The 142995-nt window shown below is 48.9% G+C and overlaps 3 protein-coding genes and 1 long non-coding RNA gene across 10 annotated transcripts; 2 read left to right on the top strand and 2 right to left on the bottom strand.

The window, feature by feature from the left end:
- Positions 1-9219: 9219 nt before the first annotated feature.
- Positions 9220-60701, bottom strand: POLD3 (DNA polymerase delta 3, accessory subunit). Its single transcript, XM_074976431.1, has 12 exons — positions 60544-60701; positions 55430-55485; positions 51691-51793; positions 45589-45628; positions 43822-43954; positions 34002-34266; positions 30408-30480; positions 26790-26952; positions 25350-25456; positions 16712-16806; positions 15908-15986; positions 9220-11493 (listed from the first exon to the last, which is right to left on the bottom strand). Exons 1-12 carry the CDS (start codon positions 60601-60603, stop codon positions 11288-11290), a joined length of 1380 nt encoding a protein of 459 aa, XP_074832532.1. The 5' UTR covers positions 60604-60701; the 3' UTR covers positions 9220-11287.
- Positions 60702-68496: 7795 nt separating this feature from the next.
- Positions 68497-92673, bottom strand: LOC142001245 (uncharacterized). 2 transcript variants are annotated; one of them, XR_012642440.1, is made up of 5 exons: positions 92547-92673; positions 79783-81215; positions 78775-78941; positions 72265-75161; positions 68497-69427 (listed from the first exon to the last, which is right to left on the bottom strand). It is a non-coding gene; the product is annotated as an uncharacterized LOC142001245 (long non-coding RNA). The 2 variants fall into 2 exon arrangements; XR_012642426.1 differs by lacking the exon at positions 92547-92673 and adding an exon at positions 91599-92533.
- A 1090-nt stretch (positions 92674-93763) lies between these two features.
- Positions 93764-97667, top strand: LIPT2 (lipoyl(octanoyl) transferase 2). Its single transcript, XM_074981004.1, has 2 exons — positions 93764-94282; positions 97199-97667. The coding sequence occupies exons 1-2, from the start codon at positions 93802-93804 to the stop codon at positions 97429-97431; spliced, it is 714 nt and encodes a 237-aa protein (XP_074837105.1). The 5' UTR covers positions 93764-93801; the 3' UTR covers positions 97432-97667.
- A 17324-nt stretch (positions 97668-114991) lies between these two features.
- Positions 114992-140383, top strand: KCNE3 (potassium voltage-gated channel subfamily E regulatory subunit 3). Of its 6 annotated transcripts, none has more exons than XM_074980963.1 (4): positions 115020-115042; positions 115976-116160; positions 135120-135371; positions 137589-140383. In XM_074980963.1, exons 3-4 carry the CDS (start codon positions 135358-135360, stop codon positions 137914-137916), a joined length of 342 nt encoding a protein of 113 aa, XP_074837064.1. In that variant the 5' UTR covers positions 115020-115042; positions 115976-116160; positions 135120-135357; the 3' UTR covers positions 137917-140383. The 6 variants fall into 6 exon arrangements, with proteins under 6 accessions (XP_074837075.1, XP_074837084.1, XP_074837064.1 ...); XM_074980955.1 differs by having other exon boundaries at positions 115026-115042; positions 115957-116160; XM_074980974.1 differs by lacking the exon at positions 115976-116160 and having other exon boundaries at positions 114992-115042.
- The last annotated feature ends 2612 nt before the right edge of the window (positions 140384-142995 follow it).

Genomic DNA, 142995 nt, shown 5'->3' with positions numbered 1-142995 from the left:
GGACAAAGGAAAGGGGATGTAAAGGCCCTCAGAAGATGAGCTTGCGGTTACTGGACAGACCATCAGGTATCTTGCATCCAAGAGAGGCCAGCACCAACCACTTAGTACAAATAACCCCACAGCAGTTATGGAGTAAGCTGCCTATCAGGAAAGTTCCTTCCTGACCCTCATTGTGAGAGGTTGGCTCATACCCCGCAGCATGAGAGTCTATATCCTTTCCAATGATCATATTAGAGGTTTTAATTTCTGCAAACATGCCCAGTGCAATAGATGGATGCTTGGAATAAATACAAGAATGATGCTTCAAGTCAAGTTGCATGTCAAAATCTCCCCTTTTGGATTTCCTACCTGTTGCCATATTTGCATATGTTGAGTGAATTCTCTTTGGATTTAATCTAACACCTCATGAAGTCAATAGAAGGAACCATTTTGGTTTCAATGGACTTTGGATCAGGCCCTTTGGCTGAGCTTTGACCATTTCTGCTGCGGAAATTATTCCCCCCACCCCCCGCCATCCAGAAATTATAAAAATTAAACACCTTTGTTTCAAATGATCTGTGCTCCCCCTCCTGGCCTTGCAGTAGCAGTGGCTACAAGCCTAACAACAGAAGTTACGCTGGCCAATTCTAGTGGACAAAGAAGAATGTTGTTCTGGCACCAGAGCAATCTAAGTGGAAGTTGTTGCTAAAATATGCAGTGGATGAGCCAATTTCCCATCAATTTCCAGCTCTGGAAAACAAGCAGCAGCTGCCCAGTAAGACAGGACAGGATGGGCAAAAAGATCAAATGTTATTTCTGCAGCTCGAGGCACTATTACAACAAATGAAGGAAAAAAACAGCAAAAACACAAAGGCCTTGAGAAGAGGGAGAGAAAAAAAGTTCTATAGTAAACAGTTCACTCTGGGAAACCCAGAAGTAGGGAGTTTTGACATGATGAATTCCTGTCCTGTGAGCCATGGAGAAGCAGGTTTTTAAGAGAAGGGAAATAGGTTTGCAAAATCCCAAGAAAGAAAACCACCCAATGGCCACCTCACACGCATCTTCTATGCCAATTTAACAAGGGACTTAAGATCTTAAAGCCCTTCACAACAAGTCGCTTTGACCCATTTCACAGATGGGAAAACAGAGGCACAGCAAGGGCAAGTGACTGCCCAAGGTCAAAGCACAAGTCAGTGACATGAGCTGGGAACAGAATACAGCACTCCTGACTCATAGTCCATGCCCTACCCATTAAGTGACACTGCCACAAACTCATGTATTTAAAAGACTAATCTTTTACATCATGATCCCCAACAACCTGTCCTTGCAGGGAGTCCAGAGCGTAAGCCAAATATACGTGACTCATAAAAGGCTTAGCTACTCAATTTCTCTCTTCATCAAACCATCACATTCCTACCGAGTAAGGGTGGTTAGGCTTCTGATCAGTGTCTCCTTAAAGTTTCTGGTTTTATCAACTTCCATAGAAGGCCATTTATTGTTTGCAAAACTTGCTTTGCTTAGGGTATAACATGATTTGAAAATGTCAAATACTGGCATCAAGCCACACTGAAATAAAAGCATTACCACAATCTGGTATCTTAGTCACTTTCCAGCTGAGTGACATAATCAAAGGACGACTTGCCCAGAATTTTTCTTCAACATACCAAGAGGATATTCATCCGCCTCCAAGGAGAAATCCTTGTAACTCATCACGAGCAAATCTAGTCCTTTTCAGATCAGGGCACAGCGATGGAGGAATGACACCTGTTACAAGTAATGTTGCCCCTTGCCTCAAATTTCTGAAGTAAGGGAATGTGACTAACCCTTAAGAGGAAGTGTTCAAAACTGCTGTGCTGCCTTCAGACAGGCTTTGTGAGATTACATGGCCCTGCGTGCGTGAAAAGTCTCCCCAGAAAAGAACCTGCTGAGGTTTTCAAAGGGGGAAAAACTTGACTTTTTTCTTCATCCTCAGAGAACTTCCAGCAGCCCTGTGCTGTTTCCTCATATTTATGTAACCCTAATACCCCCAGAAGGGAGGGTCTAGATACCACATACACACAATTCACCAGGAAACAAAAGGCTCACACTCTCTGTAGGGTTTGCCGCTTGCTAAGGAGGGTAGGTTTTGTTTGCATCAGAAGTCACTGATGACAGTCTGGTTTAGGATGGTGGTTATCCTGGCACACCTTGGGATGAAGCCGGCATTGTACCCTAAAACCACTCAGATCTTGCTCACCCTGATATCCAGTAGCAAGGAGTTACATAGTAGAGGACTTGCCATCCAGCCTGCTTGGGTTCTGGTTCATGAGATTCTTACTTCAGGCTCTGTCAGCCGCTGCAGCCTTATCCGAGAGACAGCGGTACTCTCAGGCTGGGTCTATGCTAGAGAGTTCTGTCGACAGAAGGGACCTTCTATCGACATACCTCAGGAAGCATCCACACACTTGAAGCAGTCTGTCGCCAGATTCTCAGCAGCACTGCATTTGCCTTGACAGGATCTCCAGCTCATTGGCATCAGCAAACCTGCTGACACTCGCCTCTTTGGTTGGACCATCAGCCTGGGAAAGACCGAGGTGCTGTTTCAACCTGCTCCAGGACCTGCTGCTCTCCCTGCTTCAATCTTTATGGAAGGAACAGAGTTAAAAACAGTAGAGGAGTTCAAGCACCTTGGCAGTGTGAGAGCCAATGATGGCTCCCTCGACAAAGAAATCAATGCCAGAATCTGCCGGGCCAGTCGGGCACTAGGACGTCTGAGAGCGCGAGTGCTGAATCAGCACAATATCCAACAGTCCACTAAACTGAAAGTGTACAAGGCTGTAGTCCTGACCAGTCTCCTGTATGGCTGCGAAACCTGGACCCTGTACAGAAAACATATAAAACTGCTGGAGCGCTTCCGCACACGCAGCCTGAGGGCAATACTGCACATTCGATGGCAGGACACAGTTACGAACCTCGAAGTCCTGGACAGAGCAGGAACCATGAGCATCGAGGCCATGAATCTGAAAGCCCAGCTTCACTGGACAGGGCACGTCATACGAATGGAGGAGTCAAAAATCTCAAAGCAACTCCTCTTCGGTGAACTCTCCCAGGGCAAAAGGAATCAAGGTAGGCCTCGCAAGAGGTATAAAGACTGTGTGAAGGCCAACATTGCTCATGCTGCCTTAAAACCAGATCAGCTACAGCAGCATGCAAAAGACCGAACAGGCTGGCGTGCTCTCGTACCACATGCATATGACAACTTTGAAGAGCAGCGACCTGTACACCTCATTGATGCTCGTGAGAGGAAGAAAGCAACAGCAGCAGCCGCACCAACAGAGCCAGGACAATTCCCTTGCCCCCAGTGTGAACTCCCCTGCCGTTCAAAGCTTGGTCTCCTCAGCCACATGCGAGTCCACAACTGATGAGCCTGTGCAAGCTCAAGACATCATCGATGGACACAATGGACTACTTATATATATTATCCCTCAAAAAATTGAGGCATAACAATCTTTTGACAGAGTATTGTCGACAGCCATGCGCGCCAGAGAATGCTTCTGGTTGCCGGGCAGCCCTCTTTGCAGAGCTGCAGCTCTGTTTTCTGGCACCAGAGGGCAGTGCGGTCTGGCAGCTCTCTGTCGACAGATCACGTTGCGTGTAGATACAATCTGTTGACAGAGGTTCCTTCGAGATTTCCCTGTTGACAGTACCTTCTGCTGACAGATGCTTCTAGTGTAGACATAGCCTCCAAGTCCTGCTAGTCCAAAGATGAGCAAACCCCTCTCAGGCTGGGGGTGCTACTGGATAGGGAACCAGTACAGAGGTCAGGACCCGGCCCACAAATAGGGAAGCAGGGAGGGCAGTTACATAGGGGCCTTGCAGTTCAAAGGGGCCTGGAGCTCCAGCCACCACTGCTGCTCTTTGGGTTTTACATGTGCATTCTCTGGTTCACCGAAAGAGGATCCTAGGCTGCTACATAGCTGTCTCGGTTAGGGGTTGGTTATTTGCGCAAAGGAAGATGCACCCACAATTCAGTGTAAATATCCAATAGTGAATAATTGCTGCTCACTAGCACCAACCAGAGCCACGTTACTGTGTAACAGGTACAGGCTGCAGTTCCCTGGAGAGCATTAGGTTGGTAAAAACCTAGATTACAGTGGTCTGTAGAAAGAATCTTCAGTTTAAACGATGCCTACTGATCAGGAACAGCCCACCCCCTTAGCAATGCAGACCACCCTGCTCCCAACCTCTTGTTGGGCTTCGGTTCAACAGTGCTCAGAGGGAAGGAATTTCACTTACTGCCTAACCATCAGAACTTCCTACAGAACCCAGGCGATGACATGGTAGCTGAATCCTAACACTAGACCTAAGATTTTTTTTTAAAAAACACTTTAACAGGAAATGTAATTTGGAAATGTAACTTGGATAGGAATAGCTAGAACTATCACCAACTGAACTGACTCTTCTTTCTCTCAGTGAGAGAGGATCGAAGCTCCAACGGCTGCTGAGGAGGGTAGAGAAGGAACTGAAGGGTCCATGCTGCGTGCGTGCACCAGACAGCATGAGAAAGTGCTACTGCTCAGGTCTGGGAAACCACTGCTGTAGAAGACTCTCCGAGCCCCAGCGTGAGGATGCGCTGACACCCAGAGTGAGACACCCAGGGGGAGGTTTAGATTGGACATTAGGAAAAACTTCTTAACTATCAGGGGGCTTAAACACTGGGAGAAGTTGTCTGGGGAGGTTGTGGAATCTCCATCTCTGGAGATATTTAAACAGGTTGGATAGGCATCTGTCAGGGATGATCTAGATGGTGCTTGGTTCTGCCGTGAGTGCAGGGGACTGGACTTGACCTCACCTCCTGAGGACCCTTCCAGTTGTAATATTCTAATCTGCCAGCCCAGCTGGGCACTAGGACATCTGAGAGCACGAGTGTTGAATCAGAACATATCTGACAGTCCACTACACTGGAAGTGTACAAGGCTGTAGTCCTGACCAGTCTCCTGTATGGCTGCGAAACCTGGACCCTGTACAGAAAACATAAAACTGCTGGAGCGCTTCCACACACGCAGCCTGAGGGCAATACTGCACATTCGATGGCAGGACAGAGTTACGAACCTGGAAGTCCTGGACAGAGCCAGAACCACAAGCATCGAAGCCATGATTCTGAAAGCCCAGCTTTGCTGGACAGGACCCGTCATACGAATGGAGGAGTTGAGAATCCCTAAGCAACTACTCTACGGTGAACTCTCCCAGGGCAAAAGGAATCAAGGTAGGCCTCGCAAGAGGTATAAAGACTGCGTGAAGGCCAACATTGCTCATGCTGGTTTAAAACCAGGTCAGCTACAGCAGCATGCAAAAGACTGAACAGGCTGGTGTGCTCTCGTACGACACGCATATGACAACTTTGAACAGCAGCGACACATACACCTCATTGGTGCTCATGAGAGGAAGAAAGCAACAGCAGCAGCTGCACCAACAGATCCAGGACAATTCCCACTGTGAACTCCCCTGCCGTTCAAAGCTTGGACTCCTCAGCCACATGCGAGTCCACAACCGATGAGCCTGTGCAACTCAAGATGTCATCATCGGACACGACGGACTACTTACACCTACACCAGTAACAGACTCCAGCAGAGCTTTTCCACCTTCTAAGTATCAATACTTACTGAAAGATCCAATTTGTAATGTCAGTGGCATAAAAAAAAAAAAAAGAACCATGGCAACCCTACTTCATTCCAAACTCAAGAGATTCCAGAGCGTGTGCTGTTACACATGGGCAAATGGTAAATCGGTGAAATTCTGGGTCAGAGCTTTACCAGGAAAAAAGCAAGAACAGCCAAGAAAGGTGTCAGAATGGAGTTGAGAGGAAATATGTGTTTCAGGGACATTGGCTTCCATGGAGCTACACTGATCGACATCAGTTGAGGTTCCAGCCCATGTACGGATTAACTAGAAATGAAGGCTGTGAAGGCTGAGAACTGATATCCACTCCATGGTAGTCATCTTTGCTGGTCCTGGATCACTTTCAGCACTGGGGGATCTAGGGCTGGCAGAGGTAGCTGAAATGAAGCAGCCTAATAGTTTGCAGAAGCAGCTGTTTGGTTTAGCTGAAGGATGAAAAGATGAATTGTATGAAATACCCTGAGGACTCTGGAGGGAAAGGCAGTAAGACAGCATCATCTCCCTGAGGGAAAGTACCTTAGTTATCTACACAGGTGGTCCCCAACTTACAACCCTTCATACTTATGACCAACCTCCAGCTCACCCCCACCGCGTGCCCCAGCTCACCTCCCCCAGCGTGGGGCTCCAGCCGCATACCTGGGGCTCCCCTCCAACCCTGCAGACCCGGCTCCAACACCCATGCCCCAACCCCCCACGCACACCTGGGCCTCAACCCTCCTACCCAGCCCCAGCGGACCCAGACCCGATCCTCCCAACTCCCGTGTGGCCCCAGATCATGCTCAGCATGTGCAGGGCTCCAACCTGCCCCCCAGCTCAAGCACCCCAACCCAGCACACCCCTGTTCAACCCCTCCCCCGCCTGGCTCGACCGCCCATGCATGGGGCTCCGACTTCAACCTGTGCCTGGGGCTCCATCTGCCAGCCACTGGTGGGGCTCCCAGCCCCCTCCACTCAACCACCCAGCCCCGGTGCACCCCCTGTTCAAACCCTCCACCACCTGGCTCACCCCTCCCTCCCGCAGCCCCAGCTCACCCCCTCTCCTGCACTTGGGGATCTGGCTATCAGCCACCACTGGTGTGCACAGAGGCTCTGTCCCTGCTGCCAGCTCAACCCACCCTCTCCCCAGTTCACCCCCATTCAATCCCCTCTCCGCCTGGCTCAACCTCCCATTCCCAGCTGACCCCCACCCTCCCCCGCACCAACTGGGCTGTCAGCTGCCAGCATGTGCAGGGCTCGGGCTGTCAGCCACTTCAGGCACATGAAGCTCTACCCCCACCCCGCAGCTAACCTCCCTGCCCCGGTTCACCCTGTTCAACCCCCATGGCCCCAGCTCCCACTCCCCGGCACATGGGGCTCTGGCTTCAACCTGCACCCGAGGCTTCAGCTCCAACCCCCACTACCCATCACCCCTGCAGCCCCAACCCCCAGCCGGGCTCAACCCCCTGCAAGCCCCAGCTTAAACACACCCTCCCACCACCCCTGCTGCCCTAACCCACCCCAGGCTTAACTCCCCTGCCCCCTCCCCACGCCCCAACCCAAGCCCTCTCTGACTTACGCGAAATGCAAGGTACGGGAGGGTTGCCTGGAGCGCGACCTCGCAGGATTACAGTATAAGCGTTTTTCCGACTTACAACCAAATTGAGTTACGACCAGGAGTTCGCAACATAACCCGTTCGTAAGTCAGGGACTATCTGTAGTGCCCATCACTACTCGCTTAGTACTGAGTGGTCATGATATGATGTCACCAAGAAATGCATGGACCGTAGAAATTAAATTGGAGAGAAAAGTGAACTGTCACATGGGAGAGGACTTTCATTGCCTTGATACAACTAACTTCATACTCCAATGGAAGTTTGCTTTTGGTAGACTCAAGGTCGCACTTACTGATTGCTCCCCGCTGGGCAGGCCTATTAGAGAAGTTTGACTATCAAAGGAGCTGCAAAGCTGGAGTTTGAAAGCTATTACGTGTCATAGATTGGACAATGGCACAAAACTGAATCCAGTGAATAGATGCCATAAAGGCCAACCTGTAGCTATCATAACCTATATGCCTGCAAACGCTGCAGAGAGCAAGTAAAACTGCTATTACACTTCATAGTATCCCTGGTGAAAAAGGGGAGCCTGCCTACTAAAATGGAGTACCGACGCACAATGCTTTGTTGGCAAATGCATGTTATCCACTCATTCAGCTCATGACCTTGTGGAATGGTTTTGTTTCCTTATATGGGCCTGTTGTTCTCTGCCCTCTCCTGTTCAGTGTCTTACTTTCTTCTGGCATCGCACTCCAGGAACTAAAATGCAGAGAGAACAAAACAATTCCACATGTTCTTTTGGGGGAGCTAACATCACTCTGAACATGGAAAGGGATGGCTTAGAAAGGACTGATTTGCACACCAAGCACTGATGGATTTCACTGAAGATGTTTATTTGAACAGGGAAGTGCAAGTTGATAAGAACGCTCCCCAATCCCTCCCAAAATCCATTTCTTTTCCAGTGGCCTTTTAGTCAGCAAAGGACCTTTTTAAGCAGCCAACAGCAGCGTGGAGAAGTGAAAATGTCAACACTCGTTCCAGGCAGAATCTGCTGTTTAACTATGTGGGAAGTTGTCAGAGGCTTTTTTTACAAGTTGGCTTTCCAGACTTTTTACAAAGCAAAGGATGCGTATTTTCACCCTTCAAGCTATCTGCAGTTTTCCAAGCCATCATTTACCACGTGTGTGTTGTTTTTAAACAATCCTCCTGCCTGAGGCTGCAAGATCCAGTGATCAAAACAGGCGCCTGGCACGCTGGGCTTCTTGAATTTGACTCCCAACATCTGAGTGTGTAACTTAACCCCTTGGAGCCTCAACGTCCTCATCTTTAAAATGGGGGCAGTGACTCCAAACACTGTTAAGTGTTTTCAGAGATCCTCCGAAAACAGGCATTATGCAAGTACTGTGTATTATACCTCACAATGGAGACTGTTAAGCCAGGCTACAACCAGGGCAAACAATCTGAACATAGGAGTACAAAGCAAATCTTATGAGCTATAGTATTTACATGGCTCCCAGTATCTTAGTATTTGAGTTTCTCACAATCTTTACATGTATTTACCCTATAACCCTCAGGAAGTACTATTTCAATTTTTGCAGATGAGGAACTTGCCCACAGTCACACAAGAAACTAACCTCTGATTCAGCCCTGTCCCAGGCTAGCACCTTACCCTGGACCACCAAGGAATCTGTGAATAGAAGGCATCCAAACAATGCCAGGGCTTAGCATGACAACAATCACGCCAGAATGTGCCCTTTTCATCTTTATAAATTACACAAGAAACCAGCATAGCAGCACATTAAATAGATATACCTGGAAATTTAAAGCATTGTATTAAAAGTCCCCTCTGGACTCCCCAGTTGTTAACAGACTAGTTAATAGTTCCAGCTGCATTTTTAATATATGCATCCTTTGTTCTGTAAAGTCTTGGATTGCCTTCATACCTGGAAGCTTTTCCATGCAACTGAATACCAATTTTATACAAGCTATATGGGAAATCAGAGAGAGTAGCACAACTGTCCAAGAACAAGCAGTAACACAAACAAGAGAAGGAAGGTGTTTAAAGGGTTTTATTACTGAACATTACTCTTAGACTACACTTCCAGCTATGCCAAAAAACCAGAAACATTGAAGTGGTATTATTCGGGGACAGATACAAAGTTCTTTGTAAAGATGAAAGCAAGACTTTCCATCCTTTTCCAGTGCTGGCTTTCTACTGCCATTAAAACTTGTCCCAAATATGCTAAGCCTTACTCAGTTTGCTGCATCAAGTGCCAGTTTGTCTGAAACACCTTGAGATTACAGTCCATCACTGTGACCATCCGGCTAGGGTATAAGCAGAGTCAGAAATCCAGAGAGACTCTCTTGTTTTGAGCAGACAGGAGTAACAGCCCAGCATCTTAGCTGTCACTTAGCTGGACCACTGTGGATTTGGGGGTATTTCTGTTAGGATGAGTGCTACTTCTGATTGTTCAGCATCTTGGCCTATTAAAAGAAACTATTGGATAAGTCAGTCTGAATGACAGCTTCGTTAAGATTAAAATGTATCCATACCTCAGGTTTGAACTGTGAACTGCTTTCTTCCTTGGTGGGCCCCCCTCAGAAGTAATCAGCTTTGGGACCACCATCAGCACTTATTCAAGGCTCAACATCTCCACAAGGAGGCCTAACATCCTCCTCAAAGTTACTCATGATTTTAGGCGCCCAACTTCAGACCGCTGCAGTCTCCAACTGTGCCAAGCACCCACACTCTGAAAATAAGGCTCTTTTAAAGGGGTCTCAAGCTGAGGTCCCCTGAAAATGAGAGCATGCCTACACTCCAGCAGCTACAGTGGCAGAATTACAGCTGTGCTGTGGTAGCAAATGCAGCTGTTCCCTGCCTCAACACAAGGGAGGTTTCTGTCCATGTACTCAGAGAAGGGTTCATTGGGTCGACTGAAAATTCTTTCATCAATACAGCTGTGCTGACACAGGCGATTAGGTCACTTTAATCACAGTGCCCAAGGGTGTGAGTTTTTCATACCCCTGAGCTACGTAGCTAAATTGAGCTAAATTTTAACTGCAGAGGAGAGTTCGGACAACCAAACTCCCTCGTTGCTTCTGCTAATATGGACCCTTTGCACATCACCTTCACAGGAGATAGGTTCCTTGCTACCAATATTTGGCTATGGCACATTTCCTTAAATACAAGGCTTTTTTGAAAAACAAACAAACAAACGAACACGGCATAAGTCTGTTAGGCTTTAAATAAATAGAAGGCCACAGAAGAGGAGCTGCATAATTCTGTGTCCCTGGTTAGGATGCAGGCAGGTACACTGCCCCTTTCCCCAGGATAACCTGCTCAAATGCCCGCCTTTGATTCAATCATCATCACCCACTTGTAGAGCTGAACATACAGTCCCTTCCCCAGGGCTCGGTTGGGCTTGGGTCACCGTCAGGTTCACCATATTCAACTGCATGGGAAGCCTTACTGATGTTTATGCAACGAGTGACAGAGCTCAAGCTGTGTCTTGGTCTGTAATTAAGCATCCAAGCACTTTCCAGAGGATGTACTTAAGGAAGAAATGGTTGAGAGAATTTTATACGTGGCACTTCGTCCAACAAATATTACATAGGCAGAGAGGAAACTATTTACAAGTCTTGGGGAGAGATTCAATTAATTTCACCCAGTGATAGCTGCCACCAATGCTCAGTATTTGTGTGTCTCTGTTAGTTTTTAACCAACCTGAACATTTGAACAAACAGACAAAGATCAAATGTATTCCACTAAAAGAATTAGCTTATTTCACCCAGATGATCGCAGAATAGGCCGTAGTCCTGGACCATGCTTAAAAAATTAAAATGTAACCATGTAAGCATGTGAATGGATCTCCGTGTGTTCCTCTAGTTCTCATTCCCAGCTACTTTCTAGACAGCTTAGCACATAAGACAGAATTAAAAGATCATGGATACAGGGAAGTTTTCTGATGCAAAACCTGGTTTGCAGAGCTTACTTACACAGTAAGCTAGATTGTGCCAACCAGAAAAGGCCATTGGTTGGTCTCCAACATGGAGGCCTTTAGAAAGCTACTGGAAGGTGCAACATTCCCAGATCCCAAAGATCATTGGTAGAGATTCACTTCATTTCTTCTGGAAGAAACCCACGATGGACACTTGTTTGTTGGCTTTGCTAGTTGTGGTTGCCCCTTTCTTCAGGCCCTTCCGTTCCTCCTTGGGTTCCTTCTTCGCAGCTGATGTGGACTGATTGTGTGTGGCTGGCTGCTTGGTCTTGCTGAACTCCTCTTCACTATCTGTGCAGGATTCACTCTCGTAAACCTTTTCAGTTACTGGAAAGAGAATGTGACAGGAGTGGTTAAGTTTCTGCTCAGAAAAACTGCAACCAATCAAGCAGTATATTCAGGGAATTAATGAGGATGTGTGACAGGCACACACCACAAGGAGGCTGTGTCATTTTCAGGTATGCAAGTGGCACAATTTGGAGAACTTGCCTAGGGTCAGAGGATGAATTCTGCTTGATGCTCCAAAGCAGCTATAAAATTGCTGGATCAGGGCATGCCTCCACCTAAAAGTGGAATATACCAGTTGGTGACACAGATGCCAGGCAGCTTGTACTCTTTTCTTTCCAGCTCCCCAGCAGACCAGGGACAAGGGAGAAGAGTTAATATTAACGCATGTACTCTGGACCAAACAATAGGGTATGGAAAGTGGTTGGCTGGGGTTGGGAGAAGCTACTTTTTTTCCAACTCGTCTGCAAACAAGGGGAACAAGGCAAAGAGACAGAGGTGACAAAGGAGGAAGCAGAAGGACAGGAGAGTTTGGGCAGAAGGGAGGAGGCTGGAAGGTTTTGGAAGCATCTTTTACTGAGGGACCAGCCAACATCAGAGAAAGCTAGTGGGACTGGAAACTCTCTTGTGATGTGGAACAAGTCACAAGACCCAGAAGACGGACCTTGAATTCTGTTCAAGCCCAAAAAACATTCAGAGTGGTGAAAAGTCCAAGGCAGGGAAATGCACATAGGTGTGTTTGTTACTTTGTACAGGTTTTTGTACGAGCTAAACTGAAGACGGCTCACACTTTGGGTGGCATTCTGGGCAACATGCCAGAGCTGCTGGGGGAGATTTCTGCCATTTCAAAGTCCAATCACCTAAAAGGGAGTCAGACATGTACTCTACCCCACAGCACATGCCTAGCAGCCCAAAGCCAAGCTACTCTCTGCCCAGCTCCTCTAAACATTAAGGGCAGGTGGGAGTCAACATCTGGATCGCCACATGGCAGTCAGGTGAGTGTCCAGTGAGATCCGTGACAGCAAGCTAAGACTGAACATCAGCAAGGCGGAGACCACAGACAAAAGAACTAGCTGGGTGAGCAGCCATTGACACAGTAAGAATACCCAGCTTTTAGGCAACTCCCTTCTCTCACTGATCTCAAAGCATGTACAGACAGCAAGTATCACTGTCCTAATTTCACAAATAGGGAAACAGGGGCACAGGGAGGTAGAAGGACTTGGCCAAGGTCTCTTGGCAGATCAGAGCTGGGAATAAAACCAGGCCACTTCTGCCCCAGCCCAGTGCTCTACCCATTAAGCTAGACAGGTGTGGGGCTATGTAGTGCAAGATGGGAGAGTAAGAGCTGTAGCGTCTCTTCTACCCAGGAAGTGCCCATCTCTATTGCTCTGAATGCCCAGTCAGCCACAGAGAGGGCACTCCCCAGGCAGCAGCAGCCCAAGGCTCCTCACCCACATGCTTCAGTGCCAAATCTTTGCACTGCACAAGCTCTACAACAGGGGTGGAAGGACAGCGAAGATGTCTGCAACAAGGACAAGTGTCCACTAGGGACTGGACTGCAGTCACCAGTTCATTTCACGTGGAAGACAACAGCCACCATACAGTAACAGCTTCCCGTAGCAATTGACCAGGGCTGAATCTGCATCGTTGCTTTCACATGGAACAGTTCAACAGCCCAGTGCGAATCCCACCCACTCCCACATGGAGCGCCTTTTCCACCAATGTTTACACAACACATGATGGCCTGATTTTCTAAACGCCTGAGCAATGTTCCCGCTATTTCTTTCCATCTGTATGCAGAATAATTTTGTTGCATCCACCAGGGCACCGGTAGATGTGCACCGCCCATAGAAACATGCTGTGGACACACTGCTAGTCAGCTAGACGGCATTTGAGTCTCTCCTGGGTGGCGCCTCATGTGCGCAGCTTACAGGGAACACTGCTCCTGAGCACCTATGGCTCCACTGATGAGGTGACACTGGCGATAGGTATACCTAGATCGAGAGAACTCAGTGCTTCCAAAATTCAGGTGAAGAGCTTGTACTTTTTACATGACACCCCTCTGAAAGCTCTTAAAAGCTTGGGAGAGTCACAAATTAAACCTAGGACCTTGCTTCTTTTTGAACCACTCTCTCTGTTTTGTTTGGGGGTGATTATTAACTAACAACTGGAATTAGTAACAGCCCCTCATATGAACACAGTTCTACTTGTATCAGGGTTTCTTACATTAGTCAGAGCAATTCTCTTTCCCTTAAGGGATGAGGTCTTACGAAAACAGGCAAGTTATTTCTTTGTATAACTAGAGGTGTGAATTTAAATCACCACAGTTCTACCAGAAAAGCCCACCGTGCTGACACTTATTCCAGAGTAAAAGTGGCTTTGGTCAGTTTAGCTTGTGTCCTTTGGAAAGATCTTTCAGCTCAACTGAACGCATAATCGCTCTTATACTGGAGTCAGAGTGTTCCCAGGAGGGACTGTGACTGTATAACTTCAGCTGTATGGGTGCTATAACATTCCCCCTGCAGACAAACCTTGTGTTATACCCATATAGGCACTGTTATGGCACTAGAATTCCATGCACATGGGAGCGCTGGTGGGGTGGGAGGGGGCTGCAGCACTTCAGCCCTGGTTTAAAAAAATGACAACTTTTGTGGTCAGACAAGCCTTCACATTAAGGGGCTGATCCTAAGAAAGGCTGGGCACCTCCACTTCCCACTGACTTCCACTAGGTGCTGCAGGTGCCTAGCTCCTCTTAGGGCCACGCTTATTTGATCTGCTTGACAATCACTGCTTCCTACCTGTAGTAGTTCTTGGGAAAGTGGCCACTAAAATCATGGAGACATTCAAGAGAGGGTTTATAGCCAGGTGATATTTGGAACAAGGAGATCTGAATAGCTATTATTTTGGCTCTGATCGAGGCAGCTTTAAGCCATTAAAAAGGTGAGAATCCCATAATTCAAATAATACAAATATTTTGTAACAGTCCTGGATGTTTGCAAAACTTTAGGATTATCAGCCTACATGGGGCACAGGGAGAGATGGGATGAAACAGGGACAGCAAGTTCTGGACCACAGACCAGTGCAAATTTTTGGTACATAAAGAAATAGTTCCTTCTTACCCAATTCCTTACCCAATTCATCACCCCATCTGACTTGCTCATTGCAACTCTAAGCCTGGTCCAAGTGCTCCCCAGTGGCCTTATTTCCCACTTTATAAAACTGTAATGGATATTAATTTGTAAAGCAAAGGCCTGCCGATTTCACAAGAGACCTTTTAAACTCATGCTCCAGTTGGAGAAAAGGCAAGCTTCCCAGGACAGGCACATTTAGGAAAAGCTGAACAGAAAAAGAGATGAAGAACTTTTTGCTAGAAAGAAAAGCTTTAAATGTTTGTGATGGTAAGTTCTGGATGCAGAAGCTTATTAAAACGTTAGCTGTGGAGCAAGGTTTTAATTTTCCTTCCAAACTATTAACAGCCTTCTTTAGAGTCAAAGTGCAAAATAACCCCACAACACAAACGCAGCGAGCAATTCTGGACAAATTTATTTCCGTTTGACAAAACCCAGGACTAGAGCCTGTAGTTACTACTGAAGCTAGTAACTTTCCTTGTACCTTTTGCTTTCTTTAACGGAGATATAGAAAACACAGAACCTGAAATCTCTCTTGCAATAGGCCAAGCTCTCTGGATTTCTATTCAAATCCACAGGCATTTAGGGTGTTCAGAGTCTTGCAGTAACACTATGCTTACTATAAATAATGCTTCCACCCTTTCTTCATAATTAAAGCACTTCACAAGTTACCTCAATTTTACAACTCCCTTATAAGGAAATATTAGGGGAAACTGAGGAACCCTGAGGTTAGATTTTTTTTTTTGCTTGAAGTCACAGAAGAAATCAGTATCAGAGCTGGGTTAGAATGAGAAGTTCCTGGCTCCCAGACCTGTGCTCAGACCAGCTCTCAGCAAGAGAACACAGCCTGTTACGAACAAGACTTTTTTAGAGCTTTAAATCCCAAATACGCTGCTTTTTGCTCTTAGCCAGTTTATTTGCGACATTCTGCAGTAAGCTGAGGGCCAAATTCGCCATAAAATCCAGCTACTCTGGAGTATTTCTAGCTGCACTGTGTCACCAATGAATCTGATTCATAACCTGTGGGGTTTTTTTAAATAAATATTGTTGGAAAGGAGAGTAAGTGCAAGGGCTGGTTATAATGGTAGGAAAGCGGGAACAAATTGAGTTTTTGACTGAGACCGATACAGTCAATGACAACACCACCAGAGTCAGGTACCACAATGGAGGAAAGGTGTTGGGAATGCTCAGAGCTCAAGAAAAAAATGACATCACACCACAGGCCCCTCCCTGATAGGTTTGGTCTGCAAAATCAACAAAAAGCCCAGTGACCCTCCAATAAAGGGCTCCGCTCCTTGTGGGTGGGAGAGAGCGCTAGCCTGTCTTACCCATGCAGCCTTCATCATCCACAAACGTTTTGGATTTCAGCACGCGCTTCCGTTTTCGCTTCTTCCCTCCCAGTGGACCCTGAAATGGATCATGAAGGATCAGGAGTTAAGGCAGGCTGTGATGCAGTGGCGTGTGAGAGCATTTTATTTCCCTGGTTAGGTTGCATGTGTTTCCTGATGCCCTGTAGTCCCCTGCAGTTTCCCTAGGTACAGCATCAGTACACAGTGGTGATAGCAGTTTCAGTGTGATGACTTCTCTCAGGTAGACAATGGAAGTTCCAGATCTTTGCTACCAGGTGACACCTTTGTTCCCTAGGAAACAGGATAAAGGAGGGAGGAGCAGCCTAGCTGGTTTTGAATTGGAAGTGGGCCGCTGAAAGGCAGTTAGTCTGGTCGGGGAGAGAGAGACAAAGGAGGGCCAGGGCCCCGGCTCGGGGACCCCCTCTGGGCCCTCTCTCCCCAAAATGGATTGTAATGACGGCTTCTAGTTTCTGTGCTGACAAGTCTGGTCTGCGTGGTCTCCCTGTTGACCAATATATCATCTGTTCTACCTGAAGAATGAGAGTCATATCTATCTGCGGATGAGGTGCAAGGCCTGGTCACCCTACACTCTGTGACGCACACTGATTGTACAGAGCTTCTACAGGCACAGTCACCAAGAGCCAAATATAGTGCATCAGGGCTGCCAAACCATCCTCCCTCCTCCAGCGCACCCTACAGCCCTTCATTTGGGAACACCACACGTTTCCCCACCTTATCAAGGCAAACTTATACATGCGCGTTACTGCTGTAGTGTGTCTTTACCTCAGTGTTTGCTGGTTCTAGTTCAATCTTCAATGCAGGCTCTGGCGAAGGCGAGGTGACGTTAGCGTCCTGAGGTGTGGGAGATCCTGAGACATCTGATAAAAGAAAAGAAGCTGTACACTGTGCTGGCATTTGGGACAGTGCCCTGGTGCTCCCTTGCACCATTTCCCAGGTCACTTCTTAAGTACACTTAGCCCTGGCCTGTAAAGCTGCTGTCTCATCAGTCATGGCAAAATGTTCCAAGCGGTTGCTTGACTTCGGGCATTCTAAATCCCTGGTTAGGCTCCAAGTGAATGGGTAAGTTGTCAGAGGCAGGGCTCTCCCCCATACATACGCAAAATACGTTGGTGCATTGGGCACCTGAAAATTTGGGGCAGAAGCTGTGCAGGGGAGATGTTGGGGGGCAGCAGGAACTGGGGAGGAGGACCCTCCATCTCACAAGGTCCCATAATGTGTAAAGACGGCCCTGACCACAGGTACTGCCACATTCCTCAAAGGGAGAGGCATGTGCTCAGCACCTCTGGAAAAAATCAGGCACTAATTTGAGGCCCCCACACTGGAATATTTTAGCATCAGCGACTACCAACATATTTCAATCATTGACAGACCTTCACAATGGGAGGCCAAGCAGTTTTCTGGTAAAGAAACTTAGACTCTGTTCCCAGGTGAGCATGCAACCCTCACCAACTCCCTCAGTTTTTCTCTCTCTCTCTCTGCCCACTGGTTAAATGGATGTGACACTTACCTTGCAAGGGTGCCTGCTACTAAGGGTGCCATGAATCTCGAAGAACTAGTGCTTATAGGCATTACAAGTTCAAGGGCAAGATACTATATTTGCTCTGAAGAGCTCACCAAAGGACATCTCTCTCCCCCATTATAACTGCTAGGTAAGAATTATTTCAGCTGCTGGCAAAATCCTTTCAGCATTTATACCACACAGCAGATGGGTGGGGGGCACCTAACAGGGGTACAAGCTTCTGGAGCCTGCAAAGAGCTGAATTAGCTTTGGGCCTTCTCATATCTTTGCTAGACAGAATGAGAGTGACCCTGATGTGGTTTGTAGTCAGGTAAGAGATCAGGGTTTAATGCCCTCTGGTCCTGCCAGAGGGAAGGAGATGTGAGGGGGCCATGTGTGTTCAGCACAGAGATGGGGGAGAAGTGCCTTGGCTCACTCAAGAGGCACCATTCTGATTAGCCTACATAGCTGTCAGAAGAGTCCTCTTCAGCCCAAGTGAAAGCTGCTGCCACATGAAGCTTCAAATCAAGGGAGAGCTAATAGTCAGGCTCCAATCTACTGCTTATTAACAAGTATGGAAGTGCTGGCTTCCGGGACAGCATTCCTGTCCGGCTCCAGCTCCTCCCTGTCGCTGCTGGCCATAGCCCAGAATACATCCTGTAGCTGAAACAGGAATTCTGGATCTGTAACCATCCCACCCGATTAGGTCAGTGTTAAGAGTTCTGACTGTGCCAAGCGGCTGGCCAACTGACCCTCACAGGTTAATCCAGGGCTCAAGTGAAACAATGGTTGGCTGCCAACGCTAAATAATAAATGACTTTTTTCAAACCAGGACTCAGTCTCCGAAGCACTCCAATGACTGAGGCATGGGGACACAAACAGTTAGCGGGATCACATGACTCAGTATTTCACCTTGCTTCAGAGTCATTGCAAACAGCAAAATCTAGTGTGACAAAATGGGAACTTTCATAATGTTCTGCATAACACTGAGTGCCTCAGTTTCTCCTATGTTTTACACAAGTATTTAAGTGGTTGGACAAGGGAGTGTGATCATTGCAGAGACCCTACAGGGCATGTCTGACGGCTTGCTACCTCCCTGGCCTAGACAGTAGCTTGCAACTCTGCAACCTGCAGAACAAAGAGAAAGGGGAAAGCCAGGTGATCATCTTGTGCAGGAAAGACAAAGGACGCAGGCAGGGCAATTAGGGGTGACTGAGGGAAGCTGCTGGAAGCTGGGACTCAGAGGGGAGATCCCAGGGATCTGGATCCATCTTCAAGATGGACTCTACTGAACCATTCTACGTCCTGTGCTAACAAGACCTGTTCTATGCTGCGTTCCAAGTGACTAATAAACTGTTCTGTTTCACACGCTCGCTGAGAGTCACTGCTGCTGAGAAGTCGGGCGGCGGGGGGGCGGTCCCTTTTAGGGGCATGTAAGGCTTCTCAGGTGTCCTACTCAGGTGGGCTCACTGTGGGCATGTCCTGGTGGGAAACGTATGCTGAGGTCAAGCAGGCAACGAAGCCAACGAGGCTTGCACTAGTAAGAGCATGCCCTGTGGGGGGGCTGCACTACAGGAGGCTCCTGTCTGAACGTCAGTCAGAGCAGTGGTCCCCCGAACACATAACCATTGATCTTTTCTGAAGGTGTTGCCTGCTGAGGTAGCCCATAGGAGCTTTGTCCTTCCCAGATGTGAAGCTGCACAGAGTTTAAACTTCTCCTCACTTCCAATATATCTTGAAAGTAAACTACCATCTGGAAACTCCTAGGCAGGGCTTGAAACATTCACTGAAGGACAGCCAGGGGACTAAACCAGCTAGCCAGAGCAGATTATGAAAGACTAGTGCTGGGAAGTAGTTTCAACAGCAGGATCCAGGACAATGCCCTTGTGAAAACACTTACTCCCCACTTCCAAGCACTCATCTAGGTGGAGGTTGCTGGCATATTTTCCAGGATAGCATCCCTAGTCCCAGTATGGAAGGTTCCTTGTTTCTTATAATGCTCTGGATAGATGATGTCTCACCAATTTAAATCTCAGATGAATGTTAATGTTGACAAATGCAAAGTAATGCATATTGGAAACCATAATCCTGCATATAAGCACAAATGACAGGGACTAAATTAGCTGTAACCACTCGAGAGAAAGATCTCAGTGTCACCGTGGATAGTTCATAGACATCATCCACTCAGTGGCAGCCAGAAAAAGAAGATAGAATGTTAAGAATCATTAAGAAAGGGAGAGAGAATAAGGCTGAGAATATCTTCCTGCCTCTACATTAATCCATGGTACACCTACATCCTGAATACTGTGTGCAGATGTGGTTGCCTCATCTCAAAAAAAGAGATCTTGGCATTGGAAGAAGTTCAGAAAATGGCAAAAAAAATTATTATGGTTTTGGAAGGGCTGTCATATAAAGCAGAGATTAAAAACTGATTTTTCAGTTTAGAAAAGAGGAGATTAAGGGCGGGATATGATACAGGTCTATAAAATCATGACTAGTGTGGAAAAAGTAAATAAGAAAAAGTTACTTACTTGCTCCCATAACACAAGAACTAGAATTAACAGGTAGCTAAACCTGACCCTCTGCACCTGGCCATTCTTATCTTCCTTACCCCATTCCTGCCACCTCTGTTCCTGCCCAAAATTGACTCAAGCTGCAAGAGTAGAAAATGGACATGAGAATGGATAATTTGGATACTGGGCCAGATGAACCACTGCTCTGATCCTATGTGGCAGTTGCGATGTTCCTAATTTAATTAGGAGTCTGGTGGGGACACTCTTATAGCAAAGAGACAAAGAACAACCACCAAGGGCATTTGTCTGAGATGGGAAGAGAACACACCTGTGCCTCGATCAACTTTTGAAGTGAATGACAGCATAATGAATTCAGGGGATGTTACTATGCAAAATATAATAATCCAGAGCAGATATTCTTTGGGTGAGACCAGAAATGCGTCAGGTGGCTCGCCAGGCTGATTTTAATTGTCCCTCATCAGAATTATGTAAATGAAGCAGGTTGGGAACTAAAGGGAAAAGCCACATAAAATGAAGATGCAAATACTAAGGAGAGTGAGCATGGGTTTGTTCTGTTTTTTAAAACATTGGTACAAGGAGTTGTACCACAGAATCATGAGACGCAGATGGAACATCAGGAACAAGTCCTTGAGGGGTCAAGCAGCCTGTGGATCAGTTTCACAAGGGAAATGGTGGAAGTCCAGTCATATCAGACATCTAAATTTGCATTGGACCAAATGCGGACAAGGACAGCCATTCTGAATTGGCAGGAAGACAGACAACATGATCAAAGAGGTCTTTCACCCCTCCAATTTCTGGTCTGTCTATGGTCTGAAGAAGTGGTCTGTCCCACAAAAGCTCACCTAATAAACTATTTTGCTAGTCTTTAAAGTGCTACTTGACTGCTTTTTGTTTTGATAGTGTATAGACTAGCACGACTTACTCTCTGTTACTATTCAACATGCAAGGCACTACATTTAGCCGTTTGGAATGGAGATCCATCAACTACATGAAAAAACTCGCCCAGATCCAGACGGACATCATCTTTCTCTCCAAATGCAAGAAAATGGACATTATACCCAAGGGACTGACAGTGAAAAACCCATTACAATCAACATACTACTCTGACTACAGTGAACATCTATGCAACACGCTTTCCAAGAAACTGAGGAACCACTTGATCAAAATCCTTTACAATAAACAAAAGATGATCAAAAATGAACTCTCTGAACTTGAAATTAACATCAACAACAGGCATCCACACAAGACCCCACAGTACGAGGCTCTACCAGTGCCAGACAAGATATTTATAAAACACACTTCCTCTTCCTACAAAAAAGAAAAGAGAATAAATTTTCTTCATTACTTCATTCCTCAGGATACTTCAACCACAATAACAGTAGCTCGACCAACAACATTGTTAACCTTTCAAACTACCAACTCAGCCCAGCAGAGGAGTCTCTCTTATCCCAGGGTCTTTTCTTCAGCCCTACTTCCTCCACGAACTTAATACAATTCTGTGGTGACCTTGAAGCCTTCTTTCGCCGCCTCCGTCTAAAGGAATTTTAGCAGCACACCTATGAACAACAGTCTGACTCTCTCGACCCCCCTACCAACAACAAAAGAAGAACAACTCTATGTGGACTCCCCCTGAGGGTCTCAGTGCAAGTCTGGACTTCTACGTACAGTGCTTCCGCAACCGTGCTCAGGCTGACATTATACACAAACAATGCCAAATGAGACACAATCTCAATTATGCTGAACGCCATGCTGTCTAGAGTCTCAAAAATAACCAAGACATCATAATCAAACCAGCTGACAAAGGGGGTGCTGTTGTCATCCTGAATAAGTCAGACTATGAACAGGAGGCAGCCAGACAACTCTCCAACACCACATTTTACAGACCTCTCTCTGCTGATCCCACTTTGGAATTCCAAAGGAAATTACAACAACTACTGAAGGAACTCCCTGCTGCTACTCAGGACCTCATTAACTCAGATGCACCATCTGAGCCGCAGCCTGGATTATTCTATTTACTTCCCAAAATCCACAAACCTGGAAACCCTGTACACCCTATCATTTCAGGTATTGGCACCCTTACCACCGGACTATCCAGTTATGTGGACTCCCTCCTCAAACCCTATGCCACCAATGCTCCCAGCTATATCCGAGATACCACCGACTTCCTGAGGAAATTACAAAACATCGGAAAAGTTCCTGATAATGCCATCCTTGGCACAATGGATATAGAGGCTCTGTACACTAATATTCCACATAAAGATGGATTACAAGCAATCACGAACACCATCCCTGATGCCACCACAGCCAATCTGGTGTCCGACCTCTGTAACTTTGTTCTCACACACAATCATTTCCATTTTGGGGACAATTTATACCTCCAGATTAGTGGAACTGCTATGGGCACCCGCATGGCCCCACAATATGCTAATATATTTATGGCTGACCTGGAACAACAATTCCTCAGCTCTCGTCCCCTATTACCACTCCTCTACTTCAGATACATTGATGACATCTTTATGATTTGGACCCATGGTACAGAGGCTCTAGAGGAATTCCACAGAGACTTTAACAATCTACACCCCACCATCAACTTATGCCTCGATTACAACAGGCAAGAGATACATTTCCTGGACACTACAGTACTAATCAAGGAAGGCCTGATCAGCACCACACTGTACCAAAAACCTACTGATCGCTATGCTTATCTACACCCTTCCAGTTTGCATCCTGCACATGTGACTAGATCCATTGTTTACAGTCAAGCTCTTAGGTACAATCACATTTGCTCTGATCCAACTGACAGAGACCAAAAACTACAAGAACTTTACCAAATGTTCATAAACCTGAATTACCCGCCAGGAGAAGTAAAAAAACAAACCGACATGGCCAGACGAATACCCAGAGACCAGCTACTCCAAGATCGGCCCAAAAAGCCAAGAACAGAACACCACTGGTCATCACCTACAGCCCCCAACTCAGACCCCTGCAACGAATTATTAAAGACCTACAACCTATTCTTAATCAGGATGCTACACTCCAGAAGGCCCTGGGTGACATGCCTGTTCTCTCCTACAGAGAACCTCCCAACCTCATGAGGATCCTCACTAACAGCCACAGTCTATACCCCAGGAACACCAGTCCTGGAACCTTTCCCTGCAACAAAGCCCCCTGCCAGCTTTGTCCACATATCTTCTCTGGAAATACCATCACTGGACCTAACCAGGTTACTCACAGAATCACAGGCACTTTCTCATGCTCCTCTACTAACACCATATATGCCATCATGTGCCAATAATGCCCAGATGCTTTGTATATTGGACAGACTTCTAACTCCCTTAGACAAAGGGTCAACAGGCACAAAATAGACATCAAAACACTCCAGATCCACAAACCAGTTAGTCAACATTTTAATGGAATGGGGCATTCTGTCAATGACCTCAAGGTATGTGTGTTACTGAAGAGGAATTATGGCACCGTTTTGGAAAGAGAAGTGGACGAGCTGACTTTTATATTCAAATTCGGCACATTAACACATGGTTTAAATCGTGATGGGAACTTTCTGAGTCACTATAGGGGCTCATCTGCATACTTGGCTCAATCTAATTCTTGACCTCCCCCCCTACCCCTCCACTCTCTGATTTGCTCACCTTGATTATCTTTTTCTGATTTGTCCTCCTTGCTTACTGTTTTTGGTTCTCTGTGTCTTAAATATTGAGTCTGTTCTGGTCTGGCTATGGTCTGAAGAAGTGAGTCTGTCCCACGAAAGCTCACCTAATAAACTATTTTGCTAGTCTTTAAAGTGTTACTTGACTGTTTTTTGTTATGACAACCTCTATTTGTTTTAGGAATGTTTACAGTTGTGGTGCACTGAATGACGGTTTCGTTCACTTTTCAATGCTCAAAATTCTTCTCTTGATTAGCTTGTTGGATTATTGTTTCATTTGACATACCTTCCCTAGCTCGGTTCCCAATTATCTACATTAAATGGCATCTGTCCCCTCAAAATACCCAAATCCTTTGCAATCTGTCTGTATAGCTCCTCGTTACAGGCCTCAGTCTTCCAAAGTTCAGTCCACTCAGCTCCCCTCAAAGTCAATGAGAGCCCAGGGACAAGCAGCACATTGCTGGGCCTCACTGTTAATACTATCATCCAAACCACTGCTATAACCATTCTGCATAATCAAGATCCCAAAAACTAATTCCTGGAGTTCCCTACTTACACTTTACCATGTACAACACTGAAGAGGGCACTGTACCTTTCACAAGACACCCAAAAAAACCCTTTGCACAGGTTAGTGCAAGTGGCAGCCACTGTTCCTGAGGACTTAATGCTCCTGTGCAGAATGAAGTTTGTTATGTGCAGCAGTATGGAGAGGACATGCACCACATCGGTTCTCATAACCAAATTCATTCTGCACATGGAAGATCCGTGGTGGGGATGGGGCCGAGGGCTCCAGAGAGTGGAAGCAGGCACAGGGTAGGAGGCTGGGATGGGGGTACGGGGACTGGGCAGGAGTTAGGATGCAGGAGGGGGCCCTGGGTGGGAGCGTGGGGCCTAGGAGGGAATTAAGGCTGAGGCAGATGATTACGGTGCAGGGCATTTACCTGGGGTAGCAGGTGGGGAGAGAGAAAGGTGGTTTTGTGCTGCCCGCCCCACACAGGCCACTCCCCTTAGCCTCAATTTCCAACCAATGGGAGCTGTAGGGGCAGTGCTGCCTGGCACTTGAGATGTGGCTCCAGCCGAGGAGGGAACAGCGAGGAAGGAATGGTGGCGCACTGAGCTGCCTCCCTCCAGGGAGGGCTGGTGCAGAACACAGAGACTTTATGGTCTGTAAAGCTGCTTTCTTCATCTGACACTGCTGCTGGAGCCAGAGGGGGACACTTCTCCTCCAGCCCCAGCAGGGGAGAGACGTGCTACTCTGGCCCCAGCAGGGAGCTTCTGCAGTGGAGGGAAAGGGAAGGGTGCCTCCCTTCTGGTCGTGGCACCTCTGTGCACTGTAACCAGGAACCCCTGCACAGGGCTTATCTGGAAGCTGCACAGCCACACAGCTTAGTGGGAACCTTGCTGGCAGCACAGTCACAGAGACAGGTGGGAGCTAAGTCACAATAAGACCAAATTACTCAGGGCCTCCAGAACATACATTGAGGTGGCTTGTGGCAAAAAAAAAAAAAAAGACACACAGGAATCTCAGACTGCAGCCACTTGCCTAGAGAGTGAGCCAGAAAATACTTCTGAAGTTACCCAAAGTATCCCCTCCACTGCTGACTTTAACAGCCTTGGGCGGTGCCATCGCTTAGTAATGTAAGCCAAACATGAACACCTGTCCCAGGTTGCCTTCAGTAGTTTCTTGCATGCGCATCATCTTACCTTCATCTTCACTGCTGTCAGACTGTGGCTGTTTGATTCGCCTCCTCTTTTTCTTCAGGTTTTCATCCTCTTTCTCTTCACTATCTGACATATCCACCCTCTTCACTCTAGCGGCACAAAGGAACAAACTGAACATGCTTCACACCTCTATTGTACTTACAAAACCCGCCCCACTGATTTAGGCAACTACAATCTTCACAATTATAAAGATTACATGACAAACATGGACCTACCAGACACTTCCAGAATGCACAATGAAGTCCACAAGTGGATACACACGCCAACATATGGACTTTATTTTTTTAGGACTATCCTTCCCACCTATTCCCAGCTCTGTCTATGGCAAAGACTTCTGTAGCTCCCCTCCACTTCAGTGTGCAGAGGGGTTTCCCTAGAGACTCACCATGCTTGACCAAGGTGGTCTGGCAGGAGTGCATTACTGCTCTCGTCACCACATCTCAGCCTTCTGAGAACCAGTGTCCTAACAGACCCACTCAGAAGTTATTTTGATAGACTCCTTGCCACTGACTATGAGGTAGTGTCTCAGATTTCTGGAGCCATTTTTAAAAGACTTTTTTTAAAATGTAAATTGCATTTTTGCTACTCAGAAAGTAAAACAGCTTCTTTCTTCTTTTAGAGCTGGCACGACATGCCAGACTAAAAGCCCTGGAGGCTGAAGGCCTCTGCATATTCATAGAACAGGTAAGCCCAAGTAGCCTTCTCTACACGGCACTGCCAACATGCAGTTTCCAGGCCCTTGGCTTTTCAAATGAGACTATCTACAAGGAGGCCAATTAGCACCAGCTGTGATGGTGAGCTGGGTGATGTGTATAACCATTCAGCAGGAAATGGAATGAGACCACCAATTAATTATACCCAGGCCACCAAACAGCCATGAGACTGCAACGACTTTTGGTCTCTGTCAGCTTGGGTTGGATTAAAAACACAGGACTGCACGTAATTTTACTTGGAACATCACCCAACATAATTCAGTGTCTTAAAAGGCAGCAGTACATCAGCTACTTCAACCACGTAGCAAACTTCACATGTTGAAAGTTGTCTGCACACATAAGTTCAGGAACATAAATCCAGCCTGCAATACAGGTGCTCTTGCCAGTTCCCTATACGTCTCCCGAGGTTACCAAGTTTGTTCAGCATGTGCCACAACTCTATAAAAAGACTGTCTTGTAGAATGCCTCCCCATCCACTAGTGATTACCTGGACTGGGGCTGAACCATTTGCAATTGCATAATGTCTCTACTGTAGCTACAGCTCTTACTTACATGGAAAAGAAATACTAGGAAAGAATTTTAATATATTTTTAGCTGTTTTTAATGCAATTTATGTTGCTGGAAACAAGGATTTGAGCCAGCCCCATGTGACCACGCAGCTCTCTGTATGCCAGGCCAATGGATTAGAGTTTGAAAACCACTGCTCTACCTTCTTTTGTCCTTTTGCTGAATTTTCACAGGCTCTGCTTTCTTCCCAAGTTTCTCCAGTGCTGCTGCTGGGGGTGATTCTGGTTCCATTGTAGAAACCGAGGGCTCGGCTTCTGTTTTTTCTTCCTTTGGCTGTTCAGATTCAGTGCTGACTTTAAGCTTATCTGTGAATTATACAAGTCAGAGTGTATACTGATGATTCCACATTGTCTGGCAATGATAAAGGGATTAATAAACAAACAGTGCCCTCATGCAAGAGGGGAGGTTGTCATTTCAGTCAGCTGCAGGTAGCAGAAGTCACTGCAGACCACATCCATAAGCATGATGCGATTTTTGTGACCTTAAAACTGCAAGCCATTTCAGAAGAGGGACACTGTTACACTTCCATATGAAGGGGCAGACACAATGCCCTCTACTGCTCTAGATGAATCTCTCCAAGTAACAAATTTCCTGCATCACCATTTCACTCCTATCCAAGTCCAAATATTAGTCCAACATGAGAAGCTCAGGCACAGCAAAATCCAGGGCTGATGAAGTGCAGATGGAACAGTGTTTAGCCTCCATAGTCATGGTACTGTAGCCCATGATTATCGTCTGTATTACTGAAGCACAGAGGAGACACAATTGTAACCTAGGCTCCAGCTGGGCTACGCACTGTACAACACCAGACTAAGGAGACGGTCCCTGCCCCAAAGAGTTTACCATCTAAGTACAAGACAAGAGACAACAGACGAATACAGAGTGGGGGAGTACAAAGGACCAGTGAGGCAGTTCTGGTCAGGATAATAGGCAGTGGTCATCTACACCAGAAGCTTAACTACAATGCCATGATTTCACTTGGTAGCCATACATACATGAATGGGAGCTAAATTCCTGTGACAGCCCACATCTGAGATAACGCCGATGGGAAGACTAACTATTGAACAACTGGAGTCAACAAAACCTAATAACCAAGGGATCTAAGACCGCTGATGGCTCTAAAACAATTCCCATCAGCATCTTTCTGGCACCCATCCTTTGGTTCATGCTGAATCAAGCAGTAAGTTGGATGAAGTTCCATCAAAAGCTGGCCAAATGCTTCATCTAGCAAAGTTTCAGAGACCCTAGTGAGGCAACAGCTCATCTAGGACACAAAATGATCAACCGCATGTTGAGTGGCAAAAGCCAAAGGACCCATTCATTGTCCATCATTGTCAGAGTCCTGAGATAAAATTTCTGAGGCTAGATAAGAGAGAGATTAGTCTCTAACAGCCAAGTTCCTCTCTGCCCCTTTGTTTCTGGCAACGCAGCTCCATCCTTACAGCCACATGACAGAGGTCAATGAAAGGGTCTACCTGCAGAGGCTCAGTATAAGAGTAGTACACAGCACACCACACATGACAACAGATCAGAGGAAGAAAGTGCCATTTATTGCAAACTAGTTATGATTTTAGTCCAGCTTTCCCACTGTTTGCTGTTTTGGGGTTGTATGAGACAAGATGGACACCATCTGGGCAGCTATGCCTAGCAACAGCTGAAACTCTCATCTACTAACATTGAAATCAAGAGAAGAAAGTGGCGATGGCTAGGCCACACTCACAGAATATCATCATCCAGCATAGTCCCTCAAGCTCTTACATGGAACCCACAAGGAAAACACAAAAGAGGAAGACCTCGGACGACGTGGAGACAGTCTACTGAGATTGAAGGACAATAACTGGGGTACTCCTGGAGCCAGCTAGAAGTTTTGTCCCAAGATAGAGTGAAGTGGAGGAGACTTGTAGATGACCTATGTTCCATGCGGAGTACAAGGGTTAAGTAGTAGTAGTTTCTCACTGTTCAGAACAAGTTCCTTTGATCTTGGACTCTTTGTGGATACTAAATAATTTAATTGGATTAATGGTAATAGCTGCTTGCATAATTTTTAAGTTTATGATGACTACTTCCATACCTCACGGTGTCATACTTTTAAAAAAAACCAAGGACTAACAATGGAAACCTAAGAGAATCTCTAGCACTATGGTCTAATATCATTCATTAAATGCTGAATGCAAGATCCTGCACTCTGTGTAATCCAACAGATTGCTTCATGGCAACGTTACCAATACCATCACTGCTCCCTGTAAGCTGAGTATTTTGGGCGGACACCCAGGAGAGTTTCTGCAGCTGCCCTTCTGGTTATCAGAGTGCCCATAGCTGCCCACAACTGACAGCATATATTTCTATGGTGGTACACATAACAAAATTATTCTGCACAGAGATAGAAAAAAAGAGGGACCACTGAATGCCAACCCCACCTTTGTTCCAGAAACACTTCCTTCACTTCTTCTCTTGCTAATGGTGCACATTTGAATAGTCATACGCATTTATTTTCCAAATCCTTTCCCTTCAGATTCTTAACATGCCTCCACCTGAAAAATTTCCCTCATTCATCCATTCCAGTAATTCACCTCTATTATCCCACAAATCATGTAAATTCCAAGGCCAGCTTCCTCCTCTGCTTCTTTTTTGCAAATCAGTCACCTTAACACACACTGTCTCTATCAGTTTTCAGGAACTATTTCAAAAATAGTCAGTTCTCCTGCCCCAAAATGCTCGTTTTAAGTCAAAAATTTTTATGGAATGAAAATTTTTCCTGGGTTAAAGACGTGCATGACAACATCAGCCCAGTTGCTCTCCACCTCATAACTTTCTAGTGTGAAATACTCCACTTACAACTCTCCTTTAATTTCTGCCTTAGAACTACTAACTGCTCTAAAGTTTAGTCCACATTAGACTTTATAGTCTACTGCAGATACAAAATTCTAGCTAGCTAGCATAGCTAGAATCAATGTATCTGCAGTAGACTGTAAGGTCCGTCCTCACTGAAGGAAGTCGACAGGCCCTCCCTTACGCCTTGTGATAGCGAGGAGTACAGGGGGTCAACTGCTGACCCCAGAGAGATCAATTTTGCCCGTCTTTACCAGATGCACAAATTCAAACTCCCGAAGATCAACCCTGAATGGGTCGCTTTCCCAGTAAGTACAGACAAGCCCTAAGACAGCAGGTACAATAATTAACTACCTTGATTTAGAGAGAAGGCAAAAGCATAGCAAATCACAGGCTAGACAGGGAAAACATAATACAGGGTGAATCTCTCTAGTCCGGGACCTGACCAGTACCAAACCAGAGAATTTGCTGAACCATGGGAATCGATATTCTCTAGCAGCATTACCAACACTTCCACTGCATACTGGGCTCTTAGAAGACATTTAGGGGTAAATTACAGCTAACAACAACAAAGGACACTGAGACCCCAGACTGGTGGCTGTAAACAAGCTTTATGGGACCATGGGAAACTTGGCCAAGCCCATGATAAGTGCACATCTGGCTAAATAAAATCATGCCGGACTACAGCTGTTGCCAAAGGAGAGTGTGTCAGATAAGAGAGGTTCAACCTGTACAAGTAGGGCCTGTCTTGCTTTCCTCAGACACTCCACTACTCCAATGCAGCAAAGAATACATGCTTGTTATCATCCATATTTTAACTGCTTCAATATTTTGATAAAACAATGAGTTTCTAATGTTGGAAAATAGTTCCTTACTAAAATTAGCTCCTCCAATGATTTCAGGAGACAAATGTGTATTACACAATGCTTACTCATGGCAGCTTTTCCAAAAAAGTTGCTCATTGCATTCCCTTTGGCTGGCAGTTTGTTGCTTACTGTAGTTGCCTACAAGTAAACAGAAGAGAAGCTGTAAGACAGTTTTGCATACACAATCAAGATTCCAGTAAAAACAAGCATTAACACAAGACCTCCACCCAAACTGGCATACACAACCTTCAAAATGCATGGTACTGCAGTCTCTGGATACATAAAACTCACTAACAGTATGTTCATAGGAAAACAAAGACTGGAATTTCTCCATTGCAAGGACTTCACATTTCAGGGAATTGTTAAAAGCGCACACAACTTTTTACTCTTAGACCACTGGTTCCGGGTCAACCCAGATCACAAAGTCAATCCCATCTGATAACTGTTCAGCATCATTTATATGGAGTTCAGTGTCAGTACATCTTTCTTATGATTGTTGACTATTAGGTAATGGGCATTGTCAGAACTCATTTTAGAATAAGGACCAATAAGGCACAGACTCAACTGAGCCATACTTACAAAGGTTCCACTTCTGTTATTAAAATAAGAAATGGAAGATTTATACAGCTGTCCCAGCCAGCGGGGAGCAACAGTATTTTAAGTGACTTTGCATTATATAATGGACCGTTAAAGCAAGTTTAAAGACTATAGAGGGACTTGTGTTAGCTGTATGACCTTCAAACTGGACATTTCATCAGCTACCCACAAGCTGATGGAGAAACTGCAACCTGAGGAAACACAACAACATTCAAGCTGGCCAAGGAGAGCCCCACAGAAAAGGCCATGGAAAGCAAAGTAACTTATGGAGGTAGGCTGGCTTCAAGAACAAACCATCTACTGTCTAATGCATATCCCCAGAAGGTTATACCAACAGCTGCGACCAACCTGTCTTACACAAGATGTGTTGTACAAAGAGATTGTAAAATTCCAACCCCAATTGCCAAAACTCAAAGGTGGTGCCTCATTCCCTGATGGGTTGCTGAGAGAAGACAACTCATTTTTGATTGGACATTTTGAATCTTGGCAGAAGTATGGTCACCATCTCATTGATCCACAGCTGCACCTCCAACAATAGGTGCTACGGTGGACTACCTAGCAAAAACTGGATAAAACTTCACTTCCCCTTCTGAGAACCAAAGACACCTGGTAGACAGAAGATTGGAACCCTTAACTGACCACCTGGGAGTCCTGCTGGTGACATCAAGTACTATCTTGCATAAGCTCTTTTACATGTCATTTTCTATTTCACAGCAATCAGGGTTGCCTGTTAGAGCACAGGGAAGAACTCTCTGTTCTTCCCTACACCTGTGTTTGCAATGTCAGCTTCTGCTGTGAACACTGACTGAGCTGAAAGCAAACAGCTGAGGAAAAATCTGAGAAGTAAGGCATAGAGTTTCTCTGAGTTGACTGACTACTGAAACTGGATACAAATTAATAATGATGCATATGTGCTTGTGTATGAGCTGTAAAGAGTTACAGTGTGTGTTCTTGTTTTGTAAAATGTTCCAATTAGAACTGTAATAACATAACTTTGAAATTAAACAAGTTACAGGTGTTAACTAAGATTGTCAAGCAACTTATGCATCTATCACCATTAACAGTTTCATGCTGTTTTTGAGTTTTAAGTGTATGCAGACCAAGTAGGCAAATCTCTTAAAAGTGCTCAGTGTATACAGTGTATTAAAAGTGTAGGCATCTATAGCTACGTCTACATGGGTACGCTACATCGAAATAGCTTATTTCGATGTTGCAAAATTGAAATAAGCTATTTCGATGAATGGCGTCTACACGTCCTCCAGGGCTGGTGCCGTCGACATTCAACGTCGATGTTGGGCAGCACTACATTGAAGTAGGTGCTGCAGGGGAGCGTCTATACGCCAAAGCGGCCCACATCGAAATAAGGGTGCCAGGAACAGCTGCAGACAGGGTCACAGGGTGGACTAGCACTTCCAGGGCAACAGCTAGCTGCTGCCTTAAAGGGCCCCTCCCAGACATACTTGCACTAAACAGCACAAGATCCACAGAGCCGACAACTGGTTGCAGACCCTGTGCATGCAGCATGGATCCCCAGCTGCAGCAGCAGCAGCCAGAAGCCCTGGGCTAAGGGCTGCTGCACACGGTGACCATAGAGCCCTGCAGGGGCTGGAGAGAGCATCTCTCAACCCCTCAGCTGATGGCCGCCATGGCGGACCCCGCTATTTCGATGTTGTGGGACGCGGATCGTCTACACGTGCCCTACTTCGACGTTCAACGTCAAAGTAGGGCGCTATTCCCATCTCCTGCTGGGGATAGCGACTTTGACATCTCGCCGTCTTATGTTGATTTCAACTTCGAAATAGCGCTCACCATGTGTAGACATGGCGGGCGCTATTTCGAAGTTGGCACGGCTACTTCGAGGTAGCCAGCTCATGTAGATGCGGCTTATGTTAGCTAGCTAGGAGTATTAATCAGATCCTGTGGCTAATGCAATTTGAGGGGAAGTGAGTTAAAAGGGTTGACTACCAAAGAGCAATTGAAGAAAGAGACCTTGATGAACTGGGTGCAATTAACTGACCAAAACACTCCATGCTTTAGCTTTGGATTGTTTCTCCTCTGTTGTGTTAGCAACAATGGAGTAACTAAACAACAGACAAAAGTGAGGCTATATTCGGAGAGATTCTTTGGGCTGTGCTGCTGTAACGTTTTAGTCAGGGTGCTAGCTAAGGAAATCATAGAATAGTAGAACTGGAAGGGACCTCTAGAGGTCATTAAGTCCAGTCCCCTGCACTTCCAGCAGGACAAAGCTTCTGTCGTACATTTAGAGACAGTAGCTATGTTGACAGAAGTTTTCCTGTCAAAGCAGAAATATCTACACCTGGGGTTAGGTCAGTATAAATATATATACACCACTTCAGCTGAGAGACATCATTGTAAGCGCGTAGTGTAAATCTGGCCTTCATCTAAAAAAAAAAATCTAAACAAACTCTCTATCCCAAGACAGTGGTTGAGTGCATGTTTTTTTTTTATTGCGCTTGTGTTATTTGATTCTGAAAACGTGAACAGTTATTGTATTTACCACTTTTCTAGTTTGTTAGCAAAGTCTAATACTGTTTTTGACTTCTAACATCCAACTTTGTTAGCGGCTGTTTTAAGGATAGTTAATAAAATGCTACAAAATTAATTCACCAAGTCTTTAGTAAAGCAAGCAAAATTCAAAGAAGACCAAGAATGATTTGAATTATCTTTCTTACATGGACATAATGGTCTTACACAGGCACGTTGTGTCCATGGAACTATGCAAATTTACACCAACTTCTGTGTCTGGAGGAAAAAAAGAAAAAATCCCAAAAAGCCTTGGAAAATAGGACATCTGAGGAAAAAGCTAAGTGAATAAGGCACCCACTAGCTACAGAGACAACTAACAGCAGACATCACCCTACTAAACCATTAGATACTTTAAATAAGAGGAGTATTAAGTATTCTCAGGCCACAGTGAGGCTAGAATTCAAAGCAATGGGAGGAAGCTATTGCTCACAGTTTATCTTTAGATTAAGGAGGAAAAGAATAATTAGCAAGGCCATTATCAAAACAAATTGCAAAAGAACGCTGTTGTAACTTACACCTGTTGTCTCTTTAGGCTCTGGCTTGGTTTCTTTATTTGTATCTTGGGTTTTGGAGGCTGATTTTGTAGCAAACATTCCCATGATCCCTTTGGGTGGAGGGGAGGGTTGCTTAGCAGCTGATGAGACATGACCATTGATCGTAGGCCCATTGACCGCATGTGTATCATTTGGTGTCTGGGGATCATCCTGTGCCGACGTCTGAACTTGAGAAACTTCAGCTGATGTCTTGGGGACTGCAGCAGCACACTGAATGGCACTAAACCTGATTGATGGAGTGAAAAATTCAATTACCACTTTAACGTCTTATTTTCCATCTCAATTTCCTCCCTGGTAGAGTCTTACTTTCCAGATTCCATATTATACAGTTATGGGGAAAAGAAGCAATTTAACTCAGGCCTGGACTACAAAGCAAAGCTAGCACAGAGTTAGAGTGGGAGAAATTTCACATTGGAAGGATCATCTGACTATGTCAGCAGGTGCTGAAGCACTAAGATACAAAACAAGCTGATCAAATTTCAACAGGAAAAGGAGAGGGAAACACTCTGTTTTAATTCCTAACTTGGTTACATTTTAAAGATGAACAAAATGATTTATTCAGTGATGAGCTTTCGTGGGACAGACCCATTTCATCAGATCCATCCAGGATCTGGTGAAGTGGGTCTGTCCCATGAAAGCTTGTCAACAAATAAATTATTTTGTTAGTCTTTAAAGTGCTCCATTTCTGCTGGTTTGTTTTGTTAGAGTATAGACTAACAGGGCTACCTCTCTGTTACTTGGTTACATTTGTATTACTAGTGAATCACTTGCTAAAGCTTTCCACAAAAATGTAATATTTTGTAAATATATTGAATTTGACAGGCTACAACATGAGTGATCTTATTTTAAGAATTTCTAATGTGCCTTTTACAGTAACATCTACCTTCACAAATTCACATGAAGTAGGTAAGTAGTATATATTGACCTATATTATCCAAGTGCTTCAAAGAACATCCAAAACCCTCAGGGTGCGTCTACACTAGGAACTAACTTTGACGTTAGGCACTACATTGAAGTAGCCAGCAGAGAGTCTACACACATTTTTCCCTTACTTTGAAGTTAACTTCCAAAGCTGGGGTCCCTTCTTTGAAGTCCTTACTCCATTACCGGGAATGTTCTATATACAGTAGACTCTTTCATACCTGGCATTCTATCATCCAGAACTCTCTAATAAACAGAATTTTAACTATAAGTAAATTTTAGTTACTTTTTCCATAAGTACAGTAAAGTAAAAGTAAATGCAGTAAACCCTCAAGTTATGCGGGGGTTGCGTTCTTGTAACCCCAGTGTACCTCAAATTTTCACGTAAATCAAGCAGGAGAGGGAACCAGGCTGCCCTCTACTTCCCAGATCCCTTGGGCTTGCAGGATCTGTGAAACTGACCAGCCCAGCAGGGCTGGCCAGTTCCCTGGATCCCAGGTTCTGGGGTTCCAGGAATCAGGGGCAGCCTGGTTCCAGTCTCCCTGCTGCTTGTGGAACCCAGGAAACTGACCAGCCCACCGTGCTGGTCAGTTTCCTGGCTGCTTCTTCCTGCCTTCCTCCAGTGGCTGACAGCCATGTCGCTGGGGGAAGGAAGGGAGAAGGCTTTTAGCTTGCCTAGCTGCCCGCACGCTAAAAACCTTTCCCCTGCTTTCCTCCAGCCCCACAGCTGTCAGCCTGACAGCCACATGGCTAGGGGAAGGCAGGCAGAAGGGGCCACAGGGCAGCTTCAAGTTGTGCTTAACTGACGTTAAAATAAAGCAAGTTACACACAACTTGAAGCCATGTATCTCAAGGGTTTAGTAGTAGTAGTAGCATCCATCAGTCTATGCAGACTATGGAACGCGCCCTTCATAGTTCTGTTTGGCATCCTCATTTGCAGCGTCGGCTGTGACTGTGAAGACCCACACGAGAGTGACAGTCCTTGCTGCATCTGTTGCATATGTAACGGGTGTCTGGCAGGTCCTTGCTGTGCTTTCTGTGGGCTCGCTTCTCCTTTGCTAGTTGTCTGATCCTCAACTCACCCTTCTGAAGGCCCTTGTATAGTTCCTGCCTCCATCTGCTGCAATCGTCTGCCAGCTCTTCCCAGCTGTCTGGCTTGATGTCTACTTCCCTGAGGTCTCTCTTGCAAACATCTTTGTAGCGCAGATAGGGATGTCCGGGAGGTCTTTTGCCAGAGGCTAGCTCGCCATACAGGATGTCTTTTGAGATCCTTCCATCATTCATCCTGTGGACGTGGCCAAGCCAGGGGAGCCGCCGCTGCCTGAGGAGGGTGTGCATAGTTGGGATTCCAGCTTGCTCAAGGACGGTAGTGTTGGACACTCTGTCCTTCCACGATATTCCAAGGATGCGCCTGAGGCAGCGCAAGTGGAAGACGTTCAGCCTCTTTTCCTGGCGGGCGTACAGGGTCCTAGTCCCGCTGCCGTAAAGGAGGGTGCTGAGGATGCAGGCTCTGTAGACTTGCATTTTGGTGTGAGTGTACAGCTTGTTGTTATTCCATACTCTCTCGCTGACTCTGGACAGAATTGTGGCTGCTTTACCAATCCTCCTATTTAGCTCAGTCTCCAAGGACAGGGTGTCAGTGATGGTGGACCCAAGGTAAACGAACTCATGGACGACCTCTAACGTATAGTTGCCAATGCTGATTGATGGAGAATCAGCAACGTCCTGAGCAAGTACATTTGTCTTCTTTAGGCTGATGGAGAGCCCAAAGTCCTTGCATGCTTTGGAGAACTGATCCAGCAGCTTCTGAAGCTGGTCTTCTGTGTGTGACACAACAGCAGCGTCATCTGCGAACAGCATCTCACTGATGAGGACTTCCCGCACCTTAGATTTAGCTTTCAGCCTTGCATGATTAAACAGTTTCCCATCAGATCTTGTGTGCAAAAAGATGCCCTCTGTTGAAGATCCAAAGGTGTGTTTAAGGAGGAGTGCGAAGAAGATCCCGAACAATGTTGGAGCAAGGACGCATCCTTGTTTGATGCCGCTCATGACGCTGAAAGCATCCGATAAGGTGCCATCGTATTGGACGGTTCCTCTCATGTCTTCGTGGAAAGACTGGATCATCTTCAGTAACCGTGGCGGACAACCTATCTTGTGGAGCAGTTTGAACAGTCCATCCCTGCTGACCAAGTCGAAGACCTTGGGTAGGTCAATGAAGGCAATATAGAATGGCTTCCTCTGCTCTGGGCATTTCTCCTGCAGCTGCCTCAGAGAGAAGACCATGTCGACTGCAGATCTCTCTGTGCAGAATTCACACTGTGATTCAGGATACACCCTTTCAGCAATCTTCTGGAGTCTGCCGAGGATGACGTGAGCGAACAGTTTACCAGTGATGCTTAGGAGGGAAATTCCACGGTAATTGTTGCAGTCGCTTCTGTCTCCTTTGTTCTTATACAAGGCTACGATGTTAGCGTTGCGCATGTCCTGTGGAACCTCTCCCTCTCTCCAGCACAGGCACAGCAGCTCATGTAGGGGTTCCAGGAGAGTGTCTGTGGCACACTTGACTACCTCTGGTGGTATACCATCCTGGCCCGGGGCCTTTCCTACTGCAGTGTTGTCGATGGCTTTCTTCAGTTCATCCACAGTTGGTTCCTGGTCCAGTTCATCCATTACTGGTAGGAGTTCAACAGCGTCGAGGGCTGAGTTGACCACAATGTTCTCGCGTGAGTACAGCTTGGAGTAGTGCTCAACCCAGCGCTCCATCTGTTTGGCTTTGTCAGTGATGACTACACCAGATTTGGATTTCAGAGGTGCCACCTAGTTCTGGGTGGGTCCTAATGCCTTCTTGATGCTCTCGTACATTCCCCTGAGGTTACCAAAGTCAGCACTGGTCTGGATGCTGCTGCATAGCTCGAGCCAGTAGTTGTTGGCACAGTTCCTGGCCGTCTGCTGTACTGTTTTTCTGGCTGCTCTGAGCACTTGCAGGGTATTCTGGCTCGGCGAACGTTTGTACTCCAGGAGCGCAGCGCACTTTTTTTCGATGGCTGGAATCATCTCATCGGAGTTAGCTTCGAACCAGTCATTTGTGTTTCTAGCTTTTCTTCCAAACACCGACAAGGCCGTGTTGTACATTGCATCCCTCAGATGCTGCCATCTGGATGTCACATTGGCACCCCCAGGGTTGCTGCGCAGATTCTCCTCGAGGGTCGCTCTGAACTTTTCAGCTCTCTCTGAGTTAGCCGTCTTTCTGGCATCGATGCGGGGCCTTCCAGTTGGTTTAGAGCGGTGCAGCTTCTTGGGAATCACCTTGAGTTTGGAGCAAACTAACGAGTGATCTGTATCACAGTCAGCACTATGATAACTGCGTGTCAGAAGGACGTTTTTGAGGTTATCACCTCTAGCGATGACCACGTCTAGTTGATGCCAGTGTTTTGAGCGTGGGTGTCTCCATGACACTGTGCTGTGGCTTGGTTTGGAAAAATGTGTTTGTGATGCACAGATTGTGGTACGTGCAAAGTTCGAGAAGACGCTGACCATTTTCATTCATTTTTCCCACACCAAAGTGGCCTAAGCAGGAAGGCCACAAGTCATGATCGGCTCCAACTCTTGCATTGACATCACCCAGAATGTACAGTTGTTCGCGAGCAGGTATTTGCGCTATGGCAGCACTAAGCACGTCATAAAACTTGTCTTCTACTTCCGGTGCGGCGTACAGGGTTGGGGCAGAAGCGCTGATCAGGTGGACAGGACTGGCGCGAGTTTGAACTATGACCTGAAGGAGTCTTCTGATCCACCCATGACTAATTCCACCATTTGTAGAAGGGTGTTTCTGATGGCGAAGCCAACACCATGCTCCCTGGGTTCTTCTCGGGCTTTACCCTGCCAGAAAAGGGTGTAGTCCGTCTCCTTTAGAGATCCCGAATCTGCGAGACGTGTCTCTCGCAGAGCAGCTATGTCAACTTGGAGCCTCTTCAGTTCCTCATCGATGACAGTGGTCTTTCAGGTGTCGCTGATGTCCTGAAGATCTTCAGTCAGACCTGTCAGCATGGTCCACACATTCCAGCGAGCAAGCTTAAAACTTTGATGGTTTTCTTTTCTTGTTGATTTTCTTATTGGTTTGCCTGGTGCTCAGATTTCAGGTCACTTGTCAGGTTTGGGAACCTTAAGCCTCACGCACCCAGTGAGGCAGGTGAACTGTGGTGGGACAGTACCCTATTGGCTGGGGGCTGCCCAGCTTGAGGCGGGCAGTGACTGCCCAGTGAGATGTGACGATCTCTCCCACCATCAGAGGCAACCCCTGGCACTCGTTCTCTACGCCAATCGAGCAAGAGCTTATAACCGGTATCTGTTACCTCCTGTGTTGGTTCAACGCTGTTAGCGATGCTGGAGTACTTCTCCAGGTACGAGCTTGGGCGATTATTGGGACCCTGGGCTGCCCAGACGCCAGTGTTCCCCTCTCGGCTTTACTGATATAGTCCAAAGGAGAGGATAACCTCTACGTCTGGTACCAGCTCAGCTGCAGGAGCTGCCGGGTCAATGCCAGAAGTTGGCACAGAACCGCCTTAGGACTCCCCTCCGGATTTTCTGTCAGGGTTTACTCCCTTAGCCTTGCTCCTTTCCAAGATAACCCACAAGTCAGTGGGGTATGGAGAACGTGGGTATGGTCCCACTACCTCTTGCACCTCCCTGGCGCCACATGTCCCCAAAGCTCCCCGTGACGACCTCCTCACCTCCCCAGGACCCTCCTCCCCACCCCTCTGCCTCTCATCGGCTACCATCACCCCCAGATCCTCCCTTCCTGTCCCCTTTTCCCCCATCCACTCCCATGTCTCCCGACCGCACCACACTGCCCCCTATCAGTTCTCGCTGCCCCCAGGTCCCCCTTCCCCTGGCCTCTCCGCACCTGGCAAGCGACCAGGGAGCATGTGAACAGGGTGGTTGCTAACAGGAGGGAGTTTTGAGAGGGGAGTTTAGAGGGAGCTAGTTACTTCTTCAGGTGTAAGGGGCAGCATCATCCCCAACTGCTGGCTGGAGCTGAGGGACCTGCTGCAACATGAGGAGCAAGAGGGGTGAGATCGAGGGATGTCAGTGGTGGGCAAGTGGTTTGGGGGCATCTGGTACGGCTGTGAGGATGGCAGCACCCACAGAAGCTGCTTGCGGCACGCTGGCTCAGATTGCGTGGCTTCCAGGCCCAGTCCTGCGCTCCCTGCATGCACGCGCCGCACCAGATCTGTGGGGCTCCAGGGACAGCTGTAGCCAGATAAAGAGTTGGTAGCTTTGGCTGGGACCCAGGGTGCGGCTGGGCTGCGAGATCGGTGCCTTCCTGGAGGACATGGGGCTCAAGGGTTTACTGTATTACTAAATACAGCAAATACAGTATAAGTTTACAGTGCACAGTACAATTGTTGTGGGTAAATGAAACACTCTGCATTCACTTTTGTTTGTTTCTTAATATCTAATGTTGTTTTTCTTTAGCGTTATGCATTGCTAGGTATACCTCTCTAGTATCCAGAATATCTGAATATGCAGCAACCTCCTGGCCCCGCAGTTGCCAGATATGAAAGAGTTTACTGTATTTGGGAAGTTACTTTGCATTAACACTCAAGAGATGACCATGCTTTGTGTTTCCCCTACAACTTAATGAGGAGCAATGTGACTACCTCAAATTGAAATCCGTTACCCGATGACTTCAATGGCCATTGGCTCAGGCCCAAAGTCCACAGGATTTTTTCATGTTAAAAACCACCAGCAAGATTATTTGGGTTTTGAGTGTGCAAAACCAACAGCTGACTTCTAGACTGATACAATTTTCAGAAAGAGGAAACACAACTCAGTTTAAATTTGCCCTATTTAGGCCACACATTAACAAGAAACAATGACAATATGGAGAAGGATCTCTTACTCCTCTGCCAGGCCGAAGCAGCTCAGCTGCTTATTTTAAATTCAGTTGGAAAACTCAGCACCAAGATGCCAGAGGCGTGTAAAAACACAGGTTTTAAAGAGTTATTTTAAAGTTGTGTATGGGCTAAACCTCATGAATTTTTAAATCAGAAACAAGGCTTTACATCAAGATACAGATGAGGGTGCCCTAGGCTTCGTTAATATTGAAGTGTGGCAACTATGGTCAAACTTTGCATATTTCAATTGGACGTTAATTTTCTGCTATTTCCTGTGGTGCTTACTAGCAGCCGCTCAGGAAAAACACCTCTCCCTACTCACAGCTACAGAGCACTGGCAAAGCTAACAAACATTCCCTTGTGGGCATTTGCAAGGTAACTGCCTATCTATTTTAGGACTGGTACTGCTGCCCATCACCTTGGTAGCCGAGTGCTTCCACATTAAATGCACTGGCCATAGCAGAGTCCCTAGTGGATTCCCTGGAGCTATCAGCTACAGGTGGTACCTCCCTCCTTCGGCACCCTCGAGACCTGAGTGGTCCTGAACAAGGAAATTTGCCAGACAAGGGGAGGTCAGGCCTCCAGGCTTGCCTGGGGGCTGCTCTTCATGGCCAACGCCCGTTCCCCACCACTGGGGTGCCAGTAAGGCTCCCCATTGCTGCAGTGCTGCTAGCAGGGATCCCTGACCAGTCTCCCTGCCCTGGGCCTACCAACAGAGATCCATGCGCTGGTCCAGCTCCCACACAGAGCTGCTGGCAGGGCTCCCCAATCTGGGCTGGGCTCCTTGGAGGGCACCCTGACCCCAGCCCAGCTCCCTGCCACAGGGGTGACAGAACTGCCCTCCCAAAGAGCTTCCCCCCAGCTGGGCTCCCAGACCCCTGCAAGGCTCCCCAGACCCCCAGAGTGGGGCTGCTGGCAGGAGTCTCTGGCCTGGGCTGCTCTCCACCCCACTGGCTCCCTGCCCCGCACCCCAGCTCCCTGCCACAGGGCTGCCAGCAGGGCTTCCTGACACAGTGGGAGTGGCCCACCAGCCAGGTTGGCTCCTGGGTCTCTCTGGTCCAGCAACATCCGTGGCCCTGTCAGATCACAGATGTTGCCGGACAAGAGAGTTTCAATCCGTATCACTATGGAAACAAAATTTCACTCTAATCTGCCCAAGTGTACAATGAAAAAAATACACAATTGGTGTTTGTAAGACAGAGCTGCGTGAATACAATGGAGACAGTAATTCTAGAAGAAGCTCAAACATGGAGTCTCTATCTACTAGCTGTTAGGGGGCCCATGTATACAGTTACTTTGTGGCCTCAATCTAATCCAGCGACTGGCAATCACAAATGGTGAAGGGGACCACATGAATGGCCCTCCTTCACCTCCGTGGGATGCAGCAACCCCATGTCCACTGGCGTTCCACCTGCCCCCCCTCTTCCCCAACAAAACTCTCTTGCACCAGGGCACCAGAGCCCCACACTTACCAGCTTCTCCCCATCCTTGCCAGCACTCTCAGATCACACAAATTGCCTTATGTGCACTCTGTCCCTGCTCCTCCCAGAGCTGAACGAGCATGAACAGCCAATCTGCAGCATTCCACCTCTGGAGGGAAAGGCAAGGAAGGAGCGGGGACAGAGGACCAATCAGATGATTCACAGCTACTCCAAATGTGCTGGTAGGGAGGGTGAGGAGCAAGGAACTGAGGGCCCCAGTGTGCAAGAGGTGGGGGGAGGAGGCAGCTAGGAAGGCCAGAGGTGGAGCCCCAGCAGGTCACATGTGGCCTACAGGCCCATTACCCATCACTGATCTAGTCCCTTGTGCACGGGGTGACCATGCATCCTGTTTTAGACAGGACTGTCCCGTATTTCAGGTGCCAAGAAGACATCTTAATTTATTTTAACAAAGAACCTAACTGTCTCATATTTATGCCCCCTGCTGAGCTACCCCTCCCTGAGGTCAGTGCGGCCATAGCTGCTGGCTGGAAAGCATGCGGCACACGTATTCAATGGCCAAGTATACATACAGGCAGCAGCAGGAGAGGGAGCCAGCAGGGGCCATGCCATAGGTTAGTAAGGCAGGGTATGCTGGGGCAGGGGGTGGAGGTAGTGTGTGTCCCCCACTCAGTTTTAAGATTTTAATGGAACCTGGTGCCCTGGGCAGCCACCCCTCCAGCCAGAAAGACACCCCTTACCCCTCAAAGGCAGGGCCGCAGCCCCATTCCCAACTCCCCACGGCTTGGGAAAGCTGGGAGCCAGACCTGTGGGGCCGCAGCCCCATTCCCAGTGCCCGGCAGCATGCGTCAGCTGGTGAAACACCCCCACTCCACCTCCCCTACAGGACAACCACCCCTGCAATCGGGGAGCTCCCCCATGGGGCAACAGGCCTGTTCCTGCTCCCCACGGCATGGGGCAGCCAGGGAGCTGCACTTGCTTGGCAGCTGCAGCTGGGGAGTTTCACCCACCCTGGGTGTCCCGTACCCGGCCTAGGGAAATATGGTCACTCTACTTGTGGACAAAGGTCAAGCTGACAGAAATCATCTCCACAGTTGACATTAATTTCCCCCCCTGAAGTCAGTCTGACAAAGGAACAAGGACTAATCAGTCAGGGAGACAAAATTTCCCTCAGTTCAGGTGTGATTCCTCTCCCAGTTAGGAATGGAGAAGGCTTGCACTGCCTCCGTCCAGACTACGTGTTCTGTACGAAAAGGGTGTTGTTTCCCAGGGCAGCATGCTCCAGCAGACAAAGCACAGGAATGGGAGCTGAGACCAGGCCTCTAGCTGTGACTCCGCCCTTGCTTTGCTAGGCAATTCTGGGCATGTCACTGCACTTTTCTGGACATCAGTTTCTGGCTAGACAGAGTAATAACACAGGCTTGCTTTGTGGAACACCGAGTTCCACTGATACATGGCTACATAAACGCAATCATTTTAAAAGGAAAAGGGAATCCCAGAATAACATAGGGCTGCTTAACTCACTTGTTGCTGTTCTGCAAGTTTGACTTGACAATATCATAGTCTGTGTTGTAGAGGGGCCCACTGTCCTTCAGCATGGCTTTCTGGATGCTGTAGACATGCACACTAGCAATTGTGGCTAGCTTAGACTTCATTGCTGAAAATCAACAGGAAAGCCCTTCATTAGCACTGCCAGCCTCAATTAAAGATGACAGAACAGCTAAACAACAGCCTATTAGATACCAGAATTCAAACGTTGAGAGCGCATTCCTGGCTCTTAGTACCATCCACTTTTAAGCCACCCGCTGAGAACTCGAGCACCTCAAACCTGTTCTCTACTCTACAGTGGAGCCTCACAAAAAACTGAGTCAATTTAAAAGTCTCAAGCCTAATCTTGCAGGTGCTAAGTGGGCTAGATCCAGGATACCTATGAAACTGCCTAAAGCTGTGGTTGATTGTTCTCTTCTTGCGCAATGGAACGTTCTACCATAAGGGCAAAGCTTATCTGTGCAGGAGTTAGAGCTGTCATGACGACTGGTCCCAGACTGTGGAGTGAGCTCCCACAAGAATTATCGGCCATCACAACCTCAACACCTTCTACTCCAAGCGCAAGGTATATTTTGACTATTATGGGTCTATTATAGGAGTGAGTGTATGAGTTTCTGTGGCCTATCATGTGCAGAAGGTCAGACTATATGGCCATGATGGTTGCTTCTGGCTTTTTGAGTCTGTAAATTGATTTTAATTTAGTTATAGCTAAATATAAATTCAAAGCAACATGTACATAAGAGACAAATGCAGGGGTGAGGGGAAGGGGAGAACCTATTAAAACAGCATGCTCCACTATACAAACAATTCTCTCTCTGGAGAAAGGAAGAGTTAAAAAAATGGCAATGTTAGTCACCTTGCTTAATGTACTGCTGGAAGGTGTTCAGATACTACAGTAAGCAGCACAGTACAAGAATGCAACAGTAATGAAAAATCCACATTAGACTTATTAAGTTTTGGTTTTCCAACAGTGAAACGACAAGAGCCTGACTCTGGAAGCTGGAATGTTAGTACCGAGGCATTGGCAGACTCCAGTAAACAACATAAATATTGGCATATCATCTGATGCCAATGTCATCAGATGGCAATGATTAACGCTCTGCAGTCATAAGCATTTAGGAGGAGATCAATCATATCTCACAAGCAGGGGTAGGCTAGGATGGTTGGATGAAAGACCAACCACAAGCAGCCTCAGCTGCTTCAGAAAGCGATGTTAGCAGTAGCACTTCTCCTTCAGTACTAAATCAACTACCTCCATATGGGGTTACAGGACACTCTGCTATACAGATGTCTTTCAGGTGAGACATGAAGCTACTCGTGACTAACGAAGATCCCCGCTGCATTTCCCAGAAAGTAAGGCTGTTGGGCCCGCCTCCTGTTTCTTAGTTTCCCTTGTCATTTCACAGTATTCTTCCCTTGCCATCCTAAAAGGTTATGAGGTGTTGCTGCATACAGGTCCAGCGTTGCTGAATTCCAGCCCAGAGGTAGCAGCCTCAGTAAAGGGTGAAATGATTCCTAAAAAACAGTTACTACATTACAAGTTTGAGACATTTTGCTGATGGGAGCTCAGACTCCAAAGGTTCTATGAAAAAGCTAACGAAAGAGCACACACCTGAATCCAGTAAAATAATTAAAATACTTGAAGGCTATGTCTAGATGGCAAGTTTTTACGCTTTGTTGACATTATTGATCCTTTAGAAGAAAAAAAAAATTACCAAAGAACAATTCCCCCAAATCACCTACCTTCCAGTTTATCCTCTCTCACTACTGCAACCTTGTGGCACTGCAAAGAAATGATAATTTGTCACAATGACAACCCAAGATCTTGAAATTTAAAGAAAACAAAAGAAATGGTATATAGATTTCTGACACAGCTTTATAGCAGCACAAATCTTCACTGTGGCTTTGTCATAATAGTCTTTTGGGGTCTTGTATGCCTACTTTCATGGAGCACTGTCCCCCAAATCACTATAACACTGGAAAAACACCAATCCTCCACCTTTGGAGGAGGCAGATGAGTTAATAACGGAACAGCTGCCCACATACATTAGAATAACAACAATTATGCAGCATGGTAGACGTACACAAGCGAACGTAGCTGACACACGGCTGCATCAGGAATAAATCTGATGTGCTGACTCATTTTAGTAGCAAGCATTTAAAATGACTGATATGTTACAGTTAACATGGTTACTTAGCACAGAGAAGGTCTTACACGAGGGATGACCAAACTTTTTATGTCAGGCACCATGTTTCGTCCTTGCAATTAGCAGGGCTCCCCCCAAAAAAACCTGTCTAATGTAATCCAAACTGGCAGCCATTTTGGTTATGTGCATATGAAAAAAACAAAACAAAACAAACTAAACTTTTGGCATGTGTAAGAAAATAAATACGTAGCACATAAAAAAAAGTATTAATGAGCATATAAATGAGAATACACCTACATAAAAACAGTAACATAGTTCAACCTTTTAATGAGATGGATGAGTGTGAGAACCAACAGCCAATTGCACTGTGCCCCACTTATGAAATGTCATGCCCTCCCCAGGGGGCCCACACCCCAATTTGTGCACCCTTCTTACACAATGAGAAATTGAGAATTCACCCAACAGCCAGAGACACACATCCAGGAAAATGTAAAAAGCTGAATTACTATGATGGAAAAGTTGCAATCAGTGCAAAAAATATCACAATTTATGGATCTGACAAAATTCGTCAATTACGTATTCATTCAATATCCACCAACAGGCAGTCACAGTGGGAGCAAAGAATTCTGGGAACAGTAAGAACCAAGAACAGGAAAAGCAGCAATCAGAGCCACCCCTGAAGTCAGGGATGAGCAAAGTAGGGGGCGGGCCACCCCCTTGTAATTTCCTAAGTGGATGGAGGCGGGGGTGCAGCATGACCAGCTGCTGGGATTCTGGCTCATCCCTCTCATTAAAGATGTTGAAATAGCTTACTGTTTTTATATACGGGTATTCCTATTCACATACCAATTAATAAAGATTTTACATTTTACAAACTTATTTTCTTACACATGCCAAAAGGGGTATTTGTCATATGAACATAACCAACATTTCCATCAGTTTGGATTACATTAGACAGGTTGCAGGGGGTTTCTAGTTGTGGGGAAAGTGTGTGAAAAGTGGGGCCTAATGTAGAAAGTTTTCTCACACCGCCTTAAGGGTTGGAACAAACAGCGAGCAGTGTGATAGCAGTAAAGGGAGCATGTAGTCAATAAGACAAGATACTACAGGTTGAACCTCTCTCGCCCAGCACCCTTGGGAGCTGACTAGTGCCAGACAAGAGAATTTGCTGGACCATGAAAGGTCAATGTTTTTAGCATGCTACTAACACTTCCACTGCTTACTGGGACCTCAGAAGACATTTATGGGTAAATTAGAGTGAAATAACACCACAGAACACTGAGAGCCAGGACTGGTGGCTGGAAACAAACTTTCTGGGACCACAGGAAACTTGGCCACACCCATATAAGTGGCCGTCCAGCTAACTAAAATCATGCCAGATGATGGAGGTTGCCGGATAAGAGAGTTCCAGATTAGAGAGGTTCAATCTGTGTAAAGAGCTATCAGTGAGGTGCTTAATTTCCATCCCTCCAGTCAGGTTAATTCTTGCAGAATTAAATCTACAGCCCTGCAGCAGCCCCTCCTGAGAGGAGTCAGTACTGCAGGATCGTCAAGAACTATCAAATTAAGAAACAAAATTTAATCTAAAATGCCTGACACAAGCTCATTAACCTCCTCCACATGAAATGATCTCGTGTCAGGCAAAGCCTCATCTAATCCAAATTTTGCCACCTCTTCCTTCAGAATATTCCTAAAACCGGGCCTTTTCTTTCAGTTCCTACAGCTCCTATCCCACCCTACCTTCTGTACCTCCCAGTAATTACCAAATGCTGCTCCTAAGTACTATCTTCCTTGTGTGTTACTCCAATTACATGTTTTAATATCTCCCAGAATAAATAAAATATTTTAATTTAAAACATCCATTTGTAAATAAATTAAATAATTTTTATTTTAAAAAATAAACCTGTTTAAAATTAAAGGTGACATTATGACAGCCTATAATTTATGTTAAAGCCTAAATTTACTGTGAGCTATTAAAATAATGAAAATGAACAAAAAAGGTTGCATTAAAGAGCCCTCCCCCCCCACACACATATAAAAATCAATGTACACTGTTTTATTACACATACAACCAGTGAAAAATCTCTCTCTAACTTCTGAGATCACCTTAAGATTTCTAAGTTGGTTAAAATGTTAGGTACGGCTTTAGTTTAAAAAAAAAAAAATTGCTGACACAATAAACCCCCAACTTATAAGTAGGTTGCATTGCTGAGCAACCATGTGTAAGTCAAAATTCATGTAAGTCAGGACAGGTTCCCTGTCCTGGTATGCCTGGCTCCCTGCCACCATGAGCTGCAGGAAACCCAGAGCCAGGCACAGCAGTGCTGTTCAGTTTTCCTCCCGCTGTCCACCACTTGTGCAAGCCAGGAAACTGATTAGCGCAGCAGCGCTGGTCAGGTAAGTGGAGGAGAGCTGGGAGGCTGCTCTCTGGTTCCCCTGTCCCTGCCACTTGCTGGAGACATGAAACTTACCAGTGCAGTAGCCGTGGTCAGTTTCCCGGAGACGGAAAGTGACTAGTGCTGCTACACCAGGCTCCTCACTGCTGGCCACTGCTCCATGGTTTCCCCCAGCTGTGGGAGCCAGGGATGGCACACCAGCACGGCTCCTCCTTAGCATCCCCCACCTGGGGGGGCCGCAGGGTGTGGTGGGGTGGGGCAGACCAGCACAGCAGCATGGCTGCTTCCTGGCTTCGCCCAGCTAGGGGAGCCAGGAGGTTGATTAGTGAGGCCTGGCACAGCTGTTCCACAGCTTCCCCAGCCTGGGGGACCCAGGGGTGAAACCAGCCAACAGAGTGCTGCACTGCCTAGCCGACTCCAACTGCTGATTTCGACTCACATTAATCCAAGTAACACAAGTCGGAATCACATAAACGGGGGTTTTACTGTATTTAGTCTTTACAGTGGAATGAATTCTGGCATTTACAATTTTTCAAATGTAAATATTTTTGATTTTTGCCAAACAGAAAAGCTTTAGCCCTAATTACTGTGGGTATCAGTTTAGCTAATAGATGCAGAATTAGTATTTTTTTTTTCAGTTGCACTAGGTCGGGGGTCTGCAAACCGTGGCTCTGGAGCCACATGTGTCTCTTTAAGGACTTCTTTGGGGCTCCCAACACTATAAATGCAAAATTAAAGAAAAACACTCCTGATTATTTTCAATATTTTGGTGAACATCTAAAAGCCCAACAATGAACAACTTATATGCAGCTAGCCAACTATATGTGATCCCCAAACTTTGGACAACTCCCTTTAATATGTGCAGTGCATTGTAGGATGTGTGTGTGCACTGTTCTTAAAACAGGAGTTACAAAAAGTACAGTTTGACATTATTAACGACCATCTCATATTCACATGCATTGCTGCTCCTGAATTATTGCTATTTTTTACCATATTCGGAAAAAAAATGGCTCTTCAAGCTCTTCCGGTTGCTGACCCCTGAACCAGCTCATTCAAAGGTTAGGAAATGATTAGAAGTTTAAAAAGCACCTACACTTGTTTTCCTCTTCCAATCTATGAACTAAATCATGGGATAAGACTGATATCTAACAATTCTAAAATCATGAAGGACATGGGGTCAGATTTTCATAATACTTAGGCATCTAAAGTGGAATTTCCAAAAGCATCTGATCAATTTAGGGACCTAACCCCCTTTAGTTTGAATGGGAATTAGGCACTTAACCTACTGAGGTGTGTATTGGGATTCACTACCTGCATTAGTTGCTTAAATACCTTTGGAAATCTCGCCCAAGGTGACCATACAATTCTGAAATTAACTAACAGTTAATAATTCCTTTGTTTAATAACTAACTATTAGTTTTAAATGCAAAACATGTCTTAATAGGCTTTCTGTTTTTCCCTAATGTATACAGTACATTTAAGGTAATTTCATCTAGATAGTTAAAAGAACAAATTTTAAACATGGATCTTGTGCATTTTAATTGAATCCCAATTTCCATCGAAACACAGCATATCTGAAATCAAGATTAAAATATCATATGCGTTCTTCACCATTTTCTAACGTGAATCTGAATAAATGTATGTTGAGCGGTTAAAGGAAGGTTTACAGACAAAGCGCAACCTCCTGTTTAGCAAAAAATCAAGAATACCATGTTTAGTATTAAGGCTACATTTAATTGCAAGTCAACATTTTCTATAATTACCAATCAGCCAAGAAGAATTAACCCTTCTTTAGGAATGCAGGTTAAGTACAAACACAAATTAAGATTAAATAGATTACTTCCACCAACCCATCCCAATCTCTTCACTGGCTCTCACTGCTCTGTCACTAATCAGGGGCTTACTTTCAAGAGCTTTCACAACCCTACCCTCCTTCCCTTTTAACTCTTGTTCTCCTTCCACATTGCTCCCCTTCAGCTATGGCAATGATGCCCGCTGTTGAGATACAAGCCTGTCTCATAGCCTAGGATAAAATTCTGGGTTTGATTTTTTTATACTTTTATATCATCACTAATATGTTTGAGCAAAGATCAAAGATTCCACGTTGCTTCCACCTAATCAGATGATGTTTATGGCACAATGTGAAGAGATAAGCAGAATTCAAGTGTTGACGGGTATGGTAGGGGTGTAATATAAGAGCTTACATCTGAAGAACGTTTCAACACCTATCTCAAGACAAGGTCAAGCAAGCAAGCAGGATGGGCAAGGAGAAATGGAGATGCAGGGCACAAGAAACACTAAAAAGCAAGATAAAAGGTGACCCTGGCCAAAACGTAACTCCTCTCCTTACCCGGCCCTTGCAGTACAAAAGAGAGGGTACCAAAACACCCAGATTCACAATCCTCCAAAACATAAGATGACCATAAATTGTAAGGGGTAGGACCACTGCTTCTCTGAAAATCGCCTGCAAGCCTTCTTCCACATCACACCTCACTTGCCCTTCCTGAGCCGGACCACAAGGCTAGTCCCTTTGCCACATGCTAATCCCTCCACATTATAGGTGGCCAATCAGTTAGAGACTAAAATCCAAAATAGCTGTGGACAGAGTATAAATTATATATTTATTTTTATTTTTGTAATCTATCTAAAAATATAGATAAAAACAAATATACAATACATGGCTCAATACCCTCCCCCTCAGCCAGGTACCCCAAGCCCCGCTGCACTAACCTCCACCCCACCTCCAGAGACAGGGATCCCCAGCCTCCCTGCTCTAACCAATATCCCGCCCCCATGAAGCCAAGCACTCCCAGCCCCAGCAACCCAATGCCAGTGACTCACCAGAGCCACCACGTGCGTCTCTCACCGAGCTCTGGGGAGCACACACAGAGCAGTGGAAAGCACTCCTTGTGCACCGCTCCAGGCTGAAGCCACATTTCGTGGCTCATGAACCAAGGGTTGTCCATTTCTAATTTATACAAAGCCAACAAACTTGTAACAGCAAGATTGAGAGGTAAATGGAAACAGTGTACTCTTAACAGAATAAAACCCTGGTGCGTTATCAAACAAAGTATTAGCAAAACACAGCCAATATGACTCTTTCTCCAGGTATATCATTTGGTCTCTGTCAGACTGCAAGCTCTGAACAAAGACCATACCTTCTTTTAAGGTCATACAAGATCTAGGGAATCACCAGAAATAGGTAAGAGTTAAAGCAGTAATAAGAGTTTTTGCACCAAACATTCCAGGACACTGAGAAACAAGTTCACAGGCACACACAACCGAGGGAGTTGAGTACTCACAGTGTGTCCATTCTGAAGGAGATTTCCTGCCACCAAATAGGTGACATGTAGCTGAGCTCCCGTATTCTCCTTTCGCTTCCTTTCTACATAGTCATACAACATCCTGTACAACAAAAGAAACCAAGAGTGGTCATCTGGAAGGGAAGAAACCTTCACCCACCCCATCATCTACTAATTCACACTGATTTATGTGACATTCATAAGATCAGTAACAGCAAAGTGTTCTCAACTCAGTAAATAGGTTTATTTCTTCTGAAGAGCTCAGTGTAGCTCCCAAATTTGTCTCACTCGCCAGCAAAAGTTGGTCAAATACAATAAAAGACATTACCTCACCCATCTCGACCCTCCAATATCCTGGTTCTGACATGGCTATAATGTTCCATAGTGGTATATAGACAACAACAGAGATCCCCATCATTGCTTGGCTCTTGAAAATGAATGAAAAATGTACATGCTTTTTTCATTGATAATATTTTTCAAAAATGAAGGAAAACGAAAGCCGGAGTGAGGGACCAATGGTGACGAGGGGCAGGAGTTGGGTGGCTTAAGGCAGAAGGTTAGCGAGGGCTCGAGATGCAGGGGCTCCAGGCAGAAGTGAAGGAAGGTAGAAGATGCAGAAGTTACAGAAGGGTCTCAGGGTGGAGGCTGGGGGAAGGGGTGAGATTACCAAGACACCCATGGTGGTGAGTGTGATCCTGAAACAGCCAGAGACTCTCCCTGGGAGGGAGGGATCTGGAGCTGTGCGTTTGTTGAGCAGGAGCTGGGGCTCTGTGGACTGGCCCCAGCATCCAGCTACCCCCAGGATTTCCTCCCCACCTCCAATGCACCCTGAAGGTCTACAGGCTGTCTGGTGGGAGGGGAGAAACATGCTCTTGGGGCTGCCCTTCCTTCCTGCAGCCCCCACTGCCCCATGGCCTGTAGACTGCTGAAGTGGTAGCGAAGCTCTGGGGGCTGCCCCCTGCCTCCAGTTGGCTCCCTCTGCCCTGCAGCTTGCAGGCTGTCCTGGGTGAGGGGAGGAAAGGCTCCAGGGGCTGCTCCTCTCCAGTTGCTTCTAACAGTCTGCAGCTCTCTGCCAGGGGGCAGGCTCCAGGGACTGCCCCCACGTTCCAGCTGTCTCCTCTGCAGCCTGTACGCTCTCCATCGGGAGGCAGGAGAGGAGGCAGGTTCTGGATTTCAGGCAGAGGAGCCACTTACCTGGCCTTTGTGGCAAGCAAAATGGTGAAGCCCCAGCCCTGCTGGCCTCCCTCTTGGTGCTACAGACGCCCCCCAGTGGCCAATCTCGGTATGGCATCCCTCCAGCCTGTGCCCTTCCCTTTCATCTCCATCCTCCTTCTACCCTCTCGCTTTCCATGTTCTGGGCAATCCTGGGATTTCAGGCACTTCTCAGGCACAACCAAACCCCAACGTGGATTTAAGTTAGGGTGAGAGGAAGCTGCATGTCACATTTTGTGGTTGTAGCTCTTCCTGTTTAAGAGGAGTTCTTGAACAAATGTAGCACAGGCGGACAAACAGACAGTAACAGAGAGAGATGCCATGCCTATCATTAGGATATGTAAGGCTCTGTTCACATAATACACATGGATATGGAACTTACGTGGATTCCATCACATATTAAAGTGCTGAAACATCTGTCAGTTACATCTTCTCTTTACCTGAATCTTCCTGCCATAACCCAAGAACTTTTTTCATGCATCCTACAATGCAGTCTAGCCCCAAGAACCCAGAACATCTAAATTCACAAGTGGGGTCCTCTGTCCATCCTTACAATCCTTTTCATTCCAGATTCAGGGTGGGTCTCAGCACTATTCTTCAGCTCTGTCCCTCCATGAATCCAGGATTCTCACTGGCTCCTTGCAGCCAACAAACATCCTAGCGGAATCCTATGGCTCTGGGAAGAACCACTCCAATGACTTTAATGGACAATTACATGCTTCAAGCAATGTAAATTACTTTCATCTTTTCACAGACCTAGAAAATAAAGTGCAAAGAGCTATATTCCTGCAATGCTGAGGGGGCGAACTTACACTGAAATCTAGAAATGCAAAAAGATTCTGATAAAGTTAACATCTGTATTGCAAATATTTAGCTTTGGTTATTATCTAGGCTGGTAAGTGTAAGCATACAGTGAAGCATGCATTTAAACATTTGCAATGACTGTCCAGGGGTTACTTGTAATGTGGGTCAGTTATAGTTTCTGTCAGTGGCTTTTTTAAATTTCCTGTCTAACAGGGGATCAACAATCCTGAGAACACATATGCAGGGTCCGTCTGTTGCACCTGCAGTTGTAAAACGTTTTGAGATCTTTCAGTAAAGCTATCTCTACATTAGAGGGTTTTGTCAACTGGCGTTTTGATGACAAAAGATGGGAGCATCCAGATTCCCAACATGTTCTGTCAACAGTAAATCAAACAAACGCAGTACTTTTGTCAACAGCCATATCCCACTCCCCGGGACGCAAAACGCCTCTGTCAACAGAGCTCTATTGACAGAAAGCTGGTCTAGATGTTCTGGGGGGCCCTCTGTTGACAGACAAGGCTTCCGGGACACTGGGCAGCCCTGTCTGCTGTGCTTCCAGCTTGCTGTTTTCCCAATAGAGTGGCCAGGCAGTCCAGCCACTCTGTGTCGACAAAGCAGATCGATCTTGTGGTCCACTTTGCAGTTTCACAGAATCATAAGGATGGAAGGGACCTCAGGAGGTCATTGAGTCCAGCCCCCTGCTTCAAGCAGGATCAACCCCAACTAAGTCACGATGTTCATCATACATCAGCAAAAGTTTTATTGGAAGATATCTTCTGACAAAAACCTTGGCCCACAAATCACTGCAATCTACACACAGCCTCAGAGAGGCCCTATACACATATATGAAGCTACATAAGGGGTCTGCTTAAACATGACTTTCTGAAGCAAGACTCACTTAAGAGGAGCATGACTAAAACATGCTAACTACAATCTACTACATATCTGACAGAATTTGTTTGTTTGGTCAAGAACACCTCCTAACCAGTAAGAGCTAGGACCACCAAATTTGGTATACAGCTTTCTCTTATCACAGCTCGAAGCAATGTAAGAGTATGGTTGTGCCAGGAAAACAGGATGTGCCCAGAATGGGATTGCTTCTCATCGAACATACAGAAGAGAGACAGAATCACGAGGCTGATGAAAGGGGCTGGCTGGGGGTACATCCCTCACCCACGTCTGCCCAGCTCTGAGCCTTCCACCCCCCTTGATACCTTTAGGAGGGAGTGGGGGCTGAAGCACCCCCGCCACCCCAAATCATAGGGTAACATAGCTGGTTGCTTCCCTTTGTCAGGGAGTGTGGGGAAAGTGCACACTTTGCTATCCTCCTCACTCTGCCTGGGGCATGCAGGTGCACCCTGCCCTGGGCTGTGCCTGCTGGAGCTGCAACAGCTATGGAGAGGCACTTCTCACCTGGTCCCAAGCTGCTTTGGTCAGAGAGGGCTGGGGTAGTCATCTCCCCACTGGGGGGCAGCCTTCATACCCAACTTCCTGATTCCCAGCCCAACCCACAGCAGTGATTTAAATGAAGAAAAACAAAAATTAATTCAGTTAAAGACCCAACCAGCACCAGGCAAGTCTTCTAGTCCTAAATAAATATCTGAGAAAACACACAGGACTTTGTATCTTCCTGAAAATGATCACATTTATTTTTTTAATCAAAGTCACCAACTAATTAGGCACTGCCACTGAAAAAAGGTTTGCAGTATGCACAAATACTCACTGCTTAGCCTGGTTGACATGAACTCCCAGGGTAAAGCTCAGCCATTTGTATGTCACCTGCAACAAGAAATAAGTGTTCAGGTCAGTGATTCTCAAACTGAGTTGAAAATAGCCCATCTAGTGACTCACCATATCTCACCAGCTTTTGGGGAGTCTTGGAAATGGAGATGGAGCATTTTGCCTGTGTGTGCTACCACACTGAACCCACTATTAATAATAAAAATTATGTGACAAGCTACCCCAACTAAGAAAGGCATATTTAAGAATGTTGTTTTGAAGCAGTCTGAGAAGAACTCTGATATAGCCAATGACAGTCAGAAAGCAACACATGTACATTACTGAGCTAGTTTCCAAGGCAGAGAAAAAGAAAAAAGAAGCTCCAATATGTAATTGTGAAAAGCGGCTGCTGTTCACGCAACATTACTATCAAGGACATGTCTAGGGTGTGGTGAGATTCATCCTAATTGGCACTTTACATCAAGACTGGGTGTAAAGATCTAGGTCTAACAAGAATTATTTGGAGGGATGGGGAAGAGGCGTTCTAGGGCCTGTGTTATACATGAGATCAGACTAGATCAGTATCAAAGAGGTAGCCAAGTTAGTCTGAATCTTCAAAAACAACAAGAAGTCCTGTGGTACCCTATAGACTAAAAGATAATTTGAAGCATAAAAGCTTTTGTGGACAAAGACCCACTTTGGCAGATTTAGAGTTTCTTAAATTACGTTCCGCAGACCACTGGAGTTCTGTGAACAACTTCCAGCTGTGCCGCGAGTGTTTGGAAAAAACACACTGATGACATAGATTTTCTGTTATTGTAAATTACTTGATTTTGGGTTTTTTTACTGTATATGTTGCTTTTTGGGGTGTTTTGGGGGTTTACTTATTTATTTTTGGAAGAAAATTTTCATAGACATTGTGCATAAAATATTGCTTGGTGTGCCGAGGTCTCAAAAAGTGTAAGAAACACTGGACTAGATGATGACAATGGTCCCCTCTCGCCTTGGAATCTACGTCAAAGATTGCCATAGATCTCTTTTTGTCTCACAGGGCAATCACCAATTATGTTGAAGTTGCTGCAGGACAGCATGGCAACTTCTTGGGTTCTGTTCCTAGCTCTGCCACTGAACTGTTAGTTGTGTGTTTCCCCTCCCACACTGTCTAGTGTACACAGGGCAGGGCCTGTCATTTAGAGCTAGTGCACATCTCTTTTTATGTAAGCTTAATTTAACCATCAATTTAGAAGCTTAAGTTTACTTAAATAAGCTACAAGTTACATGAGTACCTTCACAGTTGTATAACTGCTTTCACACTGTGGGGGTGCACCAGTTTAACTATACACGTTTCTAAAGCAATAGAGTAAATTGATACAACTCTGTGCGGACAAGCCCTTACTGTGTTTCTGTACAGTGCCTACAATAACAGGGGTTAAGTATTTCTGTAATACAATAGGTCCATCAATGACTATCAGCCAAGAATGGTGTCCCTAGCCTTTGTGTACCAGAAACTCGGAATGGGTGAGATGGGATGCAACATTTGATGATTACCTGTTTTGCCCATTCCCGTTGCGGCACCTGGCTTTGGCCACTACCCAAGGACAGGACACTGGGTTAGATGGACCTTTGGTCTGAGCCAGTGTGGCCGTTCTTAAATTCTAAGTGAATTATAAGAACCATACATATCAGCTGCACTAGTACTAGTTAAGGCTACATAACTGTTTCTACTCTAGGCCTGTTATCTCTCTTAACTTTCACCTTTTGGGCTGAAGTTTTTCATCATTTATCGCCAACCTATGGTGCTTGTAGGACTAGTGATTTTAGCAAAACCAGATCATTTACTGGGGAGTACAAGAAAAAAGGGGAAAAAGTACTTTCTTCCAAAGTTCACATTACAGTGGTTCTCTACAGACAAAAGAGCTGACTAAACCTGCAGGATGGGAGCCCTCCCCAAGCAGTGCCCTCTTTGAAGTATCCCAGTGAAAACTGGCATTGATTTTACAGAGCTGTGTGCCTTTGAAAGGTAAGTGCTCTATATGGAAAAGTAGATTTTTATTTAAGCTTATAACCCCAAGCTTGTAGGCTTAAGCAATACCCTGAGCTACCCAGGTGTTGTACCTTATCTGGTGGGCACGCAGCACTATTATGAATGCTATTCCGCCAGTGTAAAAATCATTCTCCACGTTCATAAGGGATGCAAGGAGCACAGTCAGGGTTAGAGTCCTGCTCCACCTATATTCCCACATAGCAACTAGGGTACAGGTGTGCTGTATCTAAAAGGACAGGAGAGGGCTCTTGCTGCAGGGCTGAGATATGATGCAGGATAGGACATGGGTATTATGAGCTTATGATAACGGTGCTTGATGAACCCAGTGTGGATGCTTCTAATGGAAGGATTCCATGACTCCTAACTCATCCATAGTAGCCTGATCCCCCTGTTACGCTCCAGTGCCTCCCATCAACCCCAGTACTGGTCCCCCCATTCAACACCAACCCCATGGATTCCTAGGATTGCCAACTTTCTGACGGAACAGAACAGAATACCCCTCCTGAGTCCCTTCTCTGAGTCCTGTCTCCAACTCAATCTATAACCCTGACATCATTCATTTTCCCCCGATCTCATTCATTTTCACTGAGCTGGAGCAAGGGGTTGAAGTGTAGAAGGGGGTTCAGGCTCTGGGGTGGGGAATTCAGGGAACACAAGAAGGCTCTGAACTATGGTAGAAGGGTTCAGAATGCAGGAGCAGGCACCAGGTTGGGGAAGAGAGGTTCAGAGTGCAGGAGGGTGTGCTGGCTCCAGCTGGGATGGGGGCTTTGAGGTGGGTGTGGGGATGAGGAGTTTGAGGTGTGGGAGGAGTCTCAGGGCTGGGACAGAGGTATGGGAGGAGGGGGCTCTGGGCTAAGGCAGAAAGCCAGAGTGGGCAGGATGGGGGACCAACTGTGTGGTGCTTACTTCAAGTAGCTCCCAGTTTGCAGTGCAGTGGGTTTGAGAAATGCTCCCTACATGACCTGGTTCTGTGAGAGTCACAGCAGCAGTCAGCAGGTCCCTGTGGCCCCTAGGCAGAGAGCAATAGGGTTTTCCACCCTGGTTGCCCAAGCCTGCAGGCACTGCTCCTGCAGCTCTCGGTGGCCACAGTTCTTGGTCAATGGGAACTGCAGAGCCAGCACCAGGGGCAGACTGCAAAGTTTCCCTTATCGCCCCTCCTGGCGGCCACTCCTGGGAGCTGCACAGATCCAGGGCGAGCAAGGAACCTGCCTGAGCCCTGCGCATCACCGTCGGGACTTTTAAAGGCCCCACAGACTTTCGGGTAAAAAATGAGACAGCTGGCAACCCCAGCGCCCCATCCGCCCACTTCCCTCCCCCCCGCCCCATCCGCCCACTTCCCTCCCTCCCTGCCGCCCCATCCTACCCACCACCACCCCAAGCCCAGCGCCCCATCCACCCGCTTCCCTCCCCCCGCCCCATCCTACCCACCACCGCCCCAAGCCCAGCGCCCCATCCTACCCACCACCGCCCCAAGCCCAGCGCCCCATCCGCCCGCTTCCCTCCCCCCCGCCCCATCCTACCCACCACCGCCCCAAGCCCAGCGCCCCATCCTACCCACCACCACCCCAAGCCCAGGGCCCCATCCGCCCACTTCCCTCCCCCCCCGCCCCATCCTACCCACCACCGCCCCAAGCCCAGCGTCCCATCCGCCCACTTCCCTCCCTCCCTGCCGCCCCATCCTACCCACCACCACCCCAAGCCCAGCGCCCCATCCACCCGCTTCCCTCCCCCCCACCCCATCCTACCCACCACCACCCCAAGCCCAGCGCCCCATCCACCCGCTTCCCTCCCCCCCGCCCCATCCTACCCACCACCCCATCCTGCCCCTCACCGCCCCAAGCCCAGCGCCCCATCCGCCCACTTCCCTCCCCCCCCGCCCCATCCTACCCACCACCGCCCCAAGCCCAGCGCCCCATCCTGCCCCTCACCGCCCCAAGCCCAGCGCCCCATCCGCCCACTTCCCTCCCCCCCCGCCCCATCCTACCCACCACCGCCCCAAGCCCAGCGCCCCATCCTACCCACCACCGCCCCAAGCCCAGCGCCCCATCCACCCACTTCCCTCCCTCCCTGCCGCCCCATCCTACCCACCACCACCCCAAGCCCAGCGCCCCATCCACCCGCTTCCCTCCCCTCCGCCCCATCCTACCCACCACCGCCCCAAGCCCAGCGCCTCATCCGCCCGCTTCCCTCCCCCCCCGCCCCATCCTACCCACCACCGCCCCAAGCCCACCGCCCCATCCACCCACTTGCCTCCCCCCCATCCCATTCGCCCATCACCGCCTCATCCACCCACTTCCCTCCCTCCCCCCCCACACCCCATCCACCCATCACCGCCTCATCCACCCACTTCCCTCCCTCCCCCCCCGCCCCATCCTACCCACCACCGCCCCAAGCCCAGCGCCCCATCCTGCCCCTCACCGCCCCAAGCCCAGCGCCCCATCCGCCCACTTCCCTCCCCCCCCGCCCCATCCTACCCACCACCGCCCCAAGCCCAGCGCCCCATCCTACCCACCACCGCCCCAAGCCCAGCGCCCCATCCGCCCACTTCCCTCCCTCCCTGCCGCCCCATCCTACCCACCACCACCCCAAGCCCAGCGCCCCATCCACCCGCTTCCCTCCCCCCCGCCCCATCCTACCCACCACCGCCCCAAGCCCAGCGCCCCATCCGCCCACTTCCCTCCCCCCCCGCCCCATCCTACCCACCACCGCCCCAAGCCCAGCGCCCCATCCGCCCACTTCCCTCCCCCCCCGCCCCATCCTACCCACCACCGCCCCAAGCCCAGCGCCCCATCCACCCACTTGCCTCCCCCCCACCTCATTCTCCCATCACCGCCTCATCCACCCACTTCCCTCCCTCCCCCACCACACCCCATCCACCCACTTCCCTCCCTCCCCCCCCGCCCCATCCTACCCACCACCGCCCCAAGCCCAGCGCCCCATCCTGCCCCTCACCGCCCCAAGCCCAGCGCCCCATCCGCCCCATCCTACCCACCACCGCCCCCACCACGTCCTCATCCCCTCACCGCCCCCTGTTCCTCCCGCCCACTTCCGCAGCCCCCGCGCCCGCCTCTCACGATGCGGTTCTGGTCGGTGACGAACTCGTCGATGTTTTCCAGGTAGAGCTCGTCCTCCATGGTGCCAGGAGCGGCTGGGCCGCTTCCCGCGCGGATCAGCGCCGGGGAAAACAAGGCCCCGCCGCCTCCATAGCAACACCCAGAGGCATGCTACGGCGGCCGCGCAGGGACAGAATCCGCCGCGCGCTCCGCCTCCGGCTCAGCTCTGCCCCGCCCCGCCCCGCCCCCTGCGCTGCTATAGGGCCAGGGCCGCGCTGTGCCCGGCTTCTAACCGCCCGGGCCGAAGCTCCTTGCGTCACCTCTCACCCTGGCCCCCACCAATGACCGGCGCTGAGCCCGCCCCTCCCCCCAGTGACTGGCCTTGAACCCCCCGCGTGACCTCCCGCTCTAGGGCCTCAAGCCTCTCCCCCGCCCCCCTCCCCCTCCCTGGGGCGCCTACTGACCAGCCTTGAATCCTACCGTGTGACCTCCCACATTTGTCCCAGTGACCGGCCGTGAACCTCTCCCCATGACCTTCCTCCTTGGGGCTCCCACCAATGACCAGCCCTGGGGTCCCCAGGAGTGGCCCTGAGCCCCCCCCATGATCTCTCTCACTGCATCCCCCACTGACCGGCCCTGAGCACCCCCCCTGTGACCTCCCACCCTGAGTTCCCCCAGTGACTCCCACCCTGAGCTTCCCAATGGCCTGGCCCTAAGCTTCTCCAGTGCTCTGAGCACAAACCTCCCCCACACCCTGAGCCCCCCTTGGTGCTCCAGCACAGAACCCCTCACCCAGAGCTCCCCAGTGACCCAGACCTGAGTTCCTGCCACTCCCAGTGCTCCTATTGCAGAGTCCCCACATGCTGAGCCCCTTCAGTGCTTCCAGCACAGGGACTCCCCATTCTGAGCCTCCCAATGCAAAGACCTCCAGGGAATCAAGCCCTCTCCCCCACCCCAGGCTGAGCCCCAGTGACCTTCCAAGCCCCCAGTGATCACTGCTCTGAGCCCCTTTGGCCTCAACCCCAAGTGACCCCTATCCACAGGCAAATTGCTCCATTTAGGGACAATCAAAATGAGAACTGCATACCTACAAAATGAGAAATGACTGCCTAGGAAGGAGTACTGGAGAAAGGGATCTAGGGGTCATGGTCACAGCTGGTCACAAACTAAATATGTGTCAACAATGTCACATTTTTGCAAAAAAGCAAACATCAATCTGGGACCATTAACAGTGTTGTGAGCTGGACACAAGAAGTAATGATTTCACTCGACTCTGCACTGATTAGACCTCAAATGGAGCATGGAATCCAGTTCTGGGCACTTCATTTCAGAAAAGATAAGTACGCATTGGAAAAATTCACAGAAGAGCCAGGAAAATGGCTAAAGGTCTACACTCTAGAAAGCCTGGCCTCAGAGGGAAGATTGAAAAGAATGGGTTTGTTTAGTCTTAAAAAGAGAAGACTGGCGGGGGGGGGGGGGGGGGGGGGGTTGATCAATGTTCCCTCTAATTTTTCACATGCAAAAGCAATGGTTTGTGCACCAATAGGGAGGGTGGGGAGGCTTGTCTGAATGTGCACCACCAATTGAAACAAACCTCGTTGTGGGTGCTCTGTTAACCAGCTGGGCAGCATTTGAATCTCACCTGAGCAGCCTCATGAGTGCCCAGTTTACAGGAACACTGGGGAGAGGGGGAGATGAGGGCTCCATAGGGGGGTGAGCTCTGAGATGAGGCTGGGGGTGAAAGGTCTGGAGTGCAGGCTGTCTCAGGGCTGCATCAGGGAGAGAGGATTCTGCCCTCCCTACACTAGCACCTGGGCTAGTGGAGAGAGGTGTCTCTCCCAGGTTGCAGCAGCTCCAGGGGTGGGGAAGAGTGTATTTCCCAGCTGTGGCAGGCCCAGGGTTGGAGGGGAGCTGTGCAGCTTAGAGGGACTGTAGGATAAAAACTTGTTACAAGGAGAAAGGACAAAAATTGTTCTTCTAACCTCTGAGGATAACACAAGAAGTAAGGGAGGTTTTGGTTGGGCATTAGGAAAAACTTCCTGTTAAGGTGTTAAGCACTGGAATAAATTGCCTAGGCAAGCCAAGACCTGCAGAGGTGTGGGTAAATATAACAGTAGCGTGACTGCCAGGGGCTAATCCTAGTAAACTGATGCCATTTTATTTCCTACCCTTGGGCAGACAAAGTAACATTTTCTTGCATTATTTCCTGAAATCAGATAGTTGCAGTTTTTTTAGTATATCCCTTGCAGACACCTTTCACTAGGTAATCTAGCTATTTTACAGGGGCACCCATCACTGTAAGATATAAGCCTCAGCCCATCCTAAGAAGGTTAGTTAGAAATCAGTCATAACCGATCCTTTTTTTTTTTTCCGGAAAGGATTCTTTCCATTGCAGGGTCTTCAGTAATCACTGAATTGTCATACTCTGCAGTGGATTGACCCCCAAAGTAACAGGGCCTCACTGAGCACCTGGGCTGGGTTTAGGAATATATGAAACTTGTGGGCCATCCCAATGTGCCAGGCCCACCCAGCAGGACAGTCCCACTATGTAATTGGCAGCTTTGAGGTCAGCTTCATTTTTGAGCATATTGATCAGTACTTTATAACCTATGTGTCTGTCTGGCAGAGAAGAAGGTGGAGGGAGAGACAGTGAGTGGGGAGTGAAAGGAGAGAACAGAGATGCGTGTGGACCCTCGAGGTTATAATCAGCTGTGAGGGTCCCAGAATCGTAAAGCCAGATCTTACAGTTATGCTGGAACACCAGATAAATGTAATTACAAAATACAAAGAAACTGCCCCCACTTCTCCCACTGAAATCAGTGGGGATTTTCCCATTGACTTCAGTGGGAAGGATCAAGACAAAAATTATCCATTCACTTTTGACTGTAACGGAACAGTGGCGGTTTTATGCAGGATCCAGGACTTGCTGTTAACTCTTGACAGCTGGTGTTCTTCCCAGTGCCAGTAAAGAGTTGCTGTGGGGCTTCATGTCAGGTACCGCCAACACCTCGGATGAAGCCATTCTTATCCAAAAGCGCTTGACACACAGCAGCTGATTTTGAAAAACAGCAACAAAAATGACGATGTGCAATGGAATGAAAACAAAATGATTTCACACTAATTTCCCCCTTAAATCTTTCAGAAGAAAGTCATCAGTTAAAACGCTGAATAATATTGGACCCAAGACCAAATTCTGTGGGACTCCCCTAGCTAGAACTTCCCACTTTCACAATGAACCACAGCTAATTCATCTTTTAGTCTTTAAACCAGTTGTGCACCAGCCTGACAGTATCTCCACCCAAATGGCATTTCCCTAGTGTGCTGATGAGAACGTCATGTTGGGTCATGCTAATGGCCTTCCTAAAATCTGAAAGTAAAAGGCTATGCCTACGCTAGCCCCCCCATTTCACAAAGGGGATGCTAATGAGCCATTTTGGGATTTGCTAATGAGGCGCTGAAATGAATATACAGTGCCTCATTAACAAAATGGTGGCTGCAGCACTTCGATCACACGGCTCATCTTTTCGAAAGGACCCCGCACACTTCAAAGTCCCCTCATTCCTATTTGGTTATAGGAATAAGGGGAAAGCAGGGTAGAAACTCTGCCTCAAAGAAATCTCTCTTGAGAGTCAACTCATTAGCATATCCCGAAGTGTCTCATCAGCATCCCCCTTTCAAAAGCGGGGTGCTAGTGTAGACATAGACAAAGTGAGTTACTGGTAGTACCAGTGAGATCCCTTGTATGGCAATGTCAAGACGGGAAAATAAGATACCAATAGGTTAAGTGAATTACCTATCACCATCTCAGTATCAAAGTCAGGACTAGAACCAAGGTATTGTGATACCCAGCCCTGAATACTAGTGTTTGCTACAGAGGCATCTACATGTGTACTATAATCACCAGCCCTGATCAGATGTGATTTGTTACTAAATGGCATCCTGAGAGGGCCGTCAGCACCTGTGAATCTCAGACACTTAGGCCTGGCCTACACATAAAAGTTAGGTGCAGATAGCTTTGGCATTCAGGGATATGAAAAAAGCATACTCCAGAGCACCATAATTGTGACAACCCCTGGTGCAGGCACAGTTTGCCCCATGGACAAGCGTTCCATCCCCCCAGCTACCATTGCTCAGGGAGGTGGAATTCCTACAGTGAGAGAAAACCCCATTCCATAGTGTAGCAAGTGTCTAAGCAATATATCTGTGTTGCCACAGTTGTCCTGCCACAGCGTAGACAGGGCTCTGTCCAGGCTGAGCTTCTCTAACAGAGGAGCATGCAGCATTGTGGATTACTGTCTCCTCGTGCTTCCTGCAAGTGGTTGACCCTAGTACTATCATCATCATCAATAACCGTAGGCTCAGTGCCCGTTGGTGTCTGGTGCCTCTCTCACTATTTCCTTCTATCTTTCCCTATCCAGTGCAGAGTGGCTTCGTTTCTGTAGACTAGCTCTGCACCAATCTCCTACATCATCTACCCATTCTTGGTGGGGTCTGCCTCTCCTATTCAAACTATTAGTACTATCACAGCCTATAAGCTATCCTACTATCAGGTAGGGATAGCTCACTGGTTAGTATAATAGCCTTTTAAACCAAGGGTTGCGAGTTCAATCTTTCAAGCATAGTACCTAGAGGCACTGAGACCTCATCTAGGGTGAGTGAAGTCTTTACTCTAAAGCTGAGACCCAGCTGGCCTTTAGCTCATGTGGTAGAGGGCGGGGCTTTAGACCCTATGCTCACAGGTTTTATCCCTGGTGCCAGCAACACAGGTCTGTCAGAATTACACAAGGATTGGGGGCAGGTTAAAAAAATCAAAGTCTGTTAGAGATGGTACTAGGCACTGCTGTGCATGCTGGGGACTGGACTCAACAGGCCTCTCAAGGTCCCTGCTACGATAAGATAAAATTACATGAAGAGCAATAGCTAGTGTTACCATCCCTCCAGGCTTTACCAGGAGTCTGTCTTTTGCCTTGCATGTCATAGAGCCATTAGGGTAGACAGGTGCCCATTTTTTCACCAGCAGCTCATGTCCCAGCCCAGAGCAGAAGGAGCCCACAAGGGGGAAGAGGGAGGTGCAGATAAACCAGTGAATACAGGGGGCAGGGGAAAAGAGGAGCAACCAACGAGAGTGGGGCCTGGGGAAAAGAGACGGTGAAGGGGCGTGGCCTGGAGAAGATGCACAAAAGGGGCGGAGCCTCAAGGGAAGAGGCAGGGCTTTGCGGGGGTTAGAGACAGGGCAGAGGCGAGCCCTTGGGAGTCTGGCACCAGCAATTAGAGAGATGGCACCTTCACATGCATCCTGGGAGCTAAGCTGCACCACGCTAAAGCTGAGGTTAGCAGCAATCTGCTCCATTTGAAGGTAAGCAGATATGGCGTCAGGCAGGCAGCACATTGCCAGCACTTGTGGGGGCCCTGGCCTACCCTCAGGATGCCAAACTCTCCATTTTTGTGGCAGGGTTGGCACAGGAAGTGTACAAAGCTGAGAGCTGTGGGGTACGTACACAAACCCTTCAGCGCAGTCCTCGGGGCCCAGAGATTTCTCCTGGGGCAAGCAGGTGGCACGGCAGTAACGCCGGTAATTTGCACAGCCCCAGTTTCCAGTGCTGACACCCAGACCTGGAAAAATACAAATGGGCATTTCAGCATTTCTTTCCAACTGACAAAAATGCCAGGCTGGGCTGATATGGCAACTGTTATTCATGGGCTGGTCCCACTGGGCCCAGCGTAACAGTGTTACGATTGTCTCATTCATTTCAGTGGGTCTATTTGTGGGAGGAAGTGGTGCAAATTTTGGTCTGGGGCAAAATCTTTTCTATGCTGGTGTAAATCACCATAACTTCATTCACCTGCTTCTGCTTCCACTGAAATCAAGAGGCATCTACACCTCGACTTCAATGGTAGGATTGGTCTTTAAAGGAAAGAATACTGGAACCATAAGAGATGGGCAGAGGAGGTCCCATTGTGGATTTGCATGCCAGAAATACCACTCTACCATCCTATCACCATGTCTATATGCTACTGGTCTCCAAAGAGCTCTTTGGGAAATGCACACTTTCTGGTTATCTCCATGCTATCAGGCTACTTCATAAATATCAATTAAGAACATAAACATGAGAATGGCCATACTGGGTCATACCCATGGTCCATTGAGCCCAGTGTCCTGTCTTCCAAGAGTAGCCAATGCCAGATGCTTAGGAGGGAATGAACACAACAGAGCAATAATCAAGAGATCCATCCCATCCTCACTCCCAGCACCTGGCAATCAGAGGCGAGGCACACCCAGAGTGCGCAGTTGCATCCCTGACCATACTGGGAAATATAGATTAATGAGTCTATCCTCCAGGCACTTATTTAATTCTTTTTCATACTACAGGTTGACCCTCTCTCGTCTGGCACCCTTGGGACCTGACCAGTGCCAGATGAGAGAATTTGCCAGACGATGAGAGATCAATATTGTCTAGCAGCATTACCAACACTTTCACATTTTACAGGGCTCTTAGAAGACATTTAGGAGTTAATTACAACAAAATAACCTCACAGAACACTGACAGCCAGGACTGGTGGCTGGAAACAAACTTTAAGGGACCACAGGAAACTTGGCCACACCCATAATAAGTGGTCACCTGGCCACAAATTATGCCGCATTATGGAGTTTGCTGGACAACAGAGTTCCAGATTAGAGAGGTTTGACTTGTATTTATGTATGACAAGATCCCTATGGAGTCAGCACTTTTCTCCCCATTTTTCTGATCGTGAGGTTAAATGACTTGCCAAGCCTGCCATCCCCAGGTGCTCTTTGGGGAGGGCGAGGGAGGCAGAAGCTCCTTCCACCATTCCTATGGGCACACTGCTGGCTGTTCTCCTTTGTCAGGGAGTGAGGGGAAAGTGCACACATTGCTGCGTTCCTTGATCTGGCTGTGGAGCGCAGCGGGCTGATGAACCTGGACCTACCCTAGCTGGGGAACATGCACCTATCCCCTGGCTGTGCCCACTTGAGCTGCAGTGAACATGAAGAGGTGCTTCTCATCTAGCCCCAAGCTGCTGCAGTGACAGAGGGCTGGGGTAGTCCTCTCTCCCCAGGGTAGCCCAAGCCTCTCATCCCCAGTCCCACCCCACAGCGATGATTCAAACGAAGTGTGTCCGTTTTCATTTTATTTTCCAAAAACAAAAAATTAATCAAGGACCTGAGCAATGCTGGTAAATCTGCTAGTCACCGATAAAGACGAGGTCCCAGTATACTTACAGATAGTGAGAGCCATCGCCACCAGCACCAGGAGAAGCCAAACTCGAGGACTCAGGGTGGCAGTCATTGGGAATGGAATGGGATTCCTTCTGGACACCTCCCTGCAGATCAGCACAGTGGGTGGTGTCCATGGTGCTGTGTTATATACATCAGCTGGAAAAGCGCACACAGGGGAGGAGTCTGTTTCACCCATTTCTGTTAATGTGCTCGTTACTACTCCATCATGAGGCGACTTCCTAAGACATCAACCAGCATGGGAAGAGACCTCCCCCCCCGGCCAGCCGCCCAGTGTCAAAGCCCAGCTAATTAAGTCTACCCAGAGCCTAATTATCTAATTATCGGTACTGAATAGTCTCCTTATCCTGGGCCTTACCACGTGGCCTCTATTAGGGGCTGCTGAAGAGATCCAGTGTTCAGAGGAAATATGTTTCACATGATGAACAGGCAGGGACATCAGTTACCAAATGAAATTCATAGGACTGAGGCCTAAATAGAGACACAGGGACTGATTCCCCTCCCCACGATACCATTGTAAATAAGGGAATGATTCTATGCAAGTAAATGAAGTCCTCCCAGTATTCAGAGAATCGTAGAACACTAGAACTGGAAGGGACCTCAAGAGGTCATCAAGTCTAGTCCCCCGCCCTCATGGCAGGACCAAGCACCCTCTAGATCATCCCTGTTACGTATTTATCCAGCCTGTTCTTAAATATCGCCAAAGGTGGAGATTCTACAATCACCCTAGGCAATTAATTCCAGTGCTTAACCCTCCTGACAGTTAGGAAATTTTTCCTAATGCTCAATCTAAAGCTTCCTTGCTGCAGTTTAAGCCCATTGTTTCTTGTCCTATCATCAGAGGCCAAGGAGAATAATTTTTCTCCCTCCCCTTTGTAACACTGTTTTAGGTACTTGAAAGGTGCTGTCATGTCCCCTCGTATCATATCCTCTCTCATATCATGGTTTCACACTGGTTTGATGCAAGTGAAATAAGACTCCGTGCAATTTATCAGTACTATCACTCCCATGTGTGAACCCTGCTCCCATCTCCCATGATAGAACTCCAACATGCTGACAGGCCACAGCTTCGCTTACAAGGAAGGCTGTTATTTATTTGTCAAAAAGAAAAAGAACTAGGGAGCAATCAGGCCCATCAAAAGCTGAACAGGAGTGTGGAGTCAACAGAAAGCCAGAGACTGTGAACACCATTCTGAACTCTGGCTCCAACAGGAAAAATAAAGAAATGAAGAATGAACAACTAGTAGCAGTAGTAAGTCTCTTCCACTCCTACATCTTGGAGCATAGGCCATTGACAACCATTCGCCAGCATCCCCTGTCCTGTGCGATTTTTTTCCAGTTGTGACCAACTGTATCCCGTCTTTTTAGTGTCTGCCTTCAGGTCTCCATGACAGGTGTTTCTTGGGCGCCCTCTTTTCCTTTTTCCTTGTGGTTTCCAATGTAAGGCCTGCCTTCTGATATTAGTGGTTGGTTTTCTGAGGGGACGTCCAGTCCATCGCCATTTTCTCTTCCTGGTTTCTCCTTTGGTAGGAAGTGGGTGAGCCAGTTACCACAGGTCTTGGTTGTTGATGGAGTATGGCCAGTGGATCCCGAGGATTTTATGGAGGCAGTCATTGAACAAATAGGAATTAATGAATTTCATACAAATACCTGTTGATAAAGGGAAGGAAATCCTTGGAGAAGAAGAATACACAGAGCTTCCAAACGCAGGGCCACCACAGCTATGCCATCTCAGGAACCTTGCAGGAAAGCAGTCATGCCTTGGAAAAGCACAATTCCCTCCCTGCTTCCTCCTTGTTGCAGATGAGACCAATGCACCGCTAGCCTATCCTGTGTCAGTAGCAAATTCCCTCTCCCTGCCCATCAGCTCTATTGTGCGTGTAGGGGGTAAAAAGCAAGGTTGCAGCTACTCCCTGCTCTGGCTGGGGGAAGGAGTAGTGAGCAAATGATCTACATTCTCTCCTGCACACTTGGCCCTAGTCCTTCTGCAGGGGCTTTTTCTTTCACTAATACCCCTATGTGGACATGCATCACAAGCCAAAATTTAGCTCCTGCTGGGATCTGACTTGGGAAACAGCGGGCTAATAGTTCTGGCGGAAATAACAAGTGGTCAATGGCAACAAGGAACAGCAATCCTGCTGGGGACGCAGTGGTGTGGTGGTCAAGGTCAGAGAATTAGACTTGGGTTTGCAATGTGATATTACAGCAACAAAGAGCAGTGCCATTTTGGGACACACAGACATTGTGTCCCAACTCGGGAGGTAACAGCCCCCCTGTCAAAATACAGTGTGACCTGAGCTGGGAATCTCCCTGCCAAAATGCAGGACTCTAATGTAATTCCTCTCTCTGTTAGCAGGGGGCAGTATATAATACTGTGCTGCATGCTGCCTAAAATGATATCCGTGGTTGTCAAAACATTGCAGCCACTTTTTGCAATAGCGTGTGTGTGTGTGTGTGTGTGTGTGTGTGTGTGTGTGTGTGTGTGTGTGTGTGTGTGTGTGTGTGTGTTAATTGTTGTCCTTTTTAACTTCGAACTCGCTTGCGGCAGGTAAAATGGGTGCTTTGTTGTGCTGTAGAAGTGGTCGCATTTCTGTAGCAGATGGATTGCCTCTTCACGATCTTCCAGGAAGAACAATGTGGTAAAATGTAAAGTTTAGCTGGTGTTTCAAAGGGGCCTAAGGCGAGACAAATGTGAGAATTTTCTGTAATGTTTATGAGCTGTTTGTATAACTAAAGCTCTGCAAATTCACAGATAATTGCATTCATAGAACCATAAAATCATAGGATGCTGAAACTGAAAGGGACCTCAACAGGTCATCAAGTCCAGTCCCCTGGTCTCACAGCAGGACCAAGAACCATCTAGATCATCCCTGTTAGAAATGCATCTAACCTGTTCTAAGTATCTCAGATAATGGAGATTCTACAACCTACCTAGGCAATTTATTCCAGTGCTTAATCACCCTGAGAGTTAGGAAATTTTTCCTAATGTCCAACCTAAACCTCCATTGCTGCAATTTAAGCCCACTGCTCCTTCTCCTATCCTCAGAGGTTTTTCTCCCTCCTCCTTGTAGCACCCTTTTAGGTATTTCAAAGCTGCAATCATGTTCCCTCTCAGCCTTCTCTTTCCCAAAGTAAACAAACCCAATTCTTGGAATCTTCTCTCATAGGTCCTGTTTTCTAGATCTTTAATCATTTTAGTTGCTCTTCTCTGGACCCTCTCCAATTTCTTCACATCTTTTCTGAAATGCCATGCCCAGAACTGGACACAATACTGCAGTTGAGGCCTAACTATCACAGAATAGAGAGGAAGCATGACTTTTTGTGCTTTCCTCACAACACTCCTGTTAGTGCATCCCAGAATCATGTCTGATTTTTTTTGCAACAGTGTTATACTGTTGACTCATACTCAACTTGTGGTCCCCTATGACCTTGTAGATCCTTATCAGCTGTACTCCTTCCTTGGAAGTCACTTCCCATTTTGCTTTGGGAACGTGGATATCCGTGGATCATTTTTGCAGATGCGGATAAAAACTCTGTATCCGTGCAGGGTTTTATTTACAAGTCTGCATCTATTGCTGTGGCATCATTACCCACTGCAGGAGAGGGGCATTCATTAAATATTAAGCTTATATGTGGAGATATAGACATCTTGTAGTGCTGCAAAAGACCTTAACGAGTCATTGAGTCCAGTCTCCTGCACTCACAGCAGGACCTATCCCCGTCCCTGACATTATTTTTCTCCTTAATCTACCCTAGATCTTTAGAAGGCTGCCTCAAGGCTTGAGCTCACAATACCTGGTTTGTAAGGCCAATGCTCTAACCAGTGAGCTATTCTTCCACCCTCCCTTGCAAGAAATCTAAGCTGCCCCAGACTCTTGAAAGATCCCCTCAACAGCTGCACTCACAACCCTGGGCTTACAAGGCCAATGTTCTAACCACTAAGTGAGCTCCATCATTTATGCTAGGATAGATGCAATCTATTTGGGAGGTATTTGAGGCACAGAACTGCTGAAATTAAAACCCCCTCATTGGTTTGTGCCAGGTGATTCAGGCTAAGAGGCTGTTTAACAAGATGTAAAGATTCACGCTCAGTCCATAGCCCAGACTCTGGGACCTCAGGAAGAGGTGGCAGCCTACAGTTCAGCAGCAGCCCAATCCCAAACTGTCTACACGGCAGTTTCCAATCTCTTAGCCCAAGCTTCAGTCAGCGGGCATGGGCCAGCTGTGGGTGCCTAACTGGAGTACACATGCATCCTCTAAAACAAGCAGAGCCTGGTAGGACTAAAAATGTCAGGGAGAGGACTCCTGAAGGAAGCCACACAAGCAATCATACCATATGCAGACACGATGCCTCTGCACTGGCATGAATCTCACTCCATGAGAACTCAAAGAGGATGCGGCTCTCCAACGTGGACGCATCGTATTTTTACCTAGTGAGGCAGGGAAGGAAATTGAAGAAGTTTGGCCAGATTTAAAAATAAACTCACATGACGCACTGCAAGCTGGAGAAAGATTCTTCTTCCTGGTGGTCACAACAATTGCATTACTCAGCTGGCATCATGCTTGTTTTGCTGGTCAGAAAATTACATACATCCTCTTCCTACAGCTGCCTTTCTCTCCCTCTCTCGCTTAACCATACTGGAGTTATTCTTGCAGGAAAACCATTGCTCTGGTCTTGATGCTGGAGTTAGGTTCCTAGAAGGAATCCTCAGATCTTAACATGTTGCTCATCAGTATTTTTTTTTTAAGGCCTCTTTTCATTTTTTTGTTTTTTCCTCCTTTTAATTTCCTGTTCTTGGCCTTGTGGATGATTTCCTGAACTTGGTAAACATGCCGGGTAGTTGGGAAGCTGTCTCCGAAACTAAAGCATTGCGCAATGTGTTGTGGTTTTCTTTTTTGTTTGTTTTGGTTTTGCAAGTTATTTCAGGGCAGGAAAGAATTTGTTTATCATAGTTTTGCAGAAGTCTTCTTTTCCAAAACAATCAACAAAGGAGTTGGTGCAGGAACAGGGGCTGATTACACCTTTTTTTTCATTGGTGTAGCTCCAGTGATTTTACCTCTGATTCACACCAGTGTATATGAAAGAAGAACTAACTTTCTCATGGGGTTAAAAAATGGGGAGGGATGAATTCCTGAAGCGGATTTAGGAGAAGAACCTGGTCTTGCAAGGGTTTGACTTCCCCCAGAAAGTATTTCTAAAATACTTTTCAGCCAAGGCTCTCAAAGCACTTTATAAACGAAAGCAGGTGTAATTAGTTACCCCTCTTCACAGATGGGGAAATTACAGCACAAAAAGTTCAATGAAGTGCTGATGAGTCAGTGGCAGACCCAGGAACAGAGCCCTGATTTCTTAATTCACAGCCCAATGGATCCCAACACCTTGCAGGACCCAGTCCAAAATTTTCACAGCTGTAAGCTATCCTGGCTTGTGCTTTGACAGGAAGATTAGAGGTGACGCAGGTCACAGATCAGCAGACCAAGGCGTTTACACCAGTGCCTCCAACAGGACCTCATTGTTTGCTCTGCTGCTCAGGGATGACGTGTGGGGGGGTCACATGCACCCCCTCAGGACCTCCCCCCCGCACGGTCAGTGCTGCACCACTTCCACTGTGTGCAAAGGCTTGAGCTTGCACTGCTCTGGAGCCACTCTGCTCTGGAGGAGGGGTGGGGCCACCTCCATACCCATGGGAAGCAGTGCAGCAGGGGTGGATTAAGGGTTGGGCTTGGGGAAGAGGAGGGGCATGTGAGTCGTGCGCCTTCCGAAATCCCCCTTACCAGTCGCCACTGTTGTTGCCCAAAGGTAAACCGCCTTTGGATGACTGGCCCTCTCCGGCCCATAAGAGTAAGGGAGAAGTGGAAGTCCTCATGAAAGAGGAGCACTGGGAGCAGGGACATGCACTTTTCAATTTCAGCTTTGCACAGTCAGACACGGCCATAGAGGCAGAGTGCACACGATGGGCAAATTGTGCGACATTCGCTCTCGTGCACAAAGCTCACGTCAACCCGACATCAACCCTTCAGCCTCAGTGCACACAGCAACCAGCTTGGTGCATACAACTGCTTGCATGGACTCCAGTCCTGCATTGGTACACGCTTGCCAATGGCACTGACTCCATGCAGGCACAGAGTCCTCTGGTATACAGGGATCAAGGCCTTACACAGTGCAGCGACAGACCCTTCAGACACACAGATGAGTAATAGATATTCAGATAGATATGCAGATAACATGCCACCACCTATCATGCAAATCAATATTGTCCAACCGCTTCCTTGGTCTCTCTCATCTGTCTGTATCTGTCTGTTGTTTTGTCTTATTTCAGCTTCTTGGGACAGGCTGTCTTTTTGCAAGTGGGTTTGTACAGGATTTAGAACAATAGAGTCCTGAACCATGGAGTCCCTTGCATCTCCTGTAATACAGACGATAACTGAAATAATAAAACCTAACAAAAACAGATAGAAAACAGACACATAAATAATCGCTATATAGCTCCTGCAAATGCACATGGGAGTAACTCATCTTCTGGAAGTCCTTTCATCGATTAGCATGGCACTTCTCAGGTCAGTAAAAGTGCTTACATGCATATTTACATGATCATGAGGGACACACCCAACCTTGCAAACCTTTCTCTTGGCCATAATCCACCCAAATGAAAATGTCAGCTATGAACCTCTGCATCATGAACAGTAACAGCAGGGGTGTCTTAGCAGACAGAACACTCAAGAAAGCTAAGTTCTATTCCGTGGGCTGTTGGATGCCTTTACCCCAGGCTTGTGCTTCCCTAGGCCTCAGTTTTCCCATTTTCGAAATGGGGATAATGACACTAATGTGCTTTTTAAAGCACTTTGAGGTCTGCTGGTGAAAGTCCCGAGTTTTGTCACTATGAAACATGCTCTTCTCACTGTTACATTCCTGACTGTGCAGAGTCCAAGACCCTGATCAAATGAGCTCCATTTGCCAGCGAAACTGCCAGTTCTCCAGGGATCTGAAAGATAGAAAAAAACAGTCACCCACATTTTGGGGAACCCTGCTTAGTTGTGGGTAAGTCTTACTTGAGACCGTTAGGGTTACATAAGCACTCATCTGAATAATTTGCCTCAAATTCTTCGGTGCTTGTCTCTCTTGAGTCAGTGGCCATGGGAACAGAATGCTGGAGATCCATCATCTGAGGGCAGCCTGCTGCTTGGCTCTGAGAAGTCAGGCGACATTTGAGTCAGGTGCCAAGATACAAGTTTGACCACATCTGCAGTCCATTGAGGCTCCTATTGATGATTGACGGGGTCCCTTCCGGTCTTCGATGTGATGCCTCTGTGACTGCAGTGGGCTTTGGATCAGGCCTGCAATGATACAACCGACTGCAGATACACTGTGATCCAACCAGTCATCCTGCAAGTAAAGCAGAGGCAAGTGAACATGTGCTTCCTTTGAACTGCACCCAGTATGAATTCCACTTTAATGAACAGGGAGTGAAAAGGAACCACTGAAATACCTCTACAGGGATAGGTACTTAGAGAAAGAGCACCAGCCACATCACAGCCGAGGGGGGGAAAACACAAGAGTGTCTATAAAGTTAGAGCAATGGTCCGTCTAGCCCATGGTTTCCCAAACTGGGGGGGGCGTGCCCCCCCGGGGACTGTGCAGAAATTCCAGGGGAGACATGAGGTGGCCCAGCCCTCCCCATTATTCTTCCCACCTGGAGAAAGATCTGGCCTTTGCTTCCAGCTCTCAGCCCCTGCCATTTAAGGTGGCTGTCCCGGCGCAGCCATTACAAAAAGCAGGCAGCCGGCAAAGACCCCTGTGGAGCTAGCTGCCTCCTGCAAAGGTGAGTGAGTGTGGGTTGGGGGAGGAGGAGGCTGGGGTTAGATGGGGGACTGGGGGTGCCTGTTTTGGGTGAGTGGGATGGTGAAGGTGTAAGAGCAGGGGGCTGGTACTTGGTTTTGTGAGAGGTGAGCAGCTCCAGTGGTTGGTTTGTGGGGCTTAGGTGGTGGACCCTGAAAGCGTGGGGTTTGGGCAGCTGGCCCTGGCAGCACATGGCTTAGGTGGCTCAGGCTGGGGGGGTGGGCAGCTGGCCCCAGTAGTGTGGAGCTCAGGTGGGCTGCTGACCCTGGCAATGGGCGGCTCAGGCAGCTCAAACTGTGGGGTGGGCACCTGCCACCAGCAGCATGGGGCTCAGATGGCTTAGGCTGGCGGGTGGGCGGCTGGCCCCAGCAATGTGGAGCTTGGGCGGCTGGGGATGTTGCTGGGGGGGCTGGCCCTGCCAGCGTGGGGCTTGGGCTGGTGGCTAAGGTGGCTGGCCTGCAGCTGGGGCGGGTGGCTGGTGGACAAGTGGCTGGCCCTAGCAGTGCAGGGCTCTGTCAGGCAGCCCTGGCAGTGCACTTCTTGGGCTGGCAGGCAGCTGGCATGGGCAGCTCTGGTGGCTGATATGGGGCCCAGGCAGCTGGCAGTTTTCTGGCTCCTGCAAGCCAAAGGCAGCCAGGAACCAGGCTGCAGCCTGATTCCCATCTCCCCTCGACATGCGTGAAAATTCAAGTTATGGGGGGGTTTCACAAATGCAACCCCCACATAACTTGAGGATTTACGGTATCTCTTTTTGGAGATGGGGTGACCAGAATGGCAGCGGGATTCAATATGTGGTCATACCATCGATATATATAGTACCATTATGATATGTTCTTCTTATCTGTCCCTTCCTAATGATTCCTAACACTGTTTGCTTTTCTTACTGCCAATGCAAAATGATAACTAACCCCAATGACTCTGGGATCTCTGTCTTGACTGGTAACAGCTAATTTAGGCCCCTTTATTTTGTATGTATAGCTTGGATCCTGCTTTTCAATGTGCATTACTTTGAAAGCAATAGGATCTTGGACTGTTATGTCAGTGGTGGGCAACCTGGGGCCCGTGGGCCGCATGCAGCCCACTGGGGCTCCACCTGCAGCCCACAAACTGCCATGAATCAGCTATTCATGGTTATTCCAGTTCGGGGAGGGTGTGGAAGATTGGGGAGGGACCGCAAATCAGGCCAAAAGTGCAGGGAGGGTGGGGTGGAGCAGGTACATGAGGGACTATGGTGGCCTGAGATGTGAGGTGCATGAGGGATGGGGAGCTGCTGGGCCACAGGTGGAATCCCAGTGGGCTGCAGGATGCTAGAGCCCACTGCGGTGAAGGAGGACAGCACACTCACGATTGGTGGTTACCCATCGCTGCTGTAAGTGCCTTGAAATATTGGGGATCTTTATTTTCTTTTTAAAGCGCTAGCCCCATTTGAGGTACTATATAAAAACATTAAGTAATAACAAAGCCACCGCTCCAAGACTGGAATAGACCTTGTTAATTACACTGGAGAAGAGCCATTTTTGAAGGATTGGGTACATGTCGTCACTGCAAACATGCATGGGAAGGGGAGGCTCAGGGAATCAGCAGTGGACTATAGAGGGTCTCGCCTGCACATGTTGAATCTGAATACAATTCTGGTCTTTCGTGTGGCGTATAGGAAAAGGGTTTGGTGGGGCTCACTCCAGTTCCATGCAGACACGTGTATCTGTCACACCCCCACCACCACAGTCAGCATTAATCAGTACCCTGGATGGGTTTGGAGATGGAGAGTGAATTCCCCTCTGACCCCCCAGCAAGTGACTCTTGGTCACTGATGAGACACATTGACAGAGCAGTGTGGGGGGAGGATTTGCTCTTCCAAGTTTATGCATCTGTTTGGTGAATAAAGAGATTACAGGTTGAAACTCTCTAATCCAGCACTATATCATCTGGCAACATCTGTAAGCGGGCATGATTTTAGTTAGACTGATGGCCACTTATCGTGGGTGAGGCCAAGTTTCCTGTGGTCCCATAAAGTTTGTTTCCAGCCACCAGTCCTGGCTCTCAGTGTTCTGTGCTGTCATCAAGCTGTAATTTGCCCCTAAAAGTCTGCTAAGAGCCCAGTAAGCAGTGAAAGTGTTGATAACATGCTAGACAATACTGATCTCCCATAGTCCAGCAAATTCTCTTGTTCAGCATGGAGGGTGCTTAGAGAGGTTCAACCCGTACTTGGATCTCCGAGGCAATGAACCCTATGTGTGCGCGGTGGGGGTGGGTAATGTCAAAGGTTGTTCGCCAGGGTCAGTCCCACATGGACTGCCGGATGTTCAATTTAAATAAGCAGTCACACCTGCAGAGATTCAGATACATCAAGCATCTGGTGGGCTGCCAGACACTAACACTGATGAATGACTTCTTGCCCACCCATGCTCTACAGAATGAAATTCAAAAAGGCCTGACCCCATGAGGTGCTGAATGCTCTCAGACCCCATTGACTTTAATATGTTTTACAGGAGCACAGCAGCTTGCTGGATTGGGCCCTAATAGAATCAAAACATGACTAGGGTGGTGGTGACAGAAAAAGAAAAACAAGGAAATTCACACCACAGGTTGACCTCCAATTCCCAGCCACAGCAGGGAATTTCCTTAACTACTTCCTTAATACACCCTGCTCTGCATGTAGACTGGAGGCCAGCCTTAAATGTGGATTTCCTCCTTTTTTTTTTTTGCTTTCGTCAGCCTCGGATGTATTTTTGGGTCAATGAGTACACAAGGGGAACAAGGATAGTTTTGGCTCTGATCACAGCTCATCAGGATCCTTAAGGTGTTTTATGCTTACAGCCCAGAGGATTATTTCTAATCGCCTTAGGCAGTAAAATATTTCCTAATCACTAATCCACAAAAGTATTTAACTTCCGTGGCTATTAGGAGCCTCAGTAGTTTTGTGGAGCTGGACCTAAATCTAGATTGAAACAACAAATTTTCTACAGTCTTTAGAACTCTATTAGCACCTCCATGACTGAATAAAGAGGCTGCCCTTCTCAGAGAAGGGCCATTTTACTCAGACTTCACAGGCCATCGCATTGAAACCAGTTGCTGAGTTTGGAGGCAGGAAATGCACCACCGTGGATGAACTCATGAGAGAAGCTGGACATGCCGTTGTCAAATGTTAAAGGAAACTCACTGTTTAAGGTTATTAATATAAAATGCTTCCTGCTTGCAACACGCTGGGGAAAAAAAGATGCTCTGGTTGTGGAAATCAACTTCAGCTCTAACTTGTTCAGGAAGGGACCCTTTTGTTGTTCTGTGTTTGTACAGCATGCAGTCCAGCGGGGGCCCAATCTAAGTCTACTGCAACAGAAATAATCAAAACAAAGAGTCGGATAAAGCAGTTGGAATTTCCACCATGTTTGGAACATGGCACAAAGGGGCACTGTGAGTGCAAGGAGCCAATAACCAGTCACAACACTTCCCCAATTTGATATTCCTAAAAAGGGATTTGGATTCTTGACTTAAGTGACTCATTTTACATTTGGAATATAATTCACAAAACACAGAAAAAAGCTATGCTGTAAAACAGAAAGTGAATCCTACTAGTTTGAGCATGGAAGTGGGGATGAGGGCCCCTGGGCCCAGATCCTCAGCTGGCGGATGTAAGGATTGAGCCAGCAGGAGCTCAATATTGCTGAAGGATTTGGAGAATGTGTCCTTCAGAGATCATTTGCATGAAAATGCAAAGGTGTGCACATGTAATGCCTTGCAAACAAAGCTTGATGGGAGCAGGTGAAACAATGAGATTTTGTCTATTGTAAATCAACATGTTGTTGTAAAGTCACAGTTTATGTTGTCACCCAGTGTAAGAATTGTGGAGTCTCGCCACTGCTTGAAGTTTTGTGCGGGGTACAGAGCAGTCATCACTGCTGTGTAAGATATGGATTACAGAGGGATCCCTCCCTCAAAGCATTTTGAGGAGAGAAAAGGGGTGAGGGACAGTGGTTGAACCAGCTAGCTGAAAGCCTTTTGACTATACAGCTGTGAGACTGGTTTGATTAGTTCCCCCCTCTCCCCACTGTTCAAAGGTAGGCCTAAGGATAGATCTATAGTTATTCTGTGAGAATCCACCTTGGTGAATACTGAGGGGCTGTGGCTAGGTCCAAAGCTGAATACCACTATGAGCTGAAATCACTGGTACCTGAAGCTATGAAGAGCTGGAATCACAGGGTTTTGCCTAGAGCAAAACCCACAAGACTGCAGCGGATGGCCATCAGGAGAAGCAGCAGGTGGTCAGCAGGCGTGGCTGGCAGGCGCGGCTGGGAGGACCGACCAGCAGCTGGCTGTCAAGTCAGCTGGCAGGGGAAAGCAGAACGCTGAACCAGCGCAAAGGTGGCATTGCCTCAGGTTCAGTGAAGGAATGCATCAGGGGGATGTGTCAGGACCTGCACGGACTGGACAGAGATGTAAGCTGGGCATTTGAAGAGGGGTGCAGAGAAAGTTTGAGTGTGAGGATTGGCTATTTACAGCCTGAGAAGCAAAGGACACTGCTCAATCCATTTGAACTGGACAGTTACTTGAGGATTGGTTATGAACACTGGGTGTGGTATTTTCCCAAGCTAATGCTGTATGACTTTTCTGTCTCTTCATTGAAAGTTTCTTTTTTACACTCAGACTCTGTGCTTGCAAGTGGGGAAGCATTGCCTCTTTGAAGTACCCAGGGGTGTGTGAATTTCCCAGGCCACTGAGTGGGGGCTCGAGCTGGTTCTCTGTGAGATGGATGAAAAGGAACCCCTAGATGTTGAACCTGGCCCTGCTTGCTGCTGACTTCTTCCGGCAGAAGGGTTACATGTAAATCCATACCGCTGAGCACATGGCTGCTATATCTGATTTGTGGCTCAGCTGGTGATTTGGTGTGATTTAGGAATAAGTCTCTCAGCTTCTTTTGGTCAAATCCTGGCCCCATTTCAGTCAGTGAGAGTTCTGTCATTGGTCTCATTGGCGCCAGATTTCAATCTTTTTGTCTTTTAGGTCCTTCGTAAAACAGGGACAATACCTGCTTTACAAAGCTGGCCTCTATTAATGCATGTTCTTGTTGCTGTGCGTCATGTCCTCCCTTTCTATTTGTAATAACTTCCTGCTTCGTTATAAACTCTCTGGATACACGACTTGAATTAAACTGTAAGCTCCTCAGGACAAGGACTTCTTCCTGTACAGTGCCTCGCACAATGGAACTGCTAGATACTACTTTAATAGAAACATTTATAGATATTTCAAGAGGCACAGCGGTTTGTAAAATTCTTTGTGCTAGATGAAGACATCATGATAACAACATTCTGTGCTTCTATTGTGATGGATTGACACTTGACTTAAGCCCTTGTACTACGAGTGGGGCATAGGTCATCTACAAGTCTACTCCACTTCACTCTGTCTCAGGACAACACTTCTAGCTGACTCCAGGAGTATCTCAGTTGTCCTATCTCAGTACATCTTTTCCACATTGTTTGAAGTCTTCCTTTTGCATTTTACTTCTGGGTTCCATTGGAGAGCTTGATGGGCTATGCTGGATGATGGTTTTCTCAGAGTGTGGCCTAGCCATCCCCACTTTCTTCTCTTGATTAGCCCCTGTAATAACTTGAAAAAAATTGATGAAATTAAGGTAAACTTTACCAAATGGCACTAAACTTTACTGGATTAAGGTAAATACCTTTGTGGTACATTACATTCAAAATGCGGTTGTGTGTGTGTTATTGTGGCCTTGTATGTATCTTCTCTAGTACAGATTGGGCCCCCCTGGTCTGGCACCCTTGGGACCTGGAAGGTTCTGAACCAGGGAATTTGCCAGACCAGGGGAGGTTAATGCTGTCCCTCTGCTGCCAGTCTCTGGGCTCTCCTGGGAGGCTGCCGGGGTCCACTCTCCCTGGCCACTGGCCTCCATTCCCAGGCTTCCCTCCCAGCCGTGCACTTGGCTCCTAGGCCAGGTTCCCTTCCAGGGACGCATGTTCCTATTTTCAAAATGTTTTCCCTGTGCCTTTTACCTTATATTTGCAACAACCCTCTGTGATCAGTCTCTGAAGAGAAAACAAGCAAGTCTATTTAGTCTCTACGGCGACTGCAAAGAACTGTCAGCTTAGCCATAACCTTCTTGGATGGGAATGGCAACAGTGGGAGAAGCTGAGTGTATGTCTATACTTAACAGGAAATCAACCTGTTCAAGGATGATCTTTCAGAGATCTATTTCCCGGAGTTGTATTTCATGCATCTTTACTCTCGCCATGAGTAAGGGAGGTCGACGGGAGAAATCTTCCCATCCATCTCCCGCACTGAGGACTGACCTTACAGTCGACTGCAGATACGTCCATTCTAGCTACACAATTGTCATAGCTAGAATTGCATATCTGAAGTCGACAGGTAAGGTCTAGTGTAGACCAAGCCTGAGAATGAACATCCTTGCTAGACCTCTGGGATGGTGGTGGAGGGGAAAACACAAGTGCAGGCACCTGGAATGGTGACAGTCATGTTCTGGAAAAATGCAACACTGTAGGAGCTCTGTATAACTCTTATTAAGCCCTTATATCTGGAGAAACATTGACCCATCTACTGCGGGGTTCCATGCAAATACTCCATATCCTTTCAGCTTCAAAAGCCGGATACTGACAGTAAATGTTGTAAGTACACAACCAAGCTAGTTCTTCGCTTCTTATTTATAAAGGATCCCAGACTTACTACATACCATTTTCCTGATTTTATGCATGCACTGCCTCTGCAAGCCAAAAAGGAAGCACATTTACCTTTGATGTCCAGCAAAAAAATTGATTAATCACTAAAAAGGAAATAACTCGATTCCCATACAGACGCACAAAACATCTTGGCACAATATGCAAATATCTTCTTCAGGGCAGACACAGCCAGCCAGATTCTTATCTCAGGCCTGGTCTATGTTAGAAAATTAGGTTGGTTTTACTACCTGGGTCAGAAAGACGTGAAAAGTCCACACCCATGAGCAGAATAGTTAAACTTACTCAAGTCACAATAAACAACAAGAAGTCCTGTGGCACCTTATAGACTAACAGATAAGGGGCCACAGGACTTCTTGTTCTTTTTGGAGATACAGACTAACATGGCTACCTCTGTGATTCAAGTCACCATGTAGACAGCACTAGATCAATGAAGAATTCTTTGTTTGACTTAGCTATTGCTTCCCAGGGAGGTGGCTTACCTATGCTGATGGGAGCAATTCTCCCATTGGTGTAGCTAACTCACTGACTACAACAGGGGTGGCCAACCAGTTAGGAATGAAGAACCAAATAGAGTGCAAAGAGCCGCATATTATATGTATATTTTAATATATGATATATTTATTTATTTTTAGCTATCATTCTATATATAGCTATATATGATATCTATAGATAGATAGATAAAAATAAATATATAATACATGGCTCAATGCCCTTCCCCTCCCCCAGGGCCAGGCATGCCCATCTCCCGCTCTAACCCAATCCCCATCCCCTACCCCAGAACCAGGCACCCACAGCTCCCCATTATAACCCAATCCCCCACCCTTCCCCCACAGCTAGGCCCTGCCCCTGCTCTGACTTAATGCTCTCTCCTCCCCGAGAGCTGGGCACCCCCAGACCCTTTCCCCTCCCACTCTAATTCAATGCTGGTGACTCACCAAAGCTGCCATCATGGCTGCCCCAGGGCAGCTGCTGCCACCACATGCTTCCACCAAGTGGTGGGGCACATGTGCAGAGCGGAGGACAGCAGTCCCAGCACGCAGCTCTGAGGAAGAGCTGCACTGAATGGCTCAAAGAGCCGCATGCGGCTCGAGAGCTGGGGGTTGGCTAACCCTGCACTACAGCCTCAATTGCAAGTGGTGTACAACCAGGGTAACGCCACTGAAGTCAGTTAGGGAGCGTCTACACAGCAGTTATTTTGGAATAACGGGCACTATTCTGAAATAACTTTACAAGTGTCTTCACAGCAAAACCGCCATTTCAAAATCATTTTGAAACAGCAGATGGCTTATTTCGATTTCAATAAACCTCAATTTCCGAGGAATAGCACCTATTCTGAATAGATATTTATAGACAGGGAACAGATGTGTATAGACAGGGAACGGGCTATTTTGAAACAGGCGGCATCCAGCCCTACCCAACGTGCCCTATCAGTGTGGATGCTCCATTTCAAAATAGCTGAGCACTATTTCAATACGCATTTTGTGTGTCGACGTGCTATTTCAGAATAAACTATTCCACAAATTCTTTTCCGGAATAGCTTATTCTGAAATAGCACTGCTGGGTAGTCATAGCCTGAAATACATCCACACTACAGAGATCTTTTGAAAGAAACCCTTCCAGAAGATCTGTGCCAAAAGAACTTATTTCAAAAGATTGAGTCCACACACGAAAAAGCGGATCAAGAGTGATCTGCTCTTTCAAAAGCAAGCATCCACACAGACCCTGCTCTTTTGAAAGAACGGGCCAGTGATCAAAAAATTAGGTCCCATGAGGACTGCTCTTTCGAAAGAAGGGAATTGTGGCATGTCTAAACACGTTTTCTTTTGAAAGAAGCTTTCGAAAGAAGGCATTCTTCTTGAAACAGGCGTGGAAGAACACTTTTGAAAGGAGTACCACATTCTTTCAATTTACTTTAGAAAGAACACTTTTTATGTGTAGATGTTCTCTGGGATTTTTTGAAAGAGCCGCCTTTTGAAAGATCTTGCTAGTGTAGACGCAGCCTTAGTGAGGGGCAGAAATCGGTGACAGAGCAGTGCTGAAGTGAACTGGACCCTGACATGAACGGAAGGGAGCCAGTGCAGTTGTTTAAGGAGACAAGCTAAATGCGGTTGAGCAGGAACTTGAACAATACAACTCTGTTTATTTGATGGTGCTTTTTCCCAGCTACACTACCCTTATAAACCTCTGTTAGTTTTACTCTTTTTCAAGGAGTAGGCAAACAGAAAAAGTGCCTTTTCATCATTCACTTTTAACTTTCTTGCAATGGTGCCAGTATAGCAATCACACGATAGTACTTGCAAAAAGGCCGTTGGCTGCGGTGAGAGCTACTTTGTTTAGAATTGCAAAGGGTAAATATGGAGGAAACAAGATTTTTGATAAAGCATGAGTTTACTAAACCCAGCTCATTGCCCTACAAACACTGAATGCAACTGTTACAGGATTTAATTGGTAACTCGAAACAACAGCATTGAAAGATCCCAGGCACAGTTTATTTTTAATGACTGACTCATTTATCAGGTAGGTGAAATTTGAATATTTTATATAATATAAATTAAGAGCTAAGACTGGATCATTTTATTATTCTCTAAGGGCCCTGCACGGTTAACTTCAGCTCACTCAAATAACAAACAGTCCACTAGTACCTTAAAGACTAACACATTTATTAGGTCATCAGCTGTTGTGGGTGATCTTAATCCTGATTTTAAAAACAAGCTTTAAAATTCTTAGGCTGTGTCTACGCTAGCTCCCAACTTCGAAGCAGCAAGCTTCCAAATGCCGGCTTGTGTGTAGCCGCAGCTAACCCACAGGTACTTCAAAGTGCCTGCGCTACTTTGAAGTACCGGTGGGTTAGCCACGGCTACATACAAGCAACCAGTTGGAAGTTTGCCACTTTGAAGTTGCCGTGGGGAAGAATTAGCTTAATGAAGTGCTGAATATGCACCGCAGCACTTCATTAGTAATCTCCCGACACCTGACTTACCATGCTCCCTTCGAAGTTGGGAGCTAGTGTAGACACAGCCTTAGAGGGGTAGCTGTGTTAGTCTATTTCAACAAAAACAGCAAGAAGTCCAGTGGCATTTTAAAGACTAACAAATTTATTAGGGTGTTGGGGCATAGGCTTTTGTGAGATACAACTCACTTCCTCAAATGCTGAAGGAAAACAGAGATACAGAGATGAGAAATTCAACTACACTAAAATCCTAGACTTCTTCTGGTTACTAAAATTCTTTAGCTCCATTCTTGTTATTCCAGGGTTGCTCCTGGTTTGTTATGGTAAGGTTACTCACCAATGCCCGGCAGAGCACATGCTGGTATGCTCCTGGAGAGAGCTCCTGAATGCTGGAGTACAGGTGTGTTGTTTAGGGTTGTTAACAGTTGTTGCTCTGAGATGAACTGCTTGCAGTTAAAAAATTCAAAGTTGTTTCGGTCTAATAAAACATCCCACGAAAGCTCACCTAATAAACTGTTTTGCTAGTCCTTAAAGTGCTACTTGACTGCTTTTTGTTTTGATACTCTAAACCAACTGTTGCATAGTGGTAACTCGACACACGATGTGCCATGCACCCACAAGCTTTGCCTGCTGAGTTTGTTCTTCAGAACCGATAACCGTGAGTGTTCTATTCTAATGTGCATGGGACAGCAGGGCCGACAGCCACCAACGTTCCTGGGGCAAGGTGTGCGTGGTGGGGCAGCTCCATGCCCCTGGAAAAGGAAGGGCCCTGGGAATGTGGACCCTTAGTGCTGCCTATACCATGTCATCTCCCACCCCACCAGTGATACTTGTATTTTTTCCATGTGTGGAGTAAATTTTGTTATGTGCACCAAGGCATTTTCAGATGGACACCACCAACAGAAACCATGCTGGCAGATGTGGGTGAGTGTTGAAAGTAAGAAAGGTGAGCAGTAACATACAGACCCTTGATTTCAGAAGAGCAGACTCTGACTCCCTGAGAGAATGGATGAGCAGGATCCCTTGGAAATGAAGATGAAGGAGAAAAGAGTTGAAGAGAACTGGCAGTATTTTAAAGAAGTCTTACTGAAGGCACAGGAACAAACAATCCTGCTGCATAGTAAGAAAAGCAAACATGGTAGGCAACCAGCTTGGCTTAACAGGGAAATCCTTAGTCAGCTTAAATTCAAAAAGGATGCATACAACAAATGGAAACATGGACAGTTGACTAAGGAGGAGTATAAACATACAGCTGGAGAATGCTGGGCAGTAATCAGGAAAGTGAAAGCACAATTGGAACTGCAGCTGGCAAGGGATGTGAAGAGTAACAAGAAGGGTTTCTACAGGCATGTGAACAATAAACAGAGAAGGTGTGGGGCCATTACTGGATGAGGGAGGTAACCTAGTGACAGATGATGCAGGAAAAGCTGAAGTACTCAATGCTTTTTTTGCCTCAGTCTTCACAGACAAAGTCAACTTCCACGTGACGGTCCTAGACGATGCAGTATGGCAAGGTGGAGGGCAGCCATCTGTGGGGAAGGAACAAGTTCTGAGCTATCAAGAAAAACTAGATGTGCACAAGTCCATAGGTCTGGATTTAATGCACCCCAGGGTACTGAGGGAATTGGCAGAGGTCATTGCTGAACCGTTGGCCATTATCCTTGAAGACTCTTGGAGATCAGGGGAGATACCGGATGACTGGAAGAAGGCAAACATAGTGCCCATCTTTAAAAAAGGAAAGAAGGACAATCCAGGGAACTACAGACCCATCAGCCTTACCTCAATCCCTGGGAAAATAATGGAGGGAATCCTCAAGGAATCCATTTTGGAGCACTTCGAAGAGGGGAAAGTGATCAGAAGTAGCCAACATGGATTGACCAGGGGCAAGTCCTGCCTGACCAATCTGATTAGCTCCTATGACAAGGTAACAAACTCTGTGGACATGTGGAAGTCAGCGGATGTGATATACCTTGACTTCAGCAAGGCTTTTGATACCGTCTCCCACAACATTCTTGTCCATAAGTTAAGGAAATATGGATTGGATCCTTGGACTATAAGATGGATAGAAAGCTGGCTTGATGGTCGGGCCCAATGGGTAGTGGTCAATGGCTCAATATCTGGATGGCGGTCTGTTTCAAGCAGAGTGCCGCAAGGCTCAGTTCTGGGGCCGGTGTTGTTCAACATCTTTATTAATGACCTGGATGAGGGACTGGATTGCACCCTCAGCATGTTTGCAGATGACACAAAACTAGGGGGAGAGGTAGATTCATTGGAGGGTAGAGAGAGAATCCAGAGGGACCTGGATAAATTGGAGGACTGGGCCAAAAGAAATCTGATGCGGTTCAATCAGGAGAAATGTAGAGTCGCGCACCTGGAGCGAAAGAATCATAAGCATTGTTACAGGCTGGGGATCGACTGGCTCAGCAGCAGTACGACCTAGGAGTTATGGTGGATGAAAGGCTGGATATGAGTAAACAGTGTGCCCTTGTAGCCAAGAAGACTAACGGCATACTAGGGTGCATTAGGAGGAGCATTTTGAGCAGATCTAGAGATGTAGTTATTCCTCTTTATTCGGCACTGCTGAAGCCACATCTGGAATATTGTGTCCAGTTTTGGGCCCCCCAGTATAAAAAGGATGTGGATTTGCTGGAGCAGGTTCAGTGAAGGGCAACAAAAATGATTAAGGGTCTGGAGCACAAGACCTATGAGGATAGGCTGAGGGATTTGGGCTTGTTTAGTTTACGGAAGAGAAGACTTAGAGGTGATTTAATAGCGGCCTTCAACTTCCTGAAGGGGAGCTCTAAAAAGGAGGGTGAGAAACTGTTCTCAGTGGTGTCAGATGGCAGAACAAGGAGTAATGGTCTGAAGTTGAAGAGGGTGAGGTGTAGGTTAGATATTAGGAAAAACTACTTCACCAGGAGGGTGGTGAAGCATTGGAATGCATTGCCTAGAGAGCTGGTGGATTCTCCATCCCTTGAGGTTTTTAAGTCCCGGCTGGACAAGGTCCTGGCTGGGATGACTTAGTGGGAGTTGATCCTGCTTGAAGCAGGGGGCTGGACTAGGTGACCTCCTGAGGTCCCTTCCAGCCCTGTGATTCTGTGATTTGAATCTTTTCTAGGTGGCGACCCAAGCAATCAGCTTACAGGGAACACTGCCTCTCGCCCTCAGAGCCACGTGGGGTGGCCATTCAAGGCCTTGGGTTCCGGCCACCATGACTGCTGCAGGTGGTCTGGGCCTCTTTGAATTGCCAGGCTCCAGGGCAGTTGCCCCCTTTGCCCCCCACAGTCAGCAGGCCAGACAGTGGAGCACCGAACAGGGGCTGTGGATGGTATAAGTGTCTTCAAGGCAGCTTGCTCTCAGTAGGCATTGTGGAGGCAAAGGACTTTGTGAGTTTTGAGAGAGAGCTGGATAAATTTAGGAATGCAATTTTATGCCATGGTTGCATGTGATGGTGTGGGGCAGGGCTCAGTAGCCCTGGGGTTCACTTCCAGTTTATGTTTTCAAAAACACTTTCATCAGGGTTTCAGCTGAGCTACGTCTACACAAGCCCCCACTTTCAAAGGAGAATACTAATGAGACACTTTGGGATATGCTAATGAGGTGCTCCAATGAATATGCAGTGCCTCGTTAGCATGATCGTGGCCACGGCACTTCAAAAGTGCTGCTTTCGATCACGTGGCTTGTCTACACAGGGACCCTGCACACTTCGAAATCCCCTTATTAGCTACGACAGATCAGGAAAGGGATCTTGGAGTTATAGTGGATAGTTCTCTGAAGACATCCACGCAGTGTGCAGCGGCAGTTAGTAAAGCAAATAGGATGTCAGGAATTATTAAAAAAGGGATAGATAATAAGACAAAAGATATCATACTTCCCCTATATAAAACTATGGTACGCCCACATCTTGAGTACTGTGTGCAGATGTGGTCTCCTCACCTCAAAAAAGATATATTGGCATTAGAAAAGGTACAGAAAAGGGCAACTAAGATGATTAGGGGTTTGGAACGGGTCCCATATGGGGAGAGGCTAGAGAGACTGGGACTTTTCAGTCTGGAAAAGAGGCGATTGAGGGGCGATATGATAGAGGTATATAAAATCATGAATGGTGTAGAGAAAGTGAACATAGAAAAATTGTTTACCTTTTCCCATAATACAAGAACTAGGGGACACCAAATGAAATTGATGGGTAGTAGGTTCAAAACTAATAAAAGGAAATTTTTCTTCACACAGTGCACACTCAACGTGTGGAACTCCTTGCCGGAGGAGGCTGTGAAGGCCAGGACTCTATTAGGGTTTAAAAAAGAGCTCAATAAATTTTTGCAGGTTAGGTCCATAAATGGCTATTAGCCAGGGGTAAAGTATGGTGCCCTAGCCTTCAGTACAAGGGCAGGAGATGGATGGCAGGAGATAAATCACTTGATCATTGTCTTCTGTTCTCCTTCGCTGGGGCACCTGGCATTGGCCACTGTCGGCAGACGGGATACTGGGCTGGATGGACCTTTGGTCTGACCCAGTATGGCCATTCTTATGTTCTTATTCCTATTTGGTTACAGGAATAAGGGGATTTCGACATGTGCGGAGTCCTTTCAAAAAGGACCCCATGCATATGAGCCGCGCACAATCGAAAGCGGTACTTTCGAAGTGCCGCAGCAGCCATTATGCTAATGAGGTGCTGCATATTCATTACAACACCTCATTAGCATATCCTGAAGTGTCTCATTAGCATCTCCCTTTCAAAAAGAGGGGCTAGTGTAGACATAGCCCTGTAGTGATTAGAAAGGGATTCTGCGCCCCCCTACTCTGTACTCAGCTTTGGGTTGTTGGGTTTTTGTTTGTTTTGCTTATACCATTTCGTTTCCTTTTTCTGAAGCATCAGAAATGTCCATGTCTACAAATGGATACTGGATAAGGAAGGCCAGGGCTCTGAGGTGGCACCGAATACCCTGTGCCTTATGCTTGGCTGCCTCATGCTTGCTCAGAGCCTGATGTAGGATGGGAGACAAACAGGAATAGGGACAGGTCAGATTGGCAGTGATCTTGAGGTTTTTCCATCTTCCTCTGCTGTGCGGAATGAGAGTCACCTGCCAGGGTTAGATCTGGGTAAATCTTATACATAGCTCACTTAAACACATCCCTGCTATTGCAGGGACCTTGAGCACTGATGCATTTTGATCCCTTGTATTGTCTGCCTGTGGCACATAACAGCCTAGACTCCTTTAAGACTCCTGGAGGACTTTGGTTGGGTTGCTGGGTTAATGTGCAGGTGCTGGGTGGTGTTGGTGGCCTGTGTTATACACAGGGTAGACCAGGTTTGAACGTGGACATGTGGTTTGAACCAGGATGCGATTTTTCTGGGTCATTATAGGGGTTCTTTTGCATACGTGGCTTAATCTAATTCTTGACTCCACCCCCACCCCCAGCCCCTCTACTCTCTGATTTGCTCACCTTGATAATTTTTTTTCTGATTTGTCAACTTGATTACTATTTTCGGTTCTCTATGCCTTAAATATTGAGTCTGTTCTGGTATGGCTATGGGCTGAAGAAGTGGGTCTGTCCCATGAAAGCTCATCACCTAATAAATTATTTTGTTAGTCTTTAAAGTGCTACTTTACTGCTTTTTTGTTTTGAGGGTAGACCAGGGGTCAACAACCCTTGGCATGCAAACGGATTTAAAGCAGCTTGCCGCAGGGGCTCCGGCCCGCCCCTCCTCCCCATGCAGCATGGGAGGAGGTGGGGACGGCAGTGGTGGGGCCAGACCAGAGCCCCTCCATGAATCTGCAATGCAGGGTGGGGCTGGAGCCCCCACCAGAGTGCAGGGCCAGAGCCCCTGTTACAGGGCCTTTGCCATGAAGCAGGCTGGGGCCAGAGCCCCCTCTGCAGGATGGGGCCAGGGCCAGAGCCTCTCTCCCTGAATGCCCCTCTGTGGCATGGATCTGGGGCCGGTACCCCTCCTCCATGGGGCATCATGATCATCAACACCCATGGGTTCAGCATCCATTGATGTCTGATGTCTCCCTCACTATTTCCTTCCATCTTTCCCTGTCCAGTGTGGAGTGGCAGCCCTCCTGCCCCCCGTCTGGTGGCCCTGGGGGAACCCAGGCACCGAGGGGCCCCCATATGGGTGGGGTGCATGCTGGGTGCACTCCAGCTTCCCCACCCGTTCCCTGTGTGCGCAGCTTGCAGTGCTGTCTGTGGGAGCAGGTGCTGAGTGTCACCCGCGGCTGCTTCCGTGGGCCAGGAGGTGCAACCATCTGGGATGTGTGGACTGGAGCCAGTGGCTGGCCCACTTCCAGCTGTGCCGGGGTGTGCAACAAACCAAGTACCTACCAGAGTGTCTCACAACAAGGTCTGGGGAGGTCCTGCTCAATGGTGATTGGCTGGATGACTCTGATGGGACTGCAATCACCAGCGCTCCATTGCTGGATCCCTCCTCATGCAAGGATGCCTCCAGCACCAGCTACAGGAGAGGAGTTGGGGTGGAGGATCCTGGCTGCTCCTCCACCTCTGGCTCAGGCTTGGGCTCGGGCTCATCCAGGGCCGTGTCCAGCTCCGTGATGGGTGGAGAGGTGTCCTCGCCCCCAAGGAAGCTGTTGAGCTCCCAGTAGGAACGGCAGTTGGCAGGTCATGTCCCTGAATGGCTGGCCACGTCTGTAGACCAGATGTATGCATGCCTCAGCAGCTTTACTTTGGAGTGTACCTGCTCTTGGCTGTGGGCAAAGTGTCCCCGGGCAGCCAAACTGGTGGCCAGCCAGGCAAAGGCAGGGGCGTGCCGCCTCTTGCACCTTGTTTCCTGGAGGACCTCCTCATCCTGCCAGAGTATGAAGAGGTCCCGGAGCTCCAGCTTGGTCCAGGAGGGAGACCTCTTTTTGGTGGCCTGGGTTGGATTCAGTGACCTCTCGCCCAGCTCCCAAGAGGGTCCCTGGGTATCACAGGGCTGCTGGCTACTGGCCATTGTGGGGCTTCAATTCCAGCATCAGCTCTGGGGATGGCTCTGAGGGTACATTGCTAGGCAGCTCGTGTCCCTGCTCCAGACGTGCTCTCAGCTTCTGCCACAGGGTCCCTGTGGCTTTAAATGCGGCTGGCTGCAGGAAGCACAGAGCTCTGCTAGCACTGGCCAGGGCATCTCTGTGCTTCAGCTGGCGGGGACCATGGAGGACACCTCTCTCAAAAGAACATCCCCAAGAGCGCCTAGACTAGCTCCCCACCAATCTACTATATCATCTGCTCTCTCCAGAGCCCCTTGAATTAATTTGACCTCACTGTTCTAAAGCTTACCATAGGCGTGACCATGGAAACACATGCTGCCGGCTGTGGGCGCTCTGGCACGCGGCAACTGAATCTCTTCTGGGCGGTCACCCAAGCACTCAGCTTATGGGGAACACTCCCCCTCACCCACTTCTTACTCAGCTCACAGCCCATCCCACCCTAGCTCCATCTCCGACCCCGACCTCACCCTGTGACCCTGCCGTCCCCCGCCTCTGCCCCATCCCATTCTTCCTTCCCCACCTCTGACCCCACTTCTTTTCCTGCTTTGCCTTTGATCCCCACCTCCCACTGCATTACCACAGCCTGCCTCTGACCCCCACCTTCCCCGTCCCCCGCCTTCCCCCTACCTGAGCCACCTGCCTTCCCCTACCTCAGATCCCCAGTTTGCATTTCCCTGCCCCACCCCACCTCCGACCCCCCGTGACTCCTACCCCATCCTGCCTTCCCTTCCTCTACCCCACCTCTACCCCCTGCCCCATCCTGCCTTCCCCTACTCCCGCTGGGACCCCTACCCCTGCTCTGCCATACACCCCCCCGACTCCCCTCCTCACCCTATCCCACTGACACCCCATCCTGCCTTACCCACCCCTGTCCTGCCTTACGCCACGGCCCCACTGTGACCCCTCCCTGCCTCACCCCACCGTGACCCCTACTTCTCCCTGCTTTTCTCCCTACCCCCTGCCCCATCCTGCCTTCCCCTACTCCCGCTGGGACCCCTACCCCTGCTCTGCCATACACCCCCCCAACTCCCCTCCTCGCCCTATCCCACTGACACCCCATCCTGCCTTACCCACCCCCGTCCTGCCTTACGCCATGGCCCCACTGTGACCCCTCCCTGCCTCACCCCACCGTGACCCCTACTTCTCCCTGCTTTTCTCCCTACCCCCTGCCCCATCCTGCCTTCCCCTACTCCCGCTGGGACCCCTACCCCTGCTCTGCCATACACCCCCCCGACTCCCCTCCTCGCCCTATCCCACTGACACCCCATCCTGCCTTACCCACCCCCGTCCTGCCTTACGCCATGGCCCCACTGTGACCCCTCCCTGCCTCACCCCACCGTGACCCCTACTTCTCCCTGCTTTTCTCCCTACCCCCTGCCCCATCCCGCCTTCCCCTACTCCCGCTGGGACCCCTACCCCTGCTCTGCCACACACCCCCCCGACTCCCCACCTCTGACCCCCCCACCCCGTCTATGACCCCTCCCCCACCCCGTCTCCCCGCCCCCGCCGCGCTGCCTCCCGGCTGCCCCCGGCGCTGCGCCGCGATGCGGGCCCGGCCGGCCGTGCGGCTGCTGCGCCTGGGCCGGCGGCCCTACGCCGAGTCGCTGGCGGCGCAGGAGCGCTGCGCGGCGCGGCAGCGGGCGGAGGCGGGGGCGGGGCCGGGGCCGGGGCCGGGCGCGGCGGGCTGGCTGCTGCTCTCCGAGCCGGCCGGGCCCGTGTACACGCGCGGGCTGCGCAGCGGCCCCGACCCGGCGGGCGAGGAGCGGCGGCTGCGGGCGCTGGGGGCCGAGTTCCGGCGGGCGGCGCGCGGCGGGCTGCTCACCTTCCACGGCCCGGGCCAGCTGCTGGCCTACCCCGTGCTGGACCTGCGGCGCCTGGGCGGCGGCCTCTCGCTGCGCGCCTACGTGGGGGCGCTGGAGGCCGCGGCGCTGGGCCTCTGCCGCCGCCTGGGCCTGCCCGCCGCGCGCGCCCTGCCGCCGCCCCGCACCGGCGTGTGGCTGCGGGACCGCAAGCTCTGCGCCGTGGGTGAGCGCCGCGCCGCGCCGGGCCGGGCCGGGGGTCAGGCTGCCGGAGCCGGCAGGGCGAGGGGGCAATGAGGGGGTGGGGCACGGAGGGCTGCGGAGGGGGGCGGGCAATGGGTTGCGGTATGGAGGGCTCTGGAGGATGGGGGGTTGGGTTGTGGGGAGGGGGTGGGCCAATGGGGGTTTGGGGTACGGAGGGTTCTGGAGGATGCGGCGGGGGTGGGCCAATGGGGGGCCTAGGGTCCGGGGGGTTGGGCTAATGGGGGGTGGGGTACAGAGGGTTCTGGAGGATGTGGGGGGTCTGAAGGGAATAGGAGGCTCAGAGATTCTTGAGGAGGCAGGAGAAGAGGTGGGGTGAGGCAGGGTTAGGATGATTGGTGGGGGAGGATTTTACCAGCGTAGCTCCTAGCATATGCATGGTCTGCCCTTCAAAATTTTGCCAGAGTAGCTATGTTATCAAGCATAGAAAACAAATGACACCCTGTAGCCCACATGGCAGCAGTGGCAGAAGCAGGAATTTAGCTACAGCCAAAATGTGCTTTTACTGATGTAGCTCATTTCAGAGAGGGAGCTGGTATAAGTTATAACAGCAAACACACCATTTTACTGGTAGAAGTGGCGTCTCCCTGAAGATATACCGGCAAATCTTTTCTAGGATAGCCAAGACCATAGCGTAGGCCTTTATTAAACTACTTTTCTCACATCACATGCTGCCGTGTGAAACATCCATGGAGAACTCACAATCCAGGGGGGACAAAGTGAAATTGATTGTGCATTAACAGGTGTGTTGTGAAGAAGACACAAGAAGTCATTCTTCTGCTCTGCTCTGCGCTGGTTAGGCCTTAGTTGGAGTATTGTGTCCAGTTCTGGGTGCCACATTTCAAGGAAGATGTGGAGAAATTGGAAAGGGTCCAGAAAAGAGCAACAAGCATGATGAAAGGTCTAGAGAACATGACCTATGAAGAAAGGCTGAAAGAATTGGGCTTGTTTAGCTTGGAAAAAAGAAGATTAAGGGGGCACATGATAGCAGTTTTCAGGTATCTAAAAGGGTGTCATAAGGGGGAAGGAGAAAACTTGTTCTTCTTGGCCTCTGAGGATAGAACAGGAAGGACTGCAGCAAGTGAGGTTTAGGTTGGACATTCAAAAAAAGTTCCTGTCAGGGTCGTCAAACAGTGGAATAAATTGCCAAGTGAGGTTGTGGAATCTCCATTTCTGGAGATATTTAAGAACAGGTTAGGTAGATGTCTATCAGGGATGGTCCTAGACAGTACTTGGTCCTGCCGTGAGGGCAGGGGGCTGGACTCGATGACCTTTCAAGGTCCCTTCCAGTCCTAGCATTCTATGATTCTATATAGAGTGTGGCTAGAGACAGACGTAATAGAGATCTTCTTTCCTCTCCACCCACTTTTAGTGAAAATTCTAATAATCTTAGGTGTTGTTTGTAAGTCATTAGCTATTTTTTCTGCCTTCATCCTGGAAAGATTTTGTGCACGTGTGTACCTTTACGTGAATGCTGTCTCATGGGGTTACACCTCAGAGTAAAATTGTGCATGTGTTTAAGTCTTTACAGGATCTGGGCCTTAATAATTCCTGGAAAGTTGCTGCTCCAGAAAAGCTCTATGAGTCTCTCAGATTAATCCTGGGGAGTCCCAGTTCTCCTGTTGGGCAGCCCAAAGCAAGAAGATCAGGCATCTACTATGTATGATGATGGATAGACATGGGGCCTGGACCCAATGCAATCCTGCCTCTGCTCCACCCCTTCCCTAAGTCCTGTCCCTGCTCCCCCCTTCCCCTGAGCAATGTGAGCCAAGAGATTACCGGGCATGGAGCAGTAGCTGGGGTCTTCCCTGCCCTTCCCACACTCACTATGGCGGCAGGAGCTGAAGTGACCCAGCAACCTGCTCCAATCCGCCCCTCCATGGTGCTGAGAAATGGAGTGCCTTGAGGCTGGGGTGCTCTGCTTCCCGCTGCCAGAGTGAAGCAGAACACCACAGGCTGGGAGAGGGCAGCAGAGCAGAGCAGAGCAGAGCAAGAGCCTGGGCCGCTTTGGCCTCCAAGGGAAGTGCAGTGGGTGGAGGGTCTCTGCTGCTGGGTGACCTGGGGAATTACCTGGGGGCCTGGCACAGGGCAGCAGCAGAGATCATGGGGCAGTTGAGGGGGTTGCTGTAGGGCTCCCCAAAGCACGAGGTCCTGGGTCAGCTGTCCCAAACCACCCTTCAGATGGAATAGCTCTCACTGTAACTTTCTCGCACAAGAGTGTGGAAAAAACACACATGCCCTGAGCTCCGCATGTTACAGTGTATATGAGGGGGAGCCAGCTTAGTCTGTAGCTGCAAAGACAATGAGAAGTCCTGTTGCACCTTATAGACTAACAGTTGTTACTTCATCAGCTGGGCATTGTATGGGGGAAGGTGAAGCTATATAAATAACATATGGAGATACACATCTCATGGAGCTGGAAGTGATCTCAGGAGGTCATTGAGTCCACTTCCCTACCCTCTTGGTAGGACCAATCACCATCTCTCTCCCCACCCATTTTTTTTTTAAATCTGTTTGCCCCAGATCCCTAAATAGCCCCCTTGAGGATTGAGCTCACAATCCTGGGTTTAGCAGGTTAATGCACAAACCACTGAGCTATCCCTGGGATTCTAAGTGTGATGGGACAGGTGACCAGTGGAACAACTTGACAAGGGCTGTGGTGGATTGTTCATCATTGGTAAGTTTTAATTCAGGATTAGACGTTTTTGTGAAAGAGCTGAACCTGGAGTTACTGTGGGAAGATATATAGCCTGTGTTACACCAGTCAGGCTAGGTAATCAAGATGGTCCCTTCTGGCCATGGAATGTGATACTGAAGATGGTTGTCAGCAGGGTGGTGTGTGACACATAGCCCTGGACTACATGTGTTCTTTGCTTTTCAGGTGTCCATTGCGGAAGGCACATCACTTCTCATGGTCTCGCACTGAACTGCTGCACAGACCTCACATGGTTTGATCACATTGTTCCTTGCGGACTCGAAGGGATGGGGGTCACCTCCCTGAGTGAAGAACTCCAGAGACATGTAACAGTTGATGAAATCACTGATCCTTTTTTAGATGCTTTTGAAGAGGTGTTTCAGTGTACACTAACTTTCCAGGAGGAACCTATGGAATAAAGGCTTCCCAGGGCCTTGCTTACCTGTGGAAATGTGAATGTTCTTCTGTGTTGTGTCATGAGAAATCCAGCTTGCTTGTTCCATTTTGCTTTCAGCAATTAAATACATGTAGCAAACTGTGTTCCCAGGATTTGGAACTTACTGTTTTAGTCAGTGATTGTAAAAAAATCACTAATTAGATATCTTCATTCACTAACTGGGTGTTCCTTTAAAAATACATTGCATTTTGACACTGAGCTCAACCGTCTTATTTGATCTTTTAATGATTATATGATATACAAAACAGGGCAAAAAAACCCTCAAAGGGATTTAATTTTCTGTAACACCAAATCCCCTTTACACCATGTTGGTGATATTACAAAGCTTTAAAGTAGGTTTGAGTATAATTTATACCAACTAAAAGTCCCCAGCATACTGCCAGAACAGTATAAAGGGGTCATAGAATAATGGTAAAGCCCAGGAATTTCACTGATGAACTTTGTACTGAGTCCAACTGTGCTGAGGAAGTAAGTTTGAAATTAAACCAGGAAGGGCTGTGTGAGTATGCTGGCGTGTTCCTTGCTTTTAACTGGTGTATATGTGGGGAACAGATGAATCAAGGGAATAGTACTGAAATAGAAAACCTGTTTACCTTTTGGCTGCTAGTTTGACTCTGCCTCGCACAGTATTGATTGAAACTGTTGCTATGAAAGGGTGTTGTCATTCCAGGAGAAAATTGCAGAGCCACCGTGATAGATTGCATTAGGGAAGCCGACGACTGACTGGGCTGTGGGGCCAGAATTCATTGCACATGCTTGGAGAGTGAGCCGTCCACAGCAGGGCTGAAACTTGCAGTGTGTGCGCTCTTCCCATCCTCTTGGACAGGAGGGGAGCATAGCCACCTGATATATCAAGAACCTTCCACCAGCACTTCATTCACTAAGTAGGTGCCCAGATAGATAGTGGGAGCAATGCAAATGAAGCCTGACTGATAAAGGTGGGAGAGTGATAATGTCCGTTTAACTCAGGCCAGGAGACCTGAAGGTCGATTCTAGATACACAATTCTAGCTACAGCAACTGCATAGCTGGAATCAATGTACGACGATCAACTTATCTGGCTGTCCTCACTGAGTGAGGTTGACAGGAGAAATTCTTCCATCAACCTCCCTTACGCCTCTCAAGCATGAGGAGTACAGGGGTAGGCTGTTCACCCCAGAGAGTTCAATTTCACGTGTCTCACTAGGCATGCAAAATCGAATTGACCCTGGCCAGGTCGATCTCCCGGTAAGTGTAGATGTACCCTCAATCTTACCTGCGGCTGGAAGGAAAGATCTTGATTCAACACCCACCAAAGTCAATTAGTGTCTGAAAGAGTTGACCTCCCAGTTCTTGTAGTCATGCAAGGATGTGGGCAAGACATGATTAAAATAGTCCTAAATTAACAATAAAAAAGCAGCTCCCCGGCCTAAAAAATTCTGCATGAAAAATGCATTGCCCCATCTTTAACATCGTATATATTTTTAGCGTGACTGTAGCAAATGCAGATTAAGGCTGTGATAGTTGTCTTTGAGGGGATGTTTACTCAGCAGCTTTATTTTGAAATAAGCTATTCCAGAAGAGCTAGTCTGGGATACTTATTTCAAAATAATGCTGCTACACACAAAAATGCACTTCAAACAACACTTAGCTATTTCATAAAACCACGTCTACACACACAGAGCCTATTTCAAAATAGATCCATTGGATGCACTATGGATTATTTCAAAATAGGCACTATTTACCATCTTAATAGCATCTTATTTTGAAATAGGCACTATTCCTTGTAAAATTAGGTTTACCAATTTCACAGTAAGCCAACTGCTATTTTGAAATAGTGGTTGTGTTGTCTAGACTCTAGGGAGAACAGGGCTGGAGTTTTCCCCACGGGGCATTTGCCAGTGTGCCTAGCTGGGTTAAAAGGGTCTCTGAGGACTGAGGTAGTGGCAGCCTACCTTTCAGGGTCCAGAGGAATTGTTACTGGCGAAGTTTTCAAGTAAAGCCTGTGTGTAGGCAAGATGTTTTTAAGTTTTTGTGGACCCCCCACTTTCTGCACTCAAAGTGCCAGTGGGGAAAGGAGCCTTGACAGATGCCAAGATATAAATCTCTATGGGTATGTCTACACAGCAGCCTTATTCTGGAATAAGCTCTTCCAGAAGAACTTATTTTGAAATATTGCTACACACAAAAATGCATGTCAAAATAGCACTTGGCTATACACAAGAGAGGCCATTTCAAAACAGAGCCATTGGACGTACTGTGGCTTATTTTGAAATAGGCCATATTCCCTGCCTTAACAGCACCTATTTTGAAATAGGCACTATTCCTAATAGAATGAGTAGCAGCAACAAAGGGTCCTGTGGCACCTTATAGACTAACAGAAAAGTTTAGAGCATGAGCTTTCGTGAGGTAACTCACTTCTTCAGATGCTCTGAAGAAGTGAGTTACCTCACGAAAGCTCATGCTCTAAACTTTTCTGTTAGTCTATAAGGTGCCACAGGACCCTTCGTTGCTGCTACAGATCCAGACTAACACGGCTACCCCTCTGATACTAATAGAATGAGGTTTGCCAATTTTGAAATAAGCCAACTGCTATTTTGAATTATTGGTTGCATTGTGTAGATCAGTGGTTCTCAACCCGGGGGATATGTGCCTCTGGGGGTATGCAGAGCTCTTCCAGAGAGTACACTAACTCAGTATTTCTCAACCTTTTTTATGAATAAAAGAATAGGACTTATTCTTTGTTCATCTATTTTCTTTTATTTATCCATTTTGCACCACCTTAAGTATGACCCCAAGTTTATTGTCTATAGGCAATTTCTTCCAACCAACCACTAACGATTCAGTTATTCAAACAAATGTGTTGGGGTGGTCCTGAATAGACATTTATGCAGAATGAATGAATACAGACATTCATAAACACATGCCTGAGGTACATCCTTCGCATCAAATGGCAAGACTTGGTCACAAATAAGGAGCTTTGGAACAGAGCAGGACAAGAACCAATTGACATTGAAATCAAGAGAAGGAAGTGGGGGTGGGTAGGCCACACTCTCAGAAAATCATCATCCATCACAGTCCGTCAGACTCTCACATGGAACCTGCAAGGAAACACACTAAAGGGGAAAAACTTGGACAATGTGGAGGAGATTGAAGGAAAACAACTGGGGTACTCCTGGAGCCAGCTAGAAGTTTTGTCCTGAGACAGAGTGACATGCAGGAGACTTGTAGGTGACTTATGCTCCACGAGGAGTACAAGGGTTGAGTAGTAGTAGTAGTAGTTGGAATGGTAGAAAAAAATTATGTCTCTGAAAATTGCAGGTACTGGAGGGTACTTCCTTTCTTTTTTTAAAGGGGTACATTATAAAAAAAAAAGTTGAGAAATTCTGGTGTAGATGCTAGGATAGGTATTTCAAAATAACTTTGCTAGATAGACGTACCTTTGTTCGTGCCCTTTGTGGCCTGTGGCCCACCCTGCTCGACATAGACCTTTCCATGGACCACCAGCCAATCACCCATGATGACAAAAGGCAGTTGCTTGTCTCTAAATACTTAAGTACTAATTTATTCATAGGAAGTTACTGGATTATAAATATGTAAATACCCAGCTATAACACCAGGGGACATATATTTTGATCATATTTTTCTATTTATAATATATGGGGGTGTATATTTTAAATCTTTGTCTTAAAGTAAAATAGTAATTTATCTCCAAAACAAAAGAGTTCAACATTGTCCTTATTTATGGTGGGGGAGGGGAACCTCTTTAGGTTTGGGGGCCACACAAAAGTGAGAACAAAAAAGAAAATCCCACCTACCCTCACTGATGTGACCCTTCACTGTGACACCCCTCATCCCCTGAGCTCCCACCCCAGAGGGTAGGGGAAGAAGGACTGAGGTTCAGGGCTTCCCACAGGCCAGACTAATTCTTCTGGAGGGCTGGGGCTAGTAGATTTTATGGGGATACCCCCCTACCCCCACAGGCTCTGAGGTTGGGCAGTAATGAGGGATTTAGTATTTGGGAGCAGGACAAGGAGGTGAATGTGGGCCCTGGGCAGGAGGGGATGGGGGTTGCCTATCTGATTTTGCACCCCACCCTGCTCCCAGGCACCACCCGACGCTACACCCATTTACCAGAATCTGGCCAATGGGAGCAGTGGAGAAAGACTCCTTGTGAGCTCCCTGTGAACATCTACAAAACTAACTTGTTGTCCTACTCCATAGGAGCTGCTGCTTAAACATTTGTCCACAGGAGCTACTGCTGAACATGCTGGCCGCTTTCAGGGTGGTGTGGCATCAAAGTGGGGGTGAGCTTGCCTTAGTCCCACTGTGCTGCCACCAGGGAGGTAAACAGTGTCCAGCCAGAGCCGACATCCTAAACCCTTGCTCCAGCCCTGAACGTCCTGCACCCCAGCCCGATGCTCCGGCCCTGAACCTCCTGTACGCCACCCTCCTGCCCCAGGCTCAGCACAGAGCCCTGCCCACACTCTGAACCCATTGGTCCAAGACAGAGCCTGCATCCTCACTCCCCAGCCTCAACTTGGTGAAAGTGAGAGAGGGAGGGAGCCTCAGAGAAGGGGGAAGTTGGTGCGGAACCTCAGAGAAAAGACAGGTGAGAAGGTGGGGTAAGGAATTGCCTTTGAGGTAGCTCCTAGATTGCACTTAAACTCAAAACGTGATCTTATGCTCAGAAAGGTTAGAGACCACTGCCCTAGGCTATATGTGCCTTGGGATGGAGGCCCTCTTTTAGTTCTGTGTTTGTATAGTGCCTAGCATAAGCACTGGTCTATGATGAGGGCTCCTAGGTGCTTCAGTAATACAAGTAATTAATTATATTAATGTTGTAGGGCTTCTGCAAAAATTCAACAGACAGTATGCCTCCTTTCAGCACACGGGGGGAACCTTAGAAGAAATATGCCACTTACTTTAAAGTCTCATCACTTCACTTTCTTGCAAAAATACATAACATGGTAATAAAATCATATTTTATATAATAAAATAAGCAAAGAAGCAAGCATTGTTTTACTTGTCTCCTGGTGTAGGTTGCTGATTTGTGTAACACATGGTGTATTTACCTTTAGGCCATCAGCCAAGCCCTTGAGAATGTGCTCAATGAATAATATTGTTTTTATTGTATATCCATAGAGACTCCTATGGTTTCTTTGAAAAGCAAAGGAGCCACATTATGCTAACAGAAGAACAGACTGAAAAATGGTGCCAAAGGCAAATAAAAATCCTCAAAAGGTGATTACAGAAATTTCACCAGCGGAGCTAAATGGTGGGAAAGTTAAGGAAAAGGAAAATGGCAGAGTGGGAGAAAAGAACACATGGTAAGCAGAAGATAGGGTGGTTTGAAATGACATGGTCCAAGGTCAATATTTGGTTTGAAATCAAGCTAAAAGTTTTCTTGTTAATGTGTTTTCCTCTTCCATTGTTAGGTGTGATTCAGCTAAGGAATTCAGGCTTGGGATTCTTGCCTTCTGTAACAGACTACCTTATTTATTGGAAGGGAGAGATTTAACCAAAGAGGGCGTGGACGCCAGAATCAGTTCAGTGGAGAAATTCTTTCCCTAAATGGAGGCTAAATTCTTTTCACAAGTTTATGGAGCACCAGCCTGGAAACCCTCCTCCAGTTTTGATCCAGTCCCACACTGCCAGCACTTAAACTGTGTAACTTTGGGCAGTGGGAGGCTGAGAGTTTGAAAACTTTCTAGGGCAGCGGTTCCCAAACTTTTTCTGGTCATGGAACACTTGGACGTCATGGCACGTCTGTGCGGAACACTTTATCTTTTTTACATCATCATACTATGAGGAACATTACTAACAGAAAATATTTCATATTAATTAAATTATTGTACAGTAAACACAACTCAAGAAATAATAATGAAACCAGACATTAATAAAACAAATATAGCAGGGACAACAGAGAAAACACCCCAAAATTTATGTTTTCCCTGACAATGGCGTAGGGACCACCATTACTCAATTTCAGTGGCAGAACATTGAACACCGGTGTTCTACCAGAACATAGTCTGGGAACCGCTTCTCTAGGGAGTGCTCACTTCCATTGACTTTAAGGGGATTTGGGCATGTCATGTGGCTTGGAAACACTCAGCCTCTGTTTTCACTGAGGTTTTGTGATTTTTTTTAATCCCACTTTTCAGTTCAGACAAAGGGAGGAATGACTACATTTAAACATCTGGAAATGAGGAAATACAGCCTTAACTCTGCCCCCCTGAGAGCCGGTGATAACCACTGGGAATTGTTCACTAAGACAGATGCAAAACTTAAACTACCAAGGAAAGTGGTGGATTCATGTCTCTTGATGTCTTCAGATGAAGACCAGATGCCTTTCTAGAAGATGCTTGAGTCATTGTAAGTTTGTAGGTTCAATAGTGGAGCACCTGGGTGAAATTCCTTGGCCTGTAACATAGCAGAGATCACTGACATAAAATCTATGACGCTACTACATGTACACTTGAGGAAGGACTAAGAGAACATGCCATGGTTTGTGGTGTTCTACAGATTTGAATTGTACCATTGATTTGCATGCGCTCCAGCTATGTTTGCTGTGTGAAGTGTAGTAGTGCTGAATGGTGGAGGGATTAGTTGGAGCTGTTTGGAGAGGTCAAGTCTGCCTCATTACTGCCCGAGAGGTGGCCGTGTTAGTCTGCACTCCAACAAAACAAAGCAGCAGAAATGCAGCACTTCAAAGACCTAACAAAATGATTTATTCGGTGATGAGCTTTCGTGGGACAGACCCACTTCTTCAGATCAATTTCATTTCCAATACAGCTGTCATTTTGTTAGTCTTTAAAGTGCTACATTTATAGTTAGGTCCAGTGGTGGTAGACTGTCATTTCTGCCCGTAGGAGCAGGGGTCACGAGGGGTATTGCTACCCCCCAAAAACTGCAACCCTCGGGCAGGCAGCAATATAATGAGTTTTGCAGAGGAGGCAGGAGATGTGCGGCTCCAGTTTTTGCCCCCAGGAAGGGAATCAGAAGTTTGTTTATAAACAGAGGGATTAATAGGTGATTAAAGTAAAAAAGAGCTGTTAGGATGTTTCCTAAAGTTAAGTGATCTGTTTCAAGTTTAGAAAGCTACAAAAAGTATGCCTCAGAGGGAGATATTAATCCGCTTCTGTAAAAACCACAAGGAATCCTTGTAACTGATTTATTTGGGCATAAGCTTTTGAGGGTAAATCCCACTTCATCAGATGAACAGTAAGAAGTAGCCTAAATGCTAGAAAAATCATTGCAGATGTTTCTAAAATTGTTTCAGTTGTGGTACTCGAGAGACGGTAATAAAGTTGCTACTGCAACAGCTTTCTTTGCAAGACAGCAGATGTTTTAGACTGGGGTTCTCAAACGGGGAGGTCAGGACCTCTCCGAGGGCCACAAGGTTATTATGTGCTGGGGGGATCATGGCTCGCTCTCCCTCTCACGCACACACATGTGCCTGAGCACGCGCGCTTGTGCGCGCACACACACACACACACACACGCACGCACACACACACACACACAGTTGCACTCAGAGACTAAAGCAGCCGATAAAGTTCCCCAGGAGAAATGATTAGCTAAAGAGAGTAAACAGGGGCAAGCAGGATATGGGCCACCTAACACTTGGCTCCACCCCATGGGCTGCATCTCTCCCACACACTATTTATATATCACTGCCAGGGTAGCAGTGGAACTGAGCAATAGCAGGTCATTTAAACGACTGTGCTTGTGTCTACCAGCCCCCCGTTGCTATTGTACTGCATAGCCACCAGCCAGGGTTCCCGTGGCTACTTAAAAAGCACAGAGCGCTCTGCCCCACTGCTAGCCCAGCACTGCTGGGCCCAGGAGCGGCAGGCAAGCCTTTTAAATAGCTTCTGGAACCCCAGGAGGCAGCCAGGTAGCTCACTAGCAGCGGGAGCTGGGAGCCATTTTTAAATAGCTGCAGTGGTTCGTAATATGCATTGCCTTCCAAAGGCACAGGCATACTTTTAGCAGTGGGGGTGCTGAAAGACAATGCCTTTACTCCTGTCTGCTCACCCCTAGCCCCCTTCCCCTGAGCTAGGAGCGGGCTCAGGGCTAGGAGCAGGGCCCGGGGGCTGTCTGTTGGGACCTTGGGCATGGGGCAACATCCACTGGGACCTTGGGTGCATGGCTAGCAGAGCAACCCTAGCTAAAACCTAGGGGTGGTGCAGCATCCTTCACACCTGCAGCTCCTATGCTTATGTTGCCTCCTAAGACAAGTTTGGATAATGGTGTATTCAGTTAATTGTTATTACACTTAATTTCTGTGCTGCAGAAAGAACATAATGGGGTCTTTTTAAAATAGATGGTGATGGAATTTCATTATTTAAAAATGTGCAGCCAAAGACAGCTTACCAAAATTTGTGGAGTGGCCCCCCCCAGCAGAATTATTGCCCACCCTGGGATTGGTGTGAGAACTGAAAAGTGGCTCAGGAACCGACTGCAGGAAAGACTATTAACAGGTCGTAAGTGGTGAACTCTCAGGGCTTGTCTGTGGTTCCTGGGAGATTGACCCATTCAGGATTGATCTTCCAGAGCTGAATTTCACATGCCTGGAAGAGACATGTGAAACCGAGCTATCAGGGTCAGCAGTTGACCCTTGTACTCCTCACTATCGCAAGGAGTAAAGGAAGTCAACAGGAGAAACTTCCCCCATCAACCTCCCTCAGTGAGGCCGGCCAGGTAAGTCAATTGCAGATAAGTCAAGTCTAGCTATGCAATTGCCATAACTAGACTTGCATATCTGCAATCGACTTGCCTTCCTAAAATAGACCAAGCCTCGGGGTATAGGGAGATTACTAGAGGAGTTCCTCAGGGACCAGCTTTGGGGCCAAAATTATTTAATAGTTTTCTTACTGACTGTGGCACAAAAAGTGAATGTGCTAAAAAAAATTTGCAAATGACCCAAAGTTAGGAGCTACGACCAATACTGATGAGGATCAGACTATCATGTTGGAAGATCTGGAAGACCTGGTAAATGGGATGATACTTGAGAGTGCAACCTCATGCATTTAGGGACTAACGAGCATTTTTGTATGAGGGAGACATCAGCTGACAGTGGAGGAGAATGAGCCTGGGGTATTGGTTGATCACACAATGACAATGAGCCAGCAGTGTAATGCTGCGGTGAAGAAAAGATTAACACAGTTCTAGAACAGCGATGTCCAATAGGAATTCAAAGATGGCCACACTTGTGGTTGTCGTCCTTCCAGATTTGCCACAGGCCCTGCCCCTCCCCACTCTAAATAAATGCCTTCCCCTGCCTCCATAGCCAGGCTCCCCCAACCCCTCCCTCCAAATAAATGTTCTCCCCCAGAGCCAGGCACTCCCAGCCCTCCCATTCTAAATCAATGCCAGTGACTCACCACAGCCACCGGAGCTGCCGCTGCTGGAGCTGCTGGGGTCACCACCGCTGGGGCCACTGGGTCTGCTGGAGCCGACGGCTCATATCTTACTGTCCAGCAAATTCTGACTTTACAAATGTTGTCTTACCCAGCATGCTTTGTACAGAGATTATTACAGTAGTGGGTACAGAGTGGACTTGGGAGGGATCCCTCACAGAAGACAGAAGAAGCTGTCTCCCCTGGCACAGTCTCTGCCAGTCTGACCTGGGAGGAATTCCTTCATTCCTTCCTGACCGCAAATATGATGATCAGTTAGACCCTGAGCTTGTGGGCATGACCCACCAAGCAGATACCTGGGAAAGAATTCTCTGTAGTAATTCAGAATCTTTCCCACCTAGAGTCCAGTCTGCAGCCGTTGGGCTACAGATAGTCGCCAATGGACCACACACCGCTGTAGGCTATTCTATCACACCATCCCCTCCATACACTTATCGGGCTCAGTATTGAAGCCAGTTAGGTTTTTTGCCCCCACAGTGCCCTTGGGAGGCTGCTCCAGAACATCATACCTCTGATGGTAGAAACCTTCCCCTCATTTCAAGCCTAAACTTGCAGATGGCCAGTTTATATCCATTTGTTGCCTAGTGAATTCTATATTCATTAATCGGTTGGAATGTCGAAACTTTTTTTTTTTGCGTGACTTGCAGAAAGATGCAGAAACATAGAAAATCTTTCACCCCCATCTAGCCCAAAGGCTTTGCTATGCAGAGGGCAGCACTGAAATGCAGCCGCCTCTGGGTTGGAGGGTCAGCAGTTGTGCTTCACAATTAGTGCTTATGTAACCCACACACCCAGACGTGGTTCACCGGCCCATGGAGTGGCACCTGGACCGCTTGCACAGAGAAAGAAGGAGGCTCCTCTACAGCCTTAGCAGAGAGCCAGCTGACTTTTAGCTCAAACTGTAAAGGCTCCTGCACTGAGCTCCCAAGGCCTAATGTTTGAGCCCACCTGTGGGTGGCTACAAGTGGGGACTTGTCCGAGATTTCAAGTGGGTCTCTGAAGCTTGGGATGTGCTTCCTCAGCTAGGGAAGGAAAGTATGTAATCCACACCCATTAGGTGTGGGTCACTGTCCCATGCAGTGATCACCTAGACCACTTACACAGAAAAAGAATGAGTCTCTTCTGTACAGCCTTAGCTGAGAGGCAGTGGGCTTATAGCTCCAATTATAGAGTTTCCTGCAGTGAGCTCCAGAGGTCCCAGCTTCAAGTCTGCCTGGGGGCAGTTACATTTACAGGCCTCATCTGGTCTGGATCCTATTGCACAGGGACTTTACAAACAGAAAAATGGAGCACATAAAGAAAACTTGTACTCCAAGGAGCTAACAGTCCAACAAACAAGGCACTGCTGGGTGGATGAGGCACAAATGTGGTTCAGTGTTATGCTGTGGGAAACAGAGTGATAGAAACAACAGGCTGTGGGAATCACAGATGCTTGGCACTTTGTACAACATTATTATGTGGGGACAGGGTGGGGCAGAAGGAAGCAAAACAAGGATGTTGTTTTAGCCAGTTATACCAGGACCAACCGGTTCTCTACCACAAGTACCAAGGGCTCTTTAGTATCAAACAAATCAGCTTAACCTTGGGCTCTTCTGAAAGCATCACCTAGTGCAAGGTGCATCTGGCTCTCAATCCTATGCTCAAACCGCCAGCCCATGCTTCTCTCAGCTGTAGACTGAGTCTCTCAAAGGAAGTGGTGGAAACCATATGTCTTGTCAGAAATCTAAAGGATAAAGCAATAGAAACAATACGCCATGGATCCTTACACCCATTTTACGTAAGCATAAATGGAGGCACCAAGAAGTTGTCCCATAGGTCACGTGGTAAACCCATGGTCCCATTTCCTGACCCTCTGCCCGTTCCACCAGAACAATCATTGCATTTGATCAGCATGGTGGAAAGCCAGAATGGATGTCCTGGTGTGCCATAAGATTCCTCCTTCCCTTCCTCCATTAGGTGCAATTTAGAGACAGGCTGTTAATAAATCTAGAGGTGGGTCACTGCTTGTAAGTGCTCATTAAATATTCCAACCTGTGGGTAAGACTCGATGGTTAAACATGCCAGTCACAAAGGACGAGATAACCTTTGGAAGTACCACCATTTCAGTGCCACCAACAAACCAGCTTCTCCTGTTGTGATTCTCCCCATTCGAGCTGGCTAAATCACAGCTTGGAGCCTGTCAGACAAACACCAGGCTCCATTACACCCAAAGCCTGAAGCCTATGGCCGCTTTGCCAGTGATGCATTTTGCTCAGAATTCCTGTAGTGGCCTCTTGCATCTCAACGGGCTTGAGAGAGTCATTGCACTGGGGTAGCCAGGAATGAACAGCCTGAGGTACGGGAAATAAAGGGCAAATGAGCACATTTAACCCTAGGGCAGCTGCACCATTGTTTTGTAATGGCTTTGGCGCAAGTCCCTGTGTGTACATTTCAGTTGATAATCGATTCAAATCCTCCAATCTTAATTCAGTAAGGAATTGCCTAAAGCTACGTTTAAGGCACTCCCGTTGTAAACTGATTTAAGTGTGTCCACAGAGGGGTTTGCTGCAGCTTAAGTGAAACTCCAGTTTTAGCTAAGCCAGTGCAAGTTTTGCATGCCGGCGAGACCTTAAGAATGATTGTGTTCCAGGGATGCCCATTCAAACTGGAAGACATGACCTGACTATAGCCCATGGTATGAAGTCTGCCTGAGTCTCCAGGCAGCCTGAAACAACAGCGCAGAGAGGTACCCAGCCCAGCGGGTGTTAGCAGATTCAACGAGATTAAAGCTGGAAGGGACTACATGCTCGTGGAATTTGGTTTCCTGCATAAGCCAGGCCAGTGTGTCTTTTTGGAACATATTCAAAGTCCGTGTAAAGATTCCAGGTGATGGGGAATCCCCCACCTGCCCAGGAACCACTCACCATGTTAAAAATGCATCTGCCCTTTCTAGTCTGCGTTAGACTTTCAGCCTTTGGAATGGCGGTTAGCAACCTCCTGAAGTGAGGGGTGAAGGCCCTGCCAAATTGCCTCCCCTGGCCCTGACAGAGGACTCTGAGCTATGTCCATGCAGCAAAGCCCAGGTCACCTGAGTCCATCTCATGGGGCTCGTGCTGTGGTGGTAAAGGCAGCCACATGGACACTTAGGCTCCAGGCCTGCTGATGGGGTTGGGCTGGGAAGCAAAGCGGGCTACTGTGGTGGTGGTGGCCAGGAACTCCAAGCCCCTTTGAAAAATGGCGGGAACATCACTCCACTGCTCTACGCAGCTTCTGAGGCCCAGGGTTACGGGGGCCGAGCCCCATGCACCAGGCAGTGCTAAGCACTGACTGACCTTGGCCACACCCCTTTTGCCTGAGGCTCTACCCCTTTCGGTGGACATGGAGCCAGCCCCCTCACACCTTGCTTTCCAGCCCATGGTGGCTGTCAGCCCTGCTGTCGGGCTCTGAGGCCCTCCCTCACCACGTTCGAGGTTGCAGGCTCCCACCCCAGCCCGAGGACCTACGCTGCTCTCTCTAACCCCACAGCGGGAGCCTGAGCCATTCAAGCTGGGGCCTCAGGCACATAGCTGCAGGACTTCAATTGCGGTGTGGATGTACCCTGTGCTGAGCTGAAGCATGTGGCAGCCCCAGCACTCTGCCCCAAAGCTGTGCCCTCCAGCTGCTAAGCTAGGCAGTGGAAGGGTGTCCCTGCCTTGCAGGGCTAGGGGAAAGGGGACCCCTTCGCTACTCCTGAGGGCAAGGGGTGGGGCTAGAGGCCCCCTATGCGGCTGTTCTCTGGGAGATGAGCAAGGCCTCCAAGTACCATCTTTCCAAACTGGGCCAGGGCCTCGCCTCCAACCAGCGCCAAGCCAGCGACGCCTCTGGCGGCACCTCAGTGCACTGAGCAAAAAGCCCAGGTCAGGCACCAAGGGCGGCAGCTTCCCAGCTCCACAGCATTTCTGGGCCTGCTCTGTTACCACATAGGCAATTATTACCCACTCCAGTCTCTGTGCTGGCTGGCTCCTTTCCATCCGCTGTGACAGTGCACGCCAAACACCCCCAAGGCTAGAACAAAGCAGGGCCCAGGACAAGTTAATCAATCACGAGCGTGGGCAGAGTCCAGCTCACCATGCCCGCAAGGATGATCAAGTGCCAGCTTCTTACCTCTCCCCAGAGGAGGGAGGGTGGGACTGTGAGTCTTGCCCTCCTGGAAGCTGGACAGAGCTGAACTTGACTTCAGCATCAAGGTCACTAGCTGCAGCAGAGGAAAACAAGTCCCAGGAGCTTATTGGTTTTGGTGGAGGGGGAACTACCTCAGTGATCCCCCTTGGCCAATTATTCTGCCCTACTCTGGGCAAACCTGGGTCTGTCTCTGTTGCTGCGGATTGCAGCCATGCCAGAAAGCACAAACAACTAGATGCAACCTGCTCCAGCTGCAGTCAATGGGAGTTTTGACCTCAGCTGCAGTGGGAGCTGGGTTGAGTCCACATGTTGTTCTCTTCCTTTGCCTGAAGCCAGGATTGTGAAATGCTGGGTTTGCTAGTAAGAGATTAAACAATGGTACTCTGAGCCGTCCCCTCCCTAATGCCAGGCAGTTACACTGCCAACACATATGTGCACAAAACTCCTTCTGCAACATCCTGGATGCCCATCCCACAGCCTTTACCAGGGCAGCATTCCTTGCTCATGCTGAGGAAACCATTAGGATCACTGGGGCCCAGGCCTGCAGAATCAAGTCCCAAGTGTACATGGGCAAAACCCTGATACCCAGGGACACACAGCCCATAGTGGGAAGGCAGAGAAGGTAGTCTATTTATTGCGGTCTGTGAAACACAGCTGATGGAAAAGTCCACCCGCAGCTGGGGCTGCAGGGAGAAGAAGGAGGGGTTACAAGATTCCTTATTCAGAGCAATTATGCATTACATTAAACAGCTCCGATCCCATGCCATTGTCTCTCATAACCATCCTTACGCTCAGTCCTCATGAGCCTCACAGCCCTGGAGCCGTGGCTCAGCAGTGTGGGAGACATGTTCTACAGGTGAGGGGCTCTTCTGGAGAGCGCTCTGGGGTCTCAGTTATCTAGGTCCCCAGCTGCAGGACGGGGTCTAAGAACATCTCTAAACTGCTAACCTGTCACCGCCAGTCACCAGAGCTGAATTCCAGCCTGTTCTTCTAGCTCTGTCCTGTGTCTGGTCCTCCTGAGCCTCATCCAATCAGACCTTAACCTGACCCCAGCCTCCAGTGAGCAGTCAGCCCTCTCCACCAGTGGGCTCATCCATAATGGAGTTATACACAGAGGCCGTGTCTACACTAGCCCCAAGCTTCGAAATGGCCATGTAAATGGCCATTTCAAAGTTTACTAATGAAGCGCTGAAATACATATTCAGCACCTCATTAGCATGTTGGCAGCCATGGCACTTTGAAATTGACATGGCTCGCCGCCATGTGGCTTGTCCCGACGGGACTCCTTTTCCATCTGCTCACAGGAATAAGGGGACTTCGAAGTAGGCGGGTCCTTTCGAAAAGGCGCCCCATCTGGACGAGCCGCGTCAATTTTGAAGTGCCGTGGCCTCCCGCATGCTAATGAGGCGCTGCATATGTATTTCAGCGCTTCATTAGTAAATTTCGAAATGGCCATTTACATAGCCATTTCGAAGTTTGGCACTAGTGTAGACATAGCCATAGGGTGCATCTATACTTGCATTCCTCTTTTGAAAGAGGCATGCAAATAAGGGAAATTGAAAATGCAATTGAGATGCAAATTTACATACCTGACATCTCATTTGCATATTCTTCGTTCGAAAGGAGAAGAGCCATTAGACACGGGTCTTTCAAAAGTAAACCCTGTTTTCAAGAAAGACTTTCTTCCCTTTTTTATGGGAAGAAGGATTCTTTCGAAGATGGGGATTACTTTCGAAAGAGCAGTGTCTACACCGGTTCTCTTCTTTCAAAAGAAGAATATCCAAATGGGATGCCAGATATATAAATATGCACCTCATTTGCATTTTCCTCATTTGCATGCCTCTTTCATGCACCCAACAGATGATGTGACCTATATCTCCTTGCTAATCTGCCTGAATGACCACACAGTAGGGTTGCCAGATGTCCTGCAATGTATGGGACAGTCCCGAATTTCCCTAACAAGTCCCATACCCTGCATTTATGCCAAAATGTCCTGACGGTCTTGTCAAGGAAATTCCCTGCCCCCAGCCGGGGTTCCCATGGCTGGGGCTGCCAGCTGGGGCATGTCCCACATAACCTTTTGGAGAATCTGGCAACCCTGCCATGAGGGCTCTTTCAAGAGAGAGCACTGGCCTCAGATAATCGCCTTTCATCCCCGGCTGGGTCCTTCTCTATTAAAGGGAGGGACACCATTTTGAAGTTGTACCATCTCTTCTTGCACAGGACCACACACTCTCACCAACCTCATTACAAGGGCGTTGCCAAATCTGGGCTCCATTTTGGTCAGTTTCACAGTCATAAGTTTTTAAAAATCATAAACCTCCTGATTTCAGGTATTTAAACTGGAAAGGCCACAGTGCTGTAATAGTAGGATCCTGATGGAAGGAGGCATTGGGGAAGGGTCATAAGGTTATGAAGGTGGGGGTTGCAGTACTGCAACCTTCTGCAAAACTGCTCATGGCTGTATTGTCCTCAGAGCTGGGTGGCTGGAGAGTGGCAGCTTGTTGGGAGGAGTCCAGCGCTGAAGGCAGAATCATTGTCACCAGTACCACAGAAGTAAGAATGGCCTGGGATGGTTTTGTCACCCTGGGTTCTGAGCTGCTGCCTTCAGAACTGGTCCCGTGGCCAGCAGCTGCCGCTCTCCGGCCGCCCAGCTCTAAGGCAGCAGCGCAAGAGTAAAGGTGGCATGGTAGAGTATTGCCACCCTTACAGCTGTGCTGCTGCTGGCAGGGCACTGCCTTCAGAGGTGGGTGACTGGCCAACAGCCATGACTCTCCAGTTCTGAAGGCATGCAGAAGTAAGGGTGGCAACACCATAACCCACCCAAAATTACCTTATGATCCCCTCCCAGTCCCTTTTTTTTTCGGCCAGGACCCTGAATCTGAGAAACACTGGTCTTTCCCTTGAAATCTGCATATTACAGAGTAAAAACACACAAAAGACCAGATTTCATGGTCCATGATGCATTTTGCCTGGCTGTGAATTTAGTGGGGCCGTTCTCATAACTCTCCACAGTGAAGGCACCCGAGAGGTCTAACAGGCTTGGCTGGGACAAACATTCTAGTCTCTAGAGCGGCTCACAGTGCTCTTGTCATTGTCCTAGCTTAGTGCCCCCCTGCAGCAAGCAAGGGAACTAGCATCTGTTGTATGTCCTCTGATCCTCTTTGTGGGAATGATCACGGACCAACAGCACTAAAGCAGCTCGGCTCCTGCACCGGCTCTCAACGCAGGCGGCCCAGGGTTCAGGAATGGGGCATGGAACAAAGCCCACGAATGGCCAGGCAGGCTGTCTCCGCCCTCTGCAGAATCCCACTTCCGGCTGCACAAAGGGCTTTCATTTCATGAACCAAGAGCAACTGGTGTCACAGAGCCCTGTAGGCCAGAGGGCAGCAAAGCTGGAGGCAGCAGCAAGGGGCGATCTGGCCTGGGGAAGAGGAACAGGAAAGACGGAGAGTACAGAAAGGGGAAATGCTGGGCCAGCCCTTTTCAGCTCCTCCTGGCTGCCCTGTGACTTCTGCATCCCTCTCAGTGATGACTCTGGCCAAGCAGGGGCTAGGGGCACATGGCAGGGAGCTGGGAACACAGGCCTGGGTGTGTGGTAGGGGGCTGGGACCTCTTACTCATGGGACACGGTAGGGACCTGGGAACCCCAGGCCAGGGGGTGGCAGAGGCTTGGCATAGGAAATGGTAGGGACTTGGGCACCCCAGGCCTGGTGCTGTGGTAGGGGGCTGGCATGGGACCTGGCAGGCGGCTGGACCCCTTCACCCAGGGGCCCGGGGCAGGGGACACAGGGTGTGCGTGGGGTGCCGCTGGGCTGAGGCCCCCAAGGGGGCAGAGTTCCGCGGCCCGAGAGGCAGGAGCACGGCCAGGAGCGAGGAGCCCCGCGCCAGGCCAGCGGCAGCAGCAGCAGCAGCAGCAGGTAGCCCTGCCCCTGGGCGCTGCGCTCCTCCCAGCGGCGGGCGGGGCCGGGCAGGGCCGGGTCGGGTCCCACGTGCTGCGGCTGCAGCCGGCGGCGGGGAGCGAGCGGCGGGTGAGTGCGGGGTCCTGGCTCGGTCTCGGGGAGCGGGCCGGGCCGGCAGGCGCTGCGCGGAGCCGGCGCTCGGGAGGTGCTCGGGATCCCCGCGTTTTCCTCAGGGAGCCGCCAGCCCCCGAGCCTGCCCCAGGGTTCCCTCATACCGGGACTCCCCCAGCCTCCCCAGGGAGCCCCATGCTTCGCCCCGGGGGGCCCGATTTCCCCCCTAGGGTCCCCCGAACTCCCCCCGTGAGTCCCCTCCCACGCCGCGAGGACTCCCCATCTTCCCCCCATGGAACCCCTGCTCCTTGCCATGAGCCCCCCCCGGTCCTCCACCAGGGAACCTCTGTACACAGCACTGGGGACCCCTGCTCCCTGCTCTGGGGAATCCTGAGTCCCCGGGCTCTCCCATCCCCTGCCCTGGGCACCCCGAACCCCCTATTCACCTCTCTTAGGGAACCCCTGCTTTGGGGACCTCCACTCACCCCAGGGGTCCCCCATTCCCTGCCTTGGAGCTCCCCCGAACCTCCCCAGGAGCCCCCCATCCCCTGCCCCCTTTGGTCCCTTGACTCTCCCTTTGCACCTTCCCTGGGACTCTACATATCTCTGGGAGCCCCTCCCCCAACCTCCTGCCCCTCCTCCAAGAGCCCTTTTTCATCCCTCACCTCCCCCCACATCCCAAATCCTCCCAGGCACCTACTGTCCCTCTGTCCTTTTGCTGCAGGAGGCACTGGGGGTTAGAAAGAGCCAAAGTGCTCAGGAGACTCCCAGGGTGACATGTACCTGACCCTGGGTGAGCTGCAGGCAGGTGCAGAGGGGCGGGTGTCCTCACCTGGGCCTGTGTGTGCTGTGGCCAGTGCCTCCGCCCTGGACCTGGGGTGATGCAAACCTGAAGCAGGTGCGGAGCTGAGCCCAACCAACCCCTTTTTCAGGTGCTTCATTTCTTTGCAGAGAGTTTGAACCTTTGGGATGAAAATCTTGTCATCCTTCTTCTCCGCTCCCGACACCTGCACGAGAGGGTCTGGAAAAGCCGTTTTCAGGCACCTCTGTTTTAGCAAAGGGCGGGGAGGTGGTTCTCCAGTTAGGGGAACCTCGAGGTGAGCCGGCACCGCTCTTTGAAGGGGAAGAGGGAATCGGTGAGTAAGGATTAGTTGTTACTTAAAACTCGTCTACAGGGTAGGCTGGGCTGCCCTCTGCTGGATAGAGTGGGAACCACTTACCTGTGTCATGAGCATTGTGCTGCTAACATAATGGGGACAAGTACCAGAGAGGTGGCCGTGTTAGTCTGTAGCTTTGAGAACAACAGGAAGTCTTGTGGCACCTTACAGCTTACACCTTACGTCCGATGAAGCGGGTCTTTGCCCACGAAAGCTTATGCTCCAAAATATCTGTTAGTCTGTAAGGTGCCACAAGACTTCTTGTTGTTAACGTAATGGGGAGTCTTCTTTCCTGGTGGTTACTCATTAACGAGTAGGACCATCTTCATGTCACCCTCCTATTTGTGAGTCCGTTGATGGCTGATCAGCCCAATTCTGGAGCCGCAGGTCTTATCACAGTCTTCGTTAAGCACTGTGGGGGCAGTGCCGGTTTTGCACAGTGCCTAGCGTGAGGGTGACTAGAGCTCTGGGGCAACGTCATGCACAGATAATTACACATGGTGTGGACTGATGCTTTGAAAGCAAGAGGATCTGGGCTTTGGCCATGGTATGCAGCGTCATGGGCATAAGGGGCTGCTAGGGATATTCAGGGCTGGGTTCTCAGCACCAGCAACGTTCAGAAACCCAGGTCTGCAAAGGACCTGCAGACAAGCAGTGTGTGAGGCAGCAGGCTCACTCCCAGCAGCTGATCCCTGGCTTTTCTATCTGAGCCCCAGGAGGCGGGAGGATGTGGCATGACCAGCAGCCCCCATCTCCCAGCCTCCCCTCCCCCCAGGGGGGACAGCAAGAGGAGAGGATAAACCTTGCACCCGACCAGCTGCCTGAGGGGCGCTTCTCGGGTGACTGTCTTGCACAGGCCTGGCCTCAGCAAAAATGGTGCTCTGGGCAAATTTGTGTTTTGGTGCCCCTGGGCCCTGTGATCACAGGTGGCCCTCCCATTGCCACTGGTCCCCCCAGACTCCCCTCCCCCCAGTCCCTGCACCTCCCTCCTGCACCCCTAACTCCTGCAAATGTCGGCAAACTGACCCACTTGGACACACAAAGCAGCTGGCATTGCTCCTTCCTCATACACTGGACAGCTGCTCCTTTACCCCAAGCAGCCCTGTGGGGGCGTGGCACAAGGAAAGGGAGGAAAACACAGCTGCTGATACCTCAACACAGCCCAGGTGGGAAGTGACCTGAGTGTCAGGAGCCCTGGTGGTGTGTACTGGTGTGGGTGGTGGGGGCAGGACAGGACAGGGTATGTTAACATTATTTTAAGATGATATATCACTTAAAAGGTGTGAGGGGCAGGGCTTAGAATCATTCTGGGCACCACCAAAAATAATACAAAGCGGCCACTCCTGGTCGTGGGCACCGGGAAATCCTCGGTGAGTGTGGTTTTGTTACAGGAGACGGAAATACTGCATTGGGCCTGTGTAACTTGAACCAGCGTGGGCCAGTCAGGTGAGTTACATGGGTCCTTCGGTAACAAAAGCTTAAGCCTCTGACAACTGAGTGAAGAGTGAAATCGCTTAGGACTTGTCTGGGCTCAGGGAAAAGGTGCGTTTTCCTGAAGCGTTGCTTAAAGCGAGTTAGCCAATGCCTGTTGAAGTGCTGTGGGCTGAAGAAGAGGTATTTTAACAATTTAAGAGGTCTTTTAACAATTCCAGCTGACGCATCTTAGAATACAACTTGTCCTGTCCGCAGCAGGTTTTTAAAATGTGTCGGCTGACTCACTTTAGAGATGCCTTTTATGCCAGTCTAGATGTAGTTCCGTTAGCAGCCACAGATTCCTCAACCTCTTATGTGAATCAGCCACAAGAAGGGGGCAAAAGCTGATGGGTGGGGGTTCTGAAGGAATGAGCCAGACCTCTGTGGTGGTCGCTACACCTTGAAATGAATGATGTATTTCAGTGATTTGATGCTCACATACAAGGAAAGCCTGATACCCTGTGTATTAGGGGTTGGCTTAAACCAGGGGTGTCCAAAGGTAATTTACCAAATTGTACCCCCCGCCAAATGCCGCTCTCCCAACCAGGCCACCCCCCACCCCCTCAGCCAGGCTGCCCCCTGCAGATTATTCAATGGAGCCATGCCGTGCGAGCCCCCAGCTGCCCTAGCCGCCGCCGTGCTACACAAACTGCCTGAGCCTGCCGGGGCCGCAGGAGTCTCCTCCATTGCTGCTGCCACAGGCTTGTTCCAGCACGTGGTGGGGTGCGTGCGTGGAGCGGCACCCCACGTGGGTGGCTCTCCTGAGCTGCATTCGCCACAATCCATTCCCCTGTCTTTCACAAAACTCCCAGCCTTCAAACCCATGAAGTGTGGTAAGATTAAAATCCAAATGTTGCAAGCAGTGGTCCCTCTGATCTTTCCCTCCACCTGTGGACTTTTTCCATGCAGCTGCAGAATAAAGGTTTCTGTGCACTGAGGCATGTGCAAATGTGCACCATCAATAGAAATGCAAAACCTAGTTGTGGAGGTAGTAGTAGTAAGCCTCTTCCACACCTACATCTTGCAGCATGCGTCATTGGCAACCATGCCCAGTGTCCCCTGTCCTGGGCAATCTTTTCCAGTTGTGACCAGGTGTATCCCGTCTTTTGAGTGTCTGCCCCAGATCCTTATGCCAGGTGTTTCTTGGGTGCCCTCTTTTCCTTTTTCCTTGGGGGTTCCAACTTTGAGCTTGCCTTGTGACGGTGTGGTTGGTTTTCTGAGGGGATGTCCAATCCATCGCCATCTTCTCTTCCTGATTTCTTGTTCGGCAGGAAGTTGGTGAATGAGTTGCTGCAGGCCTTGGTTGTTGATGGTATGTGGCCAGTGGATCCCAAGGATTTTATGGAGGCAGTCGTTGTTACACATCTGGATTTTGTTGACAGTCATCTTAGTTATCCTCCAAGTTTCTGCTCCCTACAGTAGGGCTGATTTAACATCGGAGTGGAATAACCTGATCTCGGTTTCAGTTCGGCTCTGCTTAGAGTTCCCAGTGTTTTTCAGCTGTCTGGGCAGCATTTGAATTTTGCGGTAGCAGCTGCACAAGCTCACAGCTTACAGGAAAAGAAGAGTTGCAAGTCCCTGCCAGGTCTAGCTCCTCCATGGCAGTCTGGGAGTGAGCCCCTCACTGGTCCATTTCGCTCAGAGGAGGGTGGCAGAGAGGAGCTATGTTTAGACACCAGTGGGAAGGGGAGCAAGGGGAGAAAGCAACGGTGTGAGCTGAGATGGGATCCTCTTGCCTGGGTCATGAGGAGCAAGGCAATGCACAACCCAGGCTGCAGGCCCCACCCCGTCCCCACTCCTCCCTCTTCTCCAGACAATGGGGCCCAGAGTTTATTTGGGGCCGAGGGCCAGGCACCCCTGTTTGCCCTATGGATGGGACGGTTCTAGTGAGGACCTAACCACTGTGCTGCCAAACTCTGTTCTGAGCAGTGTTCAACTTTGCCCAGGGAGAAAAATGCCTGAGCCCTGGCTACACTATGGCGTCCATCCCTGCTCTGGGCCACTGGGGAGTTCCAGGGTTGCTTTCTGCCAGAAGGCTCAGCCCTGGAATTTTAGGAGAGGTTTTAAAAATACGATGGCAAGGGTGCTGTGGTTACAGTCTGTTGTCTGAAGGAGGGTGGGATTTCAAGGGAGCAATCCCCTGAGCTGACTACAGGGCACAGTACTTATCCCCTGGCCTGTATGTCTTCCCACTGCAGAATCAAAGTTCACAGGGAAGCCACCCAGTTTTCTGTTGCAGTTGTTACTCAGTTTCTAATAACTACCCCGCCACATCTCTTTGGATCCAGTTCAGCATTTTAGAGAGCTGCCCAGTTACCCCTAGCCTAGGGTGACCATATTTCCCTAGGCCAAATATGGGACACCCTGGGGTGGCGGGGGGAATGATGCTTTCCTGGCACCTGCAGTAAGACTGTCCCAGCCAAAAGGATGGATGGTCACCCTACTCAGGCGGTGGGTGCCCTGTGGGGGCTGCCACCCTACACAAGGGGGGTGCTTCATGTCTGTGGGAGGAAGCTATGGCTCCTGGCTGCCCTATGCCTGGAGGCACTGGGAATGGGGCTGCCACCCCGTGGGGAACCTCCTGGGTCGCCCCATATGTCGGAGTGCTGGAAAGGGGCTGCAGCGTCACTGGCAAAGCTTCTGGCTTCCCCAAGCCATGAGGAGCCAGGAGCAGGGTGGCAGTCATGCCGGTGCGCCTCCCAGCTCCCCTGAGCTGCAGGGAGCCAACTGGCAGCTGTGCCAATCCAGCCTGTCCAAGCCGTGGGGAGACAGGAAAGGGGAAGCAGCTGTGCCAGTCCAGTTCCCACAACTCACCTTCCACACTCTCACAGCCCCTCCACTACCAGCTCTCTTATCTGGCTTGCAGGGGGCATGGGGAGTTACTGGTTAATCACATGTGTGGGTTGCTCAAACTCGGGCTGGTGGCCTCACTGCCACTGGTCCAAGTCAGGCTACCAGCCTGCTCAGGCTGCCAACCCTGGCTGGGCGCCCAGCTGCCAGCCACCTGCTCTGCTCAGGCCGCCGGCCCTGGCAGATGCTGGGTAACCGAGGGTGCCAGTTGTTAGGGTTCCCAGTAACAGGGCTTGTACTGTAGTTCCCAAAGAGTCCCTTGTTCCTAGAACCAGAGACAGTCACAGCTAGAGGCTCAGGCAGGGGAAGTTACTTGCCCTTAGTCCCAGAACAGGTTAGTGGTGGATCCAGGAGGAGAACCCAGATTCCTTAACTCCCAATCTGGGTTTTCCTGCTGGACCTACCATGGCCCCGGGTGTGCTTCTTACAGGCCCTGCAGTGCAGGTGGGACTTGCAGAAGGTTTTGAAGGAGCAGAAAGTAGCAGCTGGAATCAGGCTGAACTCTTTTAATCCATACTTTAATTTTCCCCAAATTTTGACCAACTCTGTAACGTGGCTGAGAATCAGGGGAAAAAAAAAATCCACCCAGTGGCAGCAGTAGCCTTGTGGGCACGAGAGCAGCGGTGTCCAATAGGAATCCAAAGATCGCCCCACCTGTGGTTGTCATCTTTCCATATTTGCCACATTATGTCATACAAAACTTTATAGAGCCAGCCCCGCCCAGCCACGCCATTCTAATTCAATGCCGGGGCCACCGCCGGAGCTGCTGCTACACGCTTCTCCCACCAAGTGGTGGGGCGCATGTGTGGAGTGGGCAGACGGCACTCCCTGCATGCGGCTCTCAGAAGGAGCCACATTTAAAGGCTCCAAGAGCCACACGCGGCTGGGGAGCCGTGGGTTGGCCACCCTCGTGTTTGCCACAACACAGGATCCTATTTGCCACATGTGGTGAGCCGCAAACGTATTGGACCCCCCTGCACTAGAGGCAGAGCTGGGCACTGTTACAGGACTGTGTGCCGGGAAGTGGCCAAGTGACCTTGGAGGCTGGCGTTGTTGGCAGAATGGAAGGAGTGACGCCCCTGGAGGCAGTAGGAGCTTGACGGTTACACTTACAGTGTTTTTGGGAGGGGTGGTTTTCCCTTCTTATGGTCTGTGGTTTCAGCTGATGACTGTCCTTTGCACTGGTCTGAATTACATTTTATATCCGATGTTGTTACATTTTCACTGGTACGTCTGGAAGCAGCAAAACCATCTAGAAACCCTTTTAGAGATTTTGACTGAATTATTTAGAGTCCAATAAGCGCCCTGCAGCAGCCAGCGCTGTTAGTTATTTCTAGAGGATTTCATCGGAAGGGTCCATTTCCTTCAGTGGGGCTGTAAAGGCATTTCGGTGCAGGGAGGGGCGGAGGGAACAATGCATATAGTGGTGATAGTTGTTACCACTTGACCTCCAAGTAGCATAATTTTGTTTTATTGCTTATTTGCTGGCTGCGACTGCACAGAGTTAGACTGGCAAAAACTCCTGATTAAACTCTGCAATCTCTCCTTTGAACATGGCAGTGCTCTGTTTAATGCTTTCACAACCCCCCACTGTGGAATTCCCTCTCAACTCAGCAGAGAAGAATTGTGCAAAAGCATTTGGTTTTTTTTTCTTAAACTTTTAATGGTTTTTAAATTATTTTTAAAGTGATTTTTAAGGGGCTCTCAGCTTATTGCTGGGGTTTTTTTTTTTTTTTGCACTGGTTTTTTTAACATCATACATGTTGCTGCAATGCTGTCCTCACTGAATACAGCCCTGGGAGGAGGAATGATTTTTATTTTGGATTTATACAGATCAGGAACGGACATTGTTTTCCTCCTGCCTTTTCTTGATATTTTTTCCTCCATTTCTCTTGTTTTCTGCTTTCTATCTTTGATTTGCACTTTATGCTTTTTACATTTATTCCCTATTGTGGCACATTTTGTTTGTACATTTTTAGCCGCCAGGAATAATCCTTGTGACACAGCTGCCTTAGTTTTGGATTCTTTGCCTTGTAGGGGGTGGAGGAGATGATGAGGGACTGTTTTGCCCATGGTTGTCAATGGATCCTATTTTTTGAACATTTTGGTGCCATTTGCTGTGTTCTGCTGGGTGCAGTAAACCCTCGATATAATGGACTAATGGGGGGAGAGGTCTCCGTTCAAACTGAAAGTCCATTATATTGGAGCGTTTACACCAAGGGTTTGCTTCTCTGCCTCCCAGCTGCCTGGGCTCTGCCCTGAGTGTGGCAGCTCCTTAGGCTCTGAGCTGCTCCTGCCGCTGTATCCCTACCCATCAGGGCTGGGATCACCGCCACGGGTCTCAGCCACAGGGAGGACATGGCAGCAACAGCTCTCCAAGCTGTGGCCAGGCACTCCGTGGCTGCAGCGGTCTGAGCCGTGGCCAGGGACCCTACGGCTGCGGTGGTCTCAGGCACAGCCTTGGGCTGGTGGCGTTTCTGGTGAGTCGCCATTTACAGTAGTGTACTCTACTTTCTTTGGGGGTGGGAGGCTGGCAGACATCTGTTATTACTGATGTCTGATAAAACAGGGTCTGCTAAAGAGAGGGTTTACTGTATTCTTTTTCTTCTCCAGTGCCACTCTCTGATGTTGGATTACTGAGATCCCCTGGAGGTTGTCCCAGGTGTGCTGATCATGTCACTGACACCTGCCCTCCAGCCTTTGTGGCTTCTTGCTGCTCTGCCCCGCTGGGTCAGAAGCTCTGATTGCCCCCAGTGAAGACACAGAGTTGGGCTTACCCCTTCTTCCACTAGAGAGACAGAGATGCTGAACCCACTCATCTGTGGGAGGGCTCAGCTATAAGGACTCAATACGCAGGAAATTAATCCACAAAAGGGACCAAACCCCTCAACAAATCCGTCTTCTGTGTAAAAGTTTTACACAAAGAAAGCTCATAAGATCAGTTCCCCTTGTCAGTGAAAGAGAGAAATGCCCAGAAGTTGCTCCATCGGATTATTTACAATGGACTTGATTTTATTGGTTGCAGTGAAAACAGTCAGCTCAAAGTAAGTGACTGAGTTAAAATAAACACAAAACACCAGGTAGTCCTACACCGCTAAGAAACTTGGTACATTGAAATCCTTACCCTAAACAGTTGTTGTAAACATCTCTTTTACAAGCTAAGCAGCCTCCTGGTTTGGGCCAAATTCATCCCCTTTTTCAGTTGCAGATGTCTCCAGCAGGCACCTGAGGCGGTAAACTGGAGGAGGGCATCTGGCAACTACCCCTATTGTTTGGTTTCCCCTCCCCACCCCCTTACATTCCTTTTGCCCAAGGTGGGAATTCTTTGTACTCAGCTTTTCTCATCTCAAATGGGCTCCAAAATGGATTTTAGCAGCAGGTGGCCTGGCCACGTGTCTTTCTGGGACTAACCACGGTTTGGGCTTACAGCAGAAATAAGACTATTCACAGGTCATTGGTTTGAGTAGTGAGTAATTAAAATCCTAAAGTATCCCTAACTGCCCATATTAATACACTTAGACATAAGAAGTCTAAATCTAGTTTTAATTCTAATTTCACATACAAGAACAATACGTGCACAAAAATAGAATATACAGATTAGTGCATTATAACCTTTAAAGTGACAGATCACATGATCTGTTTTGCATGAAGTGTCTTTGAGTTCTGTATTTTCATATTCATAAGCCAATTTTTAGAGAGGATTGGTGCCCATAACACCTACTTTCCCTGTGATACTTCTGGGGAAGTCCCTTAGATTTGACCTACTTTTCCAATATGCTGCTAACTTCATATTTTAAACCCTTAATTCTTCCAATGCCATTTCCTTTTGACTTCAGTGCTGTCACTGACATTCCTTTATTTGGAATACGATACTGCTACCATTATATACATTTACACGTTATGTGGCATTTACTGTATGTAGCAGGACACATTTTGGACTTGGCTTGATCACTCTGCAGGAACCAATCCCTGTCCAGCATGCACTGCCCATGGGTGACTTACTCTGTATCTCATCTTTCATTCTAGGCTCGGCTTATCCATGATCTTGTCCATTAGAAATGTTTTCCTGGGTATTTCTCTTTATCTTAGCTAGTCCGGACGTTGTTCCTAGCCTGCTGATTCATTTACCTCCCCAATCCTGTTTCCCAAGAAATAAAGCTTCCCCCATATTTTATTACTCATGTCATGTGAGGCCACAGCCCTCTCGTAGATCAGGTTCTTGTAGGACACCTTCACTTGTGTTCAGGGGATGTTGTAAAGGCCACAAATGTAAGTGGGTTAAGAGAAGAATTGGAGAACTTCCTGGATGACTGTCCATCAACGGCTATTAGCCAAGGAAGTCAGGGGCACTATTCCATTTGCTGTGTGTCCCTATAACTTCAACTGCCAGAAGCCTTGACTAGGCTATGAGGTGGATCACTCAAAAAATTGTCCTGTTCTGTTTATTCCCTCTGAAGCATCAGGCACTGGCCATTGTGAGAGGTAAGACGGGGGCTAGACGGGTATCAGTCTGGCCCAGTGTGGCTGTTCTTATGCATAGGAAGTTCAAGATCCCCTGAAATAAGGGCTTTCAAGCTGAAGCGTGCAAAGATTTAGTTGAAATGGTTCCATGCAAAGAAGAACATAACACCAGACCAGAGTTCTTATCCTGTACTCCCCTGCCAGTGAGCAGTTTATCCCTACAGAGACCCGAAGAAGAGCTCTGTGGAACTCAGCCTTGGTCTACCCTAGGCAGGCAAGTCAACTGCAGATACACAGTTCTAGCTACAGCGAGTTTCTCCCATCAACCTCTCTTACTCCTCACTATAGTGAGGAGTACCGAGGTTGACTGCCTACCATGGATAGGTTGATTTCGTGCATCCCTACCAGCTGTGCGAAATTGAACCCTGGAAGATTGAGCCTGAGCGGGTTGATCTTCCAGTTGATGTAGATACAGCCTCAGTCTTTCTCAAGCCATGTCCACATTACGAAATTATGCCAATCTAATTTCCATTGGCATGCAGCCACCGCGGTTATTAAATTCCTTATCTGTGTGTGTGTGCACACTGGGCTCCTTGTGTCGGCGATGGATGTCCTCACCAGGAGCACTTGTATCAATTGTACTGTCAGTCTGGGGCATTGTAGGACAGCTCCTGAGAGCCAGTAACAGTCAGTGTAAAGCAACGTAGTGCCTACGCTGACGTTGTGTCGACCTAATGCAGGGGTGGGCAATAATTCTTGATGGACGGGGGGCCACTCCAAGAATCTGATATGTGGTCAAGGGCCGCACTCTTCCATGATATTAATGGAGGTGGTATGGGGTCTGGGATGGAGGCTGGGTGGAGACGGGAGCGCAGAGTAGGGGGGTGCGGGATAGTTGGTTGAAGGAGGAGATTATGACCTGGGGCAGGGTTTTGTGGTGCAAGATCTGGGAGGGGGTTTGGGTGCAGGAGAGGATTCTGACCTGGGGGAGAGGGATGTAGGAGGGGATGCAGGATGTGGGTGGGAGTGTGTGCGGTGCCAGAGGCAGGCTGTGGCTGGGAGATGCTTACCTAAGCAACTCCTGGCCTGCAGCCCCAGCCCATTGGTTGTTCTTTGTGGCTGTTTGTGCTGGGCAGAGAGGGCTTCATGCACTGCCCCTCCCCCTGCAAAGTCTCTCAGCTCCTATTAGCTGGAAACTGGCCAATGGGAGCTTGGATGTTGTGCTGCATTGCTGCCTGCCCCCAGCTAATTCTCTCAACTCCCATTGGCTGGCTTTAGGCACTGCCTGCATCCCAGCAAATTCTTTCAGCTCCTATTAGCTGGTTTCCAGCCAATGGAAGCTCAGAGATTTTGCTGGGGGTGGGGCAGTACCCAAAGTGCTCCCCCTCCACAGCTGTAAGGGCCAGATGCGGGCCAGATTAAAAGACTTGGTGGATCAGATCCAGCCCACCAGCCATATCTTGCCCACCCATGGCATTGCCCAGGACTTTACACTGCATGGGGCGATGGGGCGATGAAATGGGTGTAGAGATGCGCTTACGTGGGTGTGAGCCAAACTGAAGTGAAGACGCTTTCCCACAGCTAGGGCAACACAAGGCCTAACCTTGCAGGGCAGACCAGGCCTCGCTTTTCTTGAGCCATTAGAACGGGAGTTGCAGCAATCACTCTGATGAGTGCCAAGTCCCTGTATGCAGTGTAGCTGCTCTGCAGGTGACTCAGCTGTTGATGTCCCACGATATCAGTTTACCCTCTGACACAGAACAATGGCTACATTCATGAGAGAGAGGTGCCGGTATTCAACTCTGCTCCCAGGTGGGACCCTGAATGATGGCGACAATTACCCTTGCCTTCAGGAAGTGCAGGTGGACCAGCCCTGTTGGCAGTACAGAGCCTTGTTGTCATTTCAGAGAGGCATTGCTAGGAACTTGTTAGCTGACGGAATTGATTGTGAACTGCAGCCTCTTTCAACTCTAGATCAGCAGTTCAAACCGAGCTTGTGTTGGGAGTTTTTTAACATGCCTGCATCATTTATTCTCAGTATTTGTGGCAGAGCAGCAGATGCCCCTTTGGTGGTTTTCAAAGAACCCCAAAGCAAGTTCTTCTCTCTTTGGAAAACTGGGTATTTCATTATAGCCTGGAAAAGCTCGAGATCACCTCAAGTCAGAATGCTACAACAGAGATGCAGCTGGGTGAAGATGAACTGCTCAGACTCACCTCCACCAGAGATAGGAAGGGTCAGGGAGCCGATATCCCTACTATTCCCAATGTCATTTGCAGAAGCACGTGAATCCAGAGTCGGCCGTGAGGTGCGGAAGGACAAGCTCCCCCAGCCTGCAAAGAAAGAAAAAGTGCCCTGAAAGAGTCTCCTGTTGAAGCTCAAGTTGTCAGTGTGGACGCTGATTTTGTATTCAGTGTCTGCTGTCTCAGTGGCTCTTTTGACAGCATACTCGTTCTTCAGCTGAGACAGGGAGCACACAAAATACACCACTTCCACTCCTGGCTGGGCAGTGAGGAGTCCTGTGAGAAGCGTTGTTACCATCTGGTGCCTAAGTCACTGGCCAATGAGATAAACTCGGCCTTTGTACTGGGTCTAGGCCACAGCAACCACCACAGGAGGTCCGGGGCTAAACTTAGTCCTCTTTCCTTCCGTAGGGAAGTAGGTGGTTCCTGTAGAGTCTGACTGGAGCACGTGATAAAGTCACTGGTTCATGCTTGCTTAGCGTGGCTCTTTTCCTCCAGTGGCCGGACCATGGCATGTTATGACTCTTCCGCTGGTTTTGAGCAAAGAGACTTCCCCATCTTCCTGTAAGAGCCACCACTTACAACGTGACATCCCCTTCCCCTGCCCGTGTGAGCAACTGGAGGGCTTGAACCTTTGGCCTATGTATCCAGCTGTCCTGCCGTCTCTCAAGAGCTTCAGCACCAACCAACCTCAGGGCAGTCTCTTAAGAACCAGGCCCAGACTCCCCATTGGTGGTGAGTTCTACAGGGGACAGAATGTTGGGAATCATTAGGAAAGGGATAGATGAGAAGACAGAAAATATCATACGGCCTCTTTGTAAATCTGTGGTACACCCACATCTCGAACACTGAGTGCATAGCTGGTTGCCCCTTGTCAAACAAGATATGTGCAAACTGGAAAGAGCCCAGCCCCCTCCAGGCGAGCTGTATAGAACGTGATCCTTAAACCCTTATGGGAGTCAATGAAATGGATTATTTGGCAAGAGTAGTGGAATCTTTAATCGGCCTTTAAATAGGAGTTGGGCAGCTGTTGCAAGGCTGGGACCTGGCCAAGCGCCTATGTTTATTTTCTCTGGTCTGTGTGTGAGGCAGGAGCTGAGGTGTTAGCCAGGCTGGGAGAAAGACAAACTTCCATGGATGCTGATGGGCATGCACTGATGATGCTGAGCCCTGGGGCAGGAGAAACCGAGGGAAGGTGATACGCAGTAGTGACATCACCAGGACCCCTGGCTGCATAACATCTTCACCCCAGGAAAGACTTCCTACTTCTCTGCTGCCTGCATCCTCCCTCTGCCTGGGCTCGGCAGCTCCACCCTTTATCCCTGGGATGGGGAATCTCCAGCCCATGGGCAGGATCTCACTCACCGCTTAATATCATCTGTCCTGGAGCAAATCTCTGTGCCCGAGGCCCCTCTGTGCAATGAGGCACGGGGGTGATCAGGGAAGTTCGGCTTGCTGCCCCCATCGCCAGTGCCAGCTCCACAGCTCCCATTGGTCAGGAGCTGCAGAGCTTGCAGGTGGCTCACCCCACTCAGAGACACCTGCCCTCTCTGCCTGGGGGCCGGATGTGGTGGTCATTTGTATGAGCAGTGCGGGCCTGGCCCGGCAGGGAGCCTACCTTAGTTCTGCTGTGCTGCTACCAGGGAGCTGCCTGAGGTAAGCACCACCCAGCAGGAGCCTGCACCCCAGCCTCCTCCCCCAAGTCAGAATCCCGACATGCACCCAAACTCCCTCCTAGACCCTGCACCCCAACCTCCTGGGCCAGCCCTGAGCCCACTCCTGCACTCGCTGGTGCACCCCAGACTCCTCATCCCTAGTCTCATCCCAGAGTCCCACTTTCTGCCCCATCCTGCAATCTGAACCCCCTAATTTTTAGCCCCACCTACAGCCTTTGCACCACCTTGTGGGGCTGGAGCTATGAGCGCCAGCTCACCCTGCTGTAGGGGGAAGTTCTGAACTCCCAGCGCCCCTGTGGGGCTGTGTGTGGCCCACAGTTAATTTCTTTTCTGTGGGTCGGGGCTCCGATAGGAAAAAGCTTCCTGACCCAGCCTCCTGGCACCCTCGTGTGGCAGATGGTGAAGCTGAGTCAAAGAGCAGCTGCAGGACTTGCTTTGGGACAACCCCTGGTAGCGCTGGGAATAGAAGGCTGCTCTCCTGCCCCCCATCCTGTGCGTTAGCTGCAAGGCTGTCCTGGCACATCAGCTGACCGGCACAGGGCTCGCGTTCTGGAGGGGAACCTCAGCCACACTAGCAGTGACAGCTGTGTTTCTGTGTGACCCAGGCAGCTGCACAAGGCCCTGCGTTCCCCGTTGCTGTCACACAGCTGCCTGGCCGGACAGAACACAAGCCCTGTGCTTCATGGTTCCTGCCTGGCAACCTGAACCTCAGTGCCACCTCCTGGCTTCCCCGCCCATGTGAGCCTGGTGGTCGGCTGGGGAAGGTGGCTACAGATGACAAAAAGGCTGCGTAGTTCCTCACCGGCATTACTTTGAGTAGGGTCCCCCAGGCCTGAGTCCAGCCTGGCACGACACTGGGATTGAACTGGTCTGAGACACCCAGCGTGGGACAAGCAATAGTCATGAGGGGCGGCATTTCAAAGCCCTGTGCAAACTTTACTGCTGTGCTTCTGCGGGGATGACTAATCTGTATCACTCTGTGCCCTTTCCCTGCTCCTGCCCAGCACTCAGTGCGATGGCCAGAGAGAAGCCCCAGAAAGGGAGGACAGAGTCAAGGAAGAGGAACTGAAAATACAGGGGTAGAGACAAAGGACACTCACGGGAGTTTGGCACCCCTCTCCCGTTGCTGGGCAGTGAGATTTGAGGCTACAGCCACACTACTTCAGAAGATTGATCTTCTGGGGTTTCATTTTATGTGCGCGCAAAAGGACGTTCCCAGGGGTCAACGTCGACCCCTGTACTGCTCATGAGACGCGACGAATAAGGAAGGTTGAAGGGAGAAGTGATCCCACTGACCTTCCACTGTGTAGACAGACGTGGAAGTTGACTGCGGAAAAATTGATTTTTGCTAGGCAATTGGCATAGCTAAAATTGCGTATCAGCAGTCAACTTGTATGTCTAGTGAATGTCCTGCCCCTACCAGCCGTCCTGAACATCCCAGACTGGTAGTGCTGTAGAAACTGGCTGAATACGTGCTTCAAAAACGCAGTGGTTGGCACCTTTAAAACCCTGTAGAGAGAACCAACCTCAGCAATGGCTCTTAATGAAGTAGCAGTCATGGGATGATGGAAATTCCTCTTATGGCTCAGTGGTGGGTTCAAAGATAGGGAGCAAAGGGTAGGAATAATGGGTCACTTCTCACAAAAAAGAGAGGTAAACAGTGGCATTTGCTGTTTCACAACACGACTGCCACAGTGTTGAGCAACAGCAGATCCGAAAGCGACCCCTTTGAGGTCAAAATGGAAGTCAACCAAGGCTGCATCCTTGCCCCCTCACTGTTTTGCATCTTCATCACCATAAACCTTCACCTCATTGATGGCAAGCTTGCAGATGGTGTGAAGATTGTCTGTAGAATGAAGGGAAAGCTTTTCAGTCTCAGGAGACTGAAGGCTGAAATCAAGACCTCCACAACCTGGATCATGGAGCTGCAGTATGTGGATGACAATAAGGTTGTTGCTCTTTCTCCTACAGTTCTTCAGATCATCTTAAGTGCCCTCGCTGAAGCATATGAGAATCTTGGCCTCACAGTGAACATCAGAAAGGCCAAGGTGCTCCACCAACCTTCACCGATGGGACAATCTCATGCACTTTCTATTGAAGTCAGTGGAGAACTGCTGGAAAATGTGGAGCACTTCCCATACTCTGGAAGTCATCTTTCTGCTCAAGTCGATATTGATGCAGAAATCCAGCATCGTCTGAGCTGTGCAGGCTCTGCTTTTGCCCACCTGAGACAAAGGGTCGAACCGGGACATCTATCCCAATACAGAGCTCCTTGTATACCATGCAGTGGTTGTTCCAATACTACTGTATGCATGTGAAACCTGGACAACATACAAGCGTCATTTGAAGGCACTTGAACAATACTGTCACTGCTGCCTCAGGAGAATCCTAAATGTCTCTTGGGAGGATAGGCGCATGAACACTAGTGTCCTCGAAGAGTCAAACATGACTAGCACCAACATTCACTAACAGCTTCGTTGGACTTGTCATGTGGTTTGGATGTCTGATCAGCGTCTCCCAAAAAGATTCTGTTTCCTGAGCTGGAGGAAGGACAGAGGAGTGTTGGGAGCCAGCGGAAGTGATATAAGGACATGCTGAAGGCACACATGAAAAAGTGCAGCATCAGTATCGACACTTGGGAGGACCTTGCCCAGGACCATCCCCAGTGGAGAGCAGTAATCTGTGAGGGAGTGGCACAGTTAGAGAGGTCCTGCCTCAATGCAGTTGAGGAGAGGCAGAGAAGAAAAGAAGAGCATTAAAAACTGCTCTGTGCCCCTCCAACACCTGCCTCTTCTGTGTTAAGATCAGCAGCTCCAGAATCAGTCTGATCAGTTGTCAATGGACTCACATATAGGAGGGTGACATGAAGACATCCTCGTTATCGAGTGATGTCAAGAAAAACAAGAATGCAGAGATTGGCTGAGTCAGCACTTCGAAAACAGCAACTGGTGCCTCTAAAACACTGTAGAGAAAACTAACCTCAGTAAAGGGTCTTAAGGAAGTAGCAGTCATGGGATGATGGAAATTTCTCTTACGGCTCAGTGGCTGGTTCAAAGATAGGGATTAAAGGGTAGGAATAATGGGTCAGCTCCCACATGAAGAGGGAAACAGCAGCGTCCTCCATGGATCTGTGCTGGGACCCGCGCTGTCCAGCATCCTGAGGCTGGGCATGGTCCCAGCATGGTGGGAGTTGCACGGTCCATGCTCCGTGACTCAAGAAAAATAATGGGAAATAAGAGAGGCAAAATTAGGCTCCATTTTTCATGGCGCATGATAAATGTGGGAGAGGTTTGCTATGACCCGGTGGCTTTCAATGCAAAAGGCAGCCTGCTCTCCATGCCTGCCTGTCACCAGTAGAATCGCCCCAGGGAGGAATTTGGAATGTTTTCTTGTTTCTTGTGATTTGTCCTAGCCTAAGAAGCATAGACGTGTGTAACAAATCTCCCGTTGCCCGTCTCCTGGGCTGCTGGCTTCACACAGTGGGAGTCTCAGACCTGACATGACCAAGAAGTCCTGTGGCACCTTATAGACTAACAGACATTTTGGAGCATAAGCTTTCATAGGCCAAGACCTGCCTCATCAGATGCATGAGTGGGGATGAGGTGTTCAGAGGAGGATTTAAGGGGCGGGGCGGCTCAGTAAAGGGGAGGGCCAGAGCTGACCAAGTCTATTCAGTCAGGGTTGAAATGGCCCATTATTGGTAGTATACATCTAGAGAGCAGAAAACAAGTCAGATCATTCAGGGGTGATGGGGCCCAGTGTCAGATGATAATGTGGAGGTGTGAACATCAAGAGCAGTGGTCCATTTCCACCCTGACTGAACAGACCTTGTCAGCTCTGGCCCCCCCCTTTACTGAGACCCCCTCTTTAAATACTCTTCTGAAACTCCCCCCAACTCATGCATCTGATGAAGCGGGTCTTTGCCCACAAAAGCTTAGGCTCCAAAATATGTTAGTCTATAAGGTGCCGCAGGACTTCTTGTTGTTTTTGAAGATGTAGACTAACACAGCTGCCTCTCTGGGACCTGACACGGTCAGTCGTGGGGCTGGCTGTGCTCATGCCCAAAGAGTTAAAGGTGTTAACATGACCCCCATCTGTTCAACATTAAACAGCAATAAACAAGTCATGGTTTGCCTCGGCCTGCGTAGTGTCCTGAAAATCCCATCCCTCAACAGCCTTTTTATCATCTGCAGGAGAGAGGGCGAAACACTGAAAGCAGCTGAAATGACAAGTGCAATGTGGGGCTGTTGTTTCACCAGCGTCCCTGGTTCCCTTCCGCCAGAGAGAGTTCATGGAGAAAAGCCCCTGTGTGACAGCATATAAGTGGAATGAAATTAGCCGTGATTAACTCCCCAGCTCCAGCTTTGAGTGCCCACAGCTGTCCACGCTGCTGTGTTTCTGGGGGCAGTGTAACTAGAGGGATGCACACTTTGGTGTTGCTGTAGGATGAGTGTATTGGACAGACCAGGTGCTCCTGGCATCCCTCACCTCCTGCAAGGGCCTCTACCCACCCTTCCACCCCCCTTTATTACAGGTGTTCCCTGCACCTCTGCCCAGGCCAGGGGCTCACACTTCTCCACCTTCGCTCTTGGGTTGGTTTGACTTTTCCGGTTTGCTTAGCAGCAATCGCAGTATGTTGGGGAGCCCAGTTCAGGGCTGGGGAGCTGCTAGGACGGGAGCAGACTCCATGTGGAGCCCCTGGGCAAACCAAAAGCTCTTCCAAAGACAGACTTGGGAGGTTTGCTCAGGCGGTTGTTTTGTTGCAGTACAATGGTGTTTCCCGGCATCGTGTTCTGGGTGGGTTGTCAGCTGGGGTTGAAGCTGCGAATCGAAAAGCCTCCACCGCTACTGCTTGAGGTAAACGACCAGCTCCATTAGCTCAATGGCTGTAGCACCTCCACCAGCCTCTGTGCACTACCCTGGGAGGTTTGTGGATGGGTTCAACAAGGGCCCCAGTGTAAGGTCAGAGCCCTGTTGTGCTCAGTGCTGTGTGGATGTGTCAGGCACAGCTTAGCTCAGCGCTCCCCCAAACAGAGAGAGGTTTGTAGGCCCATTTTATCACATGACGATTGAATTTTGGTCTGACCTCACAGAATCTTTGACAATTGCTGAGACCCCAAAGTCTCTCCGCTGGTCTCACCCTGAATGTTTCCAAGTTTCTGAGAAAAGGTCGAGGGGGAAATACCATCGAGTGACCTTTACCCAAATTCGGCCGATAATATCACACCTTTTTGGCGGGAGGAAAACGTGGGCACCCATTGGCGTCGGAGATGTACCCTAGGTAGCAAAGATTGATGCACTCCTCTTACTGTTACTAATATGACCTTAACCTTACTTATGGAAAATGTTTAACAAAAAGCTCCCCCCTCATGCCGTGTTTAAGTGGCAGGCTACTTGTGTTACTGCTGAGAAGAAAGGTAGACAGGCTTAGACCTTTTCTGGGCCTAAGTTAGCTAAACTGCCATGGCTTCTTCATACCTACAGCTATAGAATAATACATCCTTACTTCAACTGTATCTTATACTGTGTGGCAGGGCCAGGGTGGAGGGCCCCCCAGAGGGAGCCCGAACAAGCAGGAGGGCCTGCAGGACAATCACAGGCAGCTGGGTGGGAGATGGCTCAGCCTAACTGGGGCCAGCTGGCTCCAATGACTGGGCCAATAAGAGGCCTTTAAAACCCTTCACAGTGGGAAGGGCAGGGAGAGGGTGAGAGGTGAGCAGAGCGACACAAGGAGACAGGAACAGAGAGAGAGAGAACAGGCTTGAGGGGAGCAGCAGGAACACCAGAGATCACAGAAGGAGAGTGGGAGCTTCTACAAGCTCAAGAGTGAGGACATGTGACTGCTACAGCCTGGAGAAGGTACCGGGGGAATCGTCTGGGGAAGTGGCCCAGGGACGAGAACTGCTGTGCCAAGGGCTAAGGGAGTCAGCTCCTCCCGCTGGCAGCTGCACAGGGTCCCTGGGCTGGAACCCGGCACGAGTGGGCAGGGGCCGGGTTCCCCCCAGACCACCCCTCGCCCCAGCGAGGGCAACTGGGCCCTTAAGTGGTTGTCATGGATTGACTAGAGGCCCAGGAATAGGACTGACTTTGTCACAACTACAACTAAGTTAAACTAAGCACAGGCTACAAGACGCAGAACCGAGCTGGGGCTGGCCCCAGCGAGCTCTCCCATGGTGATAGTGCTGGTGTGATGGGCCTGATCACCAGCCCTGAGATTCTTCCTCTGTCCTTTCACAGAACGGGCCAGGTGAAGGCAGCAACGGGGCCGGACCCACGACCTCACCTGCCAGTGGGCTGCTGGACAAGGGAGAGGGACATGCTACAGGCCTAGTTGGTCTCCGAAAGTGACTGCCCCCAGTAGACCTGTCTGCAAACGCCTGTGACATCTAGTGTGCCCTTGGGGAGCTCTGTACCTCTCCAACCCCAACACAGGCCTGATGCCACCACCGCATGGCCCCTTCCTCTGGCTCTTGGGATGGGAGATGCTGTGTAAGTACAAAGAATATCCTCTTGCTTACCCGACATGGGGCTAGATTCCCCCGGGGCTGACTGCTCTGGCTAACCCAGAACAGGATGGACAAAGATGTTTGCACATCTCTTTAGCCAGGGTCTTTCATTGGTACCCTGAGTGACCTGGGAGCACAGTGGCTACGTCTACACGAGCCCCAAACTTCGAAATGGCCACGCAAATGGCCATTTCGAAGTTTACTAATGAAGCGCTGAAATGCATATTCAGCGCTTCATTAGCATGCGGGCAGCCGCGGCACTTCGAAATTGATGCGCCTCGCTGCTGCACGGCTCGTCCAGAAGGGGCTCCTTTTTGAAAGGATCCTGCCTACTTCGAAGTCCCCTTATTCCCATCAGCTCATAGGAATAAGGGGACTTCGAAGTAGGCGGGGTCCTTTCGAAAAAGAGCCCCGTGGGGACGAGCCGCGCGGCGGCAAGGCGTGTCAATTTCGAAGTGCCGTGGCCGCCCGCATGCTAATGAAGCACTGAATATACATTTCAGCGCTTCATTAGTAAACTTCAAAATGGCCATTTGCGTGGCCATTTGGAAGGTTGGGGCTCATGTAGACACAGCCAGTGAAGGGAGTATGTTGTCAGCACTTTAGGTCACCTTGTTACAGGAGCCGCATGGGAGGGAGAAGTAGACCTTGCTGGGTGGTCTCCCCTGTGTTACATTCTCCTCCTGGGGCCCTCGCAAGGCACGCAGAAGCAAAGCCCTGCCCGGGGAAGGTAGGATCCGATCTGCAGGTTGTCACTCCTGGCTGAAGGAAAGGCGCTAGGGTGGCTACCAGAGAAGTGGTACAAAGCAGGGAGCATAAGTAAAAGGAGAACCTCTGCCGAGGTCCCCACCACTGGGTGATCACCACAGCTTTGGTGTAACACAGTGTAGGAGACACAGCCGGGAAACAGGCCTTGGGAGGAGACCCTGACCCTCCTTGGCATGACAGGCCCAATGCTGCAGAGCTGGCCCAGCCCTTTCTTCTTCTGAGGTAGGCCCAATGGAGCATCATGCAGGGTCGCAGCAGTTCTTGATGCTGAAGATCCCATGACATTTTGAGGGGGGAAGATCCTAGGTTTAGGGTTGGGGAATCCATGTGATCTGAGCCCCTCCTGCCCCAGGGGCACACCACCTCACTCCATCTCCATAGCCAAGCACAGAGAGCCCCTGAAATGTCTACACCAAAGCTTCTCTAGAAACACCACAAATCCTGCTGCCAGGGCTCTCTGCAGCCCTGGAGGAAGGGAGTAAAATTTCCCTACCTAAGAAAAGGAGTTTCCCAAAGAGCTCGTGGCAAAAATGTCCCCACTGTGTGCTGTTGGGTTGCTGTGCTCCGCACCAGAGGTGGCTGCATCTCTGTGGTGCTGCATGCCTGTGGTTGGTGATACATTATGCTCTGGGATCCCACGGGGGAAGGCGACGTCGCAATGTTACGTTATCTGGGGTCTGCTTGTTGGTCCCCTCTCACCAATCTGCGCACGTTATACACTGCTGCTGGCCAGGGCCTCCCTTGTAGCAGTGCTGCTGTTCTACCCCGTGTGGTGTGACCTGTCAGCTCCCCCCCATACTTGGGTGAAATAAAATGCCGTCCTCACCCCCCAGGCTGCAAGTCCTAGAGCCCGGCTCTACTGACTCAGGCCCATGCTGCAGGGCTGATACTAGCAGTGTTGACGTTCAGTCGGGGCTGGGGCCCATGCTCTGTCGGGCGACCGTATCTCTCTGTCCCAGATATAGGGAGCTGGGAAGGAGGCGGCAGCCGCTGGCCCTCCCCAGCAGCCCCAGAGAAGTGGCAGCCACTAGCCCTCCCTGGGAGCCTGGGGAAGCGGCAGCTGCCCATGCTCCTCCCGCTTTCCTGATGCTCAGGGAAGTGACCTAAGTTGTCTGTGGCCAGCAGCTGCTGGTGGAAAAGGTCAGTGGGTGGAGGGCCCAAATACAGGACAATTCGTCCCTTCTGAAAGATGAGTGGGGCACCTTTTTGGCATCCCAGGTACAGGATGGCTGGTCACCCTAATGCTCTGAAACTCTCCCTTCTCTGCACTCCAGAGCCCAGGCCCAGGCTTAAGTGTCTATGCTGCTTTATGTACACCTGCAGTGTGAGCCCAGGTAGTTAGCCATGGTCTCTGCGACACAGTGCAGTGGGTCTTCCCTGTGCATGCGTTCAATGCTCCACTGAAGTCACTTTTCTCCCTTTATCCCGTCAGAAGTTTTCCCTGGCATCGCAGGGTCATGGAGGTGGGGAACCTGACGGAGTCGTGGTACCAAAGCCTGCACTCAGTGCTGAAGACCCTGAACCAGACGCTTCATGGGGCCATCCTGTGCCCACCAAAGCTGGCCACGGGGCAGATGAACAGCAGCCAAGTCAAGCAGGGCAGCAAAGACGACAATTCCTACATGTACATCTTGTTTGTGATGATCCTGTTTGCCGCCACAGTAGGGAGTTTGATTCTGGGGTACAGCAAGGCCTGGAAGGTGGACAAGCAGAGCGACCCCTACCACATGTACATTAAGAACAGAGGGTCTGTGATCTGAGCAGGACGGGGCACTACTGTGAAGACATGCACAGCTACTGCCGTCCGCCTCCTTTGGTAGGAGGAGCCCTTCTCCCTGGTTCCAGCAAACTCTTCTCCAAGGGGCCCACACGCAGCTCTGTCCTGCCAAGAGATGGCCATGTGGACACAGTGCAGAGGAGCTCTAGAAGGCGTGACCTTGCAGAGAGTGCCTGGTCTTAGAGGCTGCAGGATTGTCACAGAACGGCTCTGGACACGTGCCAGCAGCCAATCCTGGATCACTGCGCCAGTTGATAAGTTTGTCCTGGTCCAACGGTCACTGATGGAAAATCTTAAGTGTGTCCCAGAATCCTTGCTCCAGTGCAAAAGAACATGTGTTGCATGTGGGTGGGCACTTCAAGTTCTCAGTCAGTGACACGTTGGACATCAGACACGACTGTAAATAAATGAATACGGAGATGAAGGCATGTGGTGCACACAGCTCAGCAGTGGCTGGGTTCCTGGGTAGAGCAGAGGCTGGCACACGGTAGGGGAGTGGGTCAGAGCACAAGGGGAAGGTATCTGTTGCCGCCACCTTGAGTCCAGGGTGTTGGTGTGGTGACCCAGCATCAGCATGTGGAGATGTCTCTTTCAATGGAGTGGAATGGAATGAGTGGCGGCAGATGAGCCAATTGGGTTGTGTGTGTCTCGTCAGCCTCTTTCTAGGTCTGTGTAAGGCTGACAGAGCCAGGGTCATCGGCAGAAAGGCGCAAACCTGTGACCTTAGGAGCTAAAGCCCTGTGCTCCACCACATGAGGTGAAGGTCAGCTGGCCCTCAGCCACAGCTGCACAGCAGAGACTTCACTCCAACTAGTACGTGGTCTCAGTGCCTCTGGGGTTACACGTGTGGCCGGGAGCCTATTGGTGCTCTGAACAGAGGCCTTCCAATCAAGGAGCAGCTGGAGAGCGAATCCAGGAGAAGGGGAAACTCAGTGGGGCTGCTCTCGAGAAGGGCTGAGTGCAGACAGCACCCACTGATCTCTGCCTGCAGGACCAAGTGGGTCTGTACGACACAGGAAGCCGAGCTGTGGTCCCTGCACTGGGTGAACTGTTCTGCACTTTAATAAAGCCACAGCCATGTATCACGTGCAGTTGTTGTTCTGCTGCGTGGTACTCCGAACGTCCCTGGGGACAGCGGGAGAGGAGCTCAGATCCTCCTGTTCCAACAGCACGGGCTTCTACAGGTGCAACTGAAAGAGACCTGTTAGCAACACACAGGCTGTGAAATACAGTCGGGCAGTTCTGAGTCCATCCAGTAGGAGGCGGCGGTACAAGGCATGCACTAATCTGTTTATCACACTATGGAACGCTGCTAGATGGCTTTTGTAGACTACAGCTTGAAAATTGTTGGCGGGAAGTTCGGTTTTCTACATAACGCTAAAGATAGGGAATCAAATGCATCTCACTGAAGTCACGGGGGACAGATCCTTAGCTGACGTAAACTGGCACTGCTTCATTAAAGCAAATGGGGCTACGTCACTTTCCGCCAGCTAAGGATCCAGTTCATAATCTCGTAAGAGAGCCTGGCAGCGGTAGCTCCCAAGTCCTGGGTTAGTCAGGGTAAGAATGACAGGGGCTCTCAGACCTCTGAGCTGCATTTTTAGGCACCAACCTGTGACATGGATTTTCTTCAAAAACGTTGACTGAATTAAATAAAGTGGGTGGCTACAAGACAAATGGGTCTTTTCTTTTTCAAGTGGCTATAATTGTCCACTTGTTTACAGTAGTGTCCAGTGGAATCCTTAGAAATGGTGAGCTGAAAGGGACCTTGAGAGGTCATCTAGTCCAGCCTGCTCTGCTGAGGAATTCGTTTTAATAGAACTAGAAGGGATGTTCTGAAGTTATCAGGTTCATACCCCTGCACTCACAGCAGGACCTAGCACCTTTTTAATCTAACTTCCGCACCCCACACACCGATTGAACTCACAACTCTGGGTTTATATAAGGTCAGTACACTAACAACTGAGCTATTCCTCCTGCAGCAGGACCCTGTAAACCTAGGTTGGCCCTGAGAGGTGTTTGTCCAGCTTCTTTTTAAACTCTTCCAGCTTCCTTTGGAATCCTGTAGCAGAGCTCTGCTACCCTTAGAGTTAGAATCCTAGGGCTGAAAGGGACCTCAGGATGTCATCTAGTCCAACCCCCTGCTTCAAGCAGGATCAACCCACACTAAGTCATCCCAGCCAGGACCTTGTCAAGCTGGCACTTAAAAACCTCCAGGGATGGAGAATCCACCACCTCTCTAGGCAACACATTCCAGTGCTTCACCATCCTCCTGGTGAAGTAGTTTTTCCTAATATCCAACCTAGTCCTCTCCTTCTGTAACTTGAGACCATCACTCCTTGTTCTGCCATCTGATACCACTGAGAACAGTTTCTCACCCTCCCCTTTAGAGCTCCACTTCAGGAAGTTGCATTGAGTTAAGAGCAGGGAAGCTGGGGATGCCTGACTTTGGGGGAGGAGATTGAATTAGAGCAGAGGGGCTGGGGATGCCTGGCTCTGGGGAGGGGGAGGACATTGAGCTACATTGTTTTGATTGATCGATCAATCTATCTCCATACTCCATATCTATCTATCCATCTAGATCGATCGATAGATAAAAATAAATATATAATACATGGGTCTTTGCACTCTTTGCCCCTAACTGGTTGTTCACCCTGTCATAGGCAAAGCATCAGCACCACCCTGTGGTGAGTGGCTCAAACAACCAGTTTCTGCCTTATCCTCCAGAGCACTAATTGCAAGAGGAGCAGCGCAGCCTAAGTGGGAGTGTCTCCTTGCAGTGAGCCCATGATGAGTGCCCACAGGAGGGGCTGCTGTTGGGCTGGGGTTTAACTCGGTCTCTGCCATCCTTCGCCATCCTCTTTCTCCCTTCCCAGCAGAGTCAGTGATGTCTCCAGGAACAAGGTGGTTGCTTTGGGCAAGGAGACACCTGCTTGCACAGGCGCACGTAGCAGTGCAGATGGGGAGACACGGCTTAGATGAGTAACCGGATGCCTGAACCCTATGGGGATGCACCCTAAGTGCCCAGGCAGCTCCTCTTCTGCCTCCGCTGCTCTCTTTAGTGGGGCGTCTCCTCTGCTGAGCCCTGCCTGGGACCTTGTTCTAGAAGCAGGGAACGAAAGGAAGTGGGTTCCACTCCAGGCCTCCCTTCATCCCAGGGTGTAAACAGGCCCCTGCTGTCCATTCAGCACCTGGGGGAAAAAGTCCCACTGGAAAGAGTCTCTTTCCACATGCTGCTACTGGAGCTGTTTTTTCTTTTGGTTGTATTTAAGCCTGAAGCTAAATGCTCTGAAGTCAGTGGGAGACTCCCTTTATTGCGTCCCCCGTCACTGAGGCAGGGCCAAGTGGGGTGAGATACGCAGCTGGAGAAGACATCCCTGCCTGTGCTATCTGTCAGCAAACCACCACACTGAATAGCAGCACAGCTGCGATGGCAGGGGCTTGGGCTAGGTGCCGGATGCCATGTCTGAAGACCTGGCTGGGGTTGTAATGGAGGTGGCTGCTTCCCGTGGAAGCCTGTTGTATCCTGGCTGCACTGCTATTTCAACAAGGCAGTGTGAATGGGAGATGGGGCTCGCCCCCCCAGCTCCACGTAGAGAGACGCTGAGCTGGGAGGTTGGCAGTGGGTGCAGGGTCCCAGGCCCAGATCCTCAGGGGCATTTAGGTTCTTACCAGCCTTTGGTTTCCATGGAAGTTAGGAGCCTATGTACCTCTGAGGATCTGGGCCCCAGATCTGGGGCTTTGCTCTCTGTTTCTCACATGCGGACAACGCACCTGTTCTCACCAGCTTCAGATTGGGCTAATTGGGGAGTGCGTGGTTGTGGTGTTGATAAGGCGGTGGAGGAGCAGAGGGCGTGCCCCGTGAGTGGCATTTTGACTTCACTGTGGGCTTGACTCAGCTCCGTCGTATATGAAGAGTGAGGGAAGCATACCTGATCCTCGTAACATAACCTCTGCAGCCGGGCGGATCAGAACCAAGATGCTTCTGTTCCCTGAAGTGCAGAGGTCACTGAACAGGTGGCTGCTTATCCTGGTGCCCTATTGGGAGATCAGTTCTCATAATCGGGACCCTTGTCTCTCACTGTGGGCATGGCTATGCTGCTATTGGACACCCGAGGCTGGTCCATGCCAGCTGGCTCAGGGTAGCAGGGCTCAGGCCACCAGATCTGCGGGCTGGGTTTCAAGCTCAGGCTGCAGCCAAGCCTGGGCACGTACACCTCCATGAAAAAGCCCATTAGCCCAAAGCATGGGCATGGGCTAGCTGCACGTGTGTAATGGCAGGTGGACGGACCCTGCGTGCACAGACACGGTCAGCCCTATGGACGCCAATTTCAGGACCTACCAGTGTAATACTAACATCCTTCAGCCCCCTGCAGGGGCCCCCTGACATCCTCTGCCCTCCCATAAGCCATCGGACCACTCTCACTAGTGTCATTTTTGGAGCAAGAAAAAGTAGCCTTTATGTCTGCCCACCCCCAGGCTCTGACACGTTCACTTCCTGCTACCTGGTGAAAATGGTCACTCCCTGGGGGCTTTTGGGTGGCTGGTCCCTCATCTGGCTTCCTTAATACATTGCGAAGTAGATTCTTTCCCCAGCCCTCCTGCTCTTTGGGGCTCCCTGGCTCTAGCTCTAGCTCTGGAGCCTTATCCAAAACGTCCCTCTGCTAGGAATGGGGGAAGAGGGAAGACCTATGGGCTCTGTGAATGAAAGAGAACCGAGACCCACAGTGCAGTCATCGCAGAGGCGCACAGCCTGCGCCAGCCCAGGCCTTCCTCAGTTTCAATGGGGATTAAGGACATACATACCCGTGAATCTCTGGGCCCAGCTCCATTCAGACGTCGGCCTGATTGGTTCTAATGGTTGACACCCATTCCCACTTCAGTTCTCTTTGGCTTCAAGTTAAACAACAGGAAAAGAAAAGAGCAGAATGAAAATGATTCTTTAAAGAACCTCATGGAAGTTCAGATCTTCCAGTACTTAGTTTGTAAGTACTACTGTGTAAGTAGTTCAGATCCCCTCTGGCGGGATGTCGTGTGATACAAAATCTGTTGTAGGACTTTG

Source organism: Carettochelys insculpta, chromosome 1 (genome assembly GCF_033958435.1).
Source record: "Carettochelys insculpta isolate YL-2023 chromosome 1, ASM3395843v1, whole genome shotgun sequence".
Lineage (NCBI taxonomy): Eukaryota > Metazoa > Chordata > Testudines > Carettochelyidae > Carettochelys > Carettochelys insculpta.
This window is presented reverse-complemented; position numbering and strand designations above follow the sequence as displayed.

Bases quoted from the DNA above. Each gene is read 5' to 3' on its own strand.
- POLD3 (XM_074976431.1), bottom strand. From the start codon at position 60,603: ATGGAGGACGAGCTCTACCTGGAAAACATCGACGAGTTCGTCACCGAC. The intron at 55,486-60,543 runs GTGAGAGGCGGG...TTCTTGTTGCAG, and splicing joins TCACCGACCAGAACCGCATC to GTGACATACAAATGGCTGAG. The intron at 26,953-30,407 runs GTAAGCATTGTG...TATAATTCACAG, and splicing joins TTTTGGAAAAGCTGCCATGA to ATAAGCTTAAAGTCAGCACT.
- LIPT2 (XM_074981004.1), top strand. From the start codon at position 93,802: ATGCGGGCCCGGCCGGCCGTGCGGCTGCTGCGCCTGGGCCGGCGGCCC. The intron at 94,283-97,198 runs GTGAGCGCCGCG...TTTGCTTTTCAG, and splicing joins CCGCAAGCTCTGCGCCGTGG to GTGTCCATTGCGGAAGGCAC.
- KCNE3 (XM_074980948.1), top strand. From the start codon at position 123,472: ATGCCCAGAAGTTGCTCCATCGGATTATTTACAATGGACTTGATTTTA. The intron at 123,549-137,588 runs GTAAGTGACTGA...TTATCCCGTCAG, and splicing joins GTGAAAACAGTCAGCTCAAA to AAGTTTTCCCTGGCATCGCA.